This window comes from Cajanus cajan, chromosome 10 (assembly GCF_000230855.2).
Source record: "Cajanus cajan strain Asha chromosome 10, NIPB_CcT2T_4, whole genome shotgun sequence".
Taxonomy (NCBI): domain Eukaryota; kingdom Viridiplantae; phylum Streptophyta; class Magnoliopsida; order Fabales; family Fabaceae; genus Cajanus; species Cajanus cajan.
This window is the reverse complement of record NC_138526.1, coordinates 29190060-29334238: the sequence shown is the minus strand read 5'-3', so window position 1 is coordinate 29334238 and position 144179 is coordinate 29190060. Positions and strand designations below refer to the sequence as shown.

The 144179-nt window shown below is 35.4% G+C and overlaps 9 protein-coding genes and 1 long non-coding RNA gene across 16 annotated transcripts; 2 read left to right on the top strand and 8 right to left on the bottom strand.

Annotated features, from left to right (window-relative positions):
• Positions 1-27650: 27650 nt before the first annotated feature.
• On the bottom strand, positions 27651-29648 carry LOC109802629 (microtubule-destabilizing protein 60). Its single transcript, XM_020364046.2, has 4 exons — positions 28980-29648; positions 28615-28657; positions 28412-28510; positions 27651-28315 (listed from the first exon to the last, which is right to left on the bottom strand). The coding sequence occupies exons 1-4, from the start codon at positions 29582-29584 to the stop codon at positions 27866-27868; spliced, it is 1197 nt and encodes a 398-aa protein (XP_020219635.2). The 5' UTR covers positions 29585-29648; the 3' UTR covers positions 27651-27865.
• Positions 29649-31263: 1615 nt separating this feature from the next.
• On the bottom strand, positions 31264-32672 carry LOC109801865 (aspartic proteinase CDR1). The gene has a single exon (XM_020363009.3). The coding sequence runs from the start codon at positions 32654-32656 to the stop codon at positions 31349-31351; it is 1308 nt and encodes a 435-aa protein (XP_020218598.2). The 5' UTR covers positions 32657-32672; the 3' UTR covers positions 31264-31348.
• A 16473-nt stretch (positions 32673-49145) lies between these two features.
• On the bottom strand, positions 49146-51071 carry LOC109802627 (uncharacterized). The gene has a single exon (XM_083064773.1). It carries the CDS (start codon positions 51069-51071, stop codon positions 49146-49148), a length of 1926 nt encoding a protein of 641 aa, XP_082920899.1.
• An 8719-nt stretch (positions 51072-59790) lies between these two features.
• LOC109802312 (uncharacterized) lies at positions 59791-73310 on the bottom strand. Of its 5 annotated transcripts, none has more exons than XR_014430435.1 (8): positions 73145-73310; positions 71829-72210; positions 64065-64138; positions 63910-63977; positions 62854-62940; positions 62728-62743; positions 62291-62334; positions 59791-61042 (listed from the first exon to the last, which is right to left on the bottom strand). It is a non-coding gene; the product is annotated as an uncharacterized LOC109802312 (long non-coding RNA). The 5 variants fall into 5 exon arrangements; XR_002240090.3 differs by lacking the exon at positions 62728-62743 and having other exon boundaries at positions 59792-61042; positions 71829-71898; positions 72073-72210; XR_014430434.1 differs by lacking the exon at positions 62728-62743 and having other exon boundaries at positions 73104-73202.
• LOC109792498 (uncharacterized) lies at positions 69150-97344 on the top strand. Of its 2 annotated transcripts, XM_083066073.1 has the most exons (19): positions 69153-69387; positions 70108-70195; positions 70710-70742; positions 71052-71134; positions 72438-72488; positions 74195-74518; positions 75153-77043; positions 82732-82809; positions 82891-82941; positions 84154-84212; positions 84803-84973; positions 86619-86687; positions 92340-92573; positions 92655-92899; positions 92985-93191; positions 93270-93362; positions 93451-93552; positions 93654-93938; positions 94338-97344. In XM_083066073.1, exons 13-19 carry the CDS (start codon positions 92342-92344, stop codon positions 94431-94433), a joined length of 1260 nt encoding a protein of 419 aa, XP_082922199.1. In that variant the 5' UTR covers positions 69153-69387; positions 70108-70195; positions 70710-70742; positions 71052-71134; positions 72438-72488; positions 74195-74518; positions 75153-77043; positions 82732-82809; positions 82891-82941; positions 84154-84212; positions 84803-84973; positions 86619-86687; positions 92340-92341; the 3' UTR covers positions 94434-97344. The 2 variants fall into 2 exon arrangements, with proteins under 2 accessions (XP_082922200.1, XP_082922199.1); XM_083066074.1 differs by lacking the exon at positions 70710-70742 and having other exon boundaries at positions 69150-69387.
• On the top strand, positions 86863-92186 carry LOC114915544 (uncharacterized). Its single transcript, XM_083064772.1, has 5 exons — positions 86863-89189; positions 89284-89572; positions 90946-90950; positions 91290-91395; positions 91485-92186. The coding sequence occupies exons 1-5, from the start codon at positions 86863-86865 to the stop codon at positions 92184-92186; spliced, it is 3429 nt and encodes a 1142-aa protein (XP_082920898.1).
• Positions 97345-100075: 2731 nt separating the features above from the next.
• On the bottom strand, positions 100076-102203 carry LOC109802626 (aspartic proteinase CDR1). Its single transcript, XM_020364044.3, has one exon. It carries the CDS (start codon positions 101835-101837, stop codon positions 100539-100541), a length of 1299 nt encoding a protein of 432 aa, XP_020219633.1. The 5' UTR covers positions 101838-102203; the 3' UTR covers positions 100076-100538.
• Positions 102204-107090: 4887 nt separating this feature from the next.
• LOC145952641 (uncharacterized) lies at positions 107091-109216 on the bottom strand. The gene is made up of 5 exons (XM_083065465.1): positions 108551-109216; positions 107955-108463; positions 107616-107685; positions 107423-107518; positions 107091-107331 (listed from the first exon to the last, which is right to left on the bottom strand). The coding sequence occupies exon 1, from the start codon at positions 108980-108982 to the stop codon at positions 108587-108589; it is 396 nt and encodes a 131-aa protein (XP_082921591.1). The 5' UTR covers positions 108983-109216; the 3' UTR covers positions 107091-107331; positions 107423-107518; positions 107616-107685; positions 107955-108463; positions 108551-108586.
• A 46-nt stretch (positions 109217-109262) lies between these two features.
• LOC145952640 (uncharacterized) lies at positions 109263-111697 on the bottom strand. 2 transcript variants are annotated; one of them, XM_083065464.1, is made up of 4 exons: positions 110344-111534; positions 109940-110224; positions 109649-109855; positions 109263-109562 (listed from the first exon to the last, which is right to left on the bottom strand). In XM_083065464.1, the coding sequence occupies exons 2-4, from the start codon at positions 110216-110218 to the stop codon at positions 109278-109280; spliced, it is 771 nt and encodes a 256-aa protein (XP_082921590.1). In that variant the 5' UTR covers positions 110219-110224; positions 110344-111534; the 3' UTR covers positions 109263-109277. The 2 variants fall into 2 exon arrangements, 1 of the variants encoding a protein (XP_082921590.1); XR_014430128.1 differs by lacking the exon at positions 109263-109562 and having other exon boundaries at positions 109648-109855; positions 110344-111697.
• A 2385-nt stretch (positions 111698-114082) lies between these two features.
• On the bottom strand, positions 114083-133737 carry LOC109793624 (rab escort protein 1; the record flags this gene model as incomplete). The annotated part of the gene is made up of 7 exons (XM_083064771.1): positions 114083-114307; positions 115103-115228; positions 117083-117434; positions 132026-132095; positions 132354-132453; positions 132567-132689; positions 133469-133737. Coding segments are annotated over 4 exons (507 nt in total), but the record flags the coding sequence as incomplete, so codon positions are not given.
• Positions 133738-144179: the final 10442 nt, after the last annotated feature.

Sequence of the window (144179 nt, the reverse complement as noted above, 5' to 3'; positions counted from 1 at the left end):
TAGGCGATTGGGGATTTGGGGATCTTATTGTATCCCAGAGTATTATTTAGGAAGCCTCTACAGGCTTAGCCTCGCTCAGTGCTTTGAGTCGGAGAGCTATCTTCCTCTGAGGAAGTGTTAAGTCCTTTGACTTGTATATATTGTTGGATGATCGCATTTCCATTGGGGATTGCGTCGATTTTGCTTTGATAGCTCTCGCTGGGGATTTTTCCGTGAGCTTGAGCTGAGGTTCCCTCTGGGGAGTATTATTTCTGCGAGCCTCTCCAGGCTCAGTTATTCTGCATACTGTGGAGGATGTGGAGTATTATTTTGGTAAGCCTCTCCAGGCTTAGTTATTTGGTACAAATTGTTTGTTGGATTTTCTATATCCTTGCCTTTTTTATTTTCGGCTTTTTCTGTATTTCGCCTTTTCTTCTGATTTGGCTTTTTCTGTATTTTGCCTTTTTTATGTTTTTGGCTTTTGCTGTACAGAAATTAAAAGTGCTAAAGAAATTAAATTTATGAGAGAGTATTATTTCGGCAAGCCTCTCCAGGCTCAGTTATTTTGTAGGAGTATTATTTCGGCAAGCCTCTCCAGGCTCAGTTATTTTGAGAGTATTCTTTCGGCAAGCCTCTCCAGGCTCAGTTATTCTGAGAGTATTCTTTCGGCAAGCCTCTCCAGGCTCAGTTATTCTGAGAGTATTTTTTCGGCAAGCCTCTCCAGGCTCAGTTATTTTGAGAGTATTCTTTCGGCAAGCCTCTCCAGGCTCAGTTATTCTGAGAGTATTTTTTCGGCAAGCCTCTCCAGGCTCAGTTATTCTGAGAGTATTCTTTCGGCAAGCCTCTCCAGGCTCAGTTATTCTGTATGACGCTTGTTGATTTTCTGAATCTTTGCATTTTGTTTGCTGCTGTCATACACAAGCAATTTTTCCTATTTTTTTATGTAGTTGCCTCATGACGAGGTCTTTGAAAATTTCTTTATGGCCAATACGGCCGCATCCATTTCAGTATGCCCGTATTGAATTGAAAATTTGTTCATAACCCTAATTTTGGTACGGGCGTACTGAACATGATACGGGCGTATTGTTTTTTCTGAAGTTTATATATTTTTTGTTTTTTCAATAAACAGAGAATAAGTGATCTTCCAGTACACCTATCATCTGTATGCATGTATGCAGTATGATGCACCTGATTCTATTTGATTCTTTTTTCAAAAGAATTAACCGATGCGTTTTTGTGTTTGGATTTTGCCATTCCTCCAGACGGACTGTGCGCTGCCGATTTCTGTTACCGAGGAATGATGCGTATTTGATTTTGGTGTCATCAACCAAATGATTCTTCCCTTTCTTTAGAAGATGTGTCAACCCTCCTATTGATCACTATATCTCCATGTTTCCACTAGATTATTCAAAAATCGTTGGGACAAGAGAGAAAAGAAGGAAAGGATATATATTTTCAAAAGTTTGTGTTTTAGAGGGGATTATTTTATTTTTGAAAAATGGATTTTGTAAGAATGGCTGGCCATGGTAGGCTTATGTGTTTAGGCTTGTTCGATTAAACACTTATGAGGTTAAGCACATCTTTGTTATTAATGATTGTGTTTTGACAACTTGGATAGCTTTTCTTGAGCCCCTTGTTGAATTCAATTGATGGTACCATCATGGATTTATTCTGTTTTTTCCTTTTTTGATGGCCCTAACTTTTGCCTAAAACACCCATTTGTGATGTCTTAGCGGGCTTTTGTTTTTGTTCATTATTTTGTAACCCTAATTTTTGCCTAGGTCACCCTTTCGTGGGATTCCTAGCGGGTTTTTTGCTCTTATTTTGTAACCCTAACTTTTGCCTAGGTCACCCTTTTGTGGGATTCCTAGCGGGTCTTTTGGTCTTATTTTGTAACCCTAACTTTTGCCTAGGTCACCCTTTTGTGGGATTCCTAGCGGGTCTTTTGGTCTTATTTTGTAACCCTAACTTTTGCCTAGGTCACCCTTTTGTGGGATTCCTAGCGGGTCTTTTGCTCTTTAGGATTTCTTTATCCATGATGGCACTTATTGAGGCCAAGAAAAGGTGCTCCAAGTTGACACACACACTTCCACATAAAAATGATGTGGGTTTATTGATTATTAAGACGATTTTAACCTCACTCATGTTCATTCAAACAGGGTTAAATAATGCGGTCTAGAATTTTATTGCAAGCAAGAAAAGAAGCAATAAAGAATTAATAAAGAATGATTTTATTATAATCATAATGGAAACATGTGCCCTATCGAGGCTCGGGGGTCGGGCTGTCCCCGAGGAGTGATCTCTAATAGTCACCGAATTTACACATCCCTATTAGAAGGAAAAGGACACTCGATGACGACAACCGGCCTTGACGATTTGTGAACCGGCCTTCCTAAAGATCTGGCTTAAAGAACGTCAAGAAGGATCTTGGTTCCTCTTCGTCCTTTGATCTTTGTTAGGGTTGTATCTTAACCCTTGTTTCCCCGGATTGTCTTTGATAATGGGTAGCTCCGGGATTCCTTGGGAGTCCTTGCCTAATTCTTGTCTTGGCAAGTATCCGTTCTTTGTGAGCATATGAGCTACCTTCTTCATTTCTCGGGGAAACGTTTCAACATTGGCAATCTCCAATGCTTGGAAGGCGGTTTCTAGAGCTTCCTCCACTGCATCCACATAAGGTATGGTGGATGGCTTGCTGATGAGTATGTCGTCTTCAGCTTGTACAGTCACCAGCTTGTCACCCACAATGAATTTGACTTTCTGGTGAAGCGTAGAAGGAATAGCTTTTGCATCATGAATCCAAGGTCGGCCGAGGAGACAGCTGTATGTTGGAGTAATGTCCATCACTTGGAATTCGACATTTAAAGATAGTGGGTCCAATTTGGATTGGAAGATTGATCTCTCCCACCACTTCTCTGTTAGAACCATCGAAGGCTCGAACGATCATGTTGCTCGGGCGCATTTGGACTCCCTTGATTGCCAATTGCTTGAGCGTTCTTTTTGGCATCACATTCAAGGAAGATCCATTATCCACCAAGACTTTTGCGATGTGATACTCCTTGCACTTTATAGAGATGTGCAAGGGCTTGTTGTGTTTTGATCCCTCGGCGGGGATTTCTTCATCGATGAAGGTGAGGTGATCATTAGCCTTGATGTGACTAACCATCCCCTCAAACTCGTCTTGGGAGATAGTGTGCGACATATATGCCTCGTTCAAGACTTTCAACAGAGCTTGCCGATGCGGTTCGGAGCATAGGATCAACGACAACAGAGTAATCTTTGCTGGCGTCTTATGAAGTTGATCCATGATGGAATACTCGCTCTGTCGGATATATTTTAACAGCTTGTCTGTCTCCTCCTCGGATTCCTTATTTTCCTCGGTTTTTTTTCTTCTTTTTCTTTATTCTTGGGGGCTTTGTTATGAAGATCATCGGGAGTGTAGATCCTACCACTCCTAGTCATGCCCCCAAGTCCAGCGATGTTGGAGATATCGCTGTCGGCAGAAGAGTGGATGTCGTATATCCACGGCACAGCCTTATTTGATTTGTAAGGGAAAGGCCTTGGAACGGTGATCCTTAATGGTGTCGGACCTTCCCCTTTATTCGTCTTGATTACCAACAACGGAGTTGATGTGCGCTCGCTTGGCGCGGTTGTTGGCTTACACTTGATGACGAACGGCGTGCGATCCATTTTTGAACATACGCATCGATTTAATCCTTTCTTTTTATTTATGTTTATTACTGAATTACTAGGAGGGATGTATGAAATGAATGATTCCTAGATCCCTCCATGATCTATATGCATGATATGAGATGATGATGTTGAATATGCATGCATTGTGTTTATTCAACTAAGCATTATCATGTTTTTAGGATGTTCCTAAAATGATGCATGATATTGCTTGGTTTGGATAAATAACCCTTTTTTCTTTTTTTTTGGGTATTTTTATTTATTATATTTTTTGTATTTTTGGGTGAAAAGGGAAACTACCTATATGAATGTGATGAAGGTAGATGTTAACACCATGCACTAGAAGATCTTTATTTCTATTTATTCTTTTTATTTAAAAAAGAATGTTGTATGTTTAAAAGGTGCAATGTATGCTCATACAATGTCACATAAAAATGCACACACAATTCACTCATCCACGAACAGTCACGAGCGAATCACGAGGTGGGGGTCTCCTGCAGAAATGGTGCATATTCAAGGTAGGTTCTAACTGTTCTCACCAGTCCAAGGCCCCCAAGGTGCCCCCATTATAGGAACCCAATTCCTCTCGTCGTAGGTCGATGGAAAGTTCCAACGCACCGTCGGACTCAAATTCATGGTTATCACCTTGAGTGATGTTTTCCGACAACGGTCTACGGGCACCTATAGACCCATTCGACAACCGGCCGTACTAACATCCACTCCCTATGGTTAATCACTCATGCCCCCGGGTATAGAGGGAACTGTTGTGTGCAAAGGTTTGTGTGCAATTTGTATTTCAAACAATTGCGGAATTTAAACATACAACAGTTATTTAAAGCCATATAATAAATCATGTTATTATACAAGCAAGGGGTAATAAAGTAATTTTAACTATTATTTGTTAAAAATAGTCTGTCACTAAATGGGACTGACTCTCGAAGCTTCCCCAGTGGAGTCGCCATCTGTCGCCACCGGCCCGAAACGGGCTTTCGGCATTCGCGAAGGATGGTTGGACTCGTTTAATTGTTTAAAAATATGGATTGCTAGAATGACGTATTCTCAAACTGAGACCTTGTCAAACGAGCAATTTTATTAAATGATCCACCAATCCATATTAATCCCAAGCGGGACCCTCCATGGATTAGTGGTTTTCGCAAAAAGGAGGGGTTCGTGGAGTCGCCACCAATGTTTTACTCAAAACATTGGAAAAAGGGATAAGGCAATTGATTTTACAAATCAACTTTGGCCATTACAACCAGAGTTGGGTAAGGGAGTCGGTTACGCGTGGGGAAGGTGTTAGCACCCCACAGCGCCCCTTTCGGGTTCCCTATGACAGATTATTTTCTAAAATAACAGTGTAAAATTACTAAATTACCCCTATTTATTATAAGCGATTATAAGTTAACTATCTACATGATGACAGTTTAAATATGCACACAGAAAGCAGTAAAAGGAAGGATTTAAGAAGAAACCTCTTGAAGCGTGCTTTTATATATTGAGTAAAACTGGGAAGCTTTTTGGCGTTCCCTCGCTCTACAAGCTCGCTCGCTCCTTCCTAAAAACTTTTGACTATGGAAATCCGGAGGATTTCCCTTCGACTAGGTTCGAATCTCCAAGCTAAGTGCTCAGAATTCCAGAACTTCGTCGGATCGACTCCCAGAGAGATTTCTAGGGCAGAACACTGCTCAAAAACCCCAGAATACTCAAGGAGGGAGTCCAAACTGAGTGAAAAAGTGTGGAATGACGTCCAATTGACGTCATATTTATAGGGAATAGGCGCAATACGGCCTACAGGGGCAATACGGCCGTATTGAAATTTTTGAACTTCAATACGGTCGTATTGAAGTTCAATACGGTCGTATTGAAGTTCAGAAATTTCAATACGCCCGTATTGAGTTCGCTGCGGTTGTATTGAAGTGTCAATACGGTCGTACTGACTTCAGTATGGCCGTATTGAAGCTTCAATACGGCCGTATTAAGTTCAGTACGGCCGTATTGGGCTTTTTCCCTCCACTTCTTTATTTTGAGCTATTCTAAGACCTCTAGACCTACAGAGAACCCTCCTAGGGCCTTCGCGGAGTCCTTCTGGCTGATTATCCTTCAGTCTTCGAGAGTCTTCAAGCTTTATTTCCGACCCGGACAATTTTAGGGGTCTACATGTCCACCACAGGTTTTTTTCAAGTCTGTCCACCATTCTGAATAAAATCTTGCTTGTCTTCCATCACCCATATCAGCTAGGCTAGAATATCCACCATATTTTGAGGTCAATACCTTTCCCCAAAGGCTATCTGCATGGTTAAAAAGGTTCCATCTCCACTTAGCTAGGAGTGCTGTGTTGAAACTCCATAAGTCCTTAATACCCAAACCTCCCATACTCTTTGGCATTGTGACTTTATCCCACCTAACCCAACAAATTTTCTTCACATTTTCATCCCTACCCCACAGGAAATTTCTTTGGATGCACACTATCTCCTTAAGTACTATAGTTGGTAATCTGTAGAAAGACATAAAGTACAGAGGGATGAATGACAAGACAGAGTTTATCAATGAAATTCTTCCAGCTAGAGAGATTGATTTGTTCTTCCATGTTGCAAGTTTGTTCCTTAATTTTACTAACACCGGGTGCCAAGTGGAAGCTTTCCTTGCAGTCGCCCCTATTGGCAGGCCAAGATAGGTGAAAAGAATGGTCATAATTTTACAGTTCAGTAGATCAACATACCTCTCCAATGTGTTCCTGTCCACTCCTATACTGCTCCAAGTCTGCTTTTATAGAAGTTCACCTTGAGCCCTGAGATTAACTCAAAACATCTCATCATACACTTTATTGATATCACATTTTCCACTGAGGGTTCTCCCATGAAGATTGTGTCATCAGCATATTGGAGGAGACTTACTGGAATCAAGTTCTCACCCACTAATTACCCAAAAAAACTTTCCTTTTTGAATTGCGTTTCGCATTAGACCTGTGAGGCCTTCTGCAACTATTGTGAAGAGAAAAGGGGCGAGTGGATCACCTTGTCTAAGGCCCCGCTGTGGTGCAAACTCGCTTGTAGGACTGCCATTGACCAAGACTGAGACAGTACTAGTACGAAGTGCTTCATTTATCCACCCCACCCATTTATCACAAAAACCAAACCTTTGCATCATGTAGGTTAGGAAGTCCCAGTTAACCGAATCATAAGCCTTTTCAAAATCGGCCTTGAAAATTAAACATGCTTTTTTTCTCCTTCGAGACTCATCTATAACTTCATTTGCCACAACTACACTATGCAATAAGTTCCTGTTAGCCAAAAATGCTGACTGCGTTTGATCCACAACTCTTGAGAGAACTCCTTTTAATCTTCTTGCAAGGACTTTTTCCAGAATTTTATACATACTCCCAATCAAAGATATAGGTCTAAACTCATTTAGCTCTCGTGGGTCAATCTTTTTTGGGACAAGAGTAATAAATGATGGATTGAACCCTCTCGGAAGCTTGCCATCCTTGTGGAATTCATTTAAGTATATGATAATATCTGGCTTCATTGTTTCCCAGAACTCCTTTATGAATCTAAAGTTAAAACCATCCGGACCTGGGCTCTTAGATCCATTGCACTCCCATACTGCCTCTTTTATTTCTAATTCCCCAAACTCTGATGATAGCGCTGCATTCTCCTCATCAATTACTTGATTGAACTCCACCCCATCGAGTTTTGGCCTCACCAACGGGGATTCGGAGAACCTTTCCTTAAAGAACTTTTCTACCTCTTTTTTGACTTGCTTTGGCTCTTCTATCCATTTGTCTGCAATAGAGAGTCATTTAATACTATTTTGTCTCCTTTTCCACTTTATTGAAGAGTGAAAGAATCTTGTGTTGTTGTCCCCCTCCTTTAATCACTTAATTCTAGACTTTTGTCTGAGTAGCGACTCATTTCGTTTTGCTAGATCGCAAAACCTCTCCTGTAATTCTTTTTTGTTTCTCCTCTCCTCATCTTCTAAATCTTTGAGGTCCTGCTTTTTATCTAGCTCATTTAGAAGACCTTCCACCCGGTTCAACTGCTTTTGTATGTCTCCAAAGTGCTCCTTATTCCACCTCTTCAACTTGTCCTTTAAGCCCTTCAACTTTTCTTTCACCACAAAAGCCCCCGTACCGTGAACGTTTAACTCATTCCATATTTTCTTGCCAAAATCTAGAAAGTTCTTATCTTCAAACCAGCAATCTAGGGATTTAAAAGGTTTTGGGCCCCAATCTAAGTTTGTATTCTTCATCAGAATTGGACAATGATCTGAGATGTTCCTTGGCAGTATGTACTGCGTACTTCCAGCCCAAATTGTCAACCATTCATCAGATAACAGGAACCGATCTAGCTTGCTTCTTGCCGTTCCATTAGGCCTATACCAAGTAAATTTTCTTCCTACCACAGGAATGTCATCAAGGCCCATGTCACAGATAAATTCGTTGAATTCCCGTGTGTTAGACACCCCGTACTCTGCAGATGATATACCTTGTCTCTCCTGACTGAATCTTACACTGTTAAAATCCCCCACAATGCACCAAGTCTTCGTAGTACTCTATTGCCTCTTTTGTTTCAGACCATTCCAAACAGCTGCCTTTTGTGCCTGATCACAAGGAACATAGACATTGATTATTATCACATGGTGGTCACCCTGCTTCCATATACCTTCGACTCCTAAGTAGCCAGACCTAGAAAACACATTTATTAGCTAGAACCACTCTTTACTCCACAGACACAACAACCCACCAGATGAGTTTATTGTTGGTGAAGCTGCTGATTCCACATTTTGATCCCCCCATAAAGTGTGACACAGCTTATGACCTATCTCTGGCAACTTTGTTTCTTGTATGCACAAAAATTGAACCTTTTCTTTATTCACCAAATTCCTAACAAACCTCCACTTGGTTTTCCCTCCCAAACATCTGACATTGTAAGATAAGATTATCATTTATGTAACTCTGACACCCCCTCCTTGTTTCTCTCTTTTTGTTTGATTTTGTCTGCCTGATCTCTTTCCTCCAACCTTTGTAGTCTCTCTGTCATATGTAATTCATCCCCCGTATATGAGACCCCAAGAGCTTTCCCTAATTCCCATAGTTTATGCGCTTCTGTCGCATCTTTTTTTAGCCAGAATACACGATTGCAATTAAAGATATTTGAATCAGGTAGAAAGTTGCTAAGAGATTGAAATAATGGCTCTGCCTTTTTTCTTACTTGTTTCCTCTTCGATGAAGCCGCGAACCTAGCACCAAAATTGGTTTTGACTTAAGTTTTGTATCCCCACCTTTCGCTGCTTGAATATGTCCCTGTAGTTGTAATCATTCACTTCGATCGCAATGAATATCTACCTGTAGTTGTAATCCTTCACTTCGATCGCAACCCGATTCTGGCTGTACTGATGCCCCTCCGGCTTGAGAATGAACCTCTAAGCTTTTTGATCTCGTCATACTAGGGCTGGCATCTGACTTTTGGGGATGGGTATTCCCATTATCAGCTTGTTCATGTTTTACACTTGCATCTACCACCTCTTCACCGAAATTGGTGCACAATTGGGTCGTAGACAACCTAACGCCCAAATCTGGTTCAGATTGGGAGCTAGATATATTATTTCCTAGGCCATTTGTCACTTCATTGTGTGTTTGGGCCAACAAAGGATTAAGACCCATACGCCATTTGCTCTCTGATTTGCTCACTTGGGCCCTTTTACCAATTAGCCCAATATTCATTGCATCATTTTCCACTAGTTCGTGGTCTTCCAAATCCCTTTCCATTGACTTTGTTGCATTGGACATATCAACATTTATGTACCCTGCTGTGTCAGGAATAACTCCCATACATTTGTGATTTGTTTCCATAATCGTTGTTCCAAGCTCAGCCCCACTATTGTTTATCATTCCATTACAGTCCCATTTTTGGCTTTCATTTGTCCCATTTGGGGATTCAAATTCAAATTTGGTCAATGACCGTTGTGTATCCAAGTTATCTGATGTGTCCTTTGTCGAACCATTGTCCATCGTATTCTCCCGTTGCAACACCGCCGGTTGCACAACCTCCATTGATGCCTCTTCCAAATTCTGATACATTTCCCCTGAATCTTCTGAGGATGTACATCCTCCCTCCCTTCCGAACACACTCTACATCGAGGAACTACAGTTTGAGTCATTCCACTTCCAACAATTGCATGAAGGTTTATTCAATGGTTGCTCCTCTATGATTCTCACCCGTCGTAATAAACCATTGATTTTAACCAGGTTATTGAAGTAGATTATTTGGGGGTCAGAGGTATGGAGAAGCAGGCGTGCATAGTCCAACTTTTGGAGAGTGGTCGTATCATCATCTAATTTTATTAGCGTACCACACATGTTGACAACCTTTGGAAAAGGCCTCATGACCCCAGGTTTGAATCGGAACACCGTAACAACGCACCCATACCAGCTTATTATCAGCATTAATCTTCGGACTCCACCTTTGGATTGAGTGCAGTAGGGACAGTGACGGATCCAGAAATTTTACCAATACTTATTCATATATTTATAGTATTAAAAATTTTACATATAATTTTTAAAAGCATAAATATATATCATAATTATTTTTTACAAGATTTTATATCTACGATTATAATTAAAGATGAAAATAAATTAGGTCAGACTAGATTTCATTATAATTTAGTAGGTTTGAACCTAACTTTCTTTAAAATTATTTATCCTAAGTATGATTTATTTATCTAACATAGATATTTTTTAAGTGTTTGGTTAGAACTACAATCCTAAATACCTACTTTATAATAATTTAACACTATTAAAATATAAAAATAAATATGTTAAATCTTATAAAAATCAAGTTTAATTTATTTTGCGATATAAACATGTTTTTAATATCTAATATATGTTTTTAGATGATAAATTATTTTAAAATATATTTTATAGTAACAATTCTAAATAGAACATAAATCTTCCGATCTTTCTTATTTTAATTTTTTTTAATCAACGTATACAATTTTACTATTTTGATTTTTTAATCAACGTATATAATAAATAGAAAACACAAAAGGTAAACATACATACTACAAATTTTATTTTATTAAAAATTGATTCATTATTAAGGAATATTTTTTATCACATAAGAGAATTAATCCCCTTAAAAAATTTGACATACATCAAATAAATAAATATTTTCTCCAAATCTATATTTTATATATATGATGATTTAAACATATATATTTATTTTATAATAATATAATTTTTATTTTTTAAATATATTATTTTTTAAATAAAAAAAATATGTATGTGTCAAATAATAGTGGGGGCAACTGCCCCCACTCTTCACAATGTGGATCCGTCCCTGAGTAGGGATAAGAAGCTATGGTCATCCTGTGTCTTCTCTTTTATCATTTCTTCATTCATACCTGTTATAAGCACAAGGTCATCCCCGACCTTACCTTAATTTCCTGCGATTCGTATGGTATCCATGCCTCTTGTAACTTATCGAACATAAATTGATCAATCAGTCTTCCTACCCAACTTTTTTCTAACCATTCTGTATGAGCCTCCCTCACTTGAATATTTATGTCGTTCCATTTTTCTTGACTGGTATTCTGGTTCATTCCATTTTTTTTCTCCAAACAACATTTCCACCTTGTTGTTTTAGCACTTCTGCGTAGGTTTTCGTAGTTCTCTTGCTATGTATGTGGACCTGCACTTTCTGTTGTTGTCCGTCATCATGCGTAGGCACGCTTAGTTCCTTGCTTCACCTCTTTTCTCCACGATCCTCTCGGGTACTTTGGGGTGTTGACATTCAGCTTAGTGTTGCCAATGCAGATCTTGTCTAGCTGATATTCTAAGCCCTTAATGTCTTGCACATCCGCAAACCTTACAAAGCCAAACACCTGACCCCATTTGTTTCTTTTCTTCGCAATGAATACTTCTCTAACTTTTCCCCACTTCTGGAATATTTTCCACAGATCCACCTCTCTATATGCTTCTACCTCTCTATATGCTTCTGGAAACCTTGAGACAGAAAAGGTCACTTGGTTTTCTGATCGTCTCATTATACTTCTTCTTCAATCCAGCTCCAACACCCTATGAATTACAAACTGCACAGCCAACTTGCTACCACTCTCGATCCATACGAAACGATATCCTTGACTCCAAGCAGTTTTGAAATGAATAATAGTGTTCCTGTTTGGAACAACAACAACTCTTTAACATTAGAGCTAGAGGTATCAATCCTACTCGATGTTCTTGCATAATTACGCATTTTAATGACTTCTTATTTGCTGTAATTGTTCAACTTTCTCTTGATTTAATGCAGTGAAGAAGATTCCCGCTAAATAATATAATTTCACGGGTTTTATTGTGTATAGTGAGTGCTATTATTAGTGCAGGTATATGGTCCTGCATTTTAATAAAACACAAACCACATGAATGTAAATGACTGTGACTTATGTAATTAGCTATTTGTCTTGGTAATTACAGCTTACAAAATATTCAGAAATGTAATACCCTATGCCAAAGATTGATTTTTTATTTTATTCCTGATAAAGGTATTTTCACCTCTATAGTTAGTACATATGACTAGAAAAGAAAATTACCCAATTTAGTGCAATTCCAGCCATTATTCCCCTTCTCCATTTAATACCAATTTTCAAGCTGTTTTCCAAATTACCTTCAAACTAATTTGAACAAACCTTGTAAAGCCATAACAGTGAGCGAAGATCAAAATAACATTCGCATCCATGTACATTCAATCAAGCTTTATCATCGAACTTTCCACAGGCTGAAAGTTTATCAAGAGTATAATGATCAATGGAATTACACTTGAAAAGAATATGTAAAACAATTAATATGCTTTTTTCAACTTAATAATAAAGATATATAGTCAAGGTTTCTTTCAATAAGAAAGATAGACAGAAACTCAAATATGAATGGCTGCACATATAATTAATTTTTTGTTTCATAGGAGTTGTTTGCATTATAATAGCATACATAAGTGGCAACAACCAAAGTAAATTGAGAAAAGAATGACAGATTTGTTTCAATCAATGTTTTAGGAGTCTCTTCTACAAATTTAGCTTTCACTGCATCATTTAGCTCTTGAAGAAACGAGCATACATATTTTGCCTTTGACTTCCTAAGGCTTGATTCATTCATTATAAATAAGAGACCAAAATGAGAACAAAAAGAGATTCGCAAACACATAAATAATGTACAAAAAGAAGTCACTATACCCAAAAATTTGTTTTTATATGGACACCCACTTCAACTTTAGATCCATTAACTTCAATGACGTTGCTTTCAACTAGGGATGACAAATATACCCGTACCCACGGGTAATACCCGAATCCATCCCGACTTTGACGGAGAGGTTTGACCGGGTACGGGTACGGGTAAAACCCGATATATTAAATCGGGTACGGGTACGGGTATGTACTTACCCGCCCCGTACCCGTCCCCGTGCCCGTCCCCGTTCTAATTTTTAATTTAATACTCACTTTCAATTTAATTATATTAAAGAATTTTAATATTTTTTATGTGTGATTATTTATTATAATATGAGATAGAGAAATAACATAATTATAATTATAATATAATTAAAAAAATAATTTAAAAATATTATATTTTAAAAAAAATTAAAAAATAAAAAATTTGACGGGTACGGATATACCTGATACTCGACGAGGACGGGGATGAGGATGAGAATCACATACCCGACGGGTACTGATACGGGGATGGGGATGGGTTTGACTCGCGGGGACGGGGACGTGTATCATGAAACCTGTACCCGCTCTGCCCCGTTACCATCCCTTCTTCCAACCCCACCAAGAACAAGATTTTCAAGTGTTTCAGAACTAGTAGGACCACAGTTCAGTCAACAAATATTAGACGTGATGGAATAACACTAAGGCCGAGAAGACCAAGAGGTGATATATTAAAGGAGGCAAGAGGAATGGGTTAGTGAGGCCACTTTTGGACCTTAGCTCCTAAGTTCTTTTTAATCATAGAATTTATTTTACTTGTATTTCCAATTTTACCCTTGTATTTTGGGGTGTTTAGGACTTAGAATTTATTTTCCCTTGTATTTCCTTTTTTACCCTTGTATTATGGGGTGCTCTAGATGATTAGAGTTTTTAATTTTGGGCTAGGGTGTTAACTAGAAGGGTGACACATTTTTTTGGTGTTCATTGAATCTATTTTTGGTGTTAGAAAGGCTTAGGCCCAAGTGGAGGGCAAAGGTTGCATGGTCTTATCATGCACCTAGATATAGCCAATTTAAACCCAAAGATTCCATCCTTGGCCACCAAGTTGCATCTAGGGTTCATTTGCATTTCATTTGGAATGCATTTGCCTACTCCAAATGCAACCCTAGGTGTCTCCCCTCCTATAAATACCCAACACCCCACACCTTGTAAATACTTTGGATATTGAATATAAAGAGAGCCTTTTGTGCCTTTATATCTTTCCTTAGTCACCCTTGGCTAATTCGGCCACCTCCCTCCCATCTCCACCTTGAGAGAAACAACCCTAGAAGTGGCCTTCATCATCATGAAGTGAGCCAACCCTAGAGTACCCTTCTCAAGCATTTCCTCAAACACCTTCTACCTAACCTCCATTTTCATCCATTCTATCATCATCCACCCTAAAACCTTGTGCCACCTTTGAAGAACTTGATCCTTGGAGTGAGGCATCATCTTCCTTGTCCATCATCTCATGTCCATGCAAGTGAGGATGCCATCATGTGGTATCTAGAGCCTTGGTTCTTCAAGGGTAACTTTTCCATCTTTGGTATTTTCGGTCATGTCATTTGTGTCTCCTTGAATGTCTAAATTGTTGTGCATGATTGAGTCATCATCTTGTCATATGTCATGATTCTTATTCCTCTTTTTCATGTATTGATTCATGCCTCATCATTCTTGTGAATCATCTTGGTGCTTTAGGCTTCCTTGCTAGGGTTCCTACCATTTTTTCTTTAAAATTGAGTTGCTGGAAATTTTTGGGCTGCATGATATAATGATGTTTTTCATTTTATAATCAATATGGTTTTGTCATAAGCTTGTTTCCTTTGAACTACCTTGAAAGAAATTCCAAGTTTTTATGTTTAGCCTTTGAAATGAACAAAAAATGACATGCATGCCACTTGTTTGATAAAATGGCCGTGAGTCCTTGATTTGCTTTAGAGAGTCAATCATGCATGCTAATTAGTTCTAGCATGTTCTACATTCCTAAAATATCATGTGTGATTAATTTCTTTGCACATACTTGCTTTAAAATTTTCGGCCACTTTGTGTATTCCTTGGTGCACTTAACATGCCTATGTATTGTTTGATGTTTTGAGTATGAAAATTCCTTTTATGTGCAAGTTCTTGTTTCTAGACATTGCACATTAAAAACCTTAAGAAGACACTCAAAACTTGTCTCTTTAAGCCATTGTAAGTTGCTAAAAGGATACTCCAAGGACTTACTCATCAAACTAACAAACACAAGTGTAAAACCCAAGCAAAGGAGAACTATAAAATTAAAAAAAAAAGAGTATTGGCTGGACTTTTGGACCTCAAAACCGTGACCTAGTCAAGTGTCAAAAGAAACAAAATCAAAAGAATCAAAGACAAAAGAAAAAGGGAACCTTTGCTAGACTTGTGGAGTTTTGGACCAAATTTTCATACCTTGGCACTTGGAGTTATTCTTGGACTTTTGGACAATGCTTATTGACTTTATGAGACATTTAATCAAACACGTTAAGTGCATTACTTTCTTTTAAGCCTATTTGATAAATTCTATTCTAGTGCCATTCTAGGACTTACTCTTTTGTGTGCTTGCCTTTTGTTAATGTGCCTTAATTTTAGTTTTTGAGTCTTTCTCTCTACTCTTAAGTTTGTCTCAACAAATCCACTTGAGTTTAGCCTTTTTAATTGTGCCTTTTTAGTTTTCTTCCTTGGCCTCTTGTACTCTTGGGTTGTGTTTTCTTCTTGACCTAGGTGAGGAAAGCTTTTAAACACCACACACTTTCTTGGTGGATTGAGTGGAGGGGCTGTCCGATTTAAGTTCAAGGAACTTTGGAGGATCACACCAAATCAAAGAGTGCAAACACCATTGAAAGGCTAACCTTGGGTGTTCATTGTGAAGGGGTGGAGATTTGAAGACTTGGAGATTCAACAATTTCTTTTTCTTACTTGTTTCATTCTTGTTTTATTTTTGGCCTTCTTGTATTTGGCTTTTGCTTTCTTCCATTTTGGGTTGTAATTGGCCATTTTAAACCTCTTCATTTTTTTGGTAGTAATTTCGTGTAGTTTGAAGGTGATTTGAAAACCTTCACCTAGGAAACCGACTAGCATATGCTTTAAGTGCTTTCCTTTGCATGCTTTAAAGCTTTGGTAGTATATTTGCCTAGGACTTTACATTGTTTATTTGTTTCGTTTAGAAGGCTTCATTTGCCTACTAGGGGGGCGTGCACATCACACACCTTAGTATTGTGAAAATTGTTTTTGTGAGAAAAGTGTGAAAAGGCTTAGTGATTTTTACTTGAAAAGGCTGGTTTTTAAGTGATTCTTAGTAGTCCACCTCCCTTGATAGTTCACTTTGTACACTTAGGCCTTTTCATACCTATCTTGCACCTTGAAAATCCTTTTTTGTGAAAACCCTTTTATCACTCACTCTTTGTGAACTTTTTCAAACCTTTTTGAAAACACTTTGTGAAAACCTTTTTGGATCAAAGATGAGTGATCATTCTAGTGTCCATGGTCATAACTCTTGTAGTACTAGGTCTAGTGTTAGGGAAGAAATTAGGCAACTCAAAGAGTACCTAAGAAAAAAAGAAGCAGAAAATATAAAAAGAGAGGAAGAATTGAGAAGAAAAGAAAAAGAGTTTGAAAAAAATAATGAGGAAATAAAACAACTACTTGCAAAATTAGTTGAGAGGAGAGAAACTAGTGGATCCCAACCTAGGATTGTTCCAACTAGATCTCAAAAAGGCAAAGAAGTTAGAGTTCCTAGGAGTATGCATGAGCAAGAAAATACAACAAGAGAGGAGGAACTTAGAAGGAAAGAAAAAGAAAAGAAAATAGAAAAGAAAGAAAAAATAAAGAAAAGTATAGAGAAGGTTAAAGAGTGGCTAGAAAATGAAAAACAACAACCAACACTCTTAGAGAAGAGTAAGGAGGATAATGTTTCTTCCAAAGGGCTTATGCTTGAAGAGAGTCACTTTCCCATTGAAAATGATTTTAAAAATACTTTCTTCATTCATCAAGACCTTAACTCTTTCTCTCACGTTGCCACTAGTCATGAAGTGGAGATTCAAAAACAAATCCTTTTTAAAGAAAAAGAATCTCAACTTCAAGATTTAGTGAAGAAGAAGTGGACTTCACTTAGTCCCACTTCTTGTGCTACTTCCTTGGTGGTGCCCAAGGAAGATAAGCCTTCTTTCTTTAAGACTCTTTCTACTTTAGTTTTCTTCATAAAGCACCCAACTTTTGGTTTGTATGGTTTGTTGGATACATCTCATGGTGTTGTATCTTCTATTTTTGATCTTGAAGGAAGTTCAAACTTATTTGAACTTAACTTGAATACTTTCCTACAAGACAAACTTAGATTATATGAGTTTCCTAGACTCCTCTTAACACCTTTTTCTCATATGTATCTAACAAATTATGCAATACAAAGTTGTTTAGGTAATTTTTTAGTTAAGTTTTCTTTATTTTCCAATACATACCTAGGTCATTACATTGGGCACTTCCAACAAGATATTTTAGTTTTTAGGACTAATACATTAGTGTGCTATAGTTTTAGTCTTTTTACCTTTTTAGGTTTTAATTATACTCCTAGACTTCACCGTGGGGAGGATCCTATCCTTAACATTAGAAAGTCTAGTCCTTTTAATTTAGACAATCTTTTTAGCATTTTTAGTAGAACTCCTCTTAGGATACACTTTCCATTTCTATCATATACTATTACCTCTAATGCTTATTTTTATGTTTTTGTTAGTCATTGTAGACCCCTAAAATTGTCCGGGTCGGAAATAAGACTCGAAGACTCTCGAAGACCAAAGGAAAGTCAGCCGGAAGGACTCCTGAAGACCCTAGGATGACAATCTGTAGGTTTAGAGGTCTTAGAGTAGCAAAAAACAAGAAAGTGGAGGGAATGAAGCCCAATACGGCCTCCCAAAGGTTCAGTACGGCCGTATTGAACATTTTAAACTACAATACGGCCGCACTGAACTCAATACGGCCGTATTGAAGTTTCTGAACTTCAATACGGCTGCATTGAATTCAATACGGCTGCACTGAACTTCAATACGGCTGCACTGAACTTCAATACGGCCGTATTGAGGTTTTTTGAACTTCAATACGGCCGTATTGAATTCAATACGGCCGTATTGTAGTTCAAAACTTCAATACGGACCGTATTGACCCCCAGAGACCGTATTGCGCCTCATCCCTATAAATATGACGTCAATTGGACGTCATTCTACACTTTTACACACAGTTTTGACTCCCTCCTTGAGTATTCTGGGGTTTTTGAGCAGTGTTCTGCCCTAGAAATCTCTCTGGGAGTCGATCCGACGAAGTTCTGGAATTCCGAGCATTTAGCTTGGAGATTCGAACCTAGTCGAAGGGAAATCCTCCGGATTTCCATAGTTAAAATTTTATAGGAGGGAGCGAGCGGTCTTGTAGAGGGAGGGAACGCCAAAACGCTTCCCAATTTCTGTCAAGATATATAAGAAAGCACGCTTCAAAGGTTTATCTCTTTAAAGTCCCTTCTTTTACCGCTTTCTGTGTGTACATATTTAAACTGTCATCATGTAGATAGTTAATTTATAATTGCTTAGAATAAATAGGGGTAATTTAGTAATTTCGCACTATTATTTTTAAATAATCTGTCATAGGGAACCCGAAAGGGGCGCTGTGGGGTGCTAACACCTTCCCCACGCGTAACCGACTCCCTTACCCGACTCTGGTTGTAATGGCCGAAGTCGATTTTTGAATCGATTGCCTTAAACCTCTTTTTCCAATGTTTTGAGTAAAACATTGGTGGCGACTCCATGAACCCTTCCTTTTTATAAAAACCGCTAATCCATGGAGGGTCCCGCTTGGGATTAACATGGATTGGTGAGCCTTTTAATAAAATTGCTCGTTTGACGAGGTCTCAGTTTGAGAATAAGTCATTCTAGCAATCCATATTTTTTAACAAATAAAAGAGTCCAACCATCCTTCGCGAATGCCGAAAGCCCGTTTCGGGCCGGTGGCGACAGATGGCGACTCCACTGGGGAAGCCTCGAGAGTCAGTCCCATTTAGTGATAGATTATTTTTAACAAATAATAGTTAAAATTACTTCATTACCCTTCACTTGTATGATAATATGTTTTATTTATATGGCTTTAATAACTGTTGTATGTTTAATTTTCCGCAATTGTTTGAAATACAAACTGCACACGAACATTTGCACACAACAGTTCCCTCTATACCCGGGGGCATGAGTGGTAAGCCATAGGGAGTGGATGTTAGTACGGCCGGTTGTCGAATGGGTCTATAGGTGCCCGTAGACCGTTGTCGGAAAACATCACTCAAGGTGATAACCATGAACTCGAGTCCGACAGTGCGTTGGAGCTTTCCATCGGCTTACGACGAGAGGAATTGGGTCCCTATAATGGGGGCACCTTGTTCACCCCATACTCTGCATTTTCAAATAAACATTGGAATATTGATGAGTTCAGAGATGTCCCTCAAAAAAATAAAAGTAAAACAAGCAAAAGGAATCGTTTCGTTTGGGAAAACATTTTCTACTTTCATTTTTTGTTTTCATTTTCAATTTCGAAAATGTCATACTATGTTCTCGGTTTAACATAGAAGTATAAACCAATGTCACACCAAGTCATTAACCACGATAATTTTTTTTTCTTAATCTTTTCATGATTTCAACATCAAGACCAAGTTAATAGAAGTAAAAACCCTTTAGAAGAGGGATTGAGCGTATAAGTAAGAATGATACCTGTATAAATTTGAGTTTAGAGCGAAAACAAAAAACCCTAGTTACTTGAGGACCTGCGGCGACCGCACCAGCAAACTCAGATAAGCAACAACAAAAGGCTTCACTAACTTTTGTTGTTTGTGAAGATGGCTTGAGTTTCTTGAATCTTCATTTGTTGAAGAGGGCTTGAGTTTCCTGAATCTTTGCTCGTTGAAGAGGGCTTGAGCTTCCTAGATCTTTGTTCGTCGAAGAGGGCTTGTGCTTCCTGGATCGTCGTTCGTCAAAAAGGGATTGAGCTTCTTGGATCATTTTCAGTCAAAGAGGGCTTAAGAGTGCTTCCTCGATCATCAATTGATGATCAGTCGAAGAGGGTTTGATCTTGGATTTTCAATTCTACATCATTTACGAACAAAAACAATGTAGAATACTTTTGACTTTTAATTCTACATCGGTCCCTAACAAAATCGATGTAGAATACTTCATATTTACATCATTTTTTCATAGAACCGATGTAAATATGTTTATGTTTACCATTTAATTACAAAAATGCCACCACATTTTTTTTTACATCAGTTTTAGTGAATTTGATGTAAATATGGCGACGTTGAACAATAATTTTCTAGTAGTGATTGTATGATAAGATTATCATTTATGTAACTCTGACGCCCCTCCTTGTTTCTCTCTTTTTGTTTGATTTTGTCTGCCTGATCTTTTTCTTCCAACCATTGTAGTCTCTCTGTCATATGTAATTCGTCCCCTGCATATGAGACCCCAAGAGCTTTCCCTAATTCCCATAGTTTATGCGCTTCTGTCGCATCTTTTTTTAGCCAGAATACTCAATTGCAATTAAAGATATTTGAATCAGATAGAGAGTTGCTAAGAGATTGAAATAATGGCTCAACCTTCTTTCTTACTTGTTTCCTCTTTGACGTAGCCACAGACATAGCACCAAAAATGGTTTTTGACTCAAATTTTGTATCCCCACCTTTCACTGCTTGTATATCTCCCTGTAGTTGTAATCCTTCACTTTGATCCCAACCCAATGCTAGATGTACTAATGCCCCTCCGACTTGAGTATGTAGCTCTAAGCTTTTTGATCTCATCATACTAGGACTGGTATCTGAATTTTGGGGATGGGTATTCCCATTACCCTAAACCCATTATGAAATTGGTGCTCAATTGGGTCGTAGACAAACTAAAGCCCAAATTTGGTTCAGATTAGGGGCAAGCTATATTATTTCCTAGGCCATTTGTCACTTCATTGTGTGTTTGAGCCAACGAAGGAGTAGGGCCCACACGCTATTTTCTCTCAGATTTGCTCACTCGGGCCCTTCTACCAATTAGCTTAATATTCATTGCATCATTTTTCGCTAGTTCGTGGTCTTCCAAATGTGTTTCCATTGACTTTGTTGCATTGGACATATCAACATTTACGTAGCCTATTGTGTCAGAAATAACTCCCATACATTCATGATTTGTTTCCATAATCTGTTCCTATAGCTCAACCCCAATATCGTTTGTCATTCCATTGCAGTCCCATTTTTGGCTTTCATTTGTCCCATTTGGGAGTTCAAATTCAAATTTGGTCAATTACATAAAGGTTTATTCAATGGTTTCTCCTCTATGATTCTCACCCGTCGTAATAAACCATTGATTTTAACCAGGTTATTGAAGTGGATTATTTGGGAGTCCGAGGTTTGGAAAAGCAGGGGTGCATAGTCTAACCTTTGGAGAGTGATCGTATCATTATCTAATTTTATTAACGTACCACACATGTTAACAACCTTGGAAAATGCCTCATGACCCCAGGTTTGAATCGGAACACCATAACAATGCACTCATACTAGTCTATTACCAACATTAATCTCCGGACTCCACCTCTAGACTGAGTGTAGTAGGGACAAGAAGCTATTGTCCTCTTATGTCTTCTCTTTTATCATTTCTTCATCCATACCTATTACAAGGTCATCCCCCATATACCTTACCTTAATTTCCTGCGTTTCGTATGATATCCAAGCCTCTTGTAACTTATCGAACATAGATTGATCAATCAATCTTCCTACCCAACTTTTTTTAACCATTCTGAATGAGCCTCCCTCGCTTGAATATTCATGCCATTCCATTTTTCTTCACTGGTATTCTGGTTCATTCCATTTTTCTTTCTCCAAACAGCATTTCCACATTGTTGTTTTAGCACTTCTATGTAGGCTTTCGTAGTTCTCTTGCTATGTATGTGGACCTGCATTTTCTATTGAGTCAGACGAAACAATTCCCAGCAAGGTTTTGAATGAGACAAATATAATACACGTTATTTCTAACAAGTATGTTAGTATTTTAAAAAAACATAAGTACAGACAAGTTGAAGAATAGAAAAAGGAGCCAAGCCTAGCATAAGAAAGAATATGCCCAAGCTTCAGACGATACAGATCTTAGATGAAAAGCCTCAAGTATTAGATAAAGATTAATCAAAGCAAAGCACAAGGATCAAACTAAGTCAAGCCAAATGATAAATGAATCACTACATAAGCAACGAACAATGTTGATCAAATGTCAGATGAAGATGTGTCAAAGACAACATCAAGTGTAACATAAGAAATCAGACGAAGCATGTGTCAAAGATCAAAAGAAAGTCAACCATGCATCAAATGAAGGACAACACAAACTGAAAGACATTCCAAACGGAAACAAAGTCTGCCTATCCACAGTGTTGACCATACCATAGAGAAAATCAAAGCATCAACATCATTGCTCAGACCAAGGTCAAGACTTGAGACGTATAGGACTAACAAACACAAACGAAAATAACCATACAAGAAATTAAGAAATCAAGTCTCTCAGGACAACTTAGGCATCATCTACGATCATATAAAAGCTCTCAAAATGAATGCGCAAGAAATAAAAGAAGAAAAGAAAGAGATAATCAAGTTCAGAAGAAAAAGCATGCATGTGTCAGAAAAAGTATAATTACTTTTTCAGATAAGGACAATGCTCTAAATCGAAAAAGGACAAAAAAGTTCCTAGGTCTTTGCTAAACTCAGACACTGCTGCTAACAAAGAAAAGAAGACTTCACGCAATGCCTATAAACAGGAAGCAACATTTAATGCAAGATCTTGAGCATTAAATTAAAGATCAAACTAGTCATGAACAACTATATCCACTTCAATGAACACTTGCAACGGGAAAATTTTATAAGACTATATATATGTCACAACTTCAAACCTAAAGGTTGGCTGTTTGGCTTAGACTGGTTCAGGCTAGACAAAGAGTGATATCTAGCCCATGAAGCAAAGACTTTAGAGATAGAGCTTCTAGAGTCAAATGTACATTGATGTAATTATCTTTGTAGACTAAGGGACTCTAAGATTAACTTAGGATCATATACCTTAGTGAGTGTTGTAAACCCTTGTATCCTTTCTGTGAGAGTAACCCAAATACTCGAACTAAAACATTCATTCATCATTTGTAAAGCCTGAAGAGGTTAGGGAAAGAATACTTGTAAAAGCCTGGAGAGGCTTGTCAAAGAATACTCATTGCGAGTCAGAAGTGGCTAAGCAAAGAATACTAGCGTCGACGAGTAAAGTTAATGAACTAGGAGTGATTGAGAATACTTGGGACCATGAGTGGTCGTTACCTGGGTGGTCTAGAATACTCACTACTGACCTAAAGAGGCTGATTAAAGAATACTAGGACCAATGAGTAAAGTTGGTCGACCAGGAGTGGTCGTGACTTGGGTGGTCTATAATACTCACTGCGAGCCTGAAGAGGCTGAACAAACAATACTTGTACTTCATTGAATATCTAGTGGAACATTTCATATAAAGGAGACTAGACGTAACTCAGTTTAAGCGAACTACTATGAAAACACTTGCACTATCTATTTATATTTTAGATGAAATTTTACCTACCTGCCAAATCATAGTGAAAACTTCGTCAATTACTTATTCTTAAATGAAACTACCCTTAGACGAAAAACACACTTGTTTAAATCATTATCTGAAGAAATAATTTTTTCTCTCTTAAGAAATAGGTTTTCATTTAAGAAACATTTCTCGTATGCAGACGATAAATCTTCGGACGCAAAAATCTTTTGAACTTATCTTGCACAGTTACTACTAAGCTTTCAAAATAATATTTTTACTGGATGAAGAATGAGTCCCTCGCGAAAACGTTTTTAAAATGCCTTTGTTCTCACACACACATATTCAAGCTCCCCTTTTATGTGTATTTTCGCTAACTTCATTTTTCGTTGTTGCCCGTCATCATGCGTAGGCACACTTTGAGTTCCTTGCTTCGCCTCTTTTCTCCAAGATCCTCTCTAATACTTTGGAATATTGACATTCAGCTTAGTGTTGCCAATGCGGATCTTGTCTAGCTGATATTCTAAGCCCTAACGTCTTGCACATCCGCAAACCTTACAAAGCCAAGCACCTGACCCCATTTGTTTCTTTTCTTCGCGATGAATACTTCTCTAACTTTTCCCTACTTCTGGAATATTTTCCACAGATCCACCTCTCTATATGCTTCTGAAAACCTTGACCTTGAGACGAAGAAGGTCACATGATTTTCTGATCGTCTCAACTGTCTTCGACCACCATTCATGTTGAACGCCGTCTCTGCTGTAGTGAATTTTAAGGTGTAGCCTAAGTAAAAAGTGAACTGAGATTAAACAACCAATGTGTTAGTTTAAAGTTGGATTTTTGTGTGGGCGTAGCTGAGAAAAAAAGATAAATTAAAACGAAATAATAAAAGATCAATAACGTTACCTTAGAGTTGGCTAAGCCAATTTATAATAGTTGTGTAAGTCTCATGGCCAACTCTAACTTCCCGCAACTACTCACAAGTTTTCTTGCAGTGGTTATTATATAACCATTCTCCTAGTTTGGCGATGATGTTGGGACATATTTTTATGCATTTTTTTATGTATCCTATTTTTCTTACTAATTTATGAAAAAAATTTTATCGATCTATTAGTTTTTTTTATATTAGTTATCTAGGTTTTTGCTAGCTAGTGTGTTATTCGGTTATTCATCAAGTCAGTTCACAAAACTCCTAAACAAACTATAATTTTCTCATTGTTTAATGAAATGTATTTTATTCAAAAATAATAAGATGGTACCATAGTTTATTTTAATTATTATTGTGTATATAAAGTTACTTGTTATCAAGTTATTATCGGATCAAGATACAAATATTAAGTCCTATAAAATTTATGCTCCAAATATTCAGTCATTGGTGTGAGAGTTATGTTAAATATTTTACATCAACTAGTGATATGATCAAATTTTGAATATTTAGATTGAAGAATAATGGATAAAAAGAAAAAAAGTTAAAAAATAATTATCATCTTATAAATTAATTTTGTGATATTAAGTTAAATCATAGTTCATTCTTGATCAAGACTTTAAGGTAGAGTATAACCTTGAATGATAAATAATGATATGTTTGTTTAAACTTATTTCTTTAAAAAAAAACTTTTATTTAATAAAATAAGTAATTTTATACTTTTTTAATGAGTTTATCTATTTTTTTTAAATAAGCAGTTCTATTTATTTATTAATTTATTACTTTCTTTCAGGTAGCAGTCCTTATCTGCCTTTTAAAGAAAAGCTAAAAAGAAATTCTTTAAAAACACATTTTTATAAGCTTAACTAAACGGACCCAATTTCTTTTCACCCTAAGGATTGTTCAAAAGAGTAGAAGTTAAAACTCTACTTTCGTTAATTATTGGCATGTTCAAGTTATGGTATATAAGTGTTTCTCATAGTTCGTACTATATATGATGATAGATGCATGTGATCAAGTTTAAGATTTCAATAATATTTAAAAAGATAGCAGTCATATATTCTTAAGACACCATAATATATTTACGCAAATTTAATCCTAACCATAAGTGAACGTGCATCTCCACTGATATTGGACAGAATGACATACTAATTATGACGTACTAAGCACAAAATAATTTTGTATCAAATAATTAAGAAGTCTTTTATTATAAAAGAATACAAGGAATATTTTAACACTGGTACACATAAATGAAGTCCCGGTTAACAAAGTATTTGGTACAACATTGTTTAAAGCATTTTAAAGGACAAACATACCAATCTTTAAAAATAAAATTTCCCCTTTCAAATCAGCTAGTACTCAATCGGTTCTTCTTATCGAAAAGAAACCACACGTATCTATATCTATACTAATATATAAAAGGGATACTCTTTGTGGTAATCACCTTGGTCTCCACTTTTCTTGATTATTATACCCTTTTATTTCAAAAAATTATAAATAAAAAATTTTAATCAAATTTAATAACATGAAACTAATGAATCTATACTTCTATACTAATATATAAATGGGATACCACTTTCAATAATTACTTTTAGTTTTCATTTTTACATTAATCATTTTATCCTTTGTTTATTTTTTAATAACTATCTTTTTATGAGTAATTTTTCATTGTTTTAATTTTTTTTTCTTTTAATACAATGCACGCACGGAGTGGACAAGACACGAATAATTAAGTTTTTTAATATTCTTTTTTACTTATACTCATACATAATCAACTCTTATATATTAAATATCAATAATTATTTTTAATTAAGTTTTTTAATATTCATTTTTATGACAGCTTTTTTTAATTTTGATCTATTTTAATTTTTATTTATCATATTTATTTATAAATTAAATTTTAACATTTTAAAAAAATTATCAATAATTATAAATAATCATATATCATGATATAAGTTCTTTATCATAAATTTAAAATATTATTTATATGTTTAAATATATTTATTTATGTAAATTTTAAATAATAATTTTTATATATATATATATATATATATATTTATATATATATATATATATTTATATATATATATATATATTTATATATATATATATATATATTAATTTATTATAAACTTTATTTATGTATAATAAACATTTAGAACGTGAAGTACATATACTAAAATATTCGTTGATTAATTTTGACACAATATTCAATTTTATTTATATTTTTGGTTGTTCATTGAATAAGTAAATGGTAAGTTCCATTATATTAGTATAATATGATATATACTTTTAAAATAAAAGAGTATAATGGTCAAGAAAAGTGAAGACCAAGGTGGTTACTACAAAGGGTATAAATAATATATTTTTTAATACATATTATACATACATATTATAAAGGGGATATATTTTGGTAACCACTCCTTTGGTCTCCACTTTTAGTGGATGATTATACCTCTTGAATATAAAAAAAAAAATCTTATATATTTTCTAAATAACTATCCATAATTATATGTATATTATAAAGGAGATATATTTTGGTAATCGCTCCTTTAATCTCCACTTTTTAGTAGACAATTATACCCTTGAATATAAAGAAAATCTTCTTATATTTTTTTTAAATAACATCCATAAGTTATAATATTTGTTTGTTTAAAAGATATATAATTTATATTCATATTTTAACATTACATTAATTAAATATAATAAACAGTATTTTATAATAAAATATTCATTTATTTAGATATTATCTTAAAATATTATATTAATAATATTAATTAAATAATACTTTAATACTTATACATTACCTTTAATATATATATATATATATATATATATATAATTAATACTATATAAAAATATTATTTTATTTAAATGTTTACAAATATATTATATTAACTATATTGATTAAATAATATTTTAATACTTATATTTAATTTGATTATACTTATATTATTTTGATTTGATATATAACTTTAAAAATATTTTGTAATCTATACTAATATATAAAGGAGATACCTTTTGGGTAACTACCTTGGTCTCCACTTTTTTTGACCATTATACCCTTTTTTTTAAATTAAAAAAATATTTTTTAATCAAATTTAAAAAAAAATATTTTTTAATCAAATTTAAGAACTTGAAACTAATGAATTTATACTTCTATACTAATATATATACTAATATATAAAAGAGATACCACTTTCAATAACTATTTTTTATTATTTTTTTATGTTAATTTTATGAATATTTATTAATAATTTTTTCATTCAATTTTATATATACATAATTTTCTTTTATTTTTGATTAAATAAATATGATATTTTCTACTCTATCCTCTTTCACTTTTATTCTAAATTAAATATATATTCGTTAATAATATGTAATTAATTAAAAGTATGGTAAAATATAACATTATAATTAAAAAAAATAATATAATGTTAATTTTTTTTACAGGAATATTATCTTAAAAGGTGAAGATAATAAATAAATAAAAATAAAATTTTGCTAAATAATAAACGATTAAAAAGAGAGAGAAGTATGTAGATTTAATTGAAAATGTGAAATCATCATTTCCAAACTTATTGTTTATACATTGCAGTCCAAGTAAGGCTCTATTTGCCCTTTTTTTTTTTTTTTTTTTTACATAAAAGAGGTAATTTAAAAAAAGAAAATTCAGAATAAATTTTAAAAATTCAGAATAAATATATTGCTTCATTGTCATTTTTTCTTTGAAACATGAGGCCAAATTTATCATATGGACCTCTAAGATCTTGCATGAAAAAAATGACCTCACCTCTGGTTCATCTGTTGTCCATGGAAGACCTTTTGCAATTGGTATCCTCATCTTCTCTTCTTCAGACATCATCTCTTGCACTTTCTTCATAAATTCTTCCTCTTTCAACTTTCCCCTTTGCTACACAGTATGATTACAAAAGTAGTACTCCAAACTCAAAGTGAAAAATTAAAAACAAAAACTACATAGAAAAATCTACCATTCCTCATAATTTACCTCAGTCCTTAACTTAAATGGTTTTGCTCTGGTGACTTTTAGCTTCTCCTTCCTATTCCACCTCCTCCCTCCTAACGTCCCAGAGGAAGATTCCAAGCTCTGAAGAAAACCAATCATTATAATTCAAAATCCCATCAGTGAATCAATAACCATTCTTCATTAGCACTTAATCTATACATCAAAAACAACATCTAAAGTCTCACATTTCTCCTGCTCCTTCTACCCCCAGAAGTCCTGCTAGACACACTGCATCACCAAAAAAAGCCAACAACATACAAATCAACAAAAACCAACTCCAAAACAAATGACACACAGTTTAAGAAATGTGAGTAGAGACATTAATCCAAGGACAAAACTTAGCTACAGTCCACAAAAACTTTTGGTGTTGCTCTTCAATCATAATCAAAATTTTATCTTAAGAATCTATGTTGACCTTCAAATGCAAACGTTAATTACACATATACCAAACTGAAACTCCAACTGTGATGGGAGAACAACTCTAAAAGCACCTAAGCAACTTCGTCTAACTTTTGTCTTTAATCAAATCAAATAGAACCAAAAGTCAAACCTTGCTCGGCTACTATCCCAAGAAGAAACTAAAATCCCTTGATCTAAGCCAAGGTTCTTGGATGTCAAAACCAGCCCAGATGGGTAGCATGACGAAGAAGAACCAGAAACAGAAGCATCATCAGTAACTTCAAGTGCCTTATTATGTTGTTCAAATTGCAACCCTGGTAAAGCCCATTTCATCACCTTGTTCTTCTTCTCTTTCTCTCCATGATCATGATCATTCTCTTGCTCATCATGATCATGATGATCCTTGTGATCTTTCTCCTTTGAGCTTTTGGGCATAGTGAGAAGTCTCTCAAAGGCCTTAACCAAATGCAAAACCCTCCCAAACCCATTTTCAGGAACACTATTCCTCGCTTCTTCCAACAACCTATCCCTCTCCCTCCTTCGTTTCACAGTGGAACTTCCTTCCATTTCACAACCTTCTTCTTCATCTTCTTCAACTTTTGTTCCCTCAATTTCTATAGCACTCACACTCTCATCTTTTGCTTCTTCTTCTCCTTCATCACCACCATAACCCTTATCTTTGAGGAAAAACTCTTCCTGAGAAGCCCTAAGAGTCTTGTACGCCACGCAAACGCACTTGGCGCCGCCGTTGTGCATGCAGTTGCACAAAACAGAATAACATAAGTAATTAACATAGTTTCATGGTAAAAATAGAATAAATTAGAGAAAAATATTTAGTTTATTATTTTTAATTTTAAATATATATATATATATATTTAAAAATAATAATTTAACATAATTTATTTTATAAAATGACCAAATTTAATATTTACTTTATAAATTATTAACATAATTACATGTTATAAAAATGACTAAACATAATAATTCATTGTAGAAATATTGTGAACCTTTGAAATTATTTTATTAAATCAAATTTTAAAATTAATAACTTTAATTTATTATTTTAAATTTTTGACTAAATTTATTTGATTCTAAGTTTTAAAATGAATATTTGAAATTTTCACACTATTAAAAATTAAATACAGATAAGAGTTAGTTATAATTTAAAATTATATTTTTAATATGTTTTGTAAATTTAAAATCGTCAAAAAAATAATGAAAAAAATAGAAATCATTGTTAAAAAGTACTAAACTTACATATTTAGTTAAAAATATGTATAAAATAACTATATTTTATTAAGAATTCAAATTTAATATACGCCTAATTTTTAATTTTTAATTTTTAATTTTTAATTTTGATTTTTGATTTTTAAATTTTAAATTCTAAATTACAAATTTTGACACTGGTACACATAAATGAAGTCCCGGTTAACAAAGTATTTGGTACAACATTGTTTAAAGCATTTTAAAGGACAAACATACCAATCTTTGAAAATAAAATTTCCCCTTTCAAATCTGCTAGTACTCAATCGGTTCTTCTTATTGAAAAGAAACCACACCTATCTATATCTATAACTATTATAAAGGGGATATAAGAGATGTAACCGCTTTTTGGTCTTTATTTTTTAATGAACCATTATACCCTCAGATGTAAAAAAAAATCTTAAATTTTCTTTAAATAATTATACACAACTTTCTAATATTTTATTAGTAAATAACTATTAGAGGCACGAAGTGCCTCTACCCCTCTAGTACTAATATATAAAGGGGATACCCTTTTTTAGTAACTACCTTGGTCTCCACAATTTTTTGACCATTATACCCTTCTGTTTTAAAAAAATTAGAAAAAATATTTATTTTATCAAATTTAAGAACTTAAAACTAATAGATTAATGATAACACCAATTAAATTAATATACTTTTATTATTTAATTTTTATTTTACTTTATTTTATATAAATCATTTTATCTTTTATTTTTTTTAATAACTACTTTTTTATGAATAATTTCTCATTTTTTAATACAATGTAGGCACGGACTGCCTTTTTTCTGCTAGTTAATATATAAAAGGGATATATTTTTTAGTAACCACCTTGGTCTCCATCTTTTTAGACCATTATACTCTTTTATTTTAAAAAAATAGAAAAAATATTTTTAATCAAATTTAAAATCTTGAAACTAATGAATTTATACTAAAGGGATATATTTTTTAGTAACCACCTTGGTCTCCATCTTTTTAGACCATTATACCTTTTTATTTTAAAAAAATAGAAAAAATATTTTTAATCAAATTTAAAATCTTGAAACTAATGAATTTATACTAATATATAAAGGGATTTTACTTTTAATAATTATTTTTAATTTTCATTTTTATATGAACTATTTTATCTTTTATTTATTTTTTAATAACTATTTTTTTATGAGTAACTTCTCATTTCATTTTATTTTTTTTTCAATACAATATAAACACGGAGTACCTTCTTCTTGCTGGTAATACTTAATTTCTTTTCATAACATTATATTAAATTTTAGTACAATCGGCTGGAGCAAAAGAAACCTTCTTCCCTTGGAGATCATACTCCACTTGAAAATCAATTTGTGCAATACTTCCAAAGATGGAAATTCCACTCAAATTGCTGGGTACTACCGCCAAGCACAGCATGTTTCTATATTCAACCCTAAAAAGAAGGTTCTTAGGGTTCAGGGAAACCCTAGCTCCCGTAAATTGAAACGCAATATCAGGGAAAGCCAAAATTTTACGATATGGAAAACAAAAGTTAAATGGGAATGGAAGATCCTGTGTTGCCTCAACAGATAGGGCTTCTTGCAACGAGGCTACAAAATTGGGGTAAAAGGTTTGATCAATATACGTCAACATGGTCCCAGAATCAATGATTACGTTGCCAACAGTTTGACCCGTTTGCAACACCTTTTGTCCAATAGTTATGGATTCAAGATTGAGAAAGTAAAAGGTGGGAAAATTGGGATTGATTATGAGTGGAGTGGACACAACCCCATTTCCCGTTATTGTTGCTTCACTTCCAAATCTCAATTTGCTAGTGGAGTTTGAAGTAAAAGGAAGCAAACAATAGGAGAACTTGTAACCAGTTTTATCACCTATTTGTGACACTAGTGACAATGGTCCCGGTCCAAGACCCACTAGTCCCGTGACTTTGTCGCTAGTAGGAAACGAGAAATTGTTGTAGAGTCCACATCCGAAAACAGAATTAGGAAAATTAACAGTTTGATTCTCAACCTTGGAACCCAAATTAATGGTTTCAGTGCCCAATAGTCCTGCGGTGATTGATTCCTCCAAATATCCGTACCCGTATATGCACTCACCTGCATTTCCACAAAGACGTTGATGAGGTGGAAAATATAGGCAAGGTTTTGAGCCACATGACAAAGCGTTGAACGTGGAAGATTTAAGTGGTTCAAACAATGGTTTGTCTTGTGGGAAACAATTCACACAAGGGGAACATTGCACCCAAATAAGATTACTCCCCGTGTCTGCAATAGCAAGTCTTTCCACTGGAGGGGTACCGATGTGAAATCTCATTAGGTGTTCACCATTTTCTGGGATCAAAATAGTTTCGGGTGATTTGTTCTCATCTAGAGTGTGTGCAACTGGGTTGAACCGTGAAATGGAGCGCAGTGCAGCGTTTCTTATGCGCTCTGATGGGGTGAGTGAAGGGTTGTAAAAGGGTGACAATGGTGAATCTCGATGAATAAGGTCGACGCTGAAGCCCCTTAGAGTTTTCGTGGCTTCAGCAAAGGATGCAATGGAGAGTGAGCATAAGGCTAAAGAAAAGAACACGAAAGGATGCATGTTGAGGGGATTAAACTGAGATTTGAAGAAGTGGTTATGGGAAGCATGTTGAGGTGCCACTATTTAATGAGTTTTGAGTTTGCATGAGTTATTTCTCCATGTTGGGTTGGGACCAATTAAACTTGTGGGATAAATGGTTTTCTGTCTCAACAAAGGCCAAATGTGAAATTGTTTAATAATTTTGAGAAATGGTTTTCGGTCTCAGCATGGGAACGTTGAAGAAATAGTTAAATAACTATGAGAGATGGTTTACAGTCTCAAAAGGTTATTTAGTTTTGTTAATTTACTGCAATAAAGAGTGAGGTTAATTGTATGTTTATACTATTCTTACGATTTTTATACCTTGTTAATTACGATGATCATTAATTGACATGTGATGGAGATTCCTCAAATATTGGCACATTATTCCTTCTAACATATTATTTGAATCGGTTAAAATTATTAACGTAGTGTTTGTTTTCGCTGATTTACTGTTCACGACGAACGAAAGGCAAAAAAAGTGCATGTTTGTTTCTGCTGATTTGCGAGGAAAGAAAGACGAAGAAAAGCGGGAGAGTTGTATAGAAGGTTCTTCGATAAACCATGGAGAAAAGCGAAGAAAGCCATGTTGGCAAGGATTGAAAGACGTGGTTACCCTTCTGAAAATTACGTGCATATGTTACGAGGGTAGAAGAGTCATTGGATAAAGAATCACAGGAGAAGGATGATTGGGTGACAAACGAACGTGGGGAAACCGTTATACAAAATATACAGGTGGCAAAGAATGAGGAAATCAAAGCGGGCAGAAAAAGTGAGCGTACAAGGAAGCCCAATCAAATGTTGAAGGAATTTGTGTGGTGAGTGGGGGTATCTATATAGGTATCAGAAAGAAGGCAGAGGGGAGAGGTGGTTAGAATCTGTTTTCTCTCTCTTGGCCCTTAGGGGAAATTTCTTTTGTTCTCTGTATCTGCTACACTGCTTCAAGTGTTAGCCTTCAATTTCATGCTGTAAGAAATCCATACGACTATATTCATAATACGATACAGAAGTATTTCATTACGTAAATTGCTCCTTCTTAATTTTCTGGTTGTTTTTTTCTGTGAGCTGCTTACATTTGGTGCTTTCATTGCCACCATGGCTGAAAATACTCGATTGAAAGAGCTAGGAGCTGACGTTAAGAAACTTCTGGAGCTGATGGAAAAACGTGATTTGGCATACACTTCTCGGTTTGAGACAATCGAAGCAACTCTAAAGGAGATGATCAGTGTTCACGCTGCTGGTGGTTCGAACTCAAATGCTACGATACCAAGCTCACCGAATACCCCATTTCAAGTTCGAAACATTAAGTTAGATTTTCCAAAATTTGATGGTTCTAATGTGCTCCAGTGGATATTCAAAGCAGAGCAATTCTTTGAGTACTACGCTACTCCAGATTTACAACGATTAACAATTGCCTCCATCCATATGGATAAAGATGTGGTGCCGTGGTTTCAAATGATGCAGAAGACCAGTCCCTTTCGATCTTGGGTAAGTTTCACTCATGCCTTGGAATTGGAATTTGGGCCTTCCCCTTTTGACTGCCCTCGCTCTACTTTATTCAAGCTCACTCAATCTGGATCAGTTGGTGATTATTATCTGGAATTTACTGCTTTAGCCAATAGAGTTACTGGTGTTACCGTGGATGCTTTATTAGATTGTTTCATTAGTGGCCTAAAAGCTGATATTCGTAGAGACGTGATTACTCAGAATCCCAATTCATTATTGAAAGCTGTGTCCCTAGCCAAATTATTTGAGGAGAAACATACTTCTACCATTAAACCATATTCTCATTCCACCTATAACCGAAACCTAAACACAAACCCGAAAACAAACACCCTTCCCGCCCTTTTACCCACCCCAAACCAAAAACCATCCACACAAACTGGGGTCCCTACCAACGTCAAAAAAATTTCTCTAGCTGAAATGCAATTGCGCCGAGACAAAGGCTTATGCTATACTTGTAATGACAAATTCACACCTAGCCATCGATGCCCCAATAAGCAGTATTTGTTACTTCACTTTGATGAATTGGATGATCCTCCTGATTCCATTACTGAAGCCGTGACTGATAATGCATTGGAACACCATCTTTCTTATCATGCCTTAAAAGGTTCTTCTGGAGTAGGTACCATGCGATTTCAAGGCTCCATCAATGGTGTTACTGTTCAAATTTTGCTAGACAGTGGTAGCTCTGATAATTTCCTGCAGCCTCGCATTGCTCACTATTTGAACTTACCAATAGAACCGATTCCCAGTTTTCAGGTTCTGGTGGGAAATGGGAATGCATTGGAAGTAGAAGGTTTGGTGAGGGATGTCACTGTCTCTGTTCAGAATCATAAGCTGAGGATTCCTGTGTACTTATTACCAATTGCTGGTGCGGACTTGGTTTTGGGGGCTTCTTGGTTGGCAACCTTAGGTCCACATGTTTCAGATTACAGTGCCTTGACACTAAAATTTTATTTGGGAAGCGATTTTGTGACTTTAAAGGGCGAGAAAGCCACGTTGCCGACTCAAGCACAATTTCATCACATTAGAAGACTTTGTAATACTCATGCCATCGCTGAATTCTTTTCGATTCAGTTTCAATCTCTAGATGTACCTCAAGATGTTGGGTTGGAATTGCCTGATCATATTCATCCAGATTTGGCTTTATTGTTATTTACTTATCGAACAGTGTTTGATAAACCTACTGGGTTGCCTCCTGACCGAACTCACAACCACTCCATTCCGTTGCTCCTTGACACTCAACCTGTGAAGGTCAGACCTTACAGGTATCCTCATAGCCACAAAGAACAAATTGAACAGATGGTTGCGGAAATGTTGCAAGAAGGAATCATAGCTCCCAGTACAAGCCCATTTTCGTCTCCTATCCTTTTGGTTAAAAAAAAGGATGGTACATGGAGATTTTGCACCGATTACAGAGCACTTAACACCATCACAGTTAAAGATAGCTTTCCCATCCCAACTGTGGACGAACTCCTCGATGAACTACATGGAGCACAATACTTTTCAAAGCTAGACTTGCGATCTGGGTACCATCAAATCCTAGTTTCTCCCGAAGACAGATTCAAAACAGCTTTTCGAACTCACCAAGGGCGCTTTGAATGGCTTGTCATGCCATTTGGTTTAACAAATGCACCGGCTACTTTTCAGAGCTTGATGAACCAAGTTTTTCAAGGATTGCTTCGAAAATCAGTTTTGGTGTTCTTTGATGATATACTGGTTTTTAGCTCCTCGTGGTCCCAACATCTTCAGCACTTGGAAGCTGTTTTAAAGATTTTGCAACAACATCAATTATTTGCTAAGTTATCAAAATGTCAATTTGGATTAAATGAGGTTGACTATCTGGGTCACAGAGTTTCCGGCAGTGGTGTGGCAATGGATCAATCCAAAGTGCAGGCTGTCTTGGAGTGGCAGATTCCATCTACATTGAAGCAATTACGGGGTTTTTTGGGCTTAACTGGATATTATAGGAGATTTATTAAAAGCTATGCTTCTATAGCTGCTCCTCTCACTAATCTGTTGAAGAAAGGATGTTTTCAATGGGATTCTCATGCTAGTACCGCATTTCAGCAATTAAAGGAGGCCATCACACAGGCACCAATCCTTGCACTACCAGATTTTGCAAAACCTTTCATCTTAGAGACAGATGCATCAGGAACGGGTATAGGTGCCATACTCAGCCAAGACCACCACCCTATTGCATTCTTTTCAAAGAAATTATCCCTTAGAATGCAAACGCAATCTGCATATACCAGGGAGTTCTATGCTATAACAGAAGCTATTGCCAAATTCAGGCATTACTTGTTGGGCCACAAATTCATTATTAGAACCGACCAGAAAAGCTTAAAATGTCTCACAGACCAAATCATCCAAACACCGGAACAGCAGGCTTGGCTTCATAAATTCCTTGGCTATGATTTTTCTATTGAATATAAACCTGGTAAAGATAATGTCGGGGCTGATGCACTTTCCAGATCCTTTTTCATGGCTATGTCTCAACCTACCTGGGACATCATCAGTTTGCTTAAAGCTGCCATTGCATCAGATTCTAAGTACAATGAGATCCTTCAAGCATGCAACCAAGGTAATCCTCCTCATCAAAACTATTCTGCCCAAGATCAGTTGCTTTATTGGAAACACAGATTGGTTATTCCTCCTAAGCATCCTTTGATTAAACAAGTTCTCCACGAATTCCATAATTCTCCCATTGGAGGACATGCTGGAACCGCTCGTACTCTGGCTCGCATTTCTGCTCAATTCTTCTGGAAAGGCATGTCTCGAGACATTAAGAATCATGTGCAACAATGTCTTTTATGCCAACAAGCTAAAACAAGTACCACACTACCTGCTGGCCTATTGCAACCTCTTTCCATACCTGTCCAAATTTGGGAAGATTTGGCCATGGACTTTATTGTTGGGTTACCTCCTTCTCATGGGTTTACAGTTATTTTGGTGGTGGTAGATCGGTTATCTAAATACGCTCACTTTGCCACACTCAAAACCGATTACACGAGCACGCAAGTTGCTGAAGTATTCATGAAAAATATTGTGAAATTGCATGGCCTTCCCAAATCAATTGTCTCCGATCGAGATAGAGTCTTCACAAGCAAATTTTGGCAACAATTGTTCAAATTGAGTGGCACTACCCTTGCCATGAGCTCCGCATACCACCCCCAAAGCGATGGACAATCCGAGGCCCTCAATAAGTGTTTAGAGATGTATTTGAGGTGTTTTACTGTAGATAATCCAAGGGAATGGAGTAAGTTACTTCCATGGGCAGAATTTTGGTATAACAGTTCCTTCCAATCCAGCATCAACATGACTCCTTTTCGCGCTGTATATGGTAGAGATCCCCCAACCATTGTCAAATATCAACTGGATTCCACTGATCCACCATCTCTACAGGAGTTGCTGCTACAAAGAGATGTAACCCTCAATCAACTCAAAACTCATTTGGTTAAGGCCCAACAGCGGATGAAGAAATTTGCGGATAAAAAACGTATTCCCCTGGAGTTTGATATTGGTGAATTAGTGCTGGTCAAATTACAACCATATCGGCAACATTCAGTGGCCCTTCGAAAACATCAAAAACTCGGATTAAGATACTTTGGTCCTTTTCCCATAATTAAGAAAATTGGTTCAGTAGCTTATAAGTTACTTTTGCCGGCTTCAGCCAAAATTCATTCAGTCTTCCATGTGTCCTTATTGAAGAAATGTAAAGGTAATCATCAAACGCCTTATCTTCCACTTCCGTTACTCACCAATGAATTTGGCCCTGTTGTTCAACCAAGCAGAATTTTAGATTCGCGAACGATAATAAGAGGGGATCAGCATATTGCTCAAGTTTTGATACAATGGGATGGTTTAGATGCAACTCAAGCTACATGGGAAGACGCCACTGTTATCCACAAAGATTATCCTAACTTCTACCTTGAGGACAAGGTTGATTTTTATGGGGGAGGAAATGTTACGAGGGTAGAAGAGTCATTGGATAAAGAATCACAGGAGAAGGATGATTGGGTGACAAACGAACATGGGGAAACTGTTATACAAAATATACAGGTGGCAAAGAATGAGGAAATCAAAGCGGGCAGAAAAAGTGAGCGTACAAGGAAGCCCAATCAAATGTTGAAGGAATTTGTGTGGTGAGTGGGGGTATCTATATAGGTATCAGAAAGAAGGCAGAGGGGGGAGGTGGTTAGAATCTGTTTTCTCTCTCTTGGCCCTTAGGGGAAATTTCTTTTGTTCTCTGTATCTGCTACACTGCTTCAAGTGTTAGCCTTCAATTTCATGCTGTAAGAAATCCATACGACTATATTCATAATACGATACAGAAGTATTTCATTACGTAAATTGCTCCTTCTTAATTTTCTGGTTGTTTTTTTCTGTGAGCTGCTTACAGCATAATCGATTATGCATGACACATAATCGATTATGGTCCAGTATAATCGATTATGCATGGCACATAATAGATTATGTGCCATACTGGTGGCACATAATCGATTATGGGCCAGCATAATCAATTATGCATGACACATAATCGATGATGTGTCATACATAATCGATTATGTAGCATATTTTTGCTTCTAGGCGTGCCCAAAACGGACCGTTCCAAACAACTAAAACAAGGGTAATTTAGTAACCGACAACGGGCCGTTCCGAAACTGAAATGGGCCGTTCCAAAACTGGAACAAGCCGTTCCAAACTAGTAAATTGGCTTAAAAATCCTAGTTGAGAACAGACCGTTCCAAATTTGCTGTTATGGATAAAAATGCAACCCCAAATTTGTAATTAAAAATTTCTTAATTCTTTAATTGGTAAAAATTAACTTGTACAATTAACAAATGTATTTTCATTTTATTCTAATTTATGTCAATGATTTATCAATTTTTTTAATTTATTAATTAACTTTCAAAAATTTTATTGTACATTTTTTTTATATTAAAAAAATTCTATTATTTAAATATTGACATCAAAAACTGGAAATATATAAAAAAAATAAAGTAATACATGTTTATAAAATTAAAATAATACTTTCATAAACATTAATAAAATAATGTTAGAAAATATAATTATCATAATATATTTTGTTATTATTATTTATTATTATAAATATTATTATTATTATTATCAATATTATTAATATTATTATTATTTATTATAATTAGTATCATTATTATTTATTATGATTCTTATTATTTTTCAAATATTTATTATTATTATTATTATCATTATTTATTATTTTTTTAATAAATTATACCTATTAAAATAATAATATTATTTATTTGTATTATAAAACTGCTAATAATAAAATTAAAAAAGAATCTTAAATTAATTTTATTATTAAATTTAAAGCTAATATTTAAATTAAATTATTTTTTAATTAAGATTTTATATTTATTTTTTTAGTTAGAATTTTTATATTTATCTTTTAATTATAATAATTATAAACTTTTTTTAACCTAAGGGCAAAATAGTAATCTTACAAAATCATCAATTAAAAAATTTATTTTTATCTATCACATCAATCAATTCACTCACAAACTTTCACAAACTTTCTCTACACTTTCCACTCACTTTTCCTTAATCCAAACAACCTCACTTTCCACTCACTTTTCCTTCAAATCCCTCGTTTTCCACTCTCTCTTTTCCATCCTCAAATCCAAACAAAGCCTAACTATACATTACCTATCGCTTAGCCATCTAGAGAGAAAATAATATTTTTCGAGATAAAATTTCACTCCATAATTAAAAATCATAAATACCAAACCATTTGTGTTAATAATTCTTTTTATATATAAACACCTCAATATATATTAAATACTTGTAGTTTTTATGATAAAAAATATTCAAACAAGAAATCACTAGGAATGATTCAAATTCAATACCAAAAGTCATCCAATATAGGTTTTTATGTAAACAATAAATATTTAACATCAAAATAACTATATAAAAAGTTAACTATTTGAATATAAGGGACGGGAAATAAAAGGTTGGAGAGAATTTAACCCATAATAAAAGAAATATAAAATAGATTAAGACTTACAATAAATGTTACAATATAATGGTATACAAAAAGTTTTATTGTGCATATAATATATGTAAATACAAATCTATTTAACATATAACTATATATAATTTTAGTATTGATTTTAAATGAGATTCAATAATATATATATTGTGTGTCATTATAATAATTACTTACACTTTTTAATAATAAATATATATATTATATTTATAATATAGATAAAAATATTTTTAGTAATAATTATTGTATTACTATAAAATATCTCATTATATGACAATTTTTTTTATAAAGAGAAAAAATTAAACATCAAATATAAAATGGTAAAAGTTAAAATATTATTTTCTCTGTCTAAATAAAAAGTTAGGAGATGCAAAGTTACAAATAGATGTGAACAAAATGAATATATTTGAAGCTTTCCACCCTTTCTTGGGGAATTTTCCACAAAGCACTCACAAAGGAGCTTAGTCATTTATATCCAAATTTTAGAAGAGCGATTTTATTTTATTTTTCATCTGTAAAATGCTAACATTTTTTAGTTTTTTTGGGAGGAGGGGCGACTGCTTTTATTTTGATATACCTAGGTCTGTTTCTGATTTGAAAAATTAATTAAATTTCTAAGATATTAACATATGTAAATTAACTTGTTAAAATTTAACTTTCAACACTTGAAAAATGTCATTAAGAAACTTGTTTAAATTACTCATTTACACATAATCACATCGACACTTATTCCGATAATTATTAAATTATTTTATTTTAATTCATTTTATTTAAATCAATTTTATTATTTAATTAGAAATAATATTAATGTGTTACGCTTCTATTAAATAAAACTTGAGAATTATAACATTTGAAACCTGGTGGATTTATAAAAATATTATTTAAAAGGTTTCTTTATGTAATGTCATAAAAATAGTTACACGACCAAAGAGATAAATGACAATCCTTCAAAATTCAAAAAAGGATTCAAGTCACAGCACTGACTATATACGCTCTCATCATTTTCCTAGAAAGAATATACAAGAACTACAAAAAGATTCTGTACCTGTCTGATGGGCATACTAAGTCTTCTAGTAGTCCAAAGGCCGAACGAGAACTCCGATCCGATACGCGAGTGAAAGGGTTGGTACCTGCAAAAGGCACTCCAGGGTTAAGTCAGGACAAGCACGAATATCTAGGGTAATTAATGAACAGTGACGTTACTTTTTTGACCTGAGCTATTTATACTGACAATCGTGGGCCCTGGACCTTATGGGCCCTGTAAAAACTTACCGTATCAGGTAATACTTCTTAATCATCTAATTAACCTTTAATGGTTTATTAAAGAACTAATAGAGATAAGCCGAACCAGGTGACCGATTGGCAATCGGCCACCTGATTCGGTCCCTCGGTAACCAATAAGAGGGTGGCTAAACGCCCCTACCCGTACACTGCCCCCTAGCCTTGAAGGAAAACGAAATTTTCTTTAAGGGTAAAATGGAGATGGCAGTTAGGGTAAGATGAAGAGGCGTGCGTTTATAACCGTTGGATCTTGGAAATCAAACGGTTATAATTTTTCAACACTTTTAAAATTTCCCGCTTCTCTTCAAATCTATAAATAGGTTAGATTGTAGGGCCATTCGCACGTATTATTCTAATCCGAGTTGTGCTAATCCGAGCGCTTAGGAGCCGATCCGATTATCCCTCTTGCTTTTGTGAAGAAATTGGTAAGTTTTTATTACCATGGTTGATACTTCTTCAAGTTCTTCGGCTGACAGCTCTCGGTCATCGTCTTCCGAGGGGTCCTCGTCCAGTAGATCAAGTCACTCCAAATTAACTCAGTCCCCTATTGATGCCGAAAGACCAGATGAAGGCAACGATTCTTCAGAAGAAACTTCTACTAGTGGAAGTGAAGAAGTCGAAGAAAAAACAACACGGGTAGCAACCCGTCAACGATACGGCCCCTCTAATGTGCCTGGATACGAGTGGGTGAACGGGGAAGTCACTTCTTATTATTCTCGGTATCAGGATACACAAATGATTACTAATCTTCTGGATTACACTAACTGTCTGAACTTTAACACTCACGAAAATCCCTACCCGATTGGGATTCGGTCATGCCGAAATAATGCCTTTCCAAATCCTGACATGGTCTGCCTTGATCAAAGTGGTGGAAAGATGGAATCATTCTACATATATGACTGTCTTCTTCGGGATCTCAAAGTCAAATTTCCATTTGACGAGTTTACTATGGGAGTGCTGAGAGTGTTGAACGTGGCCCCTACTCAATTGCATCCTAACAGCTGGGCGCAATTACAGGGCTTCAAACACTTGTGTAAATTTCTCCATATTAAGCCTTCTCCACTTCTTTTTCTATACTTCTATTCGTCCCGGCCGACTATTTTGGCAAAATGGCACTCCCTAAGCCGAGTAAGTGATCGGCTATTGTTGGATAGTTTTACTTCATCATATAAGAATTTCAAGGCCGGATTCTTCCGAGTGACCATACGGCCGAACGGGTGACGCTTCTTCTTTGATGATGATGGGAAGAGCCTATTCCCTTTATACTGGACCCGTACCCCTCGGCCTTACGACGTAGTACCGAAAAAGATGCTGACGGCCGAAGAACGAACAGATTTAAAATTTTTAATGCGCCTTCCTCGGCGTTTGCCAACTAGATCTCTTATCAATTTGATAGTGTCTCCTCGTTGGTGGGCCGACCTGATCGGTATGCTGTCTATCCTCTCACCTTTACCATCTTAATTCCTATTGATGTTTACTTAATCTTTCTTGCAGGAATCATGGTTAAGAGTGGTGTTGATGACCTGAATATTCGACATCTTCTTGCTGCAAGAGTGAAGGAGGCTCGGCAATCGGGGGAAATCGGCACTTCAGCTGTTGCATCTTCCCACCGTCCCAACACTGATAACCGTCTTCCCCCTCCTCCGGAACGCAAAAAGAAGGGTAGAAAAGGGAAGGAAACCACCTGAGAGCACAAGAAAAGGAAGAGCTCTGATGATCAACCGGAGCAATCAAAGAAATCCAAGTCAATGCCTGAGTTATCTCCCAATCGTACCATTATTGTGGTGCCTCCTCAACTGATGTCTCGGGCCTTTCTTAGTGAAGATGCTCCGGCAGAGTCAGTGATTCGGCCTGATATTGTTTCTCCATTCGGGCAAGAATTTTTGGCAAGCTTAGATGTGAGAGCCAAATGGAGGTTATTCTGCGAAGTGAAAACTCGTTCATTGGCTTTAGCTCATCACCTTGCCATGGAGCCTCTCGGCGAGGTCATGAATTTAAAGCAAAGTCTCGAGGAGGCCGAAAAGACTGCAGCCGAGGCGATTTCGGTCAATGAAGAGGTGACCGCTTAAAATAAGGATCTAGCTGCCGAGTTAAATGCCGTTCGGCGAGAGAATGATACTCTGCGCTTGGATCTTCAAAAAATAATCAATGAAGGACGTCGCCGAGTGGAAGAAGCTGAAGCTGCATATAATGCCCTCAAAGAGCAGGCTAAAGAGAAGATAGTTTCTCAACATGAAGCAGGGTTCAAACAGGCCGTTCGGCAGGCTAGGCGCTTTGGTCAATTTGAAGAAGGTTTTGAGTTTGACATGACTCAAGATTTCTATAAGGGGTCTCTCATGTCTTTTGCCGATATGCCCGAGGAAGGTGAGCCTGACGATGCCGACCGAAATGCTGCTCCCCGAGAAGAGGATGATGCTGAAACTTCTGAAGAGAACACGATGGACGAAGGTAACCCTGGGCCCGATACTGAGATCGAGGGAAATCCCGAAACCGCCATCCAGGCTGACTCAACTCGCACTCCTGAAGAGTAGCGTTTAGGTTTTTCTTTGTTGCAACTTTTAATTTTTTTGTAATCTGGAGGCCAATAGAGCCTTCTTCTTTTGAATGCAATGATATTTCTCTTCAGAAATTCACTTTACTCAGTTAATTTTCAAGTATTTGTCTTTAATTAAGATAACCATTCGTACTCCAAATTCTTAAACTGAAGTAATTTGCCTCAAATGTACTCTTTTTAAAACAAAACCGAAGGACTTTGCCTTAAATTTATACTTTGTTAGTAAAACCGAAGTGATTTGCATTGGGCATGTTCCTTTTTTAGGCAAAATCGAACAGACTTGTTTCGGATTTGTGCCTTTTCTTGATAGATCCGAACGGGTTTACTTTGGATTTGTACTCTTTTTTGGACAAAACCGAACAAATTTGTTTCGGATTTTTTGCTCTTTTTTGATAAAACCGAACAAACTTGTTTCGGATTTTTGACAAATCTGAACAGGTTTGCTTCGGATTTGGGCCTTTTCTTTGACAAATCCGAACAGGTTTACTTCGGATTTATGCCTTTTCTTTGACAAATCCGAACGGGTTTACTTCGGATTTGTGTTCTTTTTTGATAAAACCGAACAAACTTGTTTCGGATTTGTGTTCTTTTTCTTGACAAATCTGAACATGTTTGCTTCGGATTTGGGCCTTTTCTTTGACAAATCCGAACAGGTTTACTTCGGATTTGTGTCTTTTCTTTGACAAATCCGAATGGGTTTACTTCGGATTTGTGTTCTTTTTTGATAAAACCGAACAAACTTGTTTCGGATTTGTGTTCTTTTTCTTGACAAATCTGAACATGTTTGCTTCGGATTTGGGCCTTTTCTTTGACAAATCCGAACAGGTTTACTTCGGATTTGTGTCTTTTCTTTGACAAATCCGAATGGGTTTACTTCGGATTTGTGTTCTTTTTTGATAAAACCGAACAAACGTGTTTCGGATTTGTGTTCTTTTTTGATAAAACCGAACAAACTTGTTTCAGATTTGTGTTCTTTTTCTTGACAAATCTGAACAGGTTTGCTTCGGATTTGGGCCTTTTTTAGGCAAAACCGAACAGACTTGTTTCGGATTTGTGCCTTTTCTTTGACAAATCCGAACAGGTTTACTTTGGTTTTGTATTCTTGGTAGGATTTTCAAGGCACGTCCTTAGCCGAGTTGAACAACTCGAGAGGGAAGCCTGTTGCGAGATTTGAGGTGCGTCCTTAGCCGAGTTGAACAACTCTGGAGGGAAGCCTGTTGCGAGATTTAAGGCGCGTCCTTAGCCGAGTTGAACAACTCGGGAGGGAAGCTTGTTGCGAGATTTGAGGCGCGTCCTTAGCCGAGTTGAACAACTCGGGAGGGAAGCCTGTTGCGAGATTTGAGGCACGTCCTTAGCCGAGTTGAACAACTCAGGAGGGAAGCCTGTTGCGAGATTTGAGGCGCGTCCTTAGCCGAGTTGAACAACTCGGGAGGGAAGCCTGTTGCGAGATTTGAGGCCCGTCCTTAGCCGAGTTGAACAACTCGGGAGGGAAGCCTGTTGCGAGATTTGAGGCGCGTCCTTAGCCGAGTTGAACAACTCGGGAGGGAAGCCTGTTGCGAGATTTGAGGCACGTCCTTAGCCGAGTTGAACAACTCGGGAGGGAAGCCTGTTGCGAGATTTTTAAGTAGCTGTTAAGAATTGTCAAACAATCATAATAGAATGGAAGAACTGAAGTAATTTCATTAATGGGTGCCTCGTTAAAAACCTTGTCGGCCAAAACCCCTTTTCACTTTTTTGTAAGGGGAGAAAAGACCGATCAAGGAAAAGAGTACACCATCTGTTTACACAAGGTCTTTTTACAGTATATACTAGCTATAATATGTCTTCAAATGAGAAGCGTTCCACGTTCTGGGAATGACCTTGCCTGAGAGTTCTTCCAACTTGTATGCGCCGTTTTCCAAATTATGTCGTACCCGAAATGGACCATCCCAGTTAGCCGCCAACTTGCCTTCTTTGGAATTACGCCTTGCCGATCCTTGCACTCTCCACACCAAGTCGCCCTCCTGGAAACTCCTTTTAATAAGGTTAGAATTAAACCTACGAGCCATCCTTTGCTTGCAAGCTTCAGCTACAATCTCTGTTCTGATCCGCACTTCATCGACCATGTCAACCTCAGCTCGGAGAGATAAATCATTGGTATTTTCATCAAAATATTGTCGCTGAAAAGATGGTTCTCCTACCTCAACAGGTATCATGGCATCAGTGCCATATGTTAGCCGAAAAGGTGTTTCTTTGGTCGTGGACTGAGGCGTGCACCGATAAGCCCATAAAACCTCTAATAACTCCTCTGCCCAAGCTCCCTTAGCATCTCCCAATCTTTTCTTTAATTCACCAAGTATTACTTTATTTGCTGCTTCGGCCTGCCCATTGGCTTGCGGGTGTTCTACCGATGTAAACCTGTGCTTGATGCCGAGATCCTGAATGAACCGATTAAGTTTTTGATCGGTGAATTGCAAACCATTATCAGTTACAAGTGCATATGGAATGCCGAAGCGAGTAATGATGTTTTTCCACAAAAACTTTTGAACATTAGCAGCTGTGATACTAGCAAGTGGCTCAGCCTCGACCCATTTCGTGAAATAGTCTACAGCAACTAGCAAAAATTTGCACTGACCCTTGGCAATTGGGAAGGGTCCAAGAATATCCATACCCCACATTGCGAACGGCCAGGGTGAACTAATACCATGAAGTTCTTCAGCTGAAGCATGAATAAGGTTACCATGCCGTTGGCATGATATACAATGTTTTACGAACGTTACACAATCTTCCCTAAGAGTAGGCCAATAGTATCCTGCCCGAAGCACCTTAGTGGCTAAAGTTCGTCCTCCCGAGTGAAAACCGCATATCCCTTCATGAATCTCTCTCACTATATAACTGGCTTGCTCTTTATCAACGCATTTTAACAGCGGAACCGAGAATCCTCTCCTATATAGCTCTCCTCCAACCACAATATATCTAGCAGCCTGCGTTCGGAGCTTTTTAGCAGCCGTTGGATCCGACGGTAATTTACCATGTTCAAGATGCTCCACTATCTCAATGATCCATGTTCGAGCAGACTCCTGCACTGCCAAACACTCGGCAGCTACCACACTTGGTGCTTCAAGATCCAAATGAAGTGTGGTTCTCAACTGTCCAGGTTTTCTGGTACTTCTTGCCAACCGAGCCAACTGATCCGCCCTCTCATTGTGTTCTCTTGGGGTGTGTTTTACCTGAACTTCTTCAAACATATCACGCATTTTTTGAAACAAATGATAATATTTTAACAAGTTCGCATCTTTCACTTGAAAATTATCATTCACCTGCTCGGCTACAACTTTTGAATCGGTCCAGCATTCCAATCGGCTAACTCCGATCTCTCGTGCAAGCCTTAAACCTGCCAACAACGCTTCATACTCGGCCTGATTATTTGAAGCTTTGAACGCAAACCGTAATGATTGCTCTAGAATCAATCCTGTTGGTCCTTCCAAAATTATACCAGCTCCACTACCTTGATTGTTTGAGGAGCCATCTACGTGTATCGTCCACAAATCATTTATGAAACAACCCCTCGACTGCAACTCATTGATAAAATCCACCAAGTACTGGGACTTGATCGGCCCTCTAGGCTGAAAACCGATGTCGAACTCTGATAACTCGATAGACCAAGCCATCATCCTTCCTGCCAACTCAGGTTTACACAATACCTTAGCTATCGGGCAATCAGTTCGAACGACGATATGGTGACTCTAGAAATACTGCCGGAGGCGCCGAGCGGTGTGTACTAGTCCCAGTGCCACTTTTTCCAAGAGCTGGTACCTTGTCTCAGCCTCTTGTAGCATGCGACTGATGAAGTAAATGGGTTGTTGTACTTCCTTTTCTTGAACTAGAACTGTACTTATTGTATCGTTTGATACACACAAATAGACCACAATTGGTAACTCTGGATCAGGCTTAGAGAGTATAGGCGGTGACCCGAGACACTCCTTTAAAGTCCGAAAAGCCTCTTCACATTCAACAGACCATTCAAATTTTTTCGCTTTTCTCAACAATCCCACCATTGGTTTCGTTATTTCAGCTAGACACGGAAGGAATCGTGACAAAGCTGTAAGCCGACCTGCTAGCTGTTGAACTTGCTTAAGGTTCCGAGGGCTTACCATGTTGACGATTGCCATACATTTGTCAGGATTAGCTTCAATACCCCTCGTCGAGAGCATGAAGCCGAGGAATTTGCCTCTGGACACCCCAAACACGCACTTCTCCGGATTGAGCCTCATATCATACTTGCGCAACTGTTGGAACACTTCCGAAAGATCCGTTACATGCCGATCGATGTTTCTGGATTTTACGACCATATCATCCACGTACACCTCCATGTTCTTGCCTATTTGGTGTTGAAAAACCTTGTTCATCAATCTTTGGTACGTTGCCCCTGCGTTTTTCAACCCAAACGGCATTACCTGATAACAGTAATTGGCCGAATCGGTTATGAATGCGGTCTTCTCTTCATCACGGGGATGCATAGGGATTTGGTTATACCCTGAGTAAGCATCAAGGAAAGATAGAACTCCATGACCCGACGCTCCATCAACTAACCGATCTATATTCGGGAGCAGGTAGGCATCCTTAGGACATGCCTTGTTGAGGCTAGTATAATCAGTGCACATTCTCCATTTCCCATTTGATTTTTTCACCATCACCACATTCGCCAACCATGTAGTATAATGAACCTCCCGAATGAAACCTGCATCGAGCAATTTGGCGACCTCTGTTTCCACTGCGATCTTCCTTTCCGTTCCCACTTTTCGTTTTCGTTGTGCAATTGGTCTTGCTTCAGCACAAACTGACAATTTATGACATATGACCTCAGGATCTACACCAGGCATGTCCGAAGGGACCCATGCAAACAGGTCTTTATTTTTCAATATAACCTTGCACAGGGCAGAACGACTCTCCTCGGTCATGTCTGCACCGGTGTATGTAACCTGAGAAGGATGTACACCGATCTGAAATTGTACTTTAGATTCTACTGGCTCCACCCTTTCCTCATTGTTCATTCTTGGGTCAAGATCCCAAGCAGGTTCCTCCCTGAGTACCGAAGTGTTAACAGCATGAATCCTTTTTGATTTTTACTTTTTCTCCTCCAACGGCGCGATCCGTAGGCTAGCATAATAACACTCCCTGGCGGCTTTTTGATCGGCATGAATTGTAATTATTTTCCCTTGATCAGATGGAAACTTCATCGCTAAATGTGGTGTTGAAACAATAGCCCCTAATGCGTTCAAGGACGGCCTGCCAAGGAGAATATTATACGAAGTGCTAGCTTCCACCACGATATACTTCACTTGAACCTCCCTACTCTGTTGTTCGTCGAAACAAAAACGTGTAAAGAGTTTAATATAACCTCGGGTGCTGACCCTTTCTCCTGCAAAACCGACCAACGGGTCATCATAAGGGAGCAATTCTTTTTCCGAAATACCTAACTGCTTAAAAGTATTCCAGTATAATATGTCTGCCGAGCTACCCTGATCAACCAATGTTTTCTTGACAATGCAATTGTGAATTTCCACGCTAATAACCATCGGGTCGTCTTGCTCTGGATCAATACCCTTGAAATCAGCATCAGTGAAGGTTATAGCTGGTAACCTTCGTGAAGACTGTCTATGAACAACATTAACCGATCGAATTGCTCTAAGATGCTTCTTTTGAGCCGATGAAGTTGAGCCTCCACCAGCAAACCCTCCTACAATAGTATTGATCACCCTCCTATGGGATGGTGCCATGGAATCCTTTCGTTCACGCGACCTACTTCTTTCTCGTGACCTGCTTCTATCACGAGGGGCTCTATCGGAACGGTCTTGTCTGTGTCGATCTTGATTCCTAGGTTGATATGATCGAGTATGCGACGATCCCGTCCGATCCACAAAATTATGCAACTTGCCTTGCTTAATCAGATCTTCAATTCTGTCTTTAAGGGCTGAACATTCGTCAGTAGAATGTCCACGATTACGATGATACCGACAAGATTTACTAGTATCCGTACGTGGTGGTGTGGCTGCTCGCTTTGGAATTGTCAATACTTCTAAGGTTAAAACTTGTTCAAGTACCGCCGAACGGCTAGCATTGAGGGGAGTATATTGATTATACTTTGGACCCCGAGTAGGCCGATCCTGAAGGGATATCTCCTTCCTTCTCCCCCTGTATGACTGTTCCGCTTGCTTTTCTACCTTGCTCAACGACTCAGCTCGGGCCTGATTACGATACTCCGCCAACTCCTCCATCTGCATATACTTATCAGCCCTTCTCCTTAAATCATTCATGCCCAAAGGAGGCTTTTTACAAATGCTATTAACAAATGGCCCCAGTTTTAAGGCTATTGTAAGGTGATGCAACGCTACAGCGGGGTTAAGGTCGCGGATATCCAAGGTTGCCTTATTGAACCGATCCATGAAAGCTCGAAGCGACTCTTTCTTGTCTTGCCGAAGGCTAACCAGCGACAAAGACGTCAAGCTGTGAGGGAGACTCATAGTGAACTGAATAGTAAATTGAGACGATAAAGTGTTGAATGAGTTGATGGAATTGGGAGGGAGCCGAGTGAACCAACTTAAGGCCCTGCCCTTGAGGGATGTTGGAAAAATCCGACGCAACGCTGAATCATCCGTGGTGCTCAAAGTTACCTGCGTCAAGAAAACATCCAAATGTTCGTCAGGGTCTGTTGTACCATCATATTTGTCAATAGGCAGAGATTTCCAATTGTCCATTAGGGGGAGTTGCATAATAGAGGGGGTGAAAGGATGTCGGTGCGATCCGATAGTTGCCGCATCTGCAGGACGACCAACTGTGGGGAGGGCCGAATGGAATTTTTCAGGTGCTGGTGCCGAAGCATGAGGAACCGAGGTGTGAATTGCCTGGGACTGATAAGATCCTTGAGTTTGAGTGTTTGTCGCTTGAGAGGGTCTCCATGACATGTTATCCTTTTTTAAGGCCTCGTTTTCAGCTTTCAAGGCCGCAAGTTCCCTTGCATCCTTTTCTCGTTGTTGTTTCATGATCTCCATTTCCTGTCTCAACAGTCGAACAGCGTCAGAAAGATTCGTTTCGTCAACAACTTCAACATGTTCTTCATTCTCGTGCTAGTGATCTTGCGTGTTTGTTCTCCTAGTAATCGCCATAACGTAATCCGATTAATCTTCTAACTCTCCGTTCGGCCCCACGGTGGGCGCCAAATGTACCTGTCTGATGGGCACACTAAGTCTTCTAGTAGTCCAAAGGCCGAACGAGAACTCCGATCCGATACGCGAGTGAAAGGGTTGGTACCTGCAAAAGGCACTCCAACGCTCAAGTCAGGACAAGCACGAATATCTAGGGTAATTAATGAACAGTGACGTTACCTTTTGACCTGAGCTATTTATACTGACAATCGTGGGCCTTGGACCTTATGGGCCCTGTAAAAACTTATCGTATCAGGTAATACTTCTTAATCATCTAATTAACCTTTAATGGTTTATTAAAGATAACTAATAGAGATAAGCCGAACCAGGTGACCGATTGGCAATCGGCCACCTGATTCGGTCCCTCGATAACCGATAAGAGGGTGGCTAAACGCCCCTACCCGTACAGATTCTATGTAACATCACCCTTGATGTTGTCTTCTTTTCTTGAAGAATGTTGTCATCATAATAGTTATCTTTAATAGAAGTGTCACTCATCAACTCTAGCATCATCCACATGTCCCTTAGTTAGTTGGTCACCTTAATTTCAATGATTATCCTACGATGCATACTAGAGATGAATTCCTTTCGTAATAAAAATTAATGTATTTGAAAAACATGCCATGGACATATACAAGGAAAATAAATAAAAGAAAGGAAGTGGTGTGGTTTCTATATCATTTGCGACAATGTAGGATTTCCTACATTATCATTTACATATATAGAAGTCTTAACACACAAAAATAGAGAGGTAATCATAGGGTTTGACCCAAATTCTCATGATTAATGTTGATAGGAAAGTTTAACATTATAACATTTTAATAAAAGAATAACAGTTCAAATGCATAAGAGAAAAATATTTTTAATAGGAGGAAAGGTTAAAATTACGAATCCTTCGGATAAAAAAATATCTCTATTATAATAAACAAATGGTACAAGATATTTTCCAAAAAGAATACATTAAATACAATTGTTTAGAAATAAAAAATAAGATGAAAATTTTTTAAAAATAGAGTTATTATTACAAAATGCACTTCTCGCACTCCAAACCTCCTTTCCACAATCTAATCATTGAAAACGAATAACCATGTCCTATGAACATACTTTCCAAAAATCAGCTTCATTCAACAGTGCATGAATCTCAAGATACAAATAGAAAACTGTTGCATGATAGATGTGCGAATTCAACAACGAAAACTTTCTCTCTTTTCATTTGTCTATATTTTATTGTTATTTTCCACATTTAAAGTCTGTTCTCCACAAGGGATTCCAAAACCCAACAAATGCATGACCATGAATCCATACATTCCTCGATATTATCTTAAAAACATAATGTCAGGAGAGTGATTAGGAGTATATCTCCCGAAAACGGCACCTCAACAGAGGTAGGTGGCGGAGTTATCAAGTAGATCACGTGATCATCTCTATCTTCAAGCGATACCCTAACCATTGAGATTATGGAAAATGGATTCTTCAACCATTTAGAGACTATACATTTGTCCTTGTCTTTTATCACGTAGCATACGTACCTAGCTACTATAACTTTCCAAGTACATCCATAACACATACCGTATCTTAACTCATGTGTGGTTTAACTTGGTATCACATGCTTACAATAGTACATCATTAATTAAATTATTATTATGATTATTTCACAAAAGTAATAATTATTATAATAAAAGAATATGTTAAGCAACTTCTTTTACCAGTAAGAAAAATTATAACGTTTGGTTGTGAAAAATATTACAACTACGACATATGCAACAGGCAAATTTTATAGGCCTATAAGTATGCAATAACCTCAAAACAAAAAAAGAGGGCAATGAGCAACGAAAGAATGACTATAGGCATTACCCTGGGCTTTTAGCTTTTAGCATTAAGCATCAAAATTAATATCAAGCCTAAAAGAAAAATAGAGAAATCAGAGATCGATTCTTCACAAATCTACAATGTATCATTGTATTCATCTCTGTAGTCTAAGGTGTTCCAAGTGTATCTTAGGAAGGAGACCTTAGTGAGTGTTGTAATCTTATGTATCCTCTTTGTACGGAGTAACCCACACACTTAGAATCTCTGTAGGACTAAGGTAGTGAAACCTTAGAGAGTGTAAATCATATATGTATCCTCTCTGTGAAAGTAACCCAAACACTCAAACCTGATTATACGTCTATCATCTGTAAAGCCTGAAGAGGCTAGGGAGTGAATACTTGTAAAGCCTAGAGAGGCTAGTCAAAGAATACACACTACTACCTAGAAGTGGCTGATAAGAATATACTAGCGTCGACAAGTGAAGCCGACAGGCCAAGAGGTGGTCAAGAATACTCACTGCTAATCAGAAGTGGCTGATAAGAAAATACTTGTGCTAGTGAGTGAAGTTGGTGGACCAGGAGTGGTCGAGAATACTTGAGGAACCAGAAGTGGTTTAAGAATACTAGAGTTGGTGAGTAAAGCTAGCCAACCAGGAGTGGTTGAGAATACTCATGACGAGGAGTGGCCGTGACCTGGGTGGTCTAGAATACTCGTGGCCAGGAGTGGTCGTGACCTGGGTGGTCTATAATACTCATTGTTAGCCTGAAGAGGCTGATAAGAAAATACTAGTGCTGGTGAGTGAAGCTGGCAAGCCAGGAGTGGTCGAGAATACTCAGGTCTAGGAGTGGACGATAATACTCAATGCTATCTTGAAGAGACTGATAAGAAAATACTAGCATTGATGAGTGAAGTCAACGGGCCAGAAGTGGTCGACAATACTTTTGTACTCAATTGCATATTTAGTGGAATCCTTTAGTTGAAGGAAAATGAAAGTAGCTCGGTCTGAGTGAACCAGTATAAAATAACTTGCACTGCTAATTCCTATTTCTCATACGCATATCTTCATTAATGGTTAAATCTTTGGGAAAAATTTCGTCCACCTAGAATCTCTTAGTGAAATCATTTTTCAGACGTAGACGCAAACTTTATTTAATATATATTTGATACACTGAAAAGTTGTATCTGCTGCTTATCTTTAAATGAAACTATCTTGAACAGGAAAATGCAAGAACTTTAATCATTATTGTTATATGAAACATTTTCTTTCAGCAGTCGATAAATCTTTTAGACGCAATGACCTTGTGTTAAGCAATTTCTGCATAACCATCTGGTATCTAAAAATGCATTGGACGAAGAACATTATTCTTGCGAAAATGGTTTAAAATTCCTTCTTACACATACACACATATGCAACGCCCACTTCTATGTGTTTCATGTCTAACTTCAAACTCATCATTTGTTGCATTAGTTCCTAAAGTATCATGTCCAAACAACCTACGTGATTACAGACCAATATCATTGGTGGGATCTTTGTACAAAATACTTGCAAAACTGCTAGAAAATAGAATGAAAGTGGTTCTCCCATATATAATAGACCAGAGCCAAAGTGCTTTTCTCGGGGGGAGGAACATGCTTCATAGCATAGTAGTAGCAAATGAGGTTATAGACAACACACAAAAGAAGAAAAAAATTGCTTTATATTCAAGATGGACTATGAAAAGGCATTTGACTCTATGGACTGGGGGTTTCTCTTATACATGTTACAGTGGTTAGGGTTTGACAACAAATGGAGAAGCTGGATTGAAGGATGTCTAAGATCAAGTCAAGTTTCTGTCCTTATCAATGGCTCCCCTACTTCAGAATTTTCTCCACAAAGGGGATTAAGACAAGGTGATCCATTATCACCCTTCTTATGTGACTGTGGCAGAAGGTTTAGCTGGCATGATGAGAAGTGCTGTCTAAAAAAAATTGTTCAAATGTTATGAGGTAGGAGCTAAAAGAGTGGCGGTAAATTTACTACAATTTGCAAATGACACCATTTTATTTGGGGAAGCAACTGTATCTAATAATGTCATAACTATCAAGAGCTTATTTAGATGTTTTGAGCTAGTTTCAGGTCTCAAAATCAACTTCCATAAAAGCTATTATGGGGCAATTGGATCAAACTTGTCAGATTTTACAAGTTAGGCCATGGTTTTAAATTGCAAAATTATGGATATACCATTTAAGTACCTTGGTCTCCCAATCGGTGACAATCCTAGACGTCAGGCTATGTGGAAACCAATCATACTTAAATTTGAAAAGAAGCTTGCACTCTGGAAAAATAAGCTTCTATCCCTTGCTGGGAGAGTTTGTTTAATCAACTTCGTTCTCTCGTCCCTTCCACTATTTTACATATCCTTTTTCAAAATACCCAAGAAGGTGGAGCATATAAGATAGTGAAGATACAACGTAAATTTTTGTAGGGAGAGGGAAATCAACACAAGAAAATTGCTTGGATCAGTTGGGACAAAATATGTTGTTCAAACGCACAAGGTGGACTAGGAATAAAGGATATCAATCTGTTTAATAAGCCATTGTTGGGGAATGGCGTTGGAGTATGTTCCACTATGAAAAAACCCTATGGGGAGACATACTAGAATCTAAATACGGAGGGTGGAGGGATCTAACGAGTGGAGAGGATAATAACTTCCAATCATACTGGTGGAAGGACTTAAGAAAAGTATGTGGAAATGAGGAACAATGGTTTGAAAGATTATACTAATGGAATGTTATGGATGGTCAAAAGCCTCTATTTTGGGAAGACCCATGGTTGGACCAGGAACCATTAGCAGCAATCTATCCTAGAATCTATTTGAATTCTACTAAAAAAAACCAGAATACATTCAATGGGACATTGGAATGACAGGGAGTGGAACTGGGATTTCGGGTGGAGAAGAAATTGGTTAGGGAACGACTCTGAGCAGTGGGAGGATCTACAAAGGAGACTACAAGGGTTACAATTTGACAGTCATAAAAAAGACTACTGGAAATGGTTGTCAGGGAATACTCAAGCATATACTGTGAAGTCCATCTTTGGTGAATTACTATCTTGGAAAGTTGGGTCAGAATAGGTACCTTTCCTAAAAGAGTTGTGGTCACTTAAAATCCCCCCTAAGGCAAAAATACTAACACAGAGAATGTACTTTGAGGGCCTACCAACTATAGATAACTTGAAAAAGAGGAACATACAGATAGCTCAGAATGAGGAAAAATGCAGGTTCTGTCTTGAGGAAACGGAAACAACAACACACTTATTTTTTCACTATAGTAAGGTTGATAAGGTTTGGAAATTATGTTACAAGTGGACCAATTTTAATACGGTATTACCAGCAACTACAATTCAACACTTCGAACAACTTCCAAGACACAACTACAAAAATAAGAAAGCATCAAGATGGAAAATAATGTGGATGGTAGCTGTCTACAATATTTGGATGACAAGAAACAATAATATCTTCAGAGGCCAAGGAATTGAAATACAACAATTGGAGCAGAAAATCAAATTTACAACTTGGTCATGGATGAAAATGGATAAAGATTTTCAATTCAACTATGTGTAGTGGGAGTCAAAACCAGGGTATGCATTACAGAAGATGAAGGATAATGATGGGAAGACTTAGAAGGGGACACCAGGGACGAAATAAGAGGTAATAATAATCTGAGTGGTTGAGTGGAAAAAAGGGTTCTATACAGGGGCATTAAATAATTGGTGGAAAACAAATGAGAGTGAATGTTAACTACTCTTATCTTAAGGGCGGATTCAGGATTCGTTGTTTTGCTTTACAATATTGGGTCAAATTACTTTTAGGTGGGATAGTAAGATTTTGTTTGGTTAGTACGTAATTTGGTTAGTTAATCTAAATTACCCCTAACCAATACCTTGTAAATATGGGATTATGGCACCCCTAGTGCCACAATATAATTTTATTTGGCTGTTTCAAAAAAACAATTATGATGACTATTTAACTCAATTATGATGACTATTTAACAATAATTTTATTTTTTACTATATGAAACATTTAAAGAGTTTTGGGAAGATGCTCAATGCTTAGCAAGAACGCATAAACATTCTCATGTCACACTACTAATGACCGAATTTCGTAGCTCTCGCAAGGTTCGAATGAAGATGGAGGAGTATCTCATAAAGATGAAGTCACTAGCAAACAATCTCAAACTCATAGGAAACCCCATCTCCATCACTAATTTGATCATTCAAACTTTAGCTATTTTGGATTTTGATATACAAGGCTATAATAGTCCAATTATTTGAAAAAAGAATGATTTGACTTAGGTGGATTTGAAGGCACAAATCCTAGAATTTGAAAATAAACTTGAGCAATTGTTCCTTTTCAAATCTGACTCTTGGCTTTTTAGAAAATGTTGCAACCAGATTTGATCAACAAGGCAATCAATCACACTCGTGGAGGTTGGAGAGAAAATAATTTCGAAGGTGCAAGAAGTGGAAAAGGAAGATCATGTTGAGACAAACCAATATTCCATGTGTATAGAAAATTCGTTCACACTATTGTCCAATGCTTTTATAGGTTTGATAAATCATACATTGGTCAATCTTCAAATGACAAGGAAAAAGACATAATTTCAATGCCTTTATTGCCTCGCCAAACTCAGTTAGAGATCTAGAGTGGTATTTCAATAGTGGTGCCAGTAGTCATGTCACACACAATCTTGATCAATTCCAGGAAATTTTTGAACATAATGGTAAAGTTCTCTAGGTATTGGTATTGGTGAGAGACTAGATATACATGCCTCTCGTACTACAACTTTAAAAACTTGTCAAGGATTTCTTAACCTATATGATCTTCTCTTTGTGCCCAAGATTACTTCAAAATTATTAAATGTATTTGAGCTTACTACTAAAAATAATATCACAATTGATTTTTAAAGCAAGTTACTATTTTGGGAAGGACAAGATGGTATGGAAGGTTCTACTAGAAGGGAAGCTTAGAGATGGCCTATACCAATCCTCTAATATAAGCTCAACCTCGTAATGACTCATGCATATATTTATCAATAAAGGAGAATTGGAAGAAGAGGCTTAGACATCCTAGTAGTAAAGTTTTGGATCAAGTCTTAAGAAGTTGTAATATCAATGTTCTAAAAGATGATTGGTTCACCTTTTGAGAGGCTTGTCAATTTGGAAAATCACATTTTTTACCTTTTAAATATTCTTTTTCTCATGCTCAAGAGCCCCTTGAGTTGATTCATACAGATATATGGGGCCTTGAACCAATAAATTCTTGTTCTACTTTTAAGTATTGCATACATCTCATTGATGATTATAGTAGATTTACATGGATTTATCCATTAAAGCGAAAGTCTAAAACTATGTAAGCATTTATTCAATTCATAAAATTGACAAAAAATCAATTTAATAAGAATATTAAGATAGTGCAATATGATGGTCGAGGTGAATTCAAAGTCTTACAAAAATTTGCCCAAGAACCTAGTTTCCAATTGAGAATGTCTTGTCCTTACACTTCACAACAAAATGGTAGGACAAAAAAAATAGGCATATTGTTAAACTTCATCTTACATTATAGGCACAAGTCAAAGTTCCACTTTATTTTTTATGGGAGGCTTTCTCAACTTTAGTGTTCCTAATAAATAAATTTCCTACACCAATAATGGGAAATAAAAGTCCCTACTCATTATTATTTAACAAGGAGCCTTATTATAATAACATAAAGCATTTTGGTTGTGCATGTTACCCATGTCTCAAGCCTTACAATTTTCATAAGTTGCAATATCACACTATAAAATGTGTTTTTCTCAATTATAACAACTCGTTTAAGGGATTCATCAAGTGCATGAACTCAAATGGCTTGATCTTTATTTCAAGATATGTGGTATTCAATGAGCAGGATTTCCCTTTCCATGATGGTTTCCTTAACAAAAAAAGTCAGTACAAATATTTATTCAACCATCTTCCTATTTTTATCATTTTGTTCTTGCTAGGAATGAAAATAATCATGAATCTAAAGCTCATAAATCAATTAGTGTAAAAGAGTCCAACAACTCCACCCAACATAATGGTGATCAATTCCAAAATAGTGGCACCACAGAAAGCATAGTAGGAAATTCATCATTAGCTCGTGAACAACAAATTGATGCAGAACTAGGAGAGTCTTTATTTAGGTCAATGGGTAAAATAAAAACCTCGAAACACCACTAATGAAGTGGTTGGAGAAAATGATGTGACAATTGAAATGCATGCAATTCCACCCTCAAACATGCACCAAATATATACAAGGAGTAAGTCAAGAATCCACAAATCAAAACTACCTTATGTAGGAGAAATTGGAAGACAAGAGGAAGGAAAGGAACTAGAGTCCAGAGACAGTACCTGAATCTCTTAATAGATAAGAATGTAGATGGGTTATGAATTCTAAATGTAGGGTTTTAATCTCTAATGGCACTTAGATTTTGGTATCGTAACAAGGCCAAGAAAATGTCATTGACTCAAAATGGATCATTATAAACAAGTACAAAGTTGATGGGACAATAGAAATAAGAAAGGCCAGGTTGGTTGCAAAGGGATTTTAGCAAACTATGGATTTAGATTTCAATGAAACTTTCTGTTGAGATTCATGAAGTAGTGAATCAACTAACACTACAAGAATCTCGCGGATTAGAGAGGGAAAGATCCCTCGCAAATCCCTCGCTAAAGAGAATAGCGAGGGACTAGCGAGGGATTTGCGAGGGATAATTCGCTCGCTAAATTCAAGTCGCTAATTAGCGACGGATGCATATCCCTCGCAATTCCCTCGCTACATTCCTTCGCTTTTCCCTCGCAACCAGCTTCGCTAGTCCGTCGCAAATTTGTGCCGCTAATTCTTCGCTATTGCCTCGCAAATGTAGAACCTAAATTCCCTCGCTAATTGTATTTAATATTCCGTCGCTACTTTGTCGCTACTCCGTCGCAATTATCCCTCGCGATATCGTCGTTAATTCCTCGCAACTTTCTAGCAATATATCAATTGAGGTCCCTCGCAAATCCCTCGCTAATCCCACGCAAATATGTCCCTCGCTAAACCCTCGCAAATATGTTCGTCGCAAATCTCTCGCTAATCCCACGCAAATCCATCAAAGCATATGGATTGAGTTCCCTCGCAAATCCCTCGCTAAACCCTCGCAAATATGTCCTTCGCAAATCCCTCGCTAAACCCTTGCAAATCCCACGCAAATCCATCAAAGCATATGAATTGAGTTCCCTCGCGAATACCACGCTAATCCCTCGCGAAACCTTCACAACATATCTTTTGAGTTTCCTCGCGAATCCCTCACTAATATCTCGCGAAACCTTCCTAATTTATCTATATATACATTATTCTCTCATGAATCCCTGTAAATATGCCACTTAATTTGATATTTTAAATAAATCTAAATTAACTACATAATTTTTTTTTCAATTCGACATGATTTAAGATAAAAGTTGCATGTAACAATATCTCTTACAAAACCAAATTGTTAAATGTCTTACAAAATCCAACTTGTGCATACTATCTTAAAGAAACCTAAACTAATTAATATCTTACAAAAAGAAAAGCCAAATAACGAGTCATCCTAAATAGTAATCAACCTAAGCTAGTAAAATCATCATCTCGTCCTTGATCCTCCCTATGTTGGTTGGTTGATGGTTGAACTGCTTGAATTATTTGCCTCATCATCTTTGGTAATTGTGTGTGCAAAAAAAAGGCCAATGCATTATTTATAACTGCAGTGACCCGTTCTTCTGTCATAGGCGTAAGATTTGTAGAGGCACCTGCAACCTCTGGAGATGAAGCTTGGGTAGAGCTACTAGTTCCAAGATCCAAGCTATGTCCCATGCCATGCACTCTTTTCTTCTTGTTTTCACCTGCAGCTTTTAACCAAAGATCAGAATCAATTACAGGATGAGAAGAAGTGTCTTCTCCATATTTTTGTGTCATTGATTCTTCATATTTTTCCTACAAATAATAAACAAAAAAAATAAGTGAAATAGTAAGAGGTTAAAAAAGTACATAATCAATCTTAAAATATAAAATAACATACAATAAATTTATTTGCCCTAGTTGAGACAAATTCACCATCATTTCTTTTCGTCTTAACATCTAACTTCGATTTGGTCTCATTACTCTTATTTTTTATTTCACAAATTAAAATAATAAGAAATAGGATTAATAAGCTATTATTAATCTTTTGTAAAATTCAATTTATATATAACAAATACGATTAATAAGCCTACATCACAAATCAGCAATGATAGATAACTGTCTTGGCTACATAACAATTAAAATTAAAATTAAACCTATATAACAGCCACGGGTCATAAATTAAAATGGACTCAACAATTAGCACACATAAACCTATATATGAGCGATGCCTTTCTTCAACTACAAATGATAGGGGTTTAATTATTATAATTAGAAAATAAGAGAAAAGATATAGGAATTGCTTCTCGTATGGTATGTAATAATTGGCAACAATATCACAAGTTGGTCACTTATAATGTTCTCACATTCAATTACATATGCTAAGAATATTAAGGAAATAGGTACTTGGTATTGGTGGGGTTACTTGTTTTATGTAAAGATCTTACCACCAGCGAAAATGTCACGTATATGAGAGGGACATCTAAAATGCTGCGAGGATATACGTATACGTCTCGTTCCGAGAATAATACATGTTCTTTTTCTATTTGTTAAAATTTATAAAGTAATTAATAATGATGACTATTTAAATAGACTTTGACAAACATACTTTTATGAATCTCAATAATTTTTAACTGATAAAAATGAAAGTGTTTGAAAGAACTTAGTAGTATATAGTTCTCAAAAGCATACAGATAATTTATCCATCCCCATTCTTCATTTTTGTTATACCAATGTGTGTGTAATTTTATGAGTTTGGATTTATGTTCAAACTTATTTTCACAAGTGAAACCATTTTAATTTATCATTGAATCATAAGATAACAACCTTACTGCGCTTAAAACTTTAACAACAAAGTAATGTGCTTCTAGCATAGTAGTCAATAACAGATAGTGGTGCAGAGTGGCTGCCCAAAAAATGTTATAGTGGGACAACCAACACAATCTCCTTCACTCTGGTAGCCTATGCTATTCATATATATACAAAAGTAATTTCAATATTGTGAGATTATGAAAGTTTGTGTTACAATCTATGATTAATGGAGAGTAAGACATGGATACTCACCACTCACCAGCATCTATTTGATTTATCTATCCAATCCAGTCAACCTAAATGTAAATTCACCAAAATATTAATCAAAAAGGAGGTAAATAAAGAAATTACTTAAAGCACAATATAAAAACTATGATATTACCTGTTCAGGATATGCACCATCATCCAAATACAACTCTGGTCTTTATCCTAAACTTACTACTTAATAATGTAATTACTATATAAGTATTTTCCACATTATATCTAATTTTTTAATTTTAATTTTTAATTTAATAAAGGATTAAGAGTGTCTTTAGCCTCTGACTTTTACAACCATAAATTATCCTCCCTGTATTTTCAAATATCTAGACTTTAATTCCTAAAATCATAAGCTTTCATCCCTACAATATTACTAAAAATTGAATATTTCACTAATACAATAAAAACTTGTAGTTTTAAAAGCTACGTACCAAAGATGAAAACTCACTGCACACACAATAAAATGAATATGATTATCAGATATTAAAAAGAATCAACATGAAAAATGAGAAAATCTTATTTTCAAGGAATTAAAAAAAACAGAGCAATGGACTCACAATTTTTTCAAATCGACATGGCCAGTTTCGACAAAATTGGCTTGGAAATGCTCAAGATGGGAATTGATGTTTACACCTATCACTAACCTGTATAAAATGCACAAATTAATTTCGGCAACATAATAGAGAGATTGAAAAATGAAAAATTAAAAAAAAACTTGCAATGTAATAAAAAACTGGTTTACTGATTGACCCACCATGCAGGCAAATAGAAACTTGCAATGTAAACCATAACAAAATATTATCATGAAGTGAATATGCTACTAAATAAAGGAGAGACGAAGGAATATAGTAGAATGAAGATCCATGATAAAAACAAATAAGTATGGAAGTGCCACATATAATAGAGAGAAAAGTATACAAATAAGTTTGATTTGACGGTGTAATATATCAAAGTTTATTGTGCCAAACCTTCGTATTAACCAAAAACAGATCAACCGTGATTAAATAATTTGGTACTACAATAAAGCATTAGGCCAACCAAAGTTCAATAATACTACAATAATCTAAAGAACTATGTTTTGTTAAAAAAAAATCATATCAACTACTTGCTTCTTTATCATGTTAAAAATGAATACCAAGCATTCAAAATACCAGCAAAATCCGTTACAGAGCCATTAATTTCTTCAAGTTCAGCATTGTTTCTCTTTTCCTCTGAATTGCATGGAGCAAACACAATTATGTTGTGTATCAAATACATCCAAAAAATTTAGATAGTAATGAAGTAAAGTCATGTATCTAGACAATGAAGTAAAGCCAATGAAACATTGAGGAAATTTTTCAGGCGATGCCAGCTCAAAGGTAATAAAATATGCATTCAAGTTATCTGATCATTCCTACAAACGCAAAAATAGATCCAAGATCACATCAAGAATCCAGGGCATTCATAGACGCAGACAACACTTGCTCTCTCTTTTTCTCTTTTTGTTTTTCAATTTTTTTCCTTCAGTAATTCTATGACTCCTAACCAATTCAAAATATTCTCGTGCACCAGTAAAGACAGCACCAGTAAGACAACCCTATTCAAAACCTTATTTCTTTAATTAAAAACTTAACCTCAATTCCAAGAAGTGGCTGGGAACTCAGGTAGGCAACATTTTCCGACGGACGTAGAAGCTGGAACCCTAAATTGAACACGCAAATCAACCGCGCGAAGACGAAGTGAATTGAATTTGAATGAGAATTTGGAAGTTGGTGATTGAGTTGAATACCTTGGAAGTGGTGGTTTGAGGGAGGCGGTCCGGTTCGGCCTAACCAATGGCAGCGAGGAGGAAGGGCGAAGCGGCTGGATGAGCAGTTTGAAGAAGAGAATGTGAGAGTGAAGGGTTTGAAGAAGAGCAGTTTGAAGCGGTAAGGATTGGGAAGAGAAGCAATTTCACTTAATAAGCAACTTTATTTATTTTTAGGAGGGAAACTAAAAAAATAAAGTGGTAACAACTCTTTTTTTAATTTTATATAAATAAAAAATATTAGTCAATATAATTTTTAAACATATTATATTATTAAATATAAATATTTTAAACTTTTTATTTGATAAATTTAAATTACTTTTATCTTTATAAATGAATTTAATTTAAACTATAAATAAATATAATAATAAAATAAATAGAAATAATACTGATAAAAATATAAAAATATATATACTATTATAATTTTAATATGGTATTATTTTAAATTCAAAAATAATATTAAAAAAGATAAATATAAGAAAAAAAGTTTACATAGAAATAAGTTGTTGTTTTAGTTTTAAAAATAATAAAATAATTGTATTTGAAAAAAAAAATAAAATACATTAAAAATGAAGTGAAATATTTACTCTATGCAATTAGTTTTATTTTAAATCTCATGTATTTATTACTTTTACCTCTTATAATATTAATATTGCTTTTATTTTGAATACTTTTAAATAAAAAATTAAATTAAGTTGATTAAAATTTTTACAATCTCTTATTATAATAAATAATAATAATGAAAATTAAGTGGATTGACAAGTCAACTCGATCCAGCCTATCATTTGGCCAAATAGATTAGATAAGACATGTTAGGATATCCAACTTGATCAAATAATAATTTTGGCGAGATAACAAGTTAGTCCTTAGACACCGGAACTCATTTTGTTGTCTCTATATAGATCAAACAAACTTAATCTAAAATAACATTTAGTCCGTGTAGGTTAGACTGGATTAGGCCAATCTGACCTGTTTGACATCTCTACCTATTATTGAATCATATGATCCATCATCCACTGGATTGTCATTCTCCACCATCATCTTCATATTTTCATATGGTTGCAGGATATATTATTGACTTCTTTAAGAAAAATTAGTGCATTCATATTATCTTTACAAGATGTTTATCTTTTAGCACGTCAAAACAAAGTTCATCAAATTATAATCAATTGATACCATTGAAATCTAAAGTAACAATTTCTATTTTTTTTCATCATAAATATATTTTTATAAAAAAAATATCTAATTCATAATCATCAAAGTTTTTTTTCTAAGATTGTTAGATCCATGGAAATAGGAAATGAAAGATACATTATTTATTGATGAATTATATCAAGATAAATATCAATAAATAATAACAGTATAGAGAAATTTTAGTTGAAGCACGTTAGAGAAAAAAATCCTATTGTATTATTATATTAGTTGGATTAATTTTTTGTATACAGAACGGTCTCTAAACCAAAAAGTACTGTAAAATATTTAGTAACATTAGAAATAATTTTAGGAGAAAAAATAACTTTGACTTGTGTTATATCTTGTATTTTTATGTGTATTCTACTAAGAGAACCATATTTATAGCCAACAAACAGCTAAAAACCACACAATTTACAATAACCCAATATAAGTTCAGTTGCTTAACGTGCAAAAAAGATTATAAACAAAACTAACCCTATGCTTATGTCCATTGGAATCAACCATCCCTAATAATTGAAGAGAGGTTGAGGCCAATTTACTAGGACATGATGGGATCGGTTGGGTATCTTTAGGAAATAGCCCTTCTTGCTTTGTTTTGTACCAAAAAAAAAATGATTGGGACATGCCTTGCTACCTTGTTCTCTTTCCCTGCCTCAATTTGTTTTATCCGAGTTAATTTACTTTTTCCACCAAATTAAAAAAAAAAATCAAAAGTTCAACTTCAAAGGCTCCCAACATACACCACCTACCAAGTTCCATTTTCATGCTTTTCTTACTTTTGAACAAAAGTTACTCTCTTGTTTTGTAAGGCGGGGATGCCTCTAGGAAGATACACAAATAAATCAAAAAATGTCTCCAAGGATGTTTGAGTACACTAATGTTACGGAACAAGCTCAAATAACACACATATTTCAATCTTTATTTTTAATTTATTTCCCATGTGAAAAACGTTTTTAGATTAATAATTAATAATTATTTTTAATAATTTAATACTTGTTTTAAATCTATTAAATTATTTTTAATCCTTATAGAATTATCCTTTCTCAATTTCAATCTTTATAATATTTTTTTTTAAAGTTTAGTCAATATAAGTTTATATTTTTTCTTTCTAATTTTTAGTTGTTAGTACGAAGTTATATGAACTAAAGTGAAAGAAAATTATAATATATATTTAAAGAACTAAAATTTGAAAAATGCATATTTATAAGGATAAAAATTTAAAGAACTAAAATTGAGAAAACATGAACTTACAGAGACTAAATTCATATATAAATCAAAATAAACAAAAATATTTTAAATTATCATAATTAAGAAAACAAGACATACACGGACTAAATTCATATTGTAAACATATAAATTATATTTAAAATTTATGATGATATATATATATATATATGTGTGTGTGTGTGTGTGTGTTTTAAAAAATATATATGAGTGAAAATTCAGTTACTTCAAAAGTAACTCTTAAAAGAGTTATTTAATGAATTTAATTACGTTATATATTGAATTTTTTATTCAATAAATTAAGTCTAAAAATTTGTATACTTTATCTTTTAATCAATAGTTTTATTTAATAGATAATTTTAGATAATATTTAATAATTTTTAAAATTAATATTAGATAATATTTAATAATTTTAAAATTATTTAAATATTGAATAATTAAAAAAATGAAGAGATAACAAATAAGATAAAATATATATAAGTAAAATAAAAAGAAAAAAATATGAAGAATTTCAAATTCTTACTTTTTTGGGAGAATTTGAAATTTTACTATTTCAAGAAATTTTACAAATACTTGAATTTCAAATTTTACTAGCAACGAAATCTCTTATTTGCGAGGGATTAGCGAAAAACCTTTTCCCTCACTAATTTGCGAGGGATTTGCGAGGGCTATACATTAGCGAGGGATTTGCGACAAGAAAACTCCCTCGCTAGATGAATTTTTTTTTATTTATATTTTGGCTCATAATTTGGCGAGGGGTTTGCGAGGGCCTAAGTTCCTCGCTAAATAAGCACTAGCTTTAGCGACGGATTTGCGAGGAGATGAAGGTTGGTCACAAAATGATCCTATTTAGCGAGGGAATTTAGCGAGGGATATAAATCCAAGCTATTTCCTCGCTAATTAGCGAGGGATTAGAGAGGGACTGTATTCCTCGCCAGTCCCTCGCTAATTAGCGAGGAAATAGCTTGGATTTATATCCCTCGCTAAATTCCCTCGCTAATCCGCGAAATTCTTGTAGTGTAAGCTCTGAAGTATGAGAGAGCATGAGAGTTTTGATGATAACAAAGAGTAAATTCTGAAAGTTGAAGCTGACTAAGGACACAAACTAGTCAAGAAGAAGATATGATTATCATGATGTGTAATAGGAGTAGTTTATAAGTTCTTATGAGTTGTATTGTTTTGATTAGCTTATTTTGCATGTGTGTGCTTTGTGCATAAGTTAATCTTAATCTAAATTGACTGAGAGTGAGTACGATGATGATTTAAAATACCTGAAAAGATTTTTGAAGTATAAAATTGAGTTTTTGAGAACTAACTCAAAATAATCGATTATCATTAAGTGTAATCGATTATTCTAGCAACAGGTGAATAAAGCCTTGCTGTAATAATCAATTATCTATGAAATAATCGATTATTCCAGGAAGCACTCTCTGGAATAATCATTATCCTGCAAAAAAACCGATTATTCTGTTCTTGAGTGATTTCCAGAAATCATGAAGAACAAAATAATCGATTATTCCTTAAAATAATCGATTATCTGGTTCTGAAATTTTTATAAATAGCTTTCACACTTTGAAACTTCAAAACAGAGAACGAATTGAGAATCAACGAGAGAAAACTATATTGTGAAGTCTTTATGACCTTCTTGGAGTGTTTTCTTTGTGAAACCAAGAAGAAAAACATTTTCTGAAATGCTTTGAAAAAGATCATCATCATTACTACATTCTTGGGAGAGAAAGATTAAGATTTGCTTTTGGAATTCACAGTCTGATTTGTTTAGCTTCCAGGTGAATTTGTTCCTTTAATTCTTTGTGTAATGTGTAAGGGAAATCTTGAGTAGGTGTCTCAAGTGGTAAGGAATTCTTGTAGTGAGTTTTTACAAGTGCTGTCTTGGGGGCAAGAAAGTGGTTATCTTGAATGTAGGAGTATATGCATGTGTGGTATGCTTGTAAAACTTCTTCATTAAGATAGTGGAATAAATCTTGATCAGGTTATGATTGAGGACTGGATGTAGGTCACATGTGGAGTGGATGACCTAGGATAAAATACTTGTGCATTCTTCTCTCTCACTCTTATCTTTTACATTGAGCAAAATCTTGGTTGAGTGTTAAAGTGAATGATCTTGATTAATATGTTTGTATGCATAACATTGCTTTAAACTGAACCAAAGTGTTTCATATTAAGTGTTCTTAACATTGAACTTAATCAAGATTAATCAAGAAATCATATAGGACTCATTCCCATTGGCAAGTCTTTCAACGAAATTCTTTGAGAATTCATATTAGAAAAGTTTAACTTGAAATAAAGATCTTTAGAACTCTGAAAAATTTTTAAGTGTCATAGAATCCAATTCACCTCCCTCTTGGATTGAACCATTCTTTTCTAACACTTTCTACCCTGTAATTAAAGCTATCATAATAAGGATCTTTTTAGCTATAGTTGTACATTTCATTTGGGAAGTACGACAAATGTACATTTACAACACTTCCACTACAAAAAAAATGTTAAATAATAAAGGTTATTTTGCAGAGGTTTTAAAAATCTCCTTAAATAATTAAATGAGGTGAAAATACTGCAATTTTTTTAGTTAATTTACGGAGGTTTTTAACCTCTTCTAATTAAATAATATTTTCCCGCTTATATATCATTTTTCTCTCTTAAACCCGCGCGCAACACAAAATTCTCTTTTGTGAAATTAGAAAACCTACATTTTTCTCTCTTAAACTCGCGCGCAACACACCTCTCATCATAATTCTCTTTTGTGAAATTAGAAACCCTAAACGACGTTTGAGTGCCATTCATTCTCGGCTCCGACTTTTCCAGCATCGTCGACGCCGTTGGTCCCCGTTTGCGCCTTCGCCGGCCAAGGTACCTTCGCCGAGGTCAGGTGTGTATCTGTACTTTGAATTTGATTCTCTTCTTGTTTATGGGGAGTTCAATGTCTTGCTGGGAGCTTTTAGTTGTGGCATTTTTAGTATGTGGTCATGTTTATCATGCAAATTGTTTGGAGAAGAGAACTAAATTTGAAGAACTGCGTGATCCACCATGCCCTGTGTGTTCAAGTTTTCTCGCGCATGGCCATGACAATAATTGACAACAATTGTTCCCAAGAAGATCATATGAATGTCACAAATTTTGATCTTGATCATAGTTTTGTGGAAGAAAACAAAAGGAAAGATATATATGTCATTTTGTTGCAATTGAATTGTAAGAGCTAGGTTAAAGATCTTGTAAATTGACATGATTTCTGAATTATCCACAGGGTTTGTGGATTAAGAATAATTTGTACTTTATTTTAATACTTTTTTAAGTTTCACAAGGTTGTTATAGTATTTGAGAACTTAATTATTTGGCTATTTTAGCAACAATTTAGAAACTATAGTAATTGTAAATATTTCGAGATTGCCAAGATATAAAAGATAACATGCTCTTCATGTCAGATACTTTGTCCAAGCATTTTCTGCTTGTTTAAATTTGATCTATTTAATAAAAAATATTAATCTAATATATAAATCGTTAAAATCCTATGTAAATTATAAACTGTTAAGTAAAGTCAGTTTCTATTTGAATGTATAATGTCACTTTCTGTTGTGGAATTGTGTTGCAGGTGTTGCTGGTTTTGGGTGCTGCTAGAAGTGTGGGCCTTGCTGCTGTGCAAATTGGAAAAGCTTGTGGGGCCCTTGTTGTACTACTGAGTTGGGTGCCCAGTTCTTCTACTGCTGTTGCATTTCGTACTGCTGCCCCAATAGTTGTATTTTGGGGTTACTGTTTTTACTTGAGTTACTATTTTCTTGATGTACTACTTTGTGCTTTTTTAATTGCTGTTTGGTTTCCTGGAGAATATAAAACATCCAGCATATGTCTGGTTTTGGTTACTACTGTAGAGTGTTGAGTGTGATTTTTGTGAATCTTCATTAGTTTCTGAGAAGTTGGGAAATGAAAAGAAAAAGACCTATGGCTCTTGGTTTTTGCACTTTAGTATTGGTTTTTTTTTTCTTTTCTTTTATACTTTTTTCTTTTCTGTTATCACTTTAGTAATGTTCAATCTGTTATACTTTTTTCTTTCTTCAAAGATTTATTTTTATGGGATTCTTTTGATTTTCCATTCTTAGAATTTGACAATGAAAGCTAGCCTGCATTTTTACCATTGATGCAATTTTACCTCTGAGATCATTGTTTATTTTTTAACCATTTTCTTTTATTCTACAGAGATACCAGATCCTGTAAAAAAGAAGGCCACAGGTGGATCCCTTGATAGAGATTAGTGTTAAACTTATCTCATAGTTCAGTTTACATTGTCTTGTTAATATTTGATCTTGATCAAAATATTTACACTTAATATTTTGAGCTTTTTGTTTCATAATACTTAAATTAGTTAATTTGAAATGCACCATCTAGTCTCTAGACACATTGCAAATGTACATTCATGGATTTCTAGCTGACACTTAACTATATTTTTCTTTTTTAACATGAATATGTACTCATGGTGATTTGTGTTAAGAAAACTCTATTTTTCATATCAAATGACTGATATATTTCTATGGTGTATAGATATTGCTCTTGCTGAAATAGAGAAAGAGAAAAGGTTGTCTAATGTGAAGGCATGGGAAGAAAGTGAAAAATCTTGAGAATAAGTAAGTCTTTATTTTAATTTCATCCTCTACCCCTGTTTTTACTTGAATAACCTGTACTGATTCAATTGACTTAAGCAATGCTCTAATGTACATCAATATATAGAAGAAGGATGTCTTTCCATCCTCCTTCTATGGCACAACCCAATGCATTGCGTCCGTCTCCCTGTTTTCATGGGATCTTCCCCGCTTTAGCCTGAAGCAAATAGTAGATGCAATGAATGTTTTTTGGCTTAAAGATGGACATGAAGTCACTTCCACGTTATCTGTTAGATTCTTTTATTATGGTGCCTACTTTCTAGTTTAGTTTACAACATTTAAAATTAAAGTTTCTTAAGTACATGAGAAAAATGACATTATGATATTTTCTTATTTCATTTGGTTATGTTGGTATTAGTGATTTTTATGTGGTTATCTAGAAACAAACCTCCTAGTTGAATAAGATCAGTACTGATAGTAAAGGTTTTTTTAGAATATTTAATACAATTATATATCAAAGATTTAAACTCAAAATTTACAGTTAAGTTAAAACAATTTCACATGTGTTGATTCAAGCCTTGAATGCTGCATCATAATAAAAGCTTTAACATCAGCATATGCTGTGTTTTCTTCTATCATAGTACCCCACTTTCGTATGAGCTTTAAATAGTTTAGACATGTATTTCTACAATTGGATGAAGGAAAAAAAAATGAATACCTTACTGCTGGTTCCTGTTAGATTGGTGATGCAAGTATAGGTAGGAATGATCATTGTCCACGGTGGGATCCTTATCAAGATAGGAGATAGGAGATAGGAGATAGTAAGGAGAGAAGGGAAAAAATAAGCCACAATCTGCCAAACTTGAAAAAGACCAAGAAACCAGATTCTGATCCGTTTCTTTACACCACTCAAAACATTAAAATTTTTAACTCTTTACGAAGGAACAGATGTGACCACTCACATGCAAGAAGAAACAATATGCTATTGGAGAAGTGGTTGAATGAGTCCTTTCACTTGAGTGTGGCGGAGGAATAAAGAAAGAATAGAGAGAGTATCTCTTCTCCAACACTTATTTCTCCTTTTAAACCGTTTTGCTTTCCTGAAATTGATGAGAGAGACATGATGGACCATGGTAAAATTCTCATGTCAATCATTGGGAATTTTTCTCTCTTAATTTGTTTCCCTCTTTTGGTCACTTGCTTTCATTATTCTCTGTGCACCATGCCTTGCTAATTTTGTTAATTAGAATGCCTTGCATTTTTACCATTGATGCAATTTTACCTCAGATCATTGTTTATTTTTTAAACATTTTCTTTTGTTCTACAGAGATACCAGATCTTGTAAAAAAGAAGGCCACAAGTGGATCCTTTGATAGAGGTTAGTGTGAAAATCATTTTAAATTAAAACTCAATTATTTTTCACTTACGCTAATTCTAGCCAATTCCAATTACAGCATAAATAGTTGTATTTTGCAGTTACTGTTTTTTGTTTTATTAATATATATTAATATATATATATATATATATATATATATATATATATATATATATATATATATATATATATTGTTCATCCAAAGTTGCAATGCTAGAAACACATCCTCCAGCTGGGAGGTACTATCACATGGCTCATTGGTTGAGTTTGGTTAGTTAGATGATGGTGATTAAGTTAAATTATTAGTTATTTTCCTCTTCCAACTTGTTGATTTCCCCGCTAAATAATGCACTAAACCCACAAGAAAACATAATCAATTAATTGTCTAGGATAAAACAAAAACATACACACAGCATTAATCTGTGTATGTCATTCTTCTTTACCCAAAATTCAATTGTCATGTAAAACACCAAAGACGAGAAACATGAACTAAAAAAAAATTGAAACCAAAACTTGAAAATAAACAGAAATTTTCAAATTTCAGTGACATGCAAAAATAAACAAATAAATAAAAAGAAAGCTTGGACAAAGAAGAAGTGTATGAACAGGCACACTTACAACAGGAATAAGAATGAAAGAGTAGGAGGATGAAGAAAGACCTTGTAAGAGAGAACCCCAATCAACCGAGTCAAACAACTCTCTAGAATCCTTGTTTTTCCAAGAACAAGATTCAGATTTTATCCCAGAACTGAATCGTGTGTTAGCATATTTTAAACTTTGGCCGAGTTTGATTCCTAGAAAGAGAAAATACTTCAAAAAGAAGGGTTTGACGTGGCCTTCGATGAGTACTATAAGATCAAGCTTGATGAGATATATGCTCGTCAACAATGTGCTTTTGTTAAAAATAATGCAAATGTTCTAGTCACTATAACGTGCCCAAATCCCACGTGTGCACGTGTGATGGAGCTGCCATCTGTTAATTACCAGTGCTGCCATCTGTTAATTACCAGTGCTGCCATCGTGATGCTTCGGACAATGCCAAAATCTGAATTTGGTGAGAGGAAATTAAAGAGGTTCTTAGCATATTTTGTCCCAGAACTTAATTGTTTGAGATATCTAGCTCTTTAGAGAATTTTGGGTCCAAATAAAATAAGTCAATACATTGATCCATTAATTATAACTCACCAATAGGACCTTAAATAGATATACAGAGAGAACCCCCTCTAGTAATGAACAAATCACAATTCTGAAAGAAATCATTGATTTATAGCCTTATAAATTTATAATGTAGTATAGTAAAAAGTAGTGATTCTGATAAGATTTGTTGAATGAAATATTTTTCACGCACTATCTGTGTTAAGAAACTATATTTCTTATAAAATATATTATATATGTGATAAATCAAACATAAAAAATTAAGAATTTTAATTTTAAATTCTAAAAAATAATAACATTTTGCGTATTAAAACTCATTATTTTACCCTATTTTTAAAAACATTTTGGTATGTATCATGTTAAGAAGGATATTTGCTTACCAAAACCCTTGTATATTTTTACACTTTTTTATTTATTTAAATAATATAATAATTTATAATCTAACATGCACACAAGTGCATCTATGATCTCACTTGATATCATCATTTACACATTTCAAGGATTGTGTTTAATCTTAAAAAAAAATTATATTTGATTTTATTACATGTTTGTAGGAACAAATCGAAGTAGGTTTGACTCAAAGCATAGTTGATGAATCAGAAGTTTCTCCTCTAGATGTTGTTGGTAGAGTGTTAGGGCCAGAGCACTCCGGGAGAGTACGATGCATGGGATTGGGTGCTGTTCCTTCTAATACATTTAGGAATACAAGACTTCGCGTTTCTAGCTTGAGCTCCTCTTCATCTGGTGTTGCCTTTCCATCTTTAAACCAATGGCAAGAGAAATACAACAATTTAGAATCAGCTTTTAAGGCCTACATGATAATGAAGGAAGGAAGGATCCCTGAAGAATTAGCTAGTTATTTCACTCCTGAAACACATGTAAGTAATTAATGTCGATACATTATTATCTAATGTGTGGTATCTTTATCTACATGGTTTGTAGCATGATTCTACTGCAATTTTTGGTATTGGTGGCTTTTTTGTTGGTTCATACTCTTTAGTTGCAAGGTTTATATCATGATTTTGCTATAGTTTCTGGTTAGAATGGTTGTTTTGTTGATTCATGGTCTTTGGATGCATGGTTTGTTGCATGATTGCTACTGCAATTTCTGGTTTGGTTGGTTGCTTTGTTGGTTTATAATATTTGGCTGCATGGTTTGCAATATGATTTCTATTGCAATTTTTGGATTGGTTGGATGTTTTGTTGGTTCAATTCTAGTTTTGGTTGTTTAGACTCTGAATGGACTACTCTCAGTCCTTGGTTATTGGGTTGGGAACTAGTTGGCTACTACACATCTCTGGTTTGGTGTTGCTATTATGGTTTTGGCTTCATGGAGTCGTTGGTATGTAGTTCTAGTTTTAACTATGGGTTATGTTGCTAGTTATATATTAACTGGTTGGTCTGTTTTGGTCCTTAGCTAATATAGTCATAGGTGTTTGGAATTGTCATTATCATATAATATTTGTGATATATATTTTTTTTGACTGAGTATTTTTTCTTTTCTTATTTCAGCCAAACGGTGCTTCAAGTGTTCCTAATACACCTTTGGATGCAAGAGGATCATCTGGTGCTAGCAATCCTTAGTTTGCATATAATGTATTTTGGAATTAAAGTTTAGTATGAGGCTAATTTGACAATGTTATGGATTTTATGTTGTACTTGGATTTATAATAGAAGTTTGAATTATAAATCTTTGAACTATATGTTGTGTTTTTGGTTATTAGTAATGGAATTTCTTCATCCATTTTATGTGTTTTTTTTTCATTAAGTTTCTTATAAATATCAAAAGTGAAAATGGGAAATTGTAATACATGTAGATTATGCAATTAAAATGAGTATAAAATATACACAGGAAAATAGGGAGGATTAGAAACTCCACAAAAATATATTGATTAATGAATGTAATAGTTAATTTACTTTAAAACCTCCACTAAATAATCGTTACTATTATTCCACTTCAAAGCCTCCAGTAAAAAAACTTCTGCAGTTAGCATAGTTTTAAAACCTCCTTTAAAAAACCTCTGCAATTAGCATAGCTTTAAAACCTCCTTTAAAAAACCTCTGCAGTTAGTGTAGTTTTAAAACCTCCTTTAAAAAACCTCTGCAGTTAGTGTAGTTTTAAAACCTCCTTTAAAAAACCTCCACTATTAGTGTAGGTTTAAAACCGCCTCTAAAAAAACCTCCGCTAAACACTCACAATACCAGAGGTTTCTAAAAAACGCCGCTAATTGTTTGCGGCGAATGTAACTGCGGAGGTTTTTAGAAACCTCTGCGATTTATTTTGCGGAGGGTAAAAACCTCCACTAAACGTAAAAATAACCTCCACTGTTTAGCTCATTTATTGTAGTGTTCCTAAATGGTTATCTAAAAGAAACAAATTTCACACATCAACTAGAAGGATTTGTAAATCCTAAGAAGTCTCATCATGTGCACAAACTCACCAAGGCTATCTATGGCCTTAAGCAAGCACTAATAAAATAATCATTCAGCAATAAGTGTAGATGATAGGAAGCCAATGGTAGGGCATTGTTTCTCGAAGAATCCCTCATTGCGTAGTCATTAAGAAAGAAAAGGGTAGTTTCAATATCAATTAAAGGCACTTCCAGACTTAACAGCTGAGGTTAAATGGATTAAGTCATTATTGAAAGAGCTTGTGAAGAAAAGATAGACACTAGAAAAAGGGTTGAATAATGTATATTAAAAATTGGCAAGTTTTCAAGTACATGAAGTAGTATCTGTAATAGATGAAGGGTCGGTAAAAGTAATCTAAAAATATTATTTTTATACTAGTTCACCTCAACCACCAAGGCTACATCCAATTCTCAATCTAGGCAGATTGAGTTCCATTAACTTTCAACAAAGTTATAAGTATTCTTTTTACCAAGCAACTTATGGCTCAAACAAGTGTTCTTTAACTGACTTCTTCAAGCCACTACCCAAGTATTCTTTTAGAGACAAGCCTCTCCAAACTCAACCCCAAATTTTCTTTTACAAACAAGCCTCTCCAGGCTCTTTTAGACATGATTTCAACAAATCATTTTAGTATAAGAAAGCTCTTGAAGAAGATATTCTAAGAGATGTGTATTGTATCTTAGAGTTTTCCTATACTCACTTTTATTCTCTATTGTGCTTTTTCAATTCTTCTTTTCTTGATTTCTAGTGCTTTTTATATAGTAACTTTGAAAGAGGTGACCATCATAGCTTCTTGAATTTGATTCATAGAACTGCTTCGATTTACTCCCTCGTTTGATCTTTAAAGAGTGGAAATATCCGTTGGTGCATTAAATGCTTCAATTAATGTCATGTATTTCATCTAAACGTACTCCTTATCTTTGATAGATCAAGCTACTTATCAAAGAAGAGTAGCAAAAGGAGAACAACAGGAAGCAAAGTCAGCGTACAGGTGAGAATACAGACTTTTGCAGTGTCTTTTCCGTGAAATCTAGGATCTTTATCATTTGTTCTTCTACTCTTCATTTTTTTATACACTTTTAAAAGAATGTGAGTTTTAAGAAAACAACTTTCAATCTATTAAAGTATAAAACATTCATTTGAACATTTAAACTCGTCAAGCACAATAAATAATTATCATTATAAATAGCTTGTATGTTCGTCTAATTAGCTTCGTCTTATAAATGCTACTTCATCTTACACAATCTGAAAGAATGACTTTTACAATGCATTTTCTAACTAAAATATGTAGTGTTTGTTATCATTAAACTTATAAAATATGAGGGATCTAAGATCGTCTTTTGACTTAATAGAGCTAAAATTACCCATGCCAAGGAAACCAATCCTTTGATGTGATAATTTGAGTGCAAAGGCACCAACCTCCAATCATTTGATGCATGATAGGATAAAACACATAAAGGTTGACGTTCACTTTATTAGAGATCAAGTTCTACAAAACCATATTAGGCACCAACTCACTTAAGATTCAATTTGCTATGTGACAAACTTAGGGTGATTGAATCACCCACTCCTTTGAGGAGCTAGGGGTGTTAAAGATAAAAGATTATCATAAATTTGTATATCTTATCTTATTAGGTCAATGATAGCTTATTAATAGATAGGTTAACCCAATCATACTTAAGCATATCTTTTTTAGAGAGCGAGAAACAAAGAGTCTGTGAGATCGAGTTTGCAAGAGGGACAAAACCCTAACCATGTCCACCCCTAGCTAGCACCCAAACTCTGTCATCTACAATATTGTTTGCATGGGTTATGTAGAGGCACCGTCCCCTTTGATGCTTGGTGATCATAAAGGGAAGAATGTGTTTATCCTACAATCATATAAAAGACTCTCCGAAATGTATAAAACACGCTACGAAGGTAAAATCCTAAACCATTAGCGTGGTTTTAGGTAATGTGTTATTGATGGAAAATGTAATACCCTTTACCCATATGTATATATAATAATTATAAAAAGAAAATGTTATATTTGAATAACTTCAAATAAAGGTAAAAAATATCACATTCAATATTCAATTAAAGTGAACCAATGCCTAGCTATTACAACTTTAAGGAAAGTATGTCTTAAGGAAAGTAAATTAAAATTCCTAAAACAGAAAGCATGAAACATAATTCAATATGACAAAATCCAAGACGTAGCAATACCGAATGAAGAAGAGGATGTGAAGGTGAGACACATTAGAGACGACATGGATCTCATTACTAGGTTGACTGAAGACAGGTTACGTGAAAAACTCCTTGATCCAGATGACGTGCTTGCAAAACTCTTCCACTTTGTGCCAAAAATGGTCACCTGAAGTGTGGCCTGGTAATAGGCTGGTTTGGGTCAGGTGTGATGGCATACCCATACAAGTATGGATCGAAGAGGGTTTTTCTCAAATTGCTGCTATGGTGGGTACCTTAGTGCAGGTTGATGATGATACCAAAAGTTTGTCAAGGTTGGATGCACCACGTTTTCTAATCAAGACAAATTTGATGGACAAAGTGTATTGGGGTGGTGAGATCAAGATTAATGGATCTGTCCGCAAAATCTTGATTAAGGAGGATATGAGGCTATGCCAATGCCAGTGCAATTGCTAGATGTGGAAAAATCATCAAATGCTGACAGTGGAATCTTCATGCAACAGTGGTAGCAGGATAGAAATGTATACGTCGAGTTCAGAATACACGAACGATGAGATGTCTCGGCCATTACTGGACAAGAGGAGGAAACGGTGCAAAATTCTACGCCCCTTACAAGTGCCCGGCCACCGCATCAGAATGGTGAAAATTGTCACTAAAGGGTGATCAACGGAGAAGGAATGGACGATCAAAATGGTCAACAGATGGGATCAATGGTTGGAAGTAGAATCGATGAACAAATCTATTTTGGTGAATCATTGGAGAAAGGGGATGGGAGTTTAGATTCAAAGTTTGGAAATTTGAAGATAACTGAAAACTATAATGATGTTGTACTAGACAGCTTGCAACTTAGTCTCATGCCTAACGTCAATAACGTACACCACAAGTATTTCGAACTTTCAAACCTGATGAGACCAAGTCCCAACCTAATGTGGTCGAGGTCGAGCATTCTAGTTTACTTGCGCCCAATGAGACTAAGTTGCCACCCATCGTAGTATATTAGTAAAACTTAATCTACATAATTCATGATTTTATTTCAAATATGTGGCTTCTACGATTTCTATGATTTTAATTTGTTAAAGGGGTTTTTATAGTCTATTGATCCACGATTTAGTCATGTAATTTACAATTATGAATTAGCTCCAACCTAAGGGTTTAGATACATTCTTAGGATTCCCCCAAGAACCCACAAGAACTCATAGGTTCATGATTACAAACAATTCTTATAACCAACAAATCAATATACGCATCTATCATAAACAAAACATTCAATTTCATACAGGTTCACAAAAAGGATCAGGTGTAATCTCTCTCCAACATACATACACATACTATGAATTAGGGACCAACCCTGCTACCCAATATAGTTACCCTACACCCTGGAGTGAGGTTCTCATTTCCCTCTTACCTTGATTGATACTAGCTTCAATATTATGCTCTCCAAGTTCCTCTCCGGTCATCTCTAGTTTGCTTTCCCTCTTCAGATCACAATGTATGGTTAGATTGCATGAGAAACAAACCTAGCATTACTTTTTTTTTTTGAACAGCAAAGAAATAATTTATATAATGAAATGGTACAAGAGATACCAAACTCAAATACAGGTTGACATGCGGAGGACATAACGAAGTTGAGCCTAATTTAAATTACAAATTAGCCTCCAACTAAAAGGTCCAAAACCTATTATTTGCATACTAGACTACTATAAAGACTCCTCAAAACCCCACCAAAGATCTTAGGAAATGATTCACAGTCCAGGATTAGCTTCCCATTGACTTAATGAATAGTTGAATGAATTATTTAAACAGGTAAGCCAAGACCATGAGTATAACACAATTTGTTGCAGTAAGCGGTTCCTGTCGAGGTGCTCCCCTTCAAACACACATTTGTTCCTAGCTCTCCAGGTTCAACATAATATTGCAGCCCATATAACATGCCATTGATCAACCCTCTTTTTAGACAATATTATACTTGGATGAGCAAAGAAGTTGCCTACAAATGAACAAGATAGAGGAGTCGGGCTATCCAACCACAACAGCCATTTTTTCCAGATCGGGTCAGTGCCGCTGCAATATAACAATATGTGTTATGCCGACTCGATATCCACATTGCAGAAGGGGAAGTTTTCTTGTTCTCTCGAGTCTATCACATTTCTCCTCAACAAGTTTTCCTTTGTAGGCAAAGCACCCATAAATAACCTGCAAATGAAGCATTTAACTTTAGGTGGAAATTTTATGTCCCAAGCTACAACAACAACCTTTGGCAACTATGATGAGGAGCCACGATCCATCAAAGCCCGATATCCAGATCTTACTAAGAAGCATCCTGAATTATCCAGTGTCCAAAGCCTTGAGTCTTGTACACCCTCTCTTAGTACCCCTTCCTCCACTAGATTCATGAACTGTTGCACATCATTTAATTCCTAAGTGAACCAAGCTCTTCTCCACTAAAATCTCCATTGCCAACTTCCCCTACTCCAATAACCCATATCCGCCACCACACTTGACTTTTGTAGTGAATTCGAGAAAATCCTTGGGAATCTATTCGCTAGAGGCTCTGGCTCCGCCCATGCATCAAATCAGAATCAGATTCGGTCACCCACCCCCGACCTCCATTACAATGAATTCATAAACCAAGAGTCACTGGTGTCCTCACCTGAAGCCTTCAATACATCAACCTACCACATAGAATTTGAGCTTCCTCTCAAACGAGTATTGTGCATGATGCTATCACCGTACTTAGATAAGAGAATTTTGCCCCACATTGACTCTGGTTGCTGAAAAAGTCCCCAGTGCCACTTAGCTAATAGCCCCTCATTAAAAGAATCTAGCTTCTTAATTCCTAGATCCCCTTCCTTCTTAGGTCGACAAATTTTCTCCTAAGATACCCATGCCATTTTCTTCTCATCCAGCTTACCACCTCATAGAAAGTTGCGCTGAATAGTTGTCAGTTGCTTGGTGACCATCTTAGGCATTCTATAGAATGACATAATGTATAACGACAAGGAGGTCAGCACCGAATATATCAAGCAAATCCTTCTCGCCATGCACAATGTCGATGCTCTCCAAGACGATAACTTTTTTTTAAAACTCAAGACCACAGGCTGCTAAGTTCTACTTCTTCTTGGGTTGGCCCAAATAGGTATGCCCAGATATACAAATGGAATGTTGGACAACTTGCAATGTAATATCTATGCAAAGGAAATTAAGGTCTCTCTCCCCACGCCAATAGCTCCTAAACAACTCTTGTAAAAGTTAACTTTAAGATTGTTGAGATTCATAGTGGTGAATCAACTCACATCTGGAGAATGAAGGTTTTGATGATAACAAAGTGTGGAACAAAGCTGACCAAGGACATCAACAAGTCAAAAACAAAGTCAAGAAAAAATGTGGCTATTCACTACAAGAAAATAGTAAAATCGCGACCCAGAGATTGCGACGGTTATACTATAACCGTCTCCGCTTCTACATTGCGACGGTTTACATGGCAGTTCCCATTAACTGTCGTTAAATTGTTAAATATTGAGGCAGTTTAGTAGAGTTGTCGCAATGTATAAAGAATGAGCCACAAAACGAAAAGCTTCAATTTTGTTCGCGCCTGTTTCACTGAAATGCTCCGTTTTCACAAAACCCTCCTCCTTCATTGAGACCGCAGCCCACCCCGCCGCACGGCGCACATTGTTGACTACGCTCCTCTACAACAAAAGCTATTGCGCTCCTCTACAACACAAGAGCTATTCCACTCCTCTACAACACAAAACCCTGGTACATATCTTTTTTCTCTTTTTACCCCCAAATTGGTAGCATTTATGTCTCGACTCAAAAACCCCCAAACACGAGAGTCTTTCATAACTCGCCAAACCAAAAATCAGTTTATTTATGTTACAATGCGAGAGGGAGCGAGAAATACACCTTACATTTCATGGTTAGGGTTGCCTTGTTTTTTGATATCAATGTTTGGGGTTTCAATTTACCTTGATTCCCTATGGTGTGAACCGTTCTCAAGTCTTCGTAGTGTTCCTTTGTGATGGTTAGTGAATAACAATCTATGTTTTTACGTGTATGATTGAACAATTTGAGCTTTTTCCTTTCATGTGATGTTCATTTCTGTTGACCCATAAATTAAACGGTGCAAAAGTGTATAAATACCTGTTAATCAGCACCAGACAGACATGCATATGACAGCCAGAACGGTGAGTTCAATGAATATATATAAATATTCCAATAGAATATAGACCACAGGCTCACTTTTGTAATAGAATAAAAATATGTTTTAAAGTAGAGTAATACTAATGAGAATATATTTTAGTTTTTAAGAAGATCATTTTCTCATTTTAAATTAAAAAATAGCTTTACATCAAGTGTTGGGTTTGCTTGTTTCCCCATGTGAATTGGTCTGTCTTTTTCATGATTGTAGTTTTACAAAGGAGCATCTTAATTTTCTTGGTACTAAACTCATTGATGATTAAAATCTTATTTTCTATTTATTCAACAATGTTAGGTCCTAGCTGTTCAGGAGAATAGTGGACAATTTCAGGGAATTGGAGTCTACAAATTCCCTACTGGAGTTGTTGAGCAGGTAGATGTGTTCAATATCTTTGTTATAAAGAAATAGGGATCTATACTACGTGCATATAATCTACTTGTTCAATTTATGTAGCAAGAGGATATTTTTGTAGTAGCAGTAAGAGAGGTCAAAGAAGAAACAGGGGTAAGTAATCTCATTGTTGTACCAATTAAATATAGATTATTCCTGAAATTAATTATATGATCACGTGTCAGTAAAGTTTATTGTTGTTATAAGCATAATTATTTTGGGTTCTCTCAATTTTTAGGTTGATTCAGAATTTCTGGAGTTATTAGCATTTAGGTAGCATGTTTATATGAATATATTTTGATTCATGTACTAAATGTGATGTTCTAATGATTTAGGTAGCTAGCATTTAGATATTAGCATTTAGGTAGCATGTTTATATGAATATATATTCCACGTATCTTCCACATATCTTTTAAAATATTCTGTGCTTATGGATAGTAATAAACTAAAAATATAATTTTTGTTACTCTTTCCACTGTGAAGGTATCATTTAAAAGCTTTCTCTGCCCATTAAAGCTTTCTCAGACAAAAAATATGTACCATCAATTTGAATTGTTTTCTTTTATAATCCATTTTCTTAAACTATATAATGTTAGTGTTAGTAGTAGTTAATTCACGAGATAGTATCAAAGCTTTTATGACCATGTACTATCAATAGTGTTAACCACCAAAATTATCCTGAACGTGCAAGAACCATATACCCATTTTTTAAAACTAGTCTGAATCCCATTCATTAATTAAGGTTTAATTCCGCTGTTGGCCAAAAAAAGAAATCAGGCAAGTTCTTTAATATAAAAGGAGAAATTTAGTATAAAAGAAAAGAAGTATGTGGGGAGGTTCGATTTTTTTGTGTGGGGTTTTACTTGGTAGGTTCGATTTTTTTTTACATCAAAAAGAAGATCCTAACACAATTGGTCACATATGATTTGGATGCTTGTGTGATTTTTGATGAGTTTGGTATTGTCCCCTGCGAGTTAGACATGCTCTATGTTTTTTATGCAAACTGTACTGCTATAACAACAATTATATTTCTTTGGCACTTTTGTTGAAAGTAGACTTTGTGATGGTTCTAATGGTTTTGGAAGCACCTATTTTGCATGAGTTGAGACTTACTTATGAACTTATAAAGATGAGTATGAATCTGGACCTATTTTTGAAAACATCCTGTTTTGAGATGAAATGGGAACTAATTTTGACACATCAATGGTGTTTATAAAAATTTGGGAAAAATCACATGATTTCCTTGATGAGATGAGATTGCCCCTGTTTAGTTTTAGCTCAATATGTTGACTTTCCTATTTTTAAGATTTCTCTCATTCAATACAGTTATTTGAGAAAGTTAAGGCATTATAAGAAGTCTGCATTTTGAAGCATGTTATTACCAGGTACTTCTCATTTTTCCCCTTCAATTATTATAAGATGATTATTTCTATTTTTGCTAGGTTTTAATTTTATGGTTGGGGAATAATGTTGTAGTTTTCAATCAGACGTTCCTCCATTGCATCTTTTTAAGGAATAGACTTCCCTTTTTGATTCCTAGTGATTGTCAGCTTATAATTTTTTTTTTCTCTTGAACCTCTAGTTTAGCCACTCCTCCACCTATTGTTTGGTTGAAAGGAGCTTTTACCCTCTTCTTTCAAGTTGTTTATGAGTTCTAACTTTTCCACCCTTCGCCATTTTTTGTTTATCAATTCCCTCCCCCCACCCACGCCTTTTTCACTTTCATTTTGTTATATTGGCTTCAGTGTTTATGGAAGTTTCAGGAACATGAAAATGCTTTATTTTTCTTTTTTGATTTGATTTAGGAGGATATCTTTTACTTTTCATTTTTGGACTACAATATAGTTTTTTCTTTTATCAAGAGAAGAAAAACTATAATTATACTCGATCTTTCTGTCATTATGTGTGCATATAACTCAGATGTAGTATATCAGGGAAACAAAAAATATATTTAGTCTTTGTTTTGACATGACAGGCAATTGAAGCAGCTATAGAACTGAATCTTAAAACAGTAGAGGCGGGAGCTCAGGGTGAACACAAGATTTAACGTGGATATCTTCCTGTGACAACTTTTAGCTGTCATTACCTTGTTGATGAAGAATTTAGGGAAGCTATACAAGAATTTTTAATACGTGAAGCTTCCCAGGTATGATGAATTGTCAGTTAAAGTAATTTCTTTGAAGTTAGTATTGAAGAAATGCAACGAAAAATTATATTTTGATCATTATTTTTGTTTACTCTTGTTTTGGTATTACCAATATATATCTTTGCATGACATGTTATGATTGTAAAATACTTTTAAGTTTACACTTTCTCCTATTAAGATTTCTACTCAAACATTAAAGCCGTGGCGGGATAATGTTGTATGCGAGTATTAGGATGGTTCTTGTAAAGAAAAAGGATGTAGTTAGAAGTTAGAGGCATATCCAGTGCGCGCAGACTCGTGTTACCCTTATACAAAGTTTCTTGATAATTGCATTCCCCTTCTCCTTGCAGTAACCTTTGTCAACTCACATTTAATTAATCCACCATCGTCCATTCGCTTATTTTCTAGTGTTGTTCAAAACCAATCTATGGCCCTGTTGATAAAGTATGTAGCTTAGTTCTTCATGTACAAAATTAGGAGCTGCTATGTTTACACTAGCAGTAGCTGCTGGCTGAACTGGACTCAAGACAGCAGCTGGTTCACCTGTTGCATCATGGTGCTTGATTAGAGCCGCATCTTGATCAGCAACTTTGGTATGGTTTACCTTCTTTACATCCAAAATAGCTGCTGCAGTTGAACACTGTCCCACAGTTGCTGCAACTCCAGTATCGTGAATTAGAATCTTGGAGGTGACATTTACCGCCTTTTGCAAATGTGCAGCAGATTTTTTGGCCGTGACAGCAACAGCTGGTGCATCATCCTTGACCAGCAGGGGAGATAACTCTGACGTTGGAACAGCAGCTGCATCAGCTACCTTTTTTGTTGTGGCATCATCGCCTGATTTAGATGGACCGGCACCTGCTTTGGTGCCAGCTTTTACGTATACAGCAGCTGCTGCATGGTGTGTGGTTGCCTTTGTAAAACCTGCAGCTACTGCAAACGGTGTGGTGGCTGCCTCGGTCAGTGCAGGTGCGTGAAGATCAACCTCTACTGCATCAGGACCTTGCTTCAATGCTGCATCAGCACCTTGCTTCAATATCAATTTTGCTACATCAGCTGCCTTATTAATTGTTGCAGCCTCATCTAACTGAGATGGGCCAGCACCTACTTTGTTGCCAGAAATTGTGACAGTGGTTTAGTTTAACACCAATGGTGGATATTATTTATTATTATATATTCAAAAGTAACATAACAAACTGCACAGAGGTTGTTCATCACTTTTAATTAATTTATTAAGGAACCCGTGTTCTAATTTAAAACTGCAATCTCCCAACACCCTGTTACCAAAATTAACAACATTGGAATCCCTTGGATTAATACATCACACGAGGGATACAATGCAAGACTTTGATGTTGTCCACCCACCCAATCTTTTCTCTCCTCTCCTGTTTCAATCCATCTTTTTTTTTCCTTCTGTTTTTCATGTCCGTATCCATTTTGCCTCCTCTCCAACTTTTTGTTTCTTTATTTCCTGCTACGTACTAATAATACATGTCACATAATTGTTTTCCTTTTCTTGACTTTTACTACCTGTTTTATTTTGGAGAATATATAAATATTATTAGTTAACATGTAAATATTTATAAATGTTATAATATCATTTTTTTTTCATCTCTAACTTGAGTTTTTTAATTTGTGTTGTTAGGATCATTTTCTTCACGTGCCTTGTTGGATATTTTGAAGGAATTTGCAAGTAATTACTCATCTAACAACGGTATGCAAATAATTATCTCTTTAAATTAGTGATGTGTGTATGGTAGATAAATTCATTGTGTTTTATCTTGTGTAATGACAATTTTTCTTAGTTAAATATCCTTTCATTATTGTATAGAGAATTGAAATGCTTAAGTGTGATATTTGATTTTATTTTAGATTCAACATTTAAAGTAATGGACAAGTCATGGATTATGAAGCCACAAAACTCTATTGAATATGAGCAAGGGGTTAGAGAATTCATTGATTTTGCTCTTGAGCATAACTCTGCTAATGGAAAACTTATATGCCCTTGTAAACGATGTGGTTTCAAGAAGTGGCATTGTAGAGATGTGGTGTACGATCACTTGATTTGTACACCATTTCCAAAAGGATACACTTGTTGGGTCCATCATGGGGAGATGAGAATAGGAGAAACTAGTAATAGCTCACATAATAGAATGCCAAATGAAGTCCATGAAAATGTTGTTGAAAATCCTATTGAAAGCATGATCAATGATGCTTTTGGAGTTGATATGCACCATGCACACGAAGTACCCATTGCCTCAAATTTAGATGTCCACTTGGATGATGTAATGCCACATACAACTCAAGAAGAGCATGAATGTAGAGAGTACTATGAACTAGCTAGAGATGGACAAGAACCTTTGTACGAAGGGTGTATAAAATACTCAAGGTTGTCTTTTTTGGTTAAATTGTATCACATCAAATGCTTGTGTGGAATTAGTGACAAGGCCATGACCATGATTTTAGAACTATTAAATGATGCATTTGAAAATGTGAAGATACCATGTTCATTTTATGAGGCCAAGAAAATAATAACCAAGCTTGGTTTGAATTATGAAAAGATACATGCTTGTCCGAATAATTGTATGCTATATTGGGGTAATAGGGAAGATGAAGAGAGGGAGGTATGCAAAACTTGTCACACTTCTAGATGGAAATCAAGGGAAAAAGTTGGTATGGCTGAGGTGACTAGTGAAGACAATAATGTTAAGAAAATACCTGCAAAAGTTCTTCGGTATTTTCCACTAAAACCTCGATTGCAAAGGTTATTTTTGTCTTCAAAATCAGCAAAGGATATGATATGGCATGCTGTTGATAGTAACAATGATGGGATGTTGAGACATCCTAGAGATTCTGAAGCTTGGAAGCATTTTAATTTGACACATAAAGATTTTGCATCAGATCCAAGAAATGTTTGTCTTGCACTAGCTACTGATGGTTTTAATCCTTTTGGTCTTATGAGTCCAAATTATAGTATATGGCCTGTTATTCTCATTCCATACAACATGCCTCCATGGTTGTGCATGAAGCCAACATCTTTTATAATATCAATGATAATACCTGGTAAAAAAATGCCAGGAAATGATATAGATGTCTACTTACAACCTTTAATCAAAGAGTTGAATGAGTTGTGGACAACAGGTGTTGATGCCTATGATTCCTTCAAGAAAGAGATGTTTAAATTGCGTGCAGCTTTGATGTGGACAATTAGTGATTTTCCTGGGTTAGGAACACTTTCTGGATGGAACACTTACACTGGCCTTGCTTGCCCATCTTGTAACTTTGACTTTACTCCCCTTCATCTCAAAGATAGTGGCAAATTTTGCTTTTGGGGATTTCGTCGTTATCTTGATCAAAGACATAGATTTAGATTGTGCAGAATACGTTTTAATGGTGAGCAAGATATGCGTAATCCACCAAAAAGGTTAAGTGGTGTTGAAATACTTCAACAAGTTGAAAATGTTAAAGTTGTATTTGGTAGGAAAAAAAAGAAAGAAGATTCAAGAAAAAGAAAACGAAGTGAACGATTTGCTCAAAGAGTTACTGAACAATGGCATAAGAAGAGCATATTTTTTGATCTGATATATTGGAAACAAAATTGTTTGCGTCATTGTCTTGATGTAATGCATATAGAGAAGAATGTATGTGATAATATTATAAATACTTTGTTGAATGTTCCTAAAAAGAGTAAAGACCATGTTGATGCTCGAAAAGACCTTAAAGTTTTGGGAATAAGACCTGATCTCTGGCCTAATGAAAATGGAAGATACCCTCAAGCTATCTTTACATTGTCTAGTAAAGGTAAGAGGGCATTTTTAACGACTTTAAAGAATATTAGTGTACCAGATGGTTACTCAAGCAACATTTCTAGGTGCATTGACTTAGAAACTTTAAGGTTTAGTGGAATGTTGAAAAGCCATGATTGTCATATATTAATGGAACAATTACTACCGTTAGCTATGCGGTCATCATTGCCAGATGAGGTTTCAGCAATACTAATTGAGTTATGCTCATTCTTTAGACAATTATGTGGCAAAGTATTAAAAGTTGAAGATTTAGACAAAATGCAAAATCAAATTGTCCTCACTTTATGCCACATGGAAATGATATTTCCACCTTCGTTCTTCACTGTTATGGTTCATTTGGTTGTTCATCTTGTTGAAGAAGTTAAGCTTGGAGGTCCTGTTCATTATCGGTGGATGTATCCTATAGAAAGGTGAATTATTTATACAATTCCCCTTATTTTTATTTTAGCAACACGCACAAGCTTCCTCTAAACAATATTTTTTGTTTTTGTTGTTTAAAAATAGGTACTTAGGACATTTGAAATCTTTTGTACGCAATAAAGCACGACCAGAAGGGTCCATTGCAGAAGGATACCTCATGGAAGAGATATTGACATATTGTTCAAGGTATCTAGATGACATTGAGACTAAATGGAATCGAAGTGGTCGGGTAGATGATGAGGCTTTTAAGGATACACAACCTGAATCACGAGTAGCCAAATTATTTCCTCGTGTTGGAAAACCAATTGGTGCCTCTTCATATTACACACTTACACCAATGGAAAAACTACAAGCTGATGGTGTTTTTGATGAGGTTTTATCGCAAACACATCACTTGGCAAGTGAACCAAGTTTCGAAGTAGTATTTAAAGATCGTCCTCAGGGATTTGAGTGATTAGTAATTCTTACTCTAATGATTTAAAAGAAAATGATGTTCAATTTGCGGATGAATGATGATAAATTAAAACAACACAGTAAAACAAACGTAGTAAGGATGATGATTAAGAAACAAGGATTGGTTCGGAAGCACTTGCTAACTCATAGATCTTCTTAAAATAAATGCTATTCTAATTCCATTATTTCCACGTTCATTAAGTAATCCAACAAGATTCCTCAAGGTTGAATCCTAAAGTCATTAAGCTCAAAACATGATTCCTCTATGTTTTGAGTTCAACACTTCGCATTAAGAACAAGAACTTGAACAATGTGACTAACCAAATCAAGTCTATCCCTAGAACAAGAATTGATTAGGTGCAAGATTCAGTTCGGGTTTTCAAAAACGTTTTCCAACTGGATTCAAAAACCAAAAATTCATACAACGGGTGATCAAGCCGATATAAGCATTAAGTAAAGAATCATACACAAATAATGAGATTAAAATGCATATATTTAAGAAGGAGAAGAGTTAGTAGTTACATCCAACCAATCCTCAATGAAATTAGCCACTCATGGCCATTACAATTTCTCCAGCAATTTCCATAAGAGATTACAAAGTTGGAAGTGAAAAACCAGAGAATTTGGGTTCCCTCCTTCGTGTGTATGCTATAGCCCCCCAATCTGTGTGTTACTAAAAAACACTTGCCCCCTCCAATTGGTCTCTAGCTGTAGCCTAGTGGATGTCCAGCTGTAGCCTCCATTAGTGGTTCAATTAGTGGAAAACCATTAATTATTTTTCCCTTTTTCCTTGTTTGTTTCTCCTTAATTTAAGGCCCCTTGTCTTTCTTTTTAATTTAGTGCTCATGTGCTTCTTGTTTCTTTCCTTAATTTTTGTCCCCCACTATTTTTCTCCTTAATTTTGGGCCCCACATATGTTCTGTCCAAGGAAAAGTTGGGATTTTTAACCCAAGGCTGCAGCTCTGGAATGGGGGCTGCAGCTCTGGAAGTGTTTCCATACGCACAAGGCTTCAAGGCTGCAGCTCTGGAATGGGGGCTGTAGCTCCAACTCTCTGGAATTGGTCTATATACGCACAAAGCTTCAAGGCTGCAGCTCTGGAATGGGGGCTGCAGCTCCAACTCTCTGGAATTGGTCTATATACGCACAAAGCTCCAAGGCTGCAGCTCTGGAATGGGGGCTGCAGCTCCAACTCTCTGGATTTGGTCCAGGCTTCACGGCTGCAGCTCTGAATCTGAAGCTATAGCCTTAACTCTCTGGAACACTTCTTTTTGGTTCATGCTTCATGGCTGCAGCTCTGGTTTTGGGGCTATAGCCTTGGATTTCCAATTTCATCAAAACCTACACAAAAAGGAAATATTTTTAGCCAAAGAAACTACACTCTTGTAACTCCTTAGATTAATCTTAGTTCATCTATTTGGAGGGTTAAACATAACCAAAATTACTTATATCTCATCCAAAATAAGTGCCAAATTAAGCATAAAAATATGCAATTTGAGCACTTATCACAAGCTCATAGACATGTGTTAACAAATTGTCCTCTAGTTGATTCATATCTTCAGTAAGGAAATCTTATTACTTGTTTTAATTTTTTAGTGTGTTTTGATGACCATGCATCTAATATGGCATGAATAAATAGGCAATATAGAAGCATTGTACGAAGACAACTAAGGGGTGGTGCAAGGAGTACTGTTCAGGTTGATAAGAAGGTTCACAGAGAGTTTGTTCCTTGGTTTGCCAATCGTGTTAGTCTTCATAATTAACTTACTCTTTATCTCTATGTCATTTAAATTTTGGGAATAATGACACTTAAATTTTTTTTTTTGGAATATAGATTCGCAACAATCTTGATACACTTAGTGGAGAGGATAAAGATGTTCTCCTTAGTCTTGCACAAGGTCCTTTTGACAAAGTTAGAAGGTTTAGTGCATTTAATGTTAATGGATTCAAATTTCGAACCGTGGCACGAGACAAGTTTTTACAAACTCAAAATAGTGGAGTTTTTGGTATGTTTGGAACAAGGAGTTACTCAAGCAATAATGATGCTCAAATGAGGTTTGGAGGAGTGCCTTATTATGGAAGATTGATAGACATCATTGAACTTCACTATAATGGGTTTACAATACCTATGTTTAAATGTGAATGGGCTAATACCACAAACCCAAGAGGAATGAAGATAGACAAGTTGGGTTTTGTCTCTATTAATTTTTCTAGACTAATACATACTGGAGACCATGAAGATGATGAACCATACATTAATGCTTCAGAAGCTCAAATGGTTTATTACGTGGATGATGAGAATGAACAAGGTTGGAATATACCAATTCATTTGAAGCCAAGAGACTTGTACGACATGGGAGAAAATGATGAAGCTATGCCATCCATTGAGCCATACCCGTCACAAAATTTGGATCAAATTTTCCCTAATGATGCTAGTCATATACAATTGGCAAGAATGACAACAGATGATGATGAACTTCAAGGCTTAAGTACCAATGTAGATTTTAATGATGACAATGAAGAAATGGTTTTATGATTGTCAAACTTTTCTCTTATGAAAAGAATCAAATTTTAAATGTATGTTTTCTTTTATAAATTATTTTAAGTGTATGGATTTCAGTTTATTAATTATAGGAAATTCTTTTAAATTCTTTTAGAAGTTGATATTAATTATGGTTTATATTTACAGATATGCTTCCTTCAAGACAAGTTGCTTCTAGGAGTAGATCCATGCCAAATCCACAAAATACACCTACTACATCTCATCAAAATGCACGTGTTCGTCAACAAAGTGAGCCTATAGCTAATGTGGAATCATCACAAGAAGAGGTACAAGCAGAGGCTAATGAGACTGAGAATGTACCTGATAATTCACTGGTGGTTCATAGAAGAACATCTCCATATTGGACGGTTGATGTTATTGGTGCGTAATTAATTTTAATTAGTTTTTATATATCTTTTTAATTGTTATATGTTATGTTAACAATAAACTTTGTTGTATTAGATGGGGAAGGTCATATATCACAAACACGTCTAAGGGTGCAAGATGTGTTTGCAATGACTGATAGTCCAACAAAGATACTGACACAATGGAATAGACATAATCAACCAGTGGGTAATTCTTCTAGTTTGTTAGCAGGATTTTTAGGCCAAGTGGCATCCAACTTTGGCAACTTTCCTATACTGTATGAGAAATGGACACAGGTTCCTGAAGAGTATAAAAATAATGTTTTTTTTAACACGATACAGGTATTAGTTAAAGTTAAATGAAAATGATGTTTGATTTATTTTATGTATTTTGTGTCTAACATGATTGTTTATTTTGATTTTGAAGGCTAATTTTGTTGTTAACGATGAAAAACACAAAGAATACATCTTTTGGAGCTTGGGAAAGAAATGGAAGGACAAACGGTGTAGATTGTTCGATAAATTTCATGATTGGGAAAAATCTGTGGAGCAAAATATACAGAATCACCCACCGCACATTCCCCAAGATCATTGGGCTATTTTTGTGCGTTATAGGCGAAGCAATAAAGCAATGGTAATAGCAATTTCATTTGAACATGGTTCTTTACGTTGGATAATAATCATATTAACCCTGCTTATTATTGTCTTATAGGATATGTCTAATAAAAATGCTGCAAATCGTGCAAAGCTAATGATCCCCCACATACTAGGCTCTAAAACTCTTGCAAGGAAAAGGGATGAGTTGGTATATATGGTTCAATTTCTTATTTTAACTAGCTAATATGTTTATTGATAATTTGTATTCTTAATCATTACATGATGCTTATTGTTAGGAGTTGTTACATGGCCGAGAATTTAGTAGAGCAGAAATGTATCAAGTTTCTCACAAAAAGCCTGATGGAAATTTTGTTAATGAAGAGGCTAGAGAGTTACATGTAAGCTTAATGTGTTATTTGAACTTTATTGTTATTTGAACTTTATTATTATTTGTGGTCTAGTACTGTTTAAATGTTATTATGTTTAATGTTATTTACAGGAAAAGTTAGAAAATGAAATGCAAAATTGTTCTGAAAATGAAGCTTTTGAGAGAGTTTGTGGGAAAGAACATCCTGGCTATGTACGTGGTATGGGACTTGGAGTTAGGCCATCTCAAATCATTGGATCTTTTTCTTATGCAACATCATCAACTACTTCCTTTCAGTCTAATGAAAAGATGGAACAAATGCAAGCTGAAATTGAATCACTCAAGGCACAAGTTGCAGAAGTCGATGTCTTAAAGGAGCAGATCGCATTTCTTATGCAACGTGTTAAGGGAAATGAGGTAAAATAAATATTATTATGTTTTTTAAAATTTGAAAGCATAGAATGACCTGTATTGTTGTTAGTTGTATTTTTTTTATGTCAATAAGAATAATTGGATACTGATTGCAATTTTGTCTACATTCAAATGGGTAACTTATATTTATAAGAATTTTGAGTATTCTTATGTTTAATGGGTTATTAGTGGTATTGCATTCTGGGGAGGTCTATGGTGTGATTGAAGGCTTTGGAATTATAATGGTTGATGGTATTGTTATAATGCTTGATGAATTGTAGTGTATGTTGCTGCTTATTTTGTACTCACAGTGAGAGGTGGAAAAATTGAATATACTTGATAAATGTTGACACTAGTATGCTTTTGATTTTTACTTATTTTTATTAATTTTTTGTTTTGTTCCAGGCACCTGACTTGGAATCACCCAGAAATGGAAAGCCTTCCTCTGAAGGGAGTCATATTCCTGAAGGCCATGACTTAGATTCACCTAGCACTGTTTAGTTTATTTTTTGCTTTTAATTTATGCACTCTAATTAAGAAATTTAAATACATACTTCTATGTTTTCTTTGAATTTGTTTAATGTTGTATGATACTTTTGTGTTTTCTTTGAATTTGTTTAATGTTGTATGAGAAGCATAATTTAATACTCTATATGTTTATGAATTTTATTTTATTTTATTATTAGCTTATGTTATTTATTTTTGTTTAGTTATATTACAGTTTAAATAAAAATAATAATTAGACAAGTATTGTAACAAAAAAATATATAAAATGATTGTTGTATATATTATTGTAATAATTCCTAAATTGTAATTTAATTAATGTTTAATTGTATTGTAATATATATATATATATATATATATATATATAATATTAATATAAGTATGCATTAACCTTTATTAAATTGTGATACAAAATATTTATAAAATAAAATAAATAATGATTGATGTATTTTTAAAAAGTGATATGAAATTTATTTAAAAGTATAAATTAATTTTTAGAAACTAATTAACAGTTAAAGAATAAATTAATTTTAAAAAATTATATAAAATGTATTTTTAAAAATTATATAAAAAATATCACGACATCTAATACAGAGGCAGTTTGTGTGACGGTTAAGTGAAGGGTCGCAATGTTAATTTAGAGGCAGTTCGTGCGACGAGTATATAAGGGTCGTAATATTAATTTAGAGGCATTTTGTGCGACAGGTAAAAAAAGGGTCGTAATATTAATATAGAGGCAGTTCGTGCGACGAGTACATCAAGGGTCGTAATATTAATTTTGAGGCATTTCGTGCGACAGTTGATAAAAGGGTCGCAATTCAAATATTGCGACGGTTTGCGCAACGGTTTTAGTAACCGTCGCAAAATTGCTTGGTGACGGACAACTCTGCGACGGTTCCCAAACCGTCGCAATGTTGTCTTTGCGGCAGTTGTAACCGTCGCAATGTAGGCCATATAACCGTCGCAAAATCGTTATTTTCTTGTAGTGATTATGTTGTGTAATAGGAGTAGCTTATAAATTGTATTATTTTGTTGAGCTTATTTTTCGTGTGTATGCTTTGTGCATGAGCTAATCTTTATCTAATCTAATTAAGAGTGAGTATGATGATGGGTTTGAAACTTAAGAAGTTATTTTGAGACATAAAACAAAGTTTTTGAAAACTGACTCAAAATAATCGATTATCATTAAATATAATCGATTATTCCAGCAACAGGGAAAAATGATGCCTTGCTGCAATAATCGATTATTTGTGAAATAATCGATTATTTGTGAAATAATCGATTATCCTAGGAACCACTCTCTGGAATAATCGATTATCCTGCAAAATAATCGATTAAATTGTTCTTGGTTGATTTCCAGAAATCATGAAGAACAAAATAATCGATTATTCTTTAAAATAATTGATTATCTGGTTCTGAAAATGTTATAAATAGTTTTCACATTTTGAAACTTCAGAACAAGAGAAGAATAAGATTGAACAGAGTGAAAAACGTGTTTGTGAAGTCTTTGTGACCTTCTTGGAGTGTTTTCTTTGTGAAACCAAGAAGTAAAACGTTTTTGAAATGCTTTGAGAAAAGATCATCATTATCATCACATTCTTGAAAAAGAGAAGGATTAAGATTTGCTTCTGAATTCCAAGTGAATTCATTCCTTTAATTCTTTGTGAATAATTATAAATCTTGAGTAGGTTTCTCAAGTGGGAAGGAATTCTTGTAGTGGGTTTCTACAAGGGGTGCTTTCTTGGGGTCAAGAAAGTGGTTATCTTGAATATAGGAGTGTATTCATGTGTGGTATGCTTGTAAAACTTCTTCATTAAGATAGTGGAACAAATCTTGATCAGGTTATGATTGAGGACTGGATGTAAGTCAGATGTGGAGTGGCTGAACCAGGATAAAAGACTTGTGCAATCTTCTCTTACCCTTATTCTTTACTTTGAGTATTCTTGATTAACATGTTTGTTGCATATTGATTGTTCTTAACCTTGAAGTTTATCAATGATTAATCAAGAAAGCATATAGGATTCATTCTTCATTAACAAGTCTTTAAGAAACTTCTTTGAAAATTCATATTAGAAAAGTTTGAATTGAAATAAATATCCTAAGAACTGTAAAAAAATTTAAAGTGTCATAGAATCCAATTCACCCCTCCTCTTGGATTGAACCATTCTTTTCTAACAAAGACCACTTGCCAATTCAAAACCCCGCAATATTACCTTCAAGGTCCTCACATTTTCCACCGATGCTTCTCCCACAAAGATTGTATCATCTGCATATTTGAGGATGTTAACTAATTCACCTTTCGATCCCACTTTAACAACTCTGAACAAACCTGAATTCGAAGCTTCTCTAACCAGGCCAGTAAGTCCCTCTACAACCAAAACAAACAGGAAAAGGGCTAGCGGATCCCCTTGCCTCACTAGTACAAAAGAAGTGTACTACGTCGGATATTTTAGGCTTTTTACGTCAGAAAACGTACCGACGTAGAAGCGGGAGACGTAAATTTTACGTCGGGGCTTCAAATCCGACGTAAATTTACGTCGGAAATTACGAAAACCGACGTAAAAAAGTCGTAAAAAAACAAAAAAAAAAACTTAAGAACGCAGGCAGAACGGCCCGTTCTGCTTGCAGAACAGGCCGTTCTGCTTGCAGAACAAGCCATTCTGCTTCGTAGAATAACAACAACAAAAACGTCCACTACCTACACAAATAAAACGACCAAAAAATCGAATAAAATAGATAACCAGAGTAGCAATGCTAAGTAGAAAAGTGCTAACGAAACCTTGTTTCATACCTGAGGAGCAGCAACAATGTGCAAATGAGTAACAAAGAGTTCATCCCTCTGCAAAAAACAAGAAAACGATTCAGTAACAAAGAAGAGGGAGAGGGTTTACAGAGAAAAAAATGAAAAGTGATGAAAAGTGAATGCGCGCGGTGTGCCTCGCGCTCTCTTATTCAAATTTGCGTCTTTTTTACGTCGGACCTGGTAGGGTGCGACGTAAATTGGACTTTTTACGTCTGACCTTCCCAGGTGCGACGTAGATTGGACTTTTTACGTCGGACCTTACCAGGTGCGACGTAAAAAAGTTCGCAAAAATTACAAAAATGCCACCGCATTTTTTTTACGTCAGATTTTCGTATTTCCGACGTAAAAGGGGTGACGTAATATGCTTATTTTCTACTAGTTTTTGCATAGAAAATTTCGTTGTAGGGCTTCCATTAACCAGAACTGACATGGAAGAGGTTCTTAAGCACTCACCAATCCAACCTATCCACTTATCTTGAAACCCAAAGCGCCTTAGCATATATAACACAAAGGTCCATGAAACTAAATCGTACGCCTTCTCAAAATCAACCTTGAAGTACATGCATGACTTCTTTTTTTGCCTAACCTCATCAAGCGTCTCATTAAGAACCATAGCACCTTGTAATAATCCCATTCCCTCCACAAAGCCCATCTGCCTCTCATTGACTAAATAAGGAAGCACTACTTTGAGTCTAAGTGCTAGAATCTTTGCGAGTATCTTATACATACATCCTATCAAAGAAATAGGCCTATACTCATTCAGACTTTGCGGTGTATCAACCTTGGGAATCAGAGAAATAAAAGAGGAGTTGGTCCCTCGAGGTAATTTGCTATTATCATGGAACTGTTGGAAAAAGAGCACCAAGTTCCTTTTCATAATGTCCCAAAATTCCTTGATAAACTTGAAGTTTATGCCATCTGGGCCTGGGCACCTATCACTCCCACACGCCTAAACTGCCCTTTTTATTTCATCTTCCTCGAATGGCCTGGACAACAACTCTAATTGCTGAGCGTTTAACTGTTGAAATCTGACCCCATCCAGGCTTGGCCTATGAGTCACGGAGTCACTAAACCTTTCTTGATAGAAAGATTTAATGTGTTCTTTGACTATTGTAGGTTCTTCCTCCCACCGATTATCAATAAGAAGACCAGGCATGTAGTTCCTCTTCCTGTTCAAGTTTATGACATGGTGAAAATACTTTGAGTTTATATCACCTAAGTGTATCCACCTGACCCGCGCCTTTTGAGCCAGTTGAGACTCCTCTTTAAGTGCCACTTCCCAATATGTTTATTGTAAGTGAATCCTCCTCTGTAATTCTGCCTCTGATAGGATTCTAGTTTCCTCTATGAGGTCAATTGCATTCATCTCCTCCATAACATCAGTAGCAGTTTGTATGGAGGTATTTCTACCTCCCCACCAACCTAGCATTACTAATGTATTTAAACAAAACCCTAACTCCTACTCGCACATGTAGTCCACTCATGAATTTCCTTTTAATTGAAATTGTTTTGAAAACTACTCATGAAACCCCACTAGATATAGGGCAAAGAATAACCTTTTCGTGACAAATTTCTTGAATAAGATCTGAAATAAAACAATTTAGATATTTTCAATAGGTAAACTAATAATTCTATTGCAATTTTTTTCAAAAATGGCGTAGTAATAAGAAATAGAGCATGCTTGGCAAAGGTTAAAAAGTTTTACCTAGTAATTCTCGTAAGATGAGGGTCCAAAGTCCAGTTTCAAGGCTCAGGAAAACGAATGCTAATTTGTGAACTAGTGGTTGTGGTGCATTTACTTAAACACGTTAAGAGCTTCCACTTTTATATAAAATGAATTGAGGGAAGTCGATACTCCCAAGGAACTTACTACATTAAAAGAATTTGATCGGCTTGAAAAAACTAATCATATCTAAGGGTTTTACTCCATTGAAGTTGAGTTGAAGTTTTGATATTTTAAGTTTTGATGAGGTGGGGTAAAATGAGGATTGAAGGGTAAATAAGTGAGTAAAGGGAGGAGAAATGTGGACATGGTGGTGTAGATTTGGAGGCGAATAATGAAATTAAGGTTGTTCAAAATGTTGTTGATGAGGGATATGTGTACTGTGGTGCATAAGGGGAACAAATAAAGGTGTAGTACTAGCAAATAATTCGATGAAAGGATTTTTTGTAGGTGTAGTCAAAGGAGCGAAAGGCATACTTAAGGCTCCACTTTGTTTTCCATTTTCCCATCCTATTGAAATTAAAAAATACAATCTCAAAAAATTTCTTTTATATATATATAACCCATTCTTTTATAATTATTTAAGGTTTTCAAGGCGTTATTTTACTTTTATTGAAAATACTGAAAAGCGACTTATTTTTTTAATAGTTATGTACTATCAATATAAAATAATTTTACATTATAAATAATTAAAAATTATTATTAATATAATTTTTAAAATAATTATTATAAAAATCAATAACTTACCTTACATGATTATGTATGAATAAATGATTGTATAAAATTATTATTTTTTAATTCTGATAATTAATTAGTACAGATATATAATAAATGAGTGATAATTCTCATCATACAAATTAGTTTTTGAGTTTAAGTTAGATTCAAACCCAAACTCTAACAGATTTCATGGTTAACATTATATAATTAAAGTTTCTCTCTAAATATCTTCATAATAATTACTACAAAAAGTAAAAAATCAAAATCAAAATAAAAATTGGACGCATTAATAATTTTATGTGAAGGATGCTACAAGAAATGTTACATATAGTGACATACAAAAAGTGTCACTATAGGTACAATATAATATATGTAGGTATATATCTATTTGTCATATAGTTACGCACAATTTTAGTGTTGATTTTGAATGAGATTTAACAACATATTTTGTGTGTCACTATAGTCTATACTTACACTTTTTAATAATATACCAACATATATTGTAGTTATTGTATAGGTAAAAATAATTTTTAGTGACATATATAGTGTCACTATAGGGTGTGTGTCATTATATGACAATTTTGTTGTAGTGATATGCGAAGAACGAGGAAACTAAAGTAATAATTTTGTTGTCTGGTACAAAAAATAAAATGTGATTTTTGCATTTGACTATCACAAAACGTAAAACAATATTAATATTAAGGCCAAAATTGGGAAGAATACATGTATATAAAGAACTCTTGGTTCAATTTATTCATTATCGTTATTACCTAGAAGACATCATATATATCCTCATTATTTTGATAATCCATCAGTACTGGTACAACTTACTAAATACTTTATTAAACAAACGATGAGATTAACCTAACTTGGTACAATTAGTAGGAGCGAACGATATTATTTTGCCTTCAAGATCATACTCCACTTGAAAATCAATTTGCGCCACGTTCCCAAAGATGGAAAACCCTTGTTGATTACTGGACACAATTGCGAAGCATAACAAGTTGGTGTCCAACAGAAGAAGCAGGTTTTGGGGGAGTAGGGAAACGTTAGCTCCTCTAAACTGAAATACAATATCAGTGAAATTCATATCATCCTTATATCTAAAACAAAGGTCGAAAGGGCTTGGAGGATTTTGCTCTTCCTCAATGACTTCTTTTACCAAAGTCACAAACTTATTGTATAAAGTTGGTTCAAGCAACGTCAATGTTGTCCCAGAATCGATTATTATGTTGCCATCAGTTTGACCTGTTTGCACCTTCTTTTGTCCAACAACAATGCTTTCTAGATTAAGGAAGTAAAAGGTAGGAGAAGAAGGTTTGGTTATTAAGGGAGTGGACACAACACCATTCCCTTTTATTATTGCTTCTTTCCCAAATTTCAATTTGCTAGTGGAATTTGAACTAAAAGGAAGCAAACAATAGGAGAATTTATGACCAATTTGATCACTTAGTTGTGAAACTAATGACAATGGCCCTGCTCCAAGACCCACTAGTCCTGTGATTTTGCCTATTTTAGCAGCTGTAAAATCATTGTTAAATCCACACCCAAAAATAGACTTGGGGAATGTAACACCTTGGTCTTGTTCCGTATCAAATTTAATCACATCAACACCTAAGTCTCCCATTGTGAATGATTTGTCACCATATTGATACAAATACTCACACTCTCCTGAATTTCCACAACGATGTTGGCGACTAGGGAGTAGTGTGCAAGGTTTAGAGTCACATGACACATTTGAGAACGTGGAAGACTTGTTTGGATCAAACAAATTAGTGTCTTGGGGAAAACAACTCATACAAGGAGAACATTGTACCCAAACAAGATCACTTCCTGTGTCAGCAATTGCAAGCCTTTCCACAGGTGGGGTACCAATATAAAATTTCATGAGGTATTCACCATAGTTTGGAATTATAATAGTTTCAGTTGATTCTTTTTCACCCACAAGGAAGTGAAGAAGATTGGATCGAGAAATGGAACGTAAAGCAGCATTTTTTATGAGATGTGATGGGGTCATTGAAGAATTGTAAAAGGGTGACAATAGTGAGTCGCAATGAATTAGGTCAATGCTGAAACTACCTGGGGTTTTACTTGCTTCAGCCAAGGACACAACAGAAAGGGAACACAAGGCAGAAAAGTAAAATATAAAAGCATACATGTTCGAGGAAACACGGAAAGGACTAAGAACTTCGTAGTAGGATAGTTTGTACGAGATGGAATGCTTGCATATAAATGAAGTGTCCTATTTATAGAGTTTTTGAGTTATGAAGACATTTTATTAAATGGTTGTGCTTAATTTGTGTAATGTTATTGAATTTCATATCATAATAGCATGATAAAACTCAATTGCCAAGTTGGAAGTATATTGGTAATGACTGAATGGAGGAAAACATATTGAAGTGCTCCCATCTATATATTTTGGAGTTACTAATTAAGACAATTTTGTTAAATTTGTGATGTGTAATATTTGTGGAATATTAATTTACGTTGACTAGTACATTTTAAATTGGCTTAATTAATTATATATCCACTAATTTTTCTTCTTGCGTCACTATCTCGACGTCATAAAGTAGGATGATATAAATTCTATATATTTTGGAATTACTAATTAAGACAATTTTGTTAAATACGTGATGCGTAATCTTTGTGGAATATTAATTTTCGTTGAAAAGTACATTTTAAATTGGCTTAATTAATTATATATCCACTAGTTTTCCTTCTTGCGTCAATGTCGACGTCATAAAGTAGGATGATATAAATTCATGTTGAGAAATTGAAAGTATAAATTTAAGGAAGTGACGAAATGAACAAATTATTATGCATGTTTATATCCATAGTATTTTAGTCTGGGTAATGTAAAGAGATGTTTATTATATATAAATTATATTTAAAATTAGTATATATAAATATTTTTCAAATATATAAATTATATTTTAAATTTATGATAAATGATTTATCTTGTAACACAAATTTTAGTTTTATTTATCAATAATTTATTTTAAAATATAATATGTAATAAATAAAAAATTAAGATAAATAAAAATTGAATTAGATAAAAAAATTAAAATAATTCTTAAAAAAAATTTCATTGAAAAAAGATTTCTAAAATTATTCTCGTGTGAAATAGAAATTTATGTTTAATATATAGAGATTAATTTTTATTTTTAATCCATTTTTCATTTTATCGTTTCTCCTATATGAAAGAGGTACGTTGCCTTGTATTACATTCCCACGGAATACTTTTGCACTAGTTTGCGGTTCTCTCTTATAAAACAAACTGTAGCATAAGAGTCATTTTAGTTTATAATTTTGGAAGTCATTGGTTATCAACTCATTTCTTTTTCTTTTTACCTTCAAATTATTACAAACCTACATAAAAGTTATGACATGAACTCATAAAAGAGATATATTTTGTATAAAAGAAAGTTAATTACATATCTACATACTATATAAATATAATTATCAAAAAATAAGTTGTATTAGTAAAACTAATAAATATATAATATAAATAGAATTATAATATAAATAGAATTATATATATATATATATATATATATATATATATATATATATATATTATTAGCAACTTCATATTAATGTTAATTATCACTTCCACCATTTTCACAATTAATTAACCAATGCGAAAATTAATAGGAGTTATTACAATGATAGTGGTGATAGTAAAATTTTATCTCACCACAACCATTGATCTCATTGTTGTTGTCATTGTGTCACAATTATGACAATAGAGACGATGTTTGCAACAATAGAGATAGTGGTTGTAGCAATAATATAATGATTGACATTGTTGTTACAACCACTACACATTATCGTTGCAATTACATGGCAGCAACAATGATGAGAGCATGATTGTAGCAACGATGATACATTGTTACGATAACAATGGTACTCATCATCTACGCAATGATGGGAGAGCGGTTTTAGTGATAGTGATACAAGTTATGATGATGATGATGAAAGTTAAGATGATGAAAAGGGTGTGATAACGTGGTAGGAATAGTGACAATTAATTGCAATAATAATGACATTGATGATCTCATAAGAGGTATTTATAATATGATTTTAATTATAATAATATATATTATTTTTAATCTTAGGTGAGTGTATTGAATTAGGATTTCAAAGGTTTTTAAAATACTTTTTTATTATGAAAAATATTGTAATTAATATTCAATTGAGATTTTTTTTAATATTAAAATTTCATGTGATATTCAATTAACATAATCTGGATTTGATAAAAGCACATCAAAATCTAGTAGTATTTAACTAAAACAATAAAAAAAAATTTAGTAGTACATTGAAATTTGGTATTATTGAATTAAGATTTTTTTTTTCATTTAAAAAAAGTGTATCGGTATTCAAAAACCTAAAAAAAATAATTGTTTCTTTTGGATCATAGATTTTGTAGGATTTTTTTAGTAGAATTTACATATTAATCATTCATCCAATAATCTCGTAAAAATCTTTAAGATTTTATGAATTTTTTCTTTCTTTTCTTTTTCTTCTCTCTTCAATTGTCTTTCTCGCTTATAACATCCTTTTTTAAAATAAATAAATAATAATTTCGATTAACTTAGTTATAATATAAAGTGATGGAATCTTCAAGGTGAATAAAACTCGAATTCTCCTTAGAAGACATCTTCCTTGTCAAGATTGCTTCCACCGATCCAAAAAAAACTCAGAAAATAAATCACATGGTGAGAAAGAGAATGAAGTTGGCACACCATTCTTCAAAGGAAGAGATCTAGATAAGTAAAAGATGATGTACTTGCCGCTAGAAGGTCTCCTTGATGAAAGTGTTTGAGGAAAGAAAATTTCCTAAGTGACTAGAAAGATTTGAGAGAGAAGATTTAGAAAAGTGAATCTTATATATACTCCAAAATTGACGACTTTGAGAATTGTAATAATGAATTTAAAGGGGACAAATAATTTAGGGTTTAGGATTTAGTTACAAAATAAAATATTCCTTTCTTATTATAATTTTAGTTAAAATTCTGAAAAATAAATTATTTTAAAATTAAAAAAGTTTAAAAATATTAAAGAAATTATGTTACTAAAAAGACTTTAGTAAACTCTCTTTTTACACGTGGTGCAATATAAATATATCTAATAAGATAAATTTGTTAGCTTACTCTATTTATATATAACGTTAAAAAAAGTAAAAGAAATTATCTAAATTATATATAGAGTAGATAAACACTCTTAAATTTTCCAATTTGTTTGACTAAACTTATTTTTTTAAAATAAAAAAAATTATACTATTTTTAGGAAGAAGTCTTACTTGCTTTTGAAAGAATTGTTTTCTTTGAAAAAAAAAACATTTCTTTAGAAACACTTTTTCTTAAATTTTAAAAAATTGATATCTAATTAATTTTTTTTATAATATTTATTTAAAAATTAATTTTAATATTTTTTTAAAATAAATTATCAATAATTAAAAATAATTTTGTATCATAATATAAATTATTTAACTCAAATTTAAAATTTTATTTATTCATTTTAAAATATTTATTTATACAAATTTTAAATATATTTTATAATTGGTATAACAAGATCAATCATAATCCTTTATTAATATTTTAGTCTATCCACATATACTTGTTTATTATATATATTATTATTAAAATTTATAATAAATTATATATAAATATTATATTTGAATATATAAATTATATTTAAAATAAGAATACATAAATATTTTAAACATTAATAATTAATATTTTATATTCTTAAAAAATATTTTTTTTATTTATTGATAATTTATTTTAAAATATTAATATTTAATTAATAAATAATTATGATAAATAAAAATTAAATTAAATAAAAAAAATTAAAAAATTCTTACAAATCTTCTCATTAAAAAAATTCCAAAAAATATTCTTAAATAAGATAAAGATTCATATTTAATATATTAATGTATTTTTTGTTGCAAGAAATTTTGATTAAGAAAGATACACCTGCACATGCAGATATCAAGATCGGGCAAAGTTAATAAAACAACTTATATGTATTTGTTGCAAGAAATTTTTATTGAAAAAGATACACTTGCACATATAGAGACATCAAGATCGGGCAAAGTTAATAAAACGACTTACTTATCAGGTAGCGAACCTCGAAATATATCATTGACTATAGTTTGTGTGAGAGACTCCATATTTATTGTCATTTTCGCAAGTTATTCTCAATGAAAATTACCATTATTACGTTTAGCACCACATAACTAAAAAGCCAAAGACCCCGTTACCCTAGTCGTTTCTTGTCCTATAATGACGACTGCTACCCATGGATTAGCTTGTGAACTTCTACAAGCAATTAACGTCATGATACCATTAGGAGATGCCAAACAAGGCACAAGATGTGCTATCTTAGATAACTAGCTATATTAGATTCCTTCGACCATACGTTTACCTTCACTCCAGCCCAAACTTAAACTAACAACTACAAAGATTAATCTAAGAATCTAACTTTTATAGATGTTTCATTCCACTTATCTTTATTACATGATTATTCTCGATCATATTGCATTATGTTGCTACATATATGCTTGTATATATGAAACCTATCTAGCACTTTAGACATGTTTTGTTTGGGTGATCTAATTTAGTAAAGAAAACATATTTTCAAATAGTTAATAGAGTTTAATGATAAATCATTGACAAATATGCATTCTAAAAGTAATAAAGTATTACAGGAAACTTTAGCCTATCGCACAATTTATATAATTAATGAAATATAAAGAAGAGAAAAATTGAGAGGAAAAGCATTACAATAAAATTGTATTTTAGTGATATTAACCGACAACAAAATGATATTAACCTAAGTTTATAATATTTTAGTCAAGAACCAAAGTTAAAGAACGATAACCAACAATAAAATATATTAACCTAAGTTTAGATAATTAGTGAAATATAAAGAAGTAGAAAATTGAGAGGAAAAACATTACAATCACTAGTGGAAAAAAGGCTTTTAAAATAGGTTATTTTGGACTTTTAAAATCGGTTATCGAACCGATCTTAAAAGAGCCGATTTTGAAAAGGTAGACTTTTAAGATCGGTTATCAAGCGATTTTAAAAGTAGACTTTTAAGATCGGTTATTTTACAACCGATCTTAAAATTCTTGACTTTTTAAATCGGTTATAAAACAACCGATCTTAAAAGTCTACTTTTAAAATTGGTTGTTACAGAACCGATTTTAAAAGTCAAGACTTTTAAGATCGGTTATGAGACAACCGATTTTAAAAATGTTGACTTTTAAGATCGGTTATAATCATAACCGATCTTAAAAGTAGTGATTTTTTTTTGTATGTTTGACTTGTTTTGAGAGCACCTCAGAACAAAAAACCTGCAGAAAAACCAGACAGTTCAAAATATATTCTCAATGAAGAAGCACAAATCGCATACAATTGACAAGATGATAAATGTTAATCATATATATAATTGAATAGTTTTAAATACATCTAATACATAAATAGACTACATTGCTCAATGAAATGTAAGTTCTAACTAGTTAAAGTAATACTATAAAACATAAGTCCAAACTAGTTAAAGTAATGGTCAATAAAAAATGTGGCCCATTGCTCCCTAATGATGTTTATGTCTTCTAGCGGCAATGGTGATCGATCTATAAATATCTGTTAAGAAAAATTAAAATAATTAGTAATAATTCATAAAATATATAGAATGAGAACTTAAAACAAAAACTTTCAAAATTGTAAAACTTACTTCAGTCCACCCAAATACTATTTGTGAATCGACAATAGTATGCATTGTCTTCATTACATAGTATCCGCACTCATAATTTCCTTTTTGTTTATGAGACTGCAAAAAGAATATAAAATCAATTTCAATAGAATAGTAATTTTAAAAAATTACTAAATTACTTAAAAAAATATCATTGCTAGAATTAAAATCTTACTTTAGGAGAGACCCAACTTATTTTTTTCTTCATCTTTGAACCCTTAAGTATATGATATCCTTCCATGGTCCTAATAATAAAATGACATTATGATTAGTGTAAAGTCAAATGTAATGATAATCAATAAAAGAAATTAGATATTTTTAAACAATTGACCTATCTAATAATTGTCTAAAATCCATAGGAGGAGGTTTATGCAACGAGCAAATGCACACAGCTATGTTGTCCATAGGACAAATAACTAAAAGTTGCCAATGAGCACTGCATTAAGAAATTATGAGTAATAAAAAAAATAGCTTTTATAAAAAATTATATTTAATTATATAAAACTAAACTTACTCAGAAAAATAAGGGGCCAAGTAAACTTTTTTATTTGAGTCGAACATCCAATTTTGAATGTAAGCTTGTATTTCTTCGACTTTGTTCCCACTTTTTTGGATTGACTCAGGCTCCAAAAATCCATATATGTGATCATTTCCCTTATCAACGCTCAATTTATGAATAAATCTACAACGATAGAAATAATGTTAGAAATAATGTTAGAAATAATGTTAGAAAAAATCAACAAAATATAATTAAAAATAATTTAAATACTTACAACAACCATAACTGCAAAATTGATATGTTTAGCATAAATGACCATTTGTAATCTCTGATATATCACTCTGACTTATATATAGAGGTACTTTACTAGACATGTTAAACACTTCAGGAGGCCAAGGGAGTTTTTTGGGTTGCTCGTCATCTTCCATATCTGCAACTAATTTCCATAGCCTTTTTATTGGAGGAAGATTTCTAGAAGGGGTAACAATGACCGTCCCTTTACCCTTTGGTGAGGTAACAATATCCTATTCCACACAGTACAAAGCTAATATTATACAATATTATAATAAAATTACACCAACTTAAAATTAAATATTATTTAAATAACATACCTTCGTAGATATCACCTTTACTAACTTATAAGGCCACTAAAGGAAGGTGTTCAAGGCTTGTCCCATTGTCTGAACCTCCTCTGTGGGCACAGGAACTCTAGCCTCTGGTTGTCTCACATCCAACACTGAAACCCTAACCATATCATCTCCCATGACTTGATGGTGTACAGTGGACCCTAATATGTGAATCTGCCCTATACCCACAGGATCGAGTGATCCATCCACAAACAACTCACATTTATTAGATGTACCCAGGCCAATGGCAGTAATAGGGGGATCAATAGAAGCACATGATCCCTTTGTACTCACACGTGCAATAAATGGTTCTACTATTGGAGTACTTTGTTGAAATTGTTGGCTGAGTGATTGCATATGCTCTTGTAGTTGCCTTTGCATGTCCTCTTGTAGCCGCTTATGAATCTCCTCCCACATCTGACTAAATTTTAGCTCATAAGTTGCTATAACTTGAGAGACCTTTAGTTCCACTAACTGGTCCACCGTGCCAGATGTCTGTGAAGATGAGCGTGATCCAAAGTAGGTTTGTAAACTATGACCTCCACCAGCAGCCCGAACCCGACCTGGGTGTTCAGGCTTTCCAATTGCAACTGTGAGTATATCCTGGCGTCCATGGGAAACAAAAGATCCCTCTATGGACTGTTGTTCCAATATATCCTACAATACAAGACACAAAAACAATTTAATAAACATCTATTGATCCATATCTTAATTAGCACCATATGTACAAAACAATTATACTTACTATCTTATTAGCAATCTCTTTTGCTGCCTCAGTTGTAAACTCGCCCGTTTTTTTTATGCGACCATGCTTCCATAATTCATGGCGTGTGGGTGGAGAAGGAGGACCACTAACTGTAGTCTCATCTTGGCTAGCTTGACGCTTCATAGCCTTCTCTTTCATCAACTTTTTCTTAAGCCATGGATAACCCCCACGAGACATCACAACAATGGTGTCATTGTTTGCCTGAATCTCTTGTGCCTTCTTTCTTTTCTCCTACAAAAGTACCATATAATGAGATTAAAGGTAAAAGCATAATATTTTGAACAATACAAATAACAATGCATGTAATCCTAACTTACCAAAAACTCTTTAGTCATTCTAGACTCTACAAATGCGTTCCATGTCTCTTGATCTATGGTGGGGTTCTTATAACCAGGAAATTCACCTTTCTTTTTTCCAAAAATGTAATTGTTTGTGAGGCTGGTCTTATATGCCCTCCACCTCTCAGCCACAATAGAGAGGATTTTCCTTCTCATGTCCTCTGTCCTAGGAATGTCCCAAGTTTCCTACATTTATGATAACAATGAGTTAGTACATGTTATATCCTAATGAAGTTTAATAATGAAAAATGTTGAGTAATGAAATTTTACCGTAATATCTGCCCAAATATGGTTCTTGACAACCTCCTCTACATGATCCCAACTAGGCAATAAAATAGAAACCTTGGTTCTAGCAAGAACCCCCATGGTACTCATAAATTGGGTAGCTGAGTCTCCTATAGGTCTCTTAGTTATCTCATCAATATCAACATGCAATCTCTCCTCGTGAAGGCGTTTGGATGTGACATTCTTCATTCTAGTGGGACCTCTGACTTTCTTCTTGGCTGTAGTCTGTGTAGAGTCTGAAGGAGAGTCTTGATGTTCATCCATATTTATCTGTTGACAGAAACAAAATAAACTACAAGTCATTAGTATTATAATAAATAATACTTAAAGTGATAACAAAAATAAAAGTATAAATAGAGTAACTAACAAAAAAAAAAAACTATAATAACCTATTTTGGAAATATGATCAAGTTTGAATGTTCTCCCATATTCCTTCCTGATGATCATCACGAGTGGCATGTACATTATCAACATCATCTTCTTCATTAATAGTTGGCACCCGTTTGGACAAAGAAGGAGTATCCATAATATCAATTGAATCTCCAAATTCATCACCTATATTATTACTCTTACCTTGTAGAACAATTGACCACCTATTGTTAGATGGATCAGTGACATAAAATACTTGCTTTACTTGCATAGCCATGATAAAAGGCTCTTCCTTATGACCAACTTTATTGAGGTCAACCAAGGTAAATCCAAGTTCATCAATTTTGACACCATTGTTACTATCAACCCACTTGCATTTAAATACAGGTACTCGGAATGGACCATAATCAACCTCCCATATGTCTTCAATAACTCCAAAATAACACATGGATGCTGTGATGGGGTTCTTATCATTTCTGGTTGAAAAATGCATAGATTGAGCAACTAGCATAACACCACTATTTTGCATAGTACTTTTGTCATCTTGTGCCTTTGTATAAAATGAGTAATTGTTAATGTCATATCCACAGAAAGTAAACACATCAAAGTTAGGTCCTTGAGCTAGCCGTTGTAAAGTTTCAGAAACATTTAAATTTGTCCCAACATTCTTTTTGAACCACTCTATTAAAGTCTTATTATGCTCGTTCAACACCCATTTCTCAGGCATGCGAGGGTTGTTTCTCTTCACTAAGTCTTTGTGGGCATTTAAATAAGGAAGAACCTCATCAATATTGTTTAATATATACAAATGCGCTTGAAGCACTTCTTCTCGCGTCATGTTTTTTAGTTTTGTGCCTATTGTACCCTTCCCAGTACTTCGTCCCTCATGACGAGTCTTAGGAATGCCTATTGATTCAGCTTGATACATGTATTCAGTACAAAACTCAATTGCTTCCTCTACAATGTACCTTTCTATGATGGATGCTTCTGGACGATATTGGTTCTTCACATACCCTTTTAGTATCTTCATGTATCGCTCAATTGGGTACATCCACCTCAAAAAGATAGGTCCACACAATCTAACCTCCCTAACCAAGTGGATGATCAAGTGAACCATAATGTCAAAAAATGAAGGAGGAAAATACATCTCTAATTGACACAATATTAGAACAACTTCATCTTCTAGTTCATCCAACTTCTGAGGATCAATTACTTTGTTGCATATGCCATTGAAAAATAAGCAAAGCCTAGTTATGATTGTCTCACATTTTTAGGTAAAACATCGCGTATAGCGATAGGAAGAAATTGTTGCATCAATACATGACAATCGTGAGACTTCAAGCCAACTAATTTCAAATCTTTCATTGATACTAGACTTTTTACATTGGAAGAGTAACCGTGTGGCACTTTGACACCATGTAAACACTAACAAAAACTTTCTCCTTTTTTGACAAAGTGTGACATGCTGGGGGCAAATATGTCCTCTTACCCTTAGATTGTGGATATAATTGCTGTCGTATCCCCATGAGTTGCAAATCTAGACGGGAGTTGAGCCCATCTTTTGTCTTGCCCTAAATATTGAGAAGCGTGCTGATTACACTATCACATACATTTTTCTCAACATGCATGACATCAATGCAATGTCTAACATCAAGAACCTTCCAATATGGAAGATCAAATAATATCGACTTCTTCTTCCATATGTTTGTATCTTTTGATTGTTTTTTAGTCTTACCAAGCACCACATTTAAATTTTTCACTCGTTCATAAACTTCGTCACCAGTTAATGCAGTAGGAGCAATGTCATATTCTTGATACCCATTAAAAGCTTTCTTTAACCTTCGATATGGATGGTTAGGTTTAAGAAACCTTCGATGGCCAAGGTAAACTATCTTCTTCCAATTATGCAATTGATGATAACAAGTTCCCTTTTCACAAATAGGGCAAGCTTTATGCCCCTTAACACTATACCCGCACAAGTTTCCATATGCTGGGAAGTCATTGATTGTGCAGAACAACATGGCATGCAACTTGAATGATTCACTTGAATACCCATCAAACACATCAATTCCCTCCTCCCACAACATCTTTAAGTCTTTGACCAACGGACTTAAATAAACATCAATGTCGTTTCCTGGTTGCCTTGGACCAGAAATCATCATAGATAACATCACATATTTGAGTTTCATGCATAACCATGGAGGTAAGTTGTAAATTATCAACAAAACAGGCCATGAACTATGCTTTGTGCTTAAATTACCAAACGGATTCATTCCATCTGTAGCTAGTCCAAGCCTAACATTTCTTGGCTCCTTACCAAAATTTGGAAACATAGAATTAATTTTTTTCCATTGCAAACAATCTGCTGGATGCCTAAGTTGTCCATCACATTTCCTCTCATCTTCATGCCATCTCATCAACTTTGCATCATCTGCATTAGCAAACAAACGCTTCAATCTTGGAACAATTGGCAAATACCATAAAACCTTCGCCGGAGGACCCTTACTGCTAATATCATAATCAAAATCACCTTGCTTCTTTTTATATCGTGACAACCCACACCTTGGACATTCATGCAAGCCTTCAAACTCACCATGATATAGAATACAATCATTTGGGCATGCATGTATCTTCTTATACTCTAAACCCATGGGACACAACACTTCTTTTGCCTCGTAGTTACGACTAGGCAATGTGTTACCTTCTGGAAGCATTTATTTCAGCAACTCTAACAATTTTGTGAAACTTTTATCACTCCACCCATGTCTCGCCTTCAAATTAAACAATCTTAATACCGCTAACAATCTTGTGAATTTTGTGCAATTTGGATATAACGTCTTCTCTGAATCTCTGCATAAAGTTTCATACATATGTGCTCTCTTGAATGATTCTGGACCAACATCACGAATCATCTCCTCAAGCTGATCATCCATGTCTACCTCTTGTGTAAAATTTTGAGTTTGAGTTTCAGCTGACACATTTGGAATGTCAATATTTTCACCATGCCATATCCAACGTGTATAATTCTTAAGAAACCCATCACATAGAAGATGTTCCCTTATAACATCAAGTTCTAAACGACTCCCATTACAACAATTAACACAAGGACAAAAAAACTTTCCATTCATATCATCAATAGCATTCTGTATTACATATTCAATAAAATATTCAACTCCAGTCTCATATTGCTCACTTATGCGTGGTGCTCGTATCCAACTTCGATCCAATAACCAACTTCGATCCATAAGTTATGTTCTCTATCAAAAAGATAGACCATGGATGTCAATCTCACTATTTTATACAAGGTGTGACCCTATCCCATTCAAGATTTTATTTTATACTTGATCAATATGTACTAGTACAATCCATTTTCTTAAACTTGACAAAATTTTGACAGCATTTTGTATTGGTCTCTAAGTACATGAAATGAAAGTGGTGACATCAAATTATATACACCACAATCAAATATGCACTCAAAGAACAACACAAAATGCAATAAACCAAAATTTAATCAAATTTAAGATGAGACTTAACTTGTACGTGTCAAACAAATATAAAGAAAATTACTCATCCCAAACTGTCCAACAAGACAATTCTAGATTAAATATAAATGATTAAATAAATTTAATCATTTGTATTTAATCTCAAACGAGAAACTAAGGTTCATTGTGCATAAACTAAATATATAATAGACAAGAATTATAGAGAAAAAAAGTGCATGCGTTTCAAAGCTTCAAATAATAAATCAAGTATGTTTATTTATAATCTTTTTTTTCATTCTATTTAAACTAAATGACTTGTTACATTATTTCATTGCAATTTTTTTATCAAACCAAATAAACTAAAAACCTGCCATATATTTTTTTTTATAATTTTTTATTCTATTTCTCTTGTTTTTATTTTAGTAAATTTTAACGATCAGCGTGACGATCCTCCCGCACTCTAGGTTCTTCAGAATGAGAAGGTCCTGATTGATGTTGCTCCCTGAACAAATACCCATCAAGATATTAAGCACCTCATACATATAGAATGTCATAACAATTAACATTTTCAGTTAACTTTTGATTTTTTTCTACACCTCATACATATCATAGAATATCGTAATAATTAACATTTAATTTTTTTTTATGTTAAACAATGATATATGTAACGAGGAATTGAATCGAAGCTTGTATGGTTATTTGAGATGGGAATGAATTTTCTTTATAAGGGTTTTGTTGTATTAAATTTGAGTTGTGAGATAGGATGTGATGTGTTTCTGGTTATGGTTTTTTTGGGATGCTACTATTTCTTGTACTGAGAACTCAGTTCAGTCCTTTGATCCACTATGAACGGGTTTTTTTTTACTGGTTTTTCAGTCCTTTGATCGATTTTTTTCAAGGCTGGTTTTCTGGTTTATTTGGACCAAACTAAATAAATTCGTTGGTTTTCTAATCGATCCAGTTGTTCCAGTATTCAGAACACTAATCAATACAACTTACTTTGCAAATATAAAATAGCTTTTAGGTACACGCTATTAGAATAGTAAACAAACATACATTCTTTTAATTATGCTTTCCCAACAAAGTGATTAGAATCGGTTGTGATTATTTTATTTCACTGAAACATATGCCAATGTAAAAGTTGTTTTCTTTTTTGGTTGAGAATGAATTCCACCTATATTGCACGTGAGATGCCATTTTAATGACTATCTTCTTATTCTATATTGTTTGATCTGTCTTCTTTCTAAAAAACAATAGAATACCAATAAATTTCTGCCACAAGGAAAGAAAATACGACCTGAATATGTGGCACTGGACTTGAACCAAGTAGAACAAATTGTTCTCCCAACTCCAATGTTAGAAATATCGCATGTCTAATAAGATGAACACCTTTTTGTGGAACCAATCTTGTTATACAGCCAACCTATCAAAGAAGATAATAGAAACATTAAATCAATAAAGCGTCTTCAATTTTAAAAATAAGTAATAAATTATTAACAATTAAATGAGTAGCATATAATTTGAAAATTCAAGATAAAGAATTTAAAAAATTAATCAAATATGTTAAAATCATCTATAATAATTTGGCAACCGAAAACTTGCATGAAAAAATTAAAAAAATTAATAGTCAGTTTTCACCTTGGTTGTCTCAAGAATTTGGTTTCTTTTCCCAGTTGCATCAGACATAAAGATACCAGTGGATCAGATGGCTCAAAATGGACCAAGAAAAAAATTAAAATTGTAACTTGAGAATCTACATGAAATCCAAACTTATTGAATTTGAAGCCTACACTTTCTTTTCCTATTTGTTTTACCTTGGAATTTTTCATGTCATTTTCTTTCTGTTGTTTAAAAATATATAATTCTGATATAAGTTCTCCTCAATACTTGTTAAAGATTTTCTTATTCTTAGAAACTGAGTCATGAATATTGTTTCTTTAACAATTAGTAGTTACTAGTTATTTCATTTTAATAATGGGTAATGTCAGCCAAATTCAATCAATTTTGAAGTTTACGACCACTTTAGTAATTTAATAATTATTACATATGTGGAATAGATATTAAAATTTATGTACAGGTGACAGTTAGCATTAACTTATGAATTAAACTAAATGAATAAAACAAAATGTGTTGCTTACTTAAAGAAAGATCAGAAAAAGGGTTTATGCTTAGTTGAGTTCTTTTGATGCCAGAACTAGCTACTGCAACTGGAACAATCCATGGAGAGGTTCCAACTTCCAACGGTCGCTCTGGCAGCAGCTCGCTACTATTGCAGCCACTTTTAGTGAGTTGCTGCTATGTGCCCAATAGTTTTAGGTTTTTGTTGGGGATCTAGCAGTTCCTAATAGCGAGTTGTCAACATGTAATTTTTTTATTTAGACTAGGATGCTGCGTGTCATGTCATGTAAGACTTGCCCATCTTAGTGATGAGTTCAGGACTCGCCCATGTGGAATTCAGTCATAGTCTTTAAAAAAAATAAAATTAACATGATATGCAACTCGCTAGTCAAACTAACGAATTGATCCAGTCAAAACAGCCCTGTTTATGAGAGATATCTTTGTTGGACAGTAACACTGATAAGGACAATTACATTGGACCACAAGGTCCGTGAACAGGGTAGAGGAAGACAGAAACACAGAAAGGACAGATCAATCTACTCCCATCACAAAATTATTACACTTAGTAATATAAACTCCTGTCAATTAAGGTTATTTAATATTATCTTTAAACTAATATTCTCACATTTTTCAATCTACTCCCATCAAATCACATAACTTATTCTATGTTTCTCTCTTCTCTTCCTATTTTTCTTATTATTGATGAAACTAAAAAGTAATGTGAGTGTTAAGTAGGAGTAACATTACTGTTTCTAAGGAGGTTCACAGTTTTCTGGATATGCTTCTAAAACATGAACAGTAATCGAATCTTTAGTTATTTTTAGGTGCTAGATTCTCAGAGACATCAAATTATCAAAAACATCAACGAGCATTTCTAAATTATTGATTTTTGAGTGGAATACCTTAGTCTTAAACGCAACCTGCAGTACTTTAAAATGCTAAATTCAACATTTCTAAATTATTGGACTTGATAAATGTTCAGGATATGATTAACAACCACTATATAAAAGTGTTACCAACTTTTAAAGAGATTCTATTATCTTTCACTCGCCTTATGTTTGGCAATCTCTCATCTTCAAATAGAAACACATACAGAACAAAGATCAATTTTAAATTAAAATAATTAAGCAGTAGAAATCATAATAGGTAAGAATCTCACCAGAATCTATGTCAACTCCAAGAATGCTCTGGCAGCAAAACTTCTGTGCTGTGGGGGTTAGAAAAGAGACAACACCTAGGTCAGCGTGATTCAAACTTTACATTTAGAATTGAAATTGTAATTGTTCAAATCAGCTCGAGGGAGAACTAGGATGGGCCTGCAAGAAATTATAAATTAATAGAATAAATTGTATGTTAAAATAACAAAGGTTTTTAACCAGTTTACTGACTTTCCCTCTCGATCTGTGCTATATTTGGTTCTCCTCAAAATGATTGGCTTTAAAATTGATTGAACTAACTTCAGCCCTCTTTCATCACCGCCCTCAAATGGTTTCTGAATAAGTTTGTTCCACCTGAATCATATAAAACAAATCTTCACAGTCCAGTACTCCATCCACATACACAAAAAGAGTAAACAATCAAAGTAATAAACAGAATCACAGTTACTTAAAATAAAATGTCTACCCACAACAAATATTTTGCATTAGATGACTACGCTAAACATTCATGACATCCAACTTGGTTTCATACTCCAATTATGTTGCACAGATTTTGACTAGTATATTAATTAATTAAGGATGGTAGTATTTTTTGGACTTTAGCTTTGAGTCCCGGGTTTATGGAAGAAAAACTCAAATAAAGAAAGTAGATGATGCATCATGCAAGTGTTTTTTGGAAGGAAAAAGTTTAACATACACACATTTCTTTTAGACGTACGAATAAAAGAGAAAAAAAATATAAATATAATAAATAATATGATTAAATAAATTATTTGTTATTTTTCTTTTTCTTATTCTTATTCTTCAACCTAGTAAAATTTAATGATGTAGGTACTGATGTGGGTAAGTTGCAATAATAATAAGTAAATAAAAGTAAAAATATTATTTAAAACAGTAACACTTATTTTGCCAAACTATGGTTAACTGGATTCAAAAATTAATAATTACTCTTGGAATGTAATACCTTAAAACTCATAATCAAAGCAGGGTATAAATAAATAATGCGTACAAACAAGTGATGATCTGGTTGAAGCTATGTGGTTGACAAGCAATTGGCACCAACAACAATGGCGTGAAAGTATAGAACAAAAGAACCATGTATGCACGACTCTCTGTCTAGGTGGTGAGAAAACAATTATTCACCATTTCAACTATTCATAACATCCAATGAAGATATTTGGGGGACCAATTTTCTGCCAATGCTTGGATCCTTCAAGGTAAAATTCATCTTCTTAATTTGACTCGTTTATAAGGTACTACAACCAGTTGTATGACTTGTTTAACTAATAACCAGTTGCTGAATATTGTGCTGAATAAAAAATGGAACACTTAGTTTCAACCAAAATAAGAACTCCAAACAAAATAAGAACAATACGAGACTGGACAACTACACCTCCAAACAAAATAAGAACCACAAATTCAGTGCAGCACAAAAATCAAAAGCTACTTTAATTTCTCTGTTGAATACCATCATTGGATCAAAATAGAATAATTTTTTGGTTGAGCGATTCAAGTTAGTAGCATAATACCTTCATCTCACTAGTCCTACTGTAGGACAAACAAATTCTATTTCATACAAGATACATTCTGAAACAGGCATTTATATACTGTATGTTAACCCTCTACATTAACCACTAAACATTCTCACAATTTCAGCAGATTCAAGAGGGATTAGAATTGCAGACAACATTATAATTATTTATGCAGAACAATATTTTTTAAAGCAATACATAAAGTAAAAACAGGTATGCATCATTGTATCAACATATTCATCACAAAAATTAGAAGAGAATAGCTCTTACTGTATTGAATACAAGAAAAACAAATTTAGTCAATTCATATAAGAAAAAACTAATTGAATACAAGAGGAGATAATAATCACTGTGGCAAACGAGAAAGGATATTATGAGATTTGACTATTCTAACCTCACAACAAGGAGACAATGATCTCTGTGCCAAACCACTGCTTTTAGCTGGAAACTGAAAAGATATGAACCAATTATATCACAAAATTTCAACTCAATCTCACTTTTCCGGTTGGCCACTCTTCTCCACTATCCAAGATTAACATCACTTCAAAGCAAACCCTCTCCAAAGCCCAATCCCCTCGCTGTTCTGCAACCACTTCCAAGGGGAGATTCAATGGTTACGACTTGAGCGACAATGGCGTCACGAGATACGTCCGCGAAAAAACCCTAACGGAGAACACAAAAGTGAAGATTGAAACACATACCTCTTGGCGAAGACGAGAGACGTGAAGACTGAAGCACGACAAAGCTGAGACGTGAAAACGTTAATGGTGAGCCTGAAAGCACAACAAAGCTGAGACGTGAAAACTGAAGCACGAGAGAGAAGTTGAAAAAGTGGTGAACCTTTAAGATCGTTAGTAAAAGAACCAATTTTGTATATACATACAAAATCGGTTCTCATAAGACCGATTTTAAAAATAGAAACATTGCATACTTTTTTAAATCAGTTATTCTAAAACCGATTTTGTATATCATATATAAAATCAGTTCTAAAACAACCGATCTAAAAAGTAGTAACAAAATGGACCTTTTAAAATCGGTTAGATAATAACCGATTTTAAAATACCCTTTAAAATCGGTTAAAAATGAACCAGTTTTAAAAGTGGTGATTTTAATTACAAAAATGCCACCGTCCCTCTTTTAAAATCGGTTCTCCTTTAACCGATTTTAAAACCCCGATCTTAAAAGCTATTTTTGCACTAGTGAATAAAATTGTTTTAGTGCCGGCCTAGAACCAAAGTTAAACAAAGATAACCAACAACAAAATGATATAAACACTAGGTTTTATGTATCTCAACCACATGTACAATGCAAATTTGTTGAGGGGTGATGTTATTAGTATTGACTTTATGGTCAATATTACATAAAGTTGTGTTGGCTTTATGGTCAACGTTAATTAGTATTGGATTTATAAAAGTGTGCACGTGCATGTATGTGTGTGTGCCTATTGGTATATGTGTGCATTTGTATGTGTAACACCTCTCAAATTTGATGCCTTAACAGTTTCCTTTTACGATACTTCATATGGTGATTTCATATAACTCCTTTTGTTGAACTCTTAACTAGTCAAAATCCTTTATGAGTAATCTTTTCTGAAATGTTTGTTTTTATAGTCAACAATTGACCCCACAAACCATACATTCAAGCATATACAGATCAAACTTCAAGACAATATTTAGAACCTTCACACTTAGAATCAATAGTTACAATCTATTTAAAAGACTGAAGTATAATAAATAGAATACAACCAACCATGCATTCAAGCACCTCCCCTATGTATTAATACTCCAATAAAAACCCATTCTCCATTTGTCTCTGTTGGGGGCACTCGAAAAATATATTTTAAGAAACCACTCGAAGAAGAGAATGATGGAGGGGGTACCTACCAAAAGAGAATATCAGAAGCTATTAGCATGCATATTCGAGGAGTGCTCGAAAAATGCAAGAGAAAGTTACTGGAGGTTTTAGTAGTTACACCAAGCTGGTTACTAAAGATCGAGTCGAGGAGATAAAAACACATAGAGGAGCAGTTACGAGGAGTTACGCTCAAACCACGTGGTTCACATAGTGGACAGTGATTATACGCCCACGATGAACCATCGCAAGATTAACTGCCCCGATTATCTCAATAAATAGAAGAAGCAACCTCATGCATGTGGTCGGAAAATCATACTTGCATTCTCATAAGCACTCACTGCCTGCTCACATGACTTCCGTGCATGGAACTGCTGGGTATGACAACTTCTTGGCCATATTTTCTTTCTTTTCTAGGATTAGTTTAGTTTCGTTTAATTCCATAGTGTAGTTCGCAGTTCATAGTTTGTTATCACTACTACAAGATGCATATTCTACATCGGTTCTCTAAAGTCATCTACATCGATTCTAAAATCGATGTAGAATAGAGCGACGTAGAAAATGTATACATTTTTACATCGGTTCTGAAAAACCGATGTAGATTTAAGCATAAATCTACATCAGTTCTCTAGACAACCGATGTAGATTTAAGCATAAATCAACATCGGTTTTCTTGAGAACCAATGTAGATTGCATTTAAAAAAAAATCATGCTTATTTTTGGATTATTTCTTATTACCTGTAATGAACATATATATAGCTTTAGAAATTTGTTTACAAATTACACAAAAACAATTTAACACGTTCTAATTAGACACATGATTTTCTAGCACCAAACAGTAACATACAAAAACTTTAATTGCTAGAAGATCAATCAAACTAAACATGATTGTCGCCACCGGCCCGAAACGGGCTTTCGGCATTCGCGAAGGATGGTTGGACTCTTTTATTTGTTTAAAAATATGGATTGCTAGAATGACTTATTCTCAAACTGAGACCTTGTCAAACGAGCAATTTTATTAAAAGGCTCACCAATCCATGTTAATCCCAAGCGGGACCCTCCATGGATTAGCGGTTTTTATAAAAAGGAAGGGTTCATGGAGTCGCCACCAATGTTTTACTCAAAACATTGGAAAAAGAAGTTTAAGGCAATCGATTCAAAAATCGACTTCGGCCATTACAACCAGAGTCGGGTAAGGGAGTCGGTTACGCGTGGGGAAGGTGTTAGCACCCCACAGCGCCCCTTTCGGGTTCCCTATGACAGATTATTTAAAAATAATAGTGCGAAATTACTAAATTACCCCTATTTATTCTAAGCAATTATAAATTAACTATCTACATGATGACAGTTTAAATATGTACACACAGAAAGCGGTAAAAGAAGGGACTTTAAAGAGATAAACCTTTGAAGCGTGCTTTCTTATATATCTTGACAGAAATTGGGAAGCGTTTTGGCGTTCCCTCCCTCTACAAGACCGCTCGCTCCCTCCTATAAAATTTTAACTATGGAAATCCGGAGGATTTCCCTTCGACTAGGTTCGAGACTCAAGCAAATGGCTCGTGACTCAAGAACTTCGTCGGATCAACTCTCCGAGTGATTTCTAGGCAGAGCACTGCTCAAAAAAACCTAGAATACTCAAGAAGAGGGTTAAAACTCAGTCCAAAAGTGTGAAATGACGTCCCATTGACGTCATATTTATAGGGAAGAGGCTCAATACGATTTCTGGGGGTCAATACGGTCCGTATTGAAGTTTTGAACTACAATACGGCCGTATTGAATTCAATACGGCCGTATTGAAGTTCAAAAACCTCAATACGGCCGTATTGAAGTTCAGTGCAGCCGTATTGAGTTCAATGCAGCCGTATTGAACTTCAATACGGCCGTATTGAGTTTAGTGCGGCCGTATTGTAGTTTAAAATGTTCAATACGGCCGTACTGAACTCTTGGGAGGCCGTATTGGGCTTCATTCCCTCCACTTTCTTATTTTTTGCTACTCTAAGACCTCTAAACCTACAGATAATCATCCTTGGGTCTTCCAGGGTCTTCCAGGAGTCCTTCCGGCTGACTTTCCTTTAGTCTTCGAGAGTCTTCAAGCTTTATTTCCGACCCGGACAATTTTAGGGGTCTACAGCTGCCCCCCCTTTACTTAGTCGGACGGCCTTTTGGTGTACCGGCTGACAAGTAAAGGAGTTGACCCAATTGTCCGGGTGATGTGCCAACCTTCTGACTTGTAGCGTCTTCCGGTGGAAAATTGTTGAGTAGCCTCTCCAGGTTGTTGCATACCTCGGCGCTTCTGACAACCTCGGTAGCTAAGTTTACCCTCTCTAGGGTCAACTTCACTCGACGCCCGAGCCGGAAGTTGAACACCAACGTGCCTCTGACGACGCTGATGGTTGAGTACTGTCTCTCCAGACCTTGAGTACTGTCTCTCCAGACTTTGAGTACCGTCTCTCCAGACTTTGATTGAGTACCGTCTCTCCAGACTTTCTTTGAGTACCGTCTCTCCAGACTTTGTTTGAGTACCGTCTCTCCAGACCTTGTTTAAGTACCGTCTCTCCAGACCTTGTTTGAGTACCGTCTCTCCAGACTTTGTTTGAGTACCGTCTCTCCAGACTTTGTTTGAGTACCGTCTCTCCAGACCTTGTTTGAGTACCGTCTCTCCAGACCTTGTTTGAGTACCGTCTCTCCAGACCTTGTTTGAGTACCGTCTCTCCAGACCTTGTTTGAGTACCGTCTCTCCAGACCTTGTTTGAGTACCGTCTCTCCAGACCTTGTTTGAGTACCGTCTCTCCAGACCTTGTTTGAGTACCGTCTCTCCAGACCTTGTTTGAGTACCGTCTCTCCAGACCTTGTTTGAGTACCGTCTCTCCAGACCTTGTTTGAGTACCGTCTCTCCAGACTTTGTTTGAGTACCGTCTCTCCAGACTTTGTTTGAGTACCGTCTCTCCAGACCTTGTTTGAGTACCGTCTCTCCAGACCTTGTTTGAGTACCGTCTCTCCAGACCTTGTTTGAGTACCGTCTCTCCAGACCTTGTTTGAGTACCGTCTCTCCAGACCTTGTTTGAGTACCGTCTCTCCAGACCTTGTTTGAGTACCGTCTCTCCAGACCTTGTTTGAGTACCGTCTCTCCAGACCTTGTTTGAGTACCGTCTCTCCAGACCTTGTCTGAGTACCGTCTCTCCAGACCTTGTTTGAGTACCGTCTCTCCAGACCTTGTTTGAGTACCGTCTCTCCAGACTTTGTTTGAGTACCGTCTCTCCAGACTTTGTTTGAGTACCGTCTCTCCAGACCTTGTTTGAGTACCGTCTCTCCAGACCTTGTTTGAGTACCGTCTCTCCAGACCTTGTTTGAGTACCGTCTCTCCAGACCTTGTTTGAGTACCGTCTCTCCAGACCTTGTTTGAGTACCGTCTCTCCAGACCTTGTTTGAGTATCGTCTCTCCAGACCTTGTTTGAGTACCGTCTCTCCAGACCTTGTTTGAGTACCGTCTCTCCAGACCTTGTTTGAGTACCGTCTCTCCAGACTTTGTTTGAGTACCGTCTCTCCAGACCTTGTTTGAGTACCGTCTCTCCAGACCTTGTTTGAGTACCGTCTCTCCAGACCTTGTTTGAGTACCGTCTCTCCAGACCTTGTTTGAGTACCGTCTCTCCAGACCTTGTTTGAGTACCGTCTCTCCAGACCTTGTTTGAGTACCGTCTCTCCAGACCTTGTTTGAGTACCGTCTCTCCAGACCTTGTTTGAGTACCGTCTCTCCAGACCTTGTTTGAGTACCGTCTCTCCAGACCTTGTTTGAGTACCGTCTCTCCAGACCTTGTTTGAGTACCGTCTCTCCAGACTTTATTTGAGTACCGTCTCTCCAGACTTTGTTTGAGTACCGTCTCTCCAGACCTTGTTTGAGTACCGTCTCTCCAGACCTTGTTTGAGTACCGTCTCTCCAGACCTTGTTTGAGTACCGTCTCTCCAGACCTTGTTTGAGTACCGTCTCTCCAGACCTTGTTTGAGTACCGTCTCTCCAGACCTTGTTTGAGTACCGTCTCTCCAGACCTTGTTTGAGTACCGTCTCTCCAGACCTTGTTTGAGTACCGTCTCTCCAGACTTTGTTTGGTCTCTGATGACCTAGGCAACTGAGTTTGCCCTCTCCAGGGTCTGCGTCCGTGTCTTCTGATCACTTCGGCAATGCGAGTTTACCCTCTCCAGGGATCTGAGATGATTTTTTTTCTCCACAGTCCACTATGCTGCTTCGACGTTTTTCTGATTTTGTGCCACTGAGGGCTGGATAACGCAGGGATCCGTCTAGGGGATGTGCATTCATTCATAGGTTCTTGTGCCCCAACTTGCATTTGCATAGTTGGTACCCATGGGGAATTTCTGACTCCTTGGGGTGTAGACACAGATGCTCTTCTTGATTTGAGCGATGCCTTATGTTTGGCTGACGTCCTTTTGACGTAAGTGGAGTATCCCGGTTATCCTTATTCGGGTGTCTCTCTTTGATTTTTCTGATTTTTGTAGCCTCTGTGTAGGCTATTATCCACTGAGGGTTCTGGATGTTGATTTTGATTTTGTCTCCACAGTCCACGATGCTGCTTTGACGATTGTTTTTGATTTTTGTGCCACTGAGGGCTGGATAACGCAGGGATCCGTCTAGGGGATGTGCAGTTACTCATAGGTTCTTGTGTCCCAACTTTCCTTTGCATAGTTGGTGCCCATTGAGGAATTTCTGTTTCCCTGGGGTGTAGACACGAAGATGCTCTTTCTGAGATGAGAGGTGCCTTATGATTGGCTGACGTCCTTTCGACGATGGTGGAGTATCCCGGTTATCCTTATTCGGGTGACTCTTTTTGTTTTTCTGGTTTTGTCGCCTCTGTGTAGGCTGTTATCCGCTGGGGGATTTTGTCATTGATTTTGATTAGCCTCTTCTGTCAGGCATATCATCTTGATGTTCAATGATTGGCTGAAAAAGCCAAATTCCGCTTGGGGAATTGTTATTGATCTTTTGATTTTTTTTCTTTTTGTAGGAATGCCTCTTGAGTAGGCGACTAGGGATTTGGGGATCTTATGTATCCCAGAGTATTATTTAGAAAGCCTCTTCAGGCTTAGCTTCACTCTTCGTTTGAGTTGGAAAGCTATCTTCCACTGAGGAAGTCTAAGTCCTTTGACTTGGATATTTTGTTTGGATCATGCTTCCGTTGGGGAATTTTGCTGATCTCGCTTTGATAGCTTTCACTGGGGAATTTGGCCCATGAGTGGAAGCTGAGATATCTCTGGGGAGTATTATTTCGGCGAGCCTCTCCAGGCTCAATTATTCTGAGAGAGTATTATTTCGGCGAGCCTCTCCAGGCTCAGTTATTCTGTGGGAGTATTGTTTCGGCAAGCCTCTCCAGGCTCAGTTATTCTGCATGAGTATTGTTTTTTTGTTCTGCCCGAGAATGCGAGCTGAGACGTCTTTTGGAGAGTATTATTTCGGCAAGCCTCTCCAGGCTTAATTATTCTGTGGGAGGCGATTGATTTTCTAAATCTTTTGCCTTTTTTGTCGTTTTTGGCTTTTTCTGTATTTTTTTGCCTTTTTTGTTGATTTTGGCTTTTTCTGTGTTTTTGCTTTTTTTGTTGATTTTGGCTTTTTCTGTGTTTTTGCCTTTTTTGTTGATTTCGACTTTTTCTGTATTTTTTGTTGATTTTGGCTTTTTCTGTATTTTTGCCTCTTTTGTTGGTTTTGGCTTTTTCTGTACAGAAATGTCTCTGAGGAGTATTATTTTGGCAAGCCTCTTCAGGCTCAGTTATTCTGAGAGAGTATTATTTCGGCGAGCCTCTCCAGGCTCAATTATTCTGTGAGAGTATTATTTCGGCGAGCCTCTCCAGGCTCAGTTATTTCTGAGAGAGTATTATTTCGGCAAGCCTCTCCAGGCTCAATTATTCTGTACGTTTTATTGATTTTCTGAATTTCTGCATTTTGTTTGCTGCTGTCATACACAAGCAATTTTTCTATTTTTCTATTTTATGCAATTGCCTCATGATAAGGTCTTTGAATGTGCAACTAATGTGTGTGATGCACAAATGCAAGTTTTATTATTTAATGTTTTTAGAAAAATGAATGGCTCTCCCTATCCTCCTTTTCTTGGAGGAATTTCTGTCATCGACGTGAGGGAATATTTTTGTGAGCCTTTTATGCAGGAGATTATGGATTTTATAGGAACCCCTCCAATTTTCTTTATTGACCGATTATTAAGGAATTTCATACAATTTTTTTAGAAATACCAATTTTAGAGGCATAATCACATGGTCAAGAGAGAAGAGAAAATGAATAGATATTTTATTGATATTCACAAGTGTTTTTACAGAAAGATATACAGAAGGAATTTCTGAAGAATGGCTGGCCAGGGTAGGCTATATACATTGGGCTTAACAATTATATCTGTAATTGTTGCTCTTTACATTCCCCTGATTGCTTCGGGTGAGATGCCGGAGCGTAGATGCTGCAAGACGCTTGCTTCTAGAAGATAATCACTTGAACCGCCTTTCGGTTTTCGATTCAAGTGACCGTTGCTTGCTTTGCTTTTACATCTTATTCTTTTGCCCCTAACTTTTGCCTAGGACGTATCCTAGCGGGGATAATTTTGCCTTTGTTTTGCCTAGTACCCTTGTACTGGCGGGCTTTTTGTTTTGCCCTAACTTTTGCCTAGGATGCCCTTTTTCGAGTTTTCATCCTAGCGGGCTTATGCAAGCAACGTCTTCAAGCATAGTACTTCTTTACCTCGTCAGCGTTGACTGGGTATCGAAGTTCTTTTCCATCCATGTCTGTGAGGATCAATGCTCCTCCTGAGAAGGCTCGTTTTTCCACGTATGGTCCTCCGTGATTTGGGGCATACTTTCCGATTTTGTCCTTTTGAGTTGGTAGCAATTTCTTCATTACCAACTCTCCCTCATGGTAGACTCGAGGGTGGACTTTTTTGTCAAAAGCCTTTTTTGATCTTCCTCTGATAGGCTTGACCATGGCATATGGCGTTCAGCCGTTTTTCTTCAATGAGGTTCAACTGGTCATACCGGCTTTGAACCCATTCTGCTTCGGAAAGTTTTGCTTCCATGATTACCCTTAGGGAAGGTATTTCGACTTCGACGGGTAGCACTGCCTCCATCCCATAGACGAGGGAGAATGGAGTAGCTCTTGTAGATGTGCGTACAGAAGTCCTATAACCATGGAAAGCGAAGGGTAACATCTCGTGCCAGTCCTTAAATGAGACAACCATCTTTTGCACCATTTTCTTGATGCTCTTATTGGTTGCCTCGACTGCCCCATTCATCTTTGGCCGATATGGGGAAGAGTTATGGTGTTGGATCTTGAATTCTTGGCACAGTTCTTCCACCATTTTGTTGTTCAGATTAGATCCATTATCAGTGATGATTTATTTCTCCGTGCTTCCACTAGATTATCCTAAAATCTTTTGGGACAAGTGAGAAAAGAAAAGAAAGATATTTTTGTTCTGAAGTTTGTGTTTTAGAGGGGATTTATTTTTCAAAAATGGTTTTTGTAAGAATGGATGGCCAAGGTAGGCTTATGTGTTTAGGCTTGTTTGATTAAACACTTATGAAGTTAAAAAGTCGTGTTGTGATTCGACAACTTGGATAGCTTCCCTTGAACCTTTCTTTTTGAATTCGGTTCATGGTACCATCATGGATTTATTTTTGTTTTTTGATTGTCCTTATTTTTGCCTAAAACACCCTTTTGTGGCGTTTTAGCGGACCTTTGTTTTTGTTTATTTTTGTAACCCTAACTTTTGCCTAGGTTACCCTTTCGTGGGATTCCTAGCGGGTCTTTTGCTCTTATTTTTGCGCAGTCCCCTTTTTGAGTTTCCTGCCGAGCTTCTTTTATTTTGAAAGATTTCTTTTTACCCATGATGGCACTTGTCAAGGCCAAGGGAAGGTGCTCCAAGTTGTCACACACACTTCCACATAAAAAATGATGCGGGTTTATTATTATTAAGATGATTTTAACCTCATTCATGTTTATTCAAACAGGGTTAAAAATAATGTGGTTTAGAATTTTATTATAAGCAAGAAAAGAAGCAATGAAGAATGATTTTATTATAATCATAGCGGAAACATGTGTCCTTATTTCATCACTGATATGGGTCCCAATGTTGACCTCTTATATCTCTCGGCCATGCCCCAAATTCACAGTCTCCAATTTCTCTTGACGAGTTGGAGTAGGCGAGCTTCTCGTTCTAGCAGTCTTTGCAGATCCGGAGAGATGGTCTCCTCATCACTGTCCAACTCAACCCATTCACCTTCGGATCCCGGTCAGAGCGAACAATTACAGACATAATTATTTTATTGGTTCTGTTTAGGTTTAGAATTATTAATGTTAATGAGGAAAGAGAGAAAAGAACAAAAAAAAGAGTAATGTGCGAAAAATGCCTCTTTATTGATATGTATTAAAACTGTACAAAAACCCTTATTTACATGAAAAGGTTCTCATGATCTTGGGTACTGATCATGAGTCCCTAAAAGAAGAATATGGAGGGGCCCTATCGTGGCTTGTTCTTCTCTCTAATCCTGCTTTGGCCGAGGATTCTTGCTCACGTCGGGCGCTGTCGAATCAAAAGTGATCCACCCAGCATCGATAAGGTTTTGGACCTTATATTTGAGAGCTCTACAGTTCTCCGTTGAATGCCCCGATGCCCCCGAATGGTATAGACATTTGTCTTGCGGTTTGTACCAATAGGGATGAGGTGGATCAATCTTCTTTAGTGGAACGTAAGCTAGAAGTTTGGCTTCTACTAGCTTCGGCAGGAGATCGCTGTAGGTGGTCGGAAGTTTATCAAACTTCTTCACAGGGGTGAATTGCGATCTTCCTGACTTCGAAGTGGAGGAAGATGAGGAAATGGTTATGGCACTGACTCCTCTCTCCTTCTTCTTCCCAAAGATCTTCTTAGCTTTAAATGATTGGGAAGGTTTAGCTAGCTTCCCACTTTTCAGCTCTTGTTCCACTTTTCCTCCAACATGATGGGACTCATGGTCACTGTGGTGTGATCCATGCATATTGTGGTGACGCATGAGCTCCATCATTTGCGCCATCTGTTCTTTGAGCTGTGAGAGCTCGGCTGTAAGCTTCTTATTTTGGTCCTCCAGCGCTTCCATCTTCTTGATTTTCTGCGCGCGTGTGAGGACAGAGAGATGACCAGCCACTTTCTAAAATGAATGCTTAATTAGTTTATTTATAGGATGAATACGCTCTTGACATGAGCTTGATAACCCTCCATTTTTAAGGCGCTGCCTTTTTAAAACGGAGTGTTACCACCCTACTTGACTTATGATCCCTCCCCAACGGAGAATCTCGATAATTATGGGTCTCTTTTACTCATGTCAAGAGGTATTGGTGATCCTAGAATGTATGGTTTATGAGGATGCATGATATCTTATTGGTAATGATGCACATGCTCCTCACTTTTATTATATTTTCTCACATGGTCTTTTCTCTCATGTCATGGTTTTTTCATGCATGGGGTTTATTCTTTAGACCTTAACACGAGGTTATTTATTAATGCACAAACAATTGCACATAAGCATTTACACAAACAATTCACTCATCCACGAACAGTCACGAGCGAATCACGAGGTAGGGGTTTCCTGCAGAAAGGTGCATATTCAAGGTGGTTCTAACTGTTCTCACCGGTCTGAGGCCCCCAAGGTGCCCCCATTATAGGGACCTAATTCCTCTCGTCGTAAGTCGATGGAAAGCTCCAACGCACTGTCGGACTCGAGTTCATGGTTATCACCTTGAGTGATGCTTTCCGACAACGGTCTACGGGCACCTATAGACCCATTCGACAACCGGCCGTACTAACATCCACTCCCTATGGCTTACCACTCATGCCCCCGGGTATAGAGGGAACTGTTGTGTGCAAAGGTTCGTGTGCAGTTTGTATTTCAAACAATTGCGGAAAATTAAACAAACAACAGTTATTAAAGCCAAATAAATAAAGCATGTTATCATACAAACAAGGGGTAATAAAGTAATTTTAACTATTATTTGTTAAAAATAATCTGTCACTAAATGGGACTGACTCTCGAGGCTTCCCCAGTGGAGTCGCCATCTGTCGCCACCGGCCCGAAACGGGCTTTCGGCATTCGCGAAGGATGGTTGGACTCTTTTATTTGTTTAAAAATATGGATTGCTAGAATGACTTATTCTCAAACTGAGACCTTGTCAAATGAGCAATTTTATTAAAAGGCTCACCAATCCATGTTAATCCCAAGCGGGACCCTCTATGGATTAGCGGTTTTTATAAAAAGGAAGGGTTCATGGAGTCGCCACCAATGTTTTACTCAAAACATTGGAAAAAGAAGTTTAAGGCAATCGATTCAAAAATCGACTTCGGCCATTACAACCAGAGTCGGGTAAGGGAGTCGGTTACGCGTGGGGAAGGTGTTAGCACCCCACAGCGCCCCTTTCGGGTTCCCTATGACAGATTATTTAAAAATAATAGTGCGAAATTACTAAATTACCCCTATTTATTCTAAGCAATTATAAATTAACTATCTACATGATGACAGTTTAAATATGTACACACAGAAAGCGGTAAAAGAAGGGACTTTAAAGAGATAAACCTTTGAAGCGTGCTTTCTTATATATCTTGACAGAAATTGGGAAGCGTTTTGGCGTTCCCTCCCTCTACAAGACCGCTCGCTCCCTCCTATAAAATTTTAACTATGGAAATCCGGAGGATTTCCCTTCGACTAGGTTCGAGACTCAAGCAAATGGCTCGTGACTCAAGAACTTCGTCGGATCAACTCTCCGAGTGATTTCTAGGCAGAGCACTGCTAAAAAAAACCTAGAATACTCAAGAAGAGGGTTAAAACTCAGTCCAAAAGTGTGAAATGACGTCCCATTGACGTCATATTTATAGGGAAGAGGCTCAATACGGTTTCTGGGGGTCAATACGGTCCGTATTGAAGTTTTGAACTACAATACGGCCGTATTGAATTCAATACGGCCGTATTGAAGTTCAAAAACCTCAATACGGCCGTATTGAAGTTCAGTGCAGCCGTATTGAATTCAATGCAGTCGTATTGAACTTCAATACGGCCGTATTGAGTTTAGTGCGGCCGTATTGTAGTTTAAAATGTTCAATACGGCCGTACTGAACTCTTGGGAGGCCGTATTGGGCTTCATTCCCTCCACTTTCTTATTTTTTGCTACTCTAAGACCTCTAAACCTACAGATAATCATCCTAGGGTCTTCCAGGGTCTTCCAGGAGTCCTTCCGGCTGACTTTCCTTTAGTCTTCGAGAGTCTTCAAGCTTTATTTCCGACCCGGACAATTTTAGGGGTCTACAATGATGCAACTAAAATAACATTGATTAAATCAAATAAAAAACATAAAAACCCAATCCAACAGCACATGATAAGGTAGTAAACTAGAAATCCACACCAAAGCAGCATATTGTTTCTACAAAATTTTAAGATTGTAAGTTAGGATGTATGCATAAATAAAACAATGGATGAATCAAAGCTGCAAACCATGAACAAAGAAATAAAAGTAATCAGTTAGGAATCAAAATGCAAGACTTGCTTCTTTGCTTCACCTTCTCGCATTAGGTTTCAGCCATCACTACCAACAAGTTTAAAAACTACACTCCTGGCATTCAAAAAGAAACATCCATGAAATGCTAAACATGACAACATCATACATATAATATGATGGCACTTAAGTAACAGTGTAAAAATGGAAGAGATATAGACATTAAGATTTCATATATAGATTTAACCTATAAGACAATGTTCTTATTTTGATAGAAAGGATTAAACAAGTTTTTAAACAAAAATATGCACACTTTAAAGACGTTATAGTAACTAGAAAATCTCACCAATAGTACCATAAATCCATTGAACTTACATAAATGCAACCTTTGACAACAGCACGACGACAAAAAGCTTGCGGTAATTCTCCTTCACCACAAATAGGATATAGCAAAGCCCCAGAAGCATTGGGAAATCTGGGTGAAACAAGATTAAAAGTATCTCTTAAAGAAAAATTAAACAGGATTCCTTAAATAATTAAAAAAAAAGGCAAGTGCAATACATGAAACAATTAGAATAAAAAAAATACCTTCCAACAGATGAGCTGTACTGAGCTAAACGATCTATTCCATCTTTTGTTTTAAGTAAATCTTTACAAACCTCATTATTGTCTTGATCATAATCTACCATGGCTATAGCATACAAAAGAATCCTGTGGAAAACAAAAAGGCATTACCTCAGTATACTTAACTGGTAAACAAGTTATGCTTGCATTATATATGGTTTTAGTTGACACACTTTATTCACCTTATTCAAACAGTGTCAATGAAATATGAAAGAAATAGTTATCCCCCTTGCAAAAGATGATGATCAACTTCACTTATTCAAAACAAGTATACTAATCCCCTGTCAGACTGTTTAAGCACACACATCAAACAAACTGAGCACTACCAAAGATTTCAAAATTTCAACTATTTTATCCAATTATCATATTTCACTTACATAGAACATAAAAAGCAACAGCTTCAGGGGGAAAGACAATTAATATAATTCAGACACTAGGGGGAAAATATCAAAAGTGTACAAAAGAATACTCTAAAAATGACAATGAAACATAAAAGTGCAGGCAATAAAATTAAAATATCAAACTAGAAACTAAAAATTTCATTGCCAAGCAAGAAACAAAAGGCAGAACAATATTTTCTTCTGCTTTTGTTAAAAATTGTAAAATGCTAAAGAATTAGTGTTGACTGCCAAGTGCAATCTGAAGTGCAGAAACTTCCACCTCCAACATGTTGGTAATTAATGGGTGAAATAACACCCTTATCCACTCATATGAAGATCTTAAGAAATTGCAATACGAGTAAAAATGTTCTGAATCAGACCGGGAACAATGAAATGCCAAGTGAATCCCCTATGATTAAGATTAATAATAATGCGCAGAAAGGAAACTTAAATCAAATCTCACTAGGAAATAGAAATGGTGAGTACGATTTTATCTTAGGCGGCAACTTCATCTTCTCCAAGAAACTAACAAACAGAATCTCCAAATCCTCCTTCAAAATTTTTTCCTCTTGAGTATCGTCCAAGTGCTTTAGAATGAGCTTAAAGAACCTCATCAACTGGTTCTTCTCCTTCAGCGAAAGCTTCTTGTCTCTGAAAATCTCCTCGCGAGAATCTGGCACGTTCGGCAAACCTTCGTTCGCCTCGTACAGCGCCCTCAAACCTCCCAAATTGATGTTGAATTTTGTTAAAAATAGTTAGGAATCAGATCAGCGTCACCACTCAGGCCACAACGACTCCGTGAGTGAGTCAAAAGGACAAACACACAACACTCCCACGTTCTTCAACTTTTTTCCTTCTTGTCACTTGTTAAAAACATTCAATCATCAACAAGAACAGGGCTCAAAACTCTCTAAATGGGGTTCGCTCTCTATCGTTGCTCGCGGCGGCTAGGGACGTTGCTGAGTGAAAGGGTAGGGCTCAGAACTCTCTAAATGGGGTTCGCTCTCCGTCATTGCTTGCGGCGGCTGGGGACGTTCTAAGTGAAAGGGTATGCTTTAACCTAGCGTGTTCGCGGGGCACATATGAGGGTCTCACCTCTACATCGGTCATAAGCAAAATTGATGTAGAATAACTTCCTAATTCCATTTCTACATCGGTCAATCATAAAACCGATGTAGAATTGCTCATATTTACATCGTTTCTCCTCCTAACCGATGTAAATATGTTTGCTTTTTCTATTTATTTACAAGTTTGCCACCGCGTTTATGATTTACATCGGTTATACTAAAACCGATGTAAATATAGCGATGTTAAACAGTGTTTTTGTAGTAGTGCATTCTTAAACTCATGATGTTGTAACTTGATAATTATGCGAAGTGGACGATGATTTGTATTGCCAATATATGTATTGTCCATTTTGTTTATTTGAGTATCTACATGATGAAAACTATTACTTGATAATCATTGATGAAGATCTGGAAACAAGTACTTATTAGTCACTCTATCTCGTCTGTCCCTATTAAGAAGGTTTAATCGGGAAAACCTAAATTGAAACAATTTCGTGCTAGTTCAAATTAAAAGAACCCATAAACGAATTTCACGACAAAAAAATTGGCACACTCGGTGGGACATGTTTGACTTAAAACATAATTGAACTAGTTTTAGGTATGTTTTATGAGACTTAGGAGTGGAAGAACCATGTCTACATCTAGAGAGGTAAATAACGATGTTCTAGTAGATATAGAAAATAGAAATTCCAATCCTAATGTGGAAAATGTAACTGTCTTGACAAGGGAGGCAACGCCACCGCCTATAATACCTGAGAATGTGGTTAGAGAAATAAATGTGTCTCAAGAGGTTTTGAATGCCACTCGAGAGTACCCATGGGGTATGCCTCCAAATTGGCGAACTACTCAACCTATACTACATGTCGAGATGCCATTGCCTTATCTAGGGCCAAATCCACAAATGCATGTATCCCCACAAGGATATAATCCCGACCCAAACAGGATGGGATTTATCATGCAAGATCCTTATCAACATGTAGAGAGGAGTTAGGAGGGATCTCTAGTTCGACAGAGTAACTATGTCCCTACAGGTATAAGTAATCAAGCTATGATTTCCCTTCAACAACAGATGGACCATAGTAACCATGACATGGTTAATTTATTATCGACTCAAATGCATAATATACTCACCCCTTTATATGAGTTAATAAATAAATTAGGAGATAAAATGGGAGATAATCAGCCTTCGAGAGCAATGAGCGCAAATTTGAATGAAGTAGAAAATCATGGTGGGAATGGAGGTTTTCCCCAAAATATGGGTAGGCCTCAAGGAACCTCGAGGAAAATTTGAATCAAGTTACAGAGAGGGTATTAAACAGGCATGGTTTCGAGGTAGGACGAAATGAGCGCCCTTATTTTGTGTCTGCGTTCCCTGACTACATAACCCAGGTAGAATTGCCTAGAGGGGTAAAAACCCCAAAGTTCTCGAAGTTTGCGGGAGAATTGAATGAGTCTACTATTGAACATATAGCAGGTACTTAGTTGAATGTGGGGATTTTGGGAACAATGAATATTTAAAGATGAAGTATTTCCCAAGTTCCTTAACTAAACATGCTTTTACATGGTTCACAACTTTGCCTCCTAACTTGATTAACATTTGGGCTCAATTAGAAGGAATTTTCATGAACACTTCTTTCGAGGTGAAACTAAAGTGAGTATAGTCGACTTAATGAATATAAAAAGACAAAACCATGAAACATTAGACAACTATTTGAATAGATGCAGGCAATTAAAATCTTGATGTTATACCAACATACCTGAACACGAATTGGTTAAAATTGCTACTATAGGTTTGGATTTTTCAATTCGTAAAAAATTGGTGAACGAATAGTTAAGGGATATGGCCCAATTAGCGAAAAAAGTAAGATGAATCAAATAGATTAAGTTGGAAAAATAAAAGTTGAGAAAGTTTGATAGGTTTGTTTGAAAAGAAAAAGTTTCTTATATAGAGAATGCGAAGGATGAAGATGTTAATTATGAGGGTCTGAGTGAGGATTTCAAAATAAACTTAGCTAAATTGCATCCTGGTCCTACATATCAATGCCAGATGCTAAAACCAAGAGATAATTTAGAAGGGGGTACAACAAAACGATATAGTTTTGACATAACAAAAGCTGATAAAATATTCGATATTTTATTAAAAGACAAACAAATTTTACTTCAAGAAATTAATAAAATTCCCCGATTCGAGCAAATGAAAGGGAAAAAGTTCTATAAATTTCATAACATGTATGGCCATTGGACTAATAATTGTGTACGCTTCAGGGACATGATCCAAAAAGCGATTACTAAGGGCCATCTCGATTTCGAGGAGAAAGAGATGAAATTGGATACTGATCCGTTTGTAGCTCATACTGGGTACGTATAGCCAGTATCAATGGGGATCAACATGGTCGAGGTCAACATTGATGAAGATGAGAATGTTCAGCCCATCTTAGATGAAAAATTGGAAGAAGTGCTGGATGATTTCGCGAAGGATGAAGAGCCAATTTATCCAAAGGAAGGAGATAGTTTGGTCAAATTCCTTTCTAAGAAGAAGGATGTTGACAGAGAGGTCATGCTTTGCCCTCGATTCAGTGCACTGTTTGATAGAGCTGCTGCTAAAGCCTTTGAGGAATCAGAATTTTTGAAAAGCTACAAAGTTGAGAAGCTTCGAGAGAGTGCAAAACCTAGTACTGGATTGACGATGAGGTAGGTACACATGCCTCAGTATAATGCTCCAATGGGAAAAATGGAGATGCATAACTGTTGAGTGTCTTTTATTCCTCATTTACACTCAATTTTTGGTACTCTTTTTGATAATTGTAGATATATATTTAGAATATTTTACCCCCTAAACTGGAAGAATCAAGTTATACTAAATGGGTAGAAGAGTAGTAGAAAAATCTTAATGATTTTGCTCCATTTGTGTAGAAAATTTGAGAAGACAGAGTTCCACAACCATAGCTGTGGATCTGGAGCTCTAGTTGTGGAAATCTGGGGAGGAATTAGAAGGTCAAAAAGTTGCAGCTATAGTTGTGGTTCTACAGTTATAGCTGTGGAAATCTGGAATGCAAATTTAAGGGTCCAGAGACTTGAAGCTAAAGTTGTGGACTCACAGCTAAAGCCATGGAGCACCCAGGATCCAGCAAAAGTTCTAGAAACTCAAAGCCATAGCTGTGGTTTCATCGCTGCAGCGCTGGGACTTACTTCACCATGAAGGATTTGTCATAGCTATGGCTTTGGATCTGTAGTTGTAACGTTGGGGGTTACTTCAGCTTGAAGAACTCCCCACAACCATAGCTGTGGTTTTACAGCTGCAGTTGTGGGAGGAAAAATCACTTTTTGCCCCCTGTTTTGAAGCTCATATAAAAGGAAAATAAAAAAGGAAACAGGAGAACACGAAATCAAGGAAGAAAAACAAGATTGAGACTACAAAAAAGGGAGAAACAGAGCAAGAATGAAGATTTGGGCAGCTGGGTCATTTGGGAACGAAGCCCAATCTCTTGTCTTCATCTTTCACTTTGTAATCTCTTCTTTCACTTCTCTTATCTTGTAATGGCCATGTGTGGCTGAACCCATTGAGGATTGGTCCTGGTGTAACTACTAACTCTTCTTCTATTTCTTGAATCTACATATGCATTTCATTTTCATTGCTTGTGTTTGATTCTACTTTTAATGCTTATATCGGCTTGATCAACTGTTGTATGAATCTTTGGTTTTTGAATCCTGTTGGAAAACGTTTTTGAAAACCCGAACTGTATCTTGCACCTAACCATCTCTTGTTCTAGGAATAGACTTGATTTGGTTAGTTACCCTTGTTCAAGTCATTGGTCTTAATGCAAAGTGTTAAACTCAAAATATAGAGGAATCATGTTTTAGATTAATCACTTTAGGATTCAACTTTGAGGAATCTTGTTGGATTACTAAATGAATGTGGAGGTAATGAAATTGAAATCATATTTATTTTAAGAAAATTTAAGAGTTAGCAAGTGCTCCTGGATCCAATCCTTGTTTTATATAATTGTTCTTAGAACTTTTACATTTTCGCTAAAATTTTGCTTGACATTATTTCACTCCAAATTATATCAACATCTCTTTATTAATCATTAGAGTAAGAATTACTAATCTCCCAAATCCCTGAGGACAATACTGTATTTCTACAACAAAACTTGGTTGGCTTGCAAAGTGGAGTGTTCAAAAGCCTCATCAATAACTCATCGAAATTTGGCAATACTTTTGTGCCAAATGCTAATGCCCTAGTAGGAAAGTGGAATGCTCCACAAAGGCAAATGGCTGGAATGGGTCGAGAGAAACAAGTCACGAACTATGCTGGGCTCATATTTCAGAGAGTTCCTGGGAAATTTTTGAATATGCATAGAAATTATGGGCGTGGATTTAGACAACAACCTTTTAATAATCTGACTAAGACCCAATGGAGAAGACAGTAGAGAATGAGGAAGGCTACATTCGTGGGTTTTAGAGGAAATCGTTTCTCGATCCCGGTACCTCAAAAAGGTGAATCATCTCAAAAGTTCATGGAGGATGATGAAAATATGATAACTGACTATTTCGAGAGTGGGTTCGAGGATTCTTTGGAAGATATTTGTGGTATAGTGTCGATTTGACCTTCTGAATATGTTGGGGCCTTGGAATCTGTGAATGAGCAAGAAGATATCCATAGGGAGGATTTTTTCGATGACCCTAATTATGAGTCGAAAATCGTTTGGGTTAATCAGATCTCCCGAGGCATCCCTAAGTTCAATTCAGTTGTGTTCGATTCTCCGACGGAGGAGATGAAGGCTCATCTAAAGCCTTTGTTTCTAACATTAATGATCAAAGGACATGAGGTGAACAAAGTATTGGTAGATGGAGGTGCAACTATATATATATTGCCTAGAACCATGTTAAAAAGGTTTGGCAAGACAATGGCGGATCTGAAGCCTCATAATATATTAATATCTGATTATGCGGGAAAGTCATCAAAGCCTGAAGGAATGATTTTGCTGGATGTACAGATTGGCAGTGTGAAAAGGACAACTATGTTTATTGTAACCCCGTCGAAGGCAACTTTTAATGTCTTACTAGGTTGAGAATGGATACATGGAGTTGGTTCAGTTCCTTCGACTGTTCACCAAAAAATCTTTTTCTAGAATGATGAGGAAGACTTAGAAGTACTCGATGCTGACCAGAAGGAATATGAGGTGGACATGTATTTTGCGGATCAACAGTTGACAACATTCGCCAAAACCATACCTTTCGACGCCCATAATGCCAATGTGTTGGATGAGGAAGAAGGCATCAAGAAAATATTTTGTTGGGATGTGAAGAGAGGATTTAGTATTCGAGCCAAAATGGAATCGTCTTAGGGGCAAGAATGAAACACCAAGACCACTATTCGAGCTTTTTAGCTCAAATTTTGGCCTATATGGCTGAACGAACGGCCGAAAAGGCTGTAGATTATAAAGATATTGAGGAGATGTCAACAGAATCGAAAGAATGTGTAAGCATTATGGCCACAAAGGCCAGAGAAAAAGAAAACCAAAAAACAAAAAATGATCGAGCAGACCAAGAGGTCAAAATTTGGGAAAAACAAGAGTTGGAAACAAAGCTGGATTGTATTTTCGATGATGCACCTTTGGGATTCGAAAAGCCAAATAATACAGAATACAAGCTAGAATCCCAAGATCCGTTAGAAGAGATCAATTTGGGCACTATCGCGAGGATAAGAAAATCACTTATATTAGCAAGCTCTTGAAGGGGAAGCTAAGGGAAGAAGTTATTTGAATACTACACGAGTTCAAAGACTTTTTTGCTTGGGAGTATAAGGAAATGCCCGGTTTGGATCAAAGTTTGGTGGAACATAGACTACCAACAATTCCCAGAAGAAAGCCTGTAAAAAAAAGTCCTCAAAGATTCGCCCCAGAAGTAATTGACAAGATCAAAGAGGAAATAGAGAGATTGTTGAAGGCTAAGTTCATCCGAACCTCGAGATATATAGAGTGGGTGTCTAACATTGTGCTTGTCATCAAGAAGAATGGGAAACTTAGGGTATGTATTGATTTTCGAGATCTCAATCTAGCCACTCCCAAGGATGAGTACCCTATGCCTATCGCTGAGACGATGATAGACGTAGTTGCAAGTAACAAAATCATAAGTCTTTTAGATGGTTATTCTAGGTATAATCAAATTTACATTGCAGCTAATGATGTATCGAAAACAACTTTTCGATGTCCAGGAGCTCTAGGTGTTTACGAATGGGTGATGATGTGATGGAATGATGCTTTGGAGTGCAAGAGGTGACATACTCAAAGATCCAAAAGGAGTTGGCTAGACATGAAGGTTTGGGCCAGTCAGGGCCCAATGGGCCTGATGGGCCTGGGAAGGCCCAAGTTGAACTTTTCATGGGCCATATTTTGTTATAGCTATTTTCATATATTTTGTATACATCATGTTAGTATAGGTATCATATATTTTGGTCTTGTATTTTGGACCACATAGAGTAGCTTTTTGGGTTTTAGGTGTCTTGGGCTTAATTTTGGGCTTCTTGGGCTTTGGGCTTTTGATACCCAATATTGGGCTCATTCTTCTCCTTGTAATTTTTCCTATTCATTGTATTCATTAGACCATTGTATTTTGGTCATTAGATTAAGGTTTAAGGAGGTTTAGTAGTTCATTTGAATTAGGACAAATTAGGTTAAATTTAGGATGGATTTAAGTTGCATTTAGGTCACACTTTTGGCACAACCATGGCTGCACAAGTGTGACACCGAAATGCAACCCTAAATACATACTAAATTCAGCCTAATTTACATTTAGCTCTACATGACCGGTTAAGCACATGTGACACAAGGTTTGAATTCAAATTTGAATTTGAATTCAAATCTTGGCGCCAACATGTGACCTCTCATGTGGCGCCAAGTGTCTTCCTAAATTCGATGACCTATATGTTCCCTCCTAACACATTTTGTATTCACTTTTGAACATAATAGAAATTTATGAGCCATTGGCCGAGTTTCCTCTCTCAAAAGTATCCAACCTCTCACCTTCAAAAACCCTAGGCTAGTTGTCTACTTTCCTACTTTTTGAAGTGAGAATCCATTGATGCTTGAGCTTGGATGCTTCCCTCCTAAACTTTGGAAGAGTGTATCCGTGAGTTCATAGTCTTCAAGTGCTCTTAGTTGTGGAATCAAGTCTCCTTTGAAGAAGATCTGGCCTAAGCAATTCCGTGGAGAAGAATCTCCTTCACTTCTCTTAGTTTTGCTATCAATTTTGGTATCAAGAGCAAGGTCTTCAAGGAGATAAGTGTTCTTCATTTTTGTGTCCGTGTTCTTGTGTTCTTGTGTTTGTCTTTTCTTAATTTGAGTTTCAATTTTCGGATCTATATTTTGATGTTCTTGTGTTCATAGATCCATTGTTGATTGTTTTTGAATTTCTTCCTCAATCAACTTATTTAGGAACTATTTGCTTTGTGCTAATTTTGATTTTATTTTGAGTCTCTCCATTCCTTGTATGTGTCCATGATTGGACCTCATGCATATACATTAGATTTTGTTTTTGAATCCTTGTTTTGTCTTAGAAGTTTGTGTTTAGTCCTTATATGTTGCAAATTCTTTGAATAGCATGTTTAACCTAGTGTTATTTTGAATTTTGTGTCTACATTGTTGATTCGGTCATACTTCATTTGTGCCTACCTATATGTGCTTTTTCTTTTACCTTATTGTGTTCATGATTTGCTATTAGTCCTAGCAAGTTTCCTTAGAGTTAGGTTTCCATTGTGTTCTTAAAGTTTTCAAATCACTTTCCATTGAAAAATCTTATAAAAACATTTATGATTCAAAATTTCAAGTACTTCTAGTGCATTATCTTTGGATTCAAGTTTTAAAAAAATATATATATACATTAAGGCTGGAAAAACAGAGTTAAAACAGAGCCTAAAGTGTTCAAAAGATCAAAAGAAAAGAGTTCATAAGGAAGCCAAATCAAAACCTAAAGATTAGTGCACTAGTTTCTCAAGTTTACTTGAATTTTGACCTAATTTTTGGCTAACTTGTAGTCTCGGTTTCTATAGCTTGGAATCATAGAAAAATTTGAAACAAAAGGCAAACACCTTCTCTGGAGTCTTAATTTGAGACTAGAAAAAGAAAGAATTAGAAAAAATATATATAAGACATTTTAAATTGAAAAAGCCGTGAGGTGTGTATTGATAGAAAATCATTTGATTCCTTGTTATTGTTTTGACTACTACTTGTTCTATACTCATCCAATTGCTTTCAAATTTTTTTTGTTTTGTTCATCTACTCTAGTACCTATCTAGGAACATTCCTAACTGAGTGCTAGCTTTATTTTGGAGTCTTAATTTTCAGTTTTACTTGTTGAACCTCTTTGTGTCTTGTCATATACACCTATTACTCTTAATTTTGGTATAAGCTTTCCAAATTGTGCTTTATTGCTTGTCTAGTTTTCTTTCAATAATTTTCCTGTGCTGGAAGTGGCCTTAAATCCTTGCTCAAGGATCAAACATTGCTCAACAAAGAGTAGGAAAAGTTTGGACACTAAGACTACAAAATTTTGACCTAATTTAGTGACCTAGTTTTTTTCCTAAACTTCCTTCACTTGAGTGACCATTCCTTTCACCTTGTGAGGAGCTTCCATTAACTTCTTTGTTGTGTTTATTTTGCAGGTTCAGCAGCATCTTAATTCAAGGATTAGTGGCGGATTAAAACACTTGAACAAGTGTTAGAAAAGTTGATCAACCAATCCGTCACTAATTGGGTCACAAAAGCCGTCATTAATTGTTTTCTAGGCTAGTTTAAATTTTGCAATCTCTTTTGTATTTTTAAACCAATTTGTAAAGCTTGGAGGTGTCGCCACCCGCCGAAACGGACATTGGCATTCGCGACGATGGTTGGACTCTTTTTTAGTGGTTCTCACCAATCCGTGTTAATCCCAAACGGGACCCTCCATGGATTAGTGGTTTTCGCAAAAAGTGGTTCTTGGAGTCGCCACCAATGTTTTACTCAAAACATTGGAAAAAGACATAAGGCAATTGATTTTCGCAAATCAACTTTGGCCATTACAACCAGAGTTGGGTAAGGGAGTCGATTACGTGTGGGGAAGGTGTTAGCACCCCACAACGCCCCTTTCGGGTTCCCTATGACGGATTATTTCATAAATAATAACGTAAAATTACTAAACTACCCCTATTTATTAGAACGATTATAAGTAAACTATCTACATGATGAAAGCTTTAAACGTGCAATGCAACAATCAAAAAGCGATAAATGAAAGCGGTAAAAGAAAGGATTTGGAAAGAAACCTTCGAAGCGGGCTTTTATATATTCAAAAAGGAGTTAGGAGGCTTTTTGGCGCTCCTTCCCACTACACGTTCGCTCGCTCCTTTCCCTAAAAATAAATATTAACTATGGAAATCAAAGAGATTTCCCTTCGACTTGTTCGAGTCTCAAGCTAAAGGCTCGTGAACTCAAGAACTTAGTCGGATCAGCTCTCGGAGAGATTTCTAGGGCAGAGAATAGATCAAAAACCCAAGAATACTCAGCCAGAGGGTGGAGAAATGCTCCAAATGTGTGGAAGGACGAGCCAATGACGTCCTATTTATAGGATTGAGGCGCAGTACGGCCTAAGGAGTCAATACGGCCCGTACTGAGTTTTTGAACTACAGTACGACCGTACTGAATTCAGTACGGCCGTATTGATTTCATTATGGCCGTATTGTAGTTCAAATGGCTCAGTACGGCCGTACTGAACCTCTAGGAGGGCGTATTGAGCTCCAATCCTCACACACCCTTATTCTAAGCTACTCTAAGACTTCTAGACCTACAAAGAATCATCCTAGGGTCTTCCAGGAGTCCTTCCGGCTGAATTTGATCTTCGAGAGTCTTTGAGTCTTATTTCCGACCCGGACAATTTTAGGGGTCTACAGCTGCCCCCCCTTTACTTAGTCGAACGGCTTTTTTTGGTGTACTGGTTGACAAGTAAAGGAGTTGACCCAATTGTCCGGGGAGTAAGCCATCCTTCCGACTTGTAGTGTCTTCAGGTGGGAAAATTGTTGAGTAGCCTCTCCAGGTTGAGTTTGCCCTCTCCAGGGTGAGTATTAGTCGTCGCCTCTCCAGGCTCGTGCATACCTCGGT

Coding starts and splice junctions, on each gene's coding strand:
- LOC109801865 (XM_020363009.3), bottom strand. CDS start 32,656: ATGCATCCTTTCGTGTTCTTTTCTTTAGCCTTATGCTCACTCTCCATT.
- LOC145952641 (XM_083065465.1), bottom strand. CDS start 108,982: ATGTGGGAGGAGATTCATAAGCGGCTACAAGAGGACATGCAAAGGCAA.
- LOC145952640 (XM_083065464.1), bottom strand. CDS start 110,218: ATGGATGAACATCAAGACTCTCCTTCAGACTCTACACAGACTACAGCC. Junction 109,856..109,939: donor ATATTTGGGCAGATATTACG/GTAAAATTTCAT, acceptor TCATAAATGTAG/GAAACTTGGGACATTCCTAG. Junction 109,563..109,648: donor GAATGACTAAAGAGTTTTTG/GTAAGTTAGGAT, acceptor GTACTTTTGTAG/GAGAAAAGAAAGAAGGCACA.
- LOC109792498 (XM_083066074.1), top strand. CDS start 92,342: ATGCTTCCTTCAAGACAAGTTGCTTCTAGGAGTAGATCCATGCCAAAT. Junction 93,553..93,653: donor AAGAGGCTAGAGAGTTACAT/GTAAGCTTAATG, acceptor TGTTATTTACAG/GAAAAGTTAGAAAATGAAAT. Junction 93,939..94,337: donor AACGTGTTAAGGGAAATGAG/GTAAAATAAATA, acceptor GTTTTGTTCCAG/GCACCTGACTTGGAATCACC.
- LOC109802627 (XM_083064773.1), bottom strand. CDS start 51,071: ATGGAGATCATGAAACAACAACGAGAAAAGGATGCAAGGGAACTTGCG.
- LOC109802626 (XM_020364044.3), bottom strand. CDS start 101,837: ATGTATGCTTTTATATTTTACTTTTCTGCCTTGTGTTCCCTTTCTGTT.
- LOC109802629 (XM_020364046.2), bottom strand. CDS start 29,584: ATGCACAACGGCGGCGCCAAGTGCGTTTGCGTGGCGTACAAGACTCTT. Junction 28,658..28,979: donor TGGGATAGTAGCCGAGCAAG/GTTTGACTTTTG, acceptor TTGGTGATGCAG/TGTGTCTAGCAGGACTTCTG. Junction 28,511..28,614: donor GTAGAAGGAGCAGGAGAAAT/GTGAGACTTTAG, acceptor GGTTTTCTTCAG/AGCTTGGAATCTTCCTCTGG.
- LOC114915544 (XM_083064772.1), top strand. CDS start 86,863: ATGGACAAGTCATGGATTATGAAGCCACAAAACTCTATTGAATATGAG. Junction 89,190..89,283: donor TGGATGTATCCTATAGAAAG/GTGAATTATTTA, acceptor GTTTAAAAATAG/GTACTTAGGACATTTGAAAT. Junction 91,396..91,484: donor TTCCTTGGTTTGCCAATCGT/GTTAGTCTTCAT, acceptor TTTGGAATATAG/ATTCGCAACAATCTTGATAC.